This window comes from Amblyomma americanum, chromosome 11 (assembly GCF_052857255.1).
Source record: "Amblyomma americanum isolate KBUSLIRL-KWMA chromosome 11, ASM5285725v1, whole genome shotgun sequence".
Lineage (NCBI taxonomy): Eukaryota > Metazoa > Arthropoda > Arachnida > Ixodida > Ixodidae > Amblyomma > Amblyomma americanum.
Window position 1 is genome coordinate 12,046,487 of NC_135507.1, and position 144,179 is coordinate 12,190,665.

The 144,179-nt window shown below is 45.8% G+C and overlaps 3 protein-coding genes and 3 long non-coding RNA genes across 11 annotated transcripts in view; 1 reads left to right on the plus strand and 5 right to left on the minus strand.

The window, feature by feature from the left end:
• Window positions 1–462: 462 nt before the first annotated feature.
• Window positions 463–14,961, minus strand: MAGE (necdin, MAGE family member). The gene is made up of 9 exons (XM_077643790.1): window positions 14,712–14,961; window positions 14,572–14,631; window positions 14,115–14,178; window positions 13,686–13,765; window positions 11,493–11,590; window positions 9,765–9,847; window positions 9,070–9,112; window positions 5,902–6,082; window positions 463–681 (listed from the first exon to the last, which is right to left on the minus strand). Exons 1-9 carry the CDS (start codon window positions 14,793–14,795, stop codon window positions 619–621), a joined length of 756 nt encoding a protein of 251 aa, XP_077499916.1. The 5' UTR covers window positions 14,796–14,961; the 3' UTR covers window positions 463–618.
• Window positions 14,962–22,301: 7,340 nt separating this feature from the next.
• Window positions 22,302–56,413, plus strand: LOC144110559 (uncharacterized). Of its 4 annotated transcripts, XR_013309867.1 has the most exons (5): window positions 34,094–34,444; window positions 36,089–36,272; window positions 49,575–49,686; window positions 53,414–53,448; window positions 55,897–56,413. It is a non-coding gene; the product is annotated as an uncharacterized LOC144110559 (long non-coding RNA). The 4 variants fall into 4 exon arrangements; XR_013309866.1 differs by lacking the exons at window positions 34,094–34,444; window positions 36,089–36,272 and adding an exon at window positions 22,302–22,547; XR_013309868.1 differs by lacking the exon at window positions 36,089–36,272 and having other exon boundaries at window positions 34,104–34,444.
• A 1,418-nt stretch (window positions 56,414–57,831) lies between these two features.
• LOC144110911 (E3 ubiquitin-protein ligase rfwd3.S-like) lies at window positions 57,832–102,434 on the minus strand. Its single transcript, XM_077643976.1, has 15 exons — window positions 102,412–102,434; window positions 101,268–101,381; window positions 95,287–95,533; window positions 93,114–93,255; window positions 88,460–88,617; window positions 80,872–80,957; window positions 79,728–79,830; window positions 78,945–79,111; window positions 75,397–75,604; window positions 74,540–74,697; window positions 72,920–73,126; window positions 68,808–68,905; window positions 68,591–68,682; window positions 62,710–62,883; window positions 57,832–60,431 (listed from the first exon to the last, which is right to left on the minus strand). Exons 1-15 carry the CDS (start codon window positions 102,432–102,434, stop codon window positions 60,270–60,272), a joined length of 2,139 nt encoding a protein of 712 aa, XP_077500102.1. The 3' UTR covers window positions 57,832–60,269.
• Window positions 102,435–112,373: 9,939 nt separating this feature from the next.
• On the minus strand, window positions 112,374–113,941 carry LOC144109404 (uncharacterized). Of its 2 annotated transcripts, XR_013309581.1 has the most exons (4): window positions 113,169–113,941; window positions 112,928–113,106; window positions 112,696–112,855; window positions 112,374–112,634 (listed from the first exon to the last, which is right to left on the minus strand). It is a non-coding gene; the product is annotated as an uncharacterized LOC144109404 (long non-coding RNA). The 2 variants fall into 2 exon arrangements; XR_013309580.1 differs by having other exon boundaries at window positions 112,928–113,941.
• An 8,462-nt stretch (window positions 113,942–122,403) lies between these two features.
• LOC144110731 (uncharacterized) lies at window positions 122,404–125,294 on the minus strand. The gene is made up of 3 exons (XR_013309913.1): window positions 125,182–125,294; window positions 123,642–123,754; window positions 122,404–122,683 (listed from the first exon to the last, which is right to left on the minus strand). It is a non-coding gene; the product is annotated as an uncharacterized LOC144110731 (long non-coding RNA).
• Window positions 125,295–130,218: 4,924 nt separating this feature from the next.
• Window positions 130,219–144,179, minus strand: part of LOC144110367 (uncharacterized) — a 22,879-nt gene continuing 8,918 nt past the window's right edge. Inside the window, exons 3-10 of one of the 2 annotated variants that reach the window (XM_077643220.1) lie at window positions 142,974–143,039; window positions 141,752–141,941; window positions 141,315–141,422; window positions 139,512–139,590; window positions 138,024–138,168; window positions 135,878–136,032; window positions 132,473–132,610; window positions 130,219–130,423 (exon numbers count right to left, since the gene is read on the minus strand). In XM_077643220.1, the coding sequence (XP_077499346.1) occupies window positions 141,858–141,941; window positions 142,974–143,039 (150 nt within the window). In that variant the 3' untranslated portion in view covers window positions 130,219–130,423; window positions 132,473–132,610; window positions 135,878–136,032; ... (2 more) ...; window positions 141,315–141,422; window positions 141,752–141,857. Of the gene's footprint in view, window positions 130,424–132,472; window positions 132,611–135,877; window positions 136,033–138,023; window positions 138,169–139,511; window positions 139,591–141,314; window positions 141,485–141,751; window positions 141,942–142,973; window positions 143,040–144,179 lie in introns of both variants that reach the window. The other variant, XM_077643221.1, reaches the window with a different exon arrangement.

Here is a 144,179-nt window from a genome sequence, read left to right on the forward strand (position 1 = left end):
TTCCGTCCACCTCGTCAATTCAAGACTCAATGACTTATAGCTTTGCATCTACTCATAAAGCTACGACAGCACTGCATGAGCCACGCTTTCTCTGTCTAGCCTCAGGGAACCTCAATGGCTTTCAAAAGGCGATAAGGAGCCCTGTATGTCTTGACATCTATACATTCCTGTCTAGCATACATACATACAAAAAAGAAGCACAGGACCTTAAGAAATGCTCGAATTCAATCATTAACTGGCTATGGAATAAAACAATCTGTTGTATGAAATTACAGTATGACTAGTCCCAAAACAAAGTAGTTAAAGGAAAAGTGGGGGTTGAGAGGCATGCATAGATTTAGGCGCTTGGGGAACACAAAAAGCGCTGCAATGAACCCAAAGGTTCTGCAAAACCCAGCTTGAGAACCTCTAATATAAGCAAATATCTACATTTACATCCAAGCACAGAGAATATGGCATGCATTTTCTTGAAAACAACAGTTTAATAATTACACCTGCCAAGTACGCAACTTGGCTAACACTTCATATTAGGAGCATCCATCACAAAGCGCTCCTGCGGGGTAAAAATGGATCCATGTGCCATATGGAATGATCATGACCGGTGTTGCTTTCTCACACCTACTCCGAGCGAGCAATTTCTTCATAAACTGTCCGCCAGTCCTCCGGCTGCTGACCCATGATCTGGAAAAAAAAAAAAAAAAAGCACAACTTGTCATTCTCATGTCCCCACACTTCTGTCAGTGAACAGCTTTGGCGACAACATCATACCTACTTGCGTAATTAGAGTGGCAAGGGGACGCCACCATGTAACTCTAAGCAAGATGTCACTGCTAATACGAAGACAAAGCAAAGTTCTACCTGATGAGTGCGAGAGACAACCATGACCGGCTTTTTAGGGCAAGAGTGCGAGAACAGAGCGCCAGAACCAGTGTGTCTCAAACGACTTGATAATAGCCTCCCTTTCCCGAAACACACCACCACACAAGTGGAATGGTCAGCACTAGCTAAATAGCCATCACGGAGATAACAATAATGGAAAGAGATAACGGCAGCAATGGCCACACCACAGCATATCCTTCCCTTCGGAATTGAACGGTCATAACACACCATGCACCACATATTACTGCATATAAGTCGACCTTTTTCTTTTTACAAAAATGATTTGAAATTGGGGAGGGTGGGCAACATACAAGTAGCGCCGACCTATATGCAGAGTCTAACATGTTTTGCCCGATCTGTGGGCAGTACGCGCCTCGTGCCAGTGACCATTCTTGGCAGGATACATCGAGCTGCATGTAAAAAAAAAAATAGTTTGTAAATTGGTTCCACTAAAAAACTTCGATTGTGCACCATTTTTCCGGCTCGCTCGTGCTGAAAGTCACTTCCCCGGACGAACGGTTACGAGAGCAAACTTTAGATAGCCACCAGTGTATGCCGCAATCTGAAACTACTACCAAACTCTTTCAACTCCGGTTTGCCGCTGGTCAGCCAGGTCACACGCAAGGGTGTCGTTTTATCACCTTTTATCTTAAATTGGCTCTGACTATTGGCTTTGCAAACATATTATTGCACATTTATTGCTTTGAGCTCTGCATGTGCTATCCCACGGGGAACTTAAAGGGACAGTGAGAACTATCAATTTTTTTTTGTTAGCAAAATCTGATAGTTCGGCATTTCATGGCTTTGTTGCCATCTTTCTTGGAGCGAAAGATGCATTTATTTTAAAGAAATTTGGATTCGAAGTTGAAAAAGTTTTTCCCGCCGCTTCGATTCAAACTCTGCGCTTTCTTATGACGTCACGGCGCACTCTTATAACGTCATAGGACGCAGTGACGTGAAACGTGACATAAACGCAGACTCCGTGATTTCTGGCGGCTAGCGGTGCGGTCTAGCAGCAGCCGAAATGAAAGCTACCGCTGCTGCACGTTGAAGGCATCTATTGGGGGTCGCTACCATCGCTTCGTTTACGTTGGCCCCGGCGTCTTGCCAGCGTTACGATGGATCCTGTTCCCGAACCCGACAACGAAGTTTTCGCAAAAAACTCCGGCCTGCATTACAGCGACCTCAGCCCTACAGAGCGTGCGATGCTTTTGAGGGAGCACGGTTAGGTTAGGCGCCAGCGGGTCGTTTCCCCCTTCCTCAGTGAGCAGCTGCTGCTAATTCTAAACCCACTGTGGGGAGTCGTGAGGGGCGAGGACAAGGTCGGTGCGTAGCGTGCATCGGAGGCTGTCCGAGGCTTTGGGGCCAATGGATTGCGATTCCTTGAACAGCGTTGTTGCACACGGTGCAGCAGGCGGCTTTGAGGAGGTTTCCCACGGTTGCAAGAGCCAGTTTCTTTTTCACTCAAAAAACGGATGGGTGCTCAAGGGCGCTCGCGTTTAAAGTTGGCGGCTTGAAAGTAAAGCCGACGCACGATGCTTCAACAGATTCCTCACGTTTCCGGAGGTCCGAGGTCTACTGGATCGGGCTCTCTTGTCCACTTGCATGTACCTTCAGATGTGTAATGTGAATGGATTAAATTAGCCGAGAGCTCGAAGAGAACAGCTCCACCCAACTGCCGAAGCTATTGAATGGAGCCGCAAACAAACGAGTTGGAGGAGAGCGGAGTCACGGTCTCTGCAGGTTCCAAATTTCTTTTTCTTAACTGCCTCGTATCTTGTTTCCCATCCCTAATGCAGTCAAACCCCACTAGCACAATCGCCACTTGAACGAAATATTTCAGATTCCCCGTTAGCTAGCCATAGAAAACAATGCATGCTAGTTCTCGCAACAACGAATGATCTTTTCAGGTGCGTTTCTGCTTCAACGAAATTTTCATTCAGTGGAGATGGGCTTAACATTTATTTTACGACAAAACAAGCATAACGTTAGCCGTCCGTACGTTCATGGCATTTAATTTCACCGAGAACGCTAGCTGGAATCAATGTGTGCCCCATAGTGCGTTGAGTACGAATGGGTGGCGCCATTCAATATTGTCTGTCATATCAACAGAGAAGCGCGGCGGAGCCGGCCTGATGCAGTGCGATTGTCCGGTGTTTCATTTATGTTGGTGTGCTAGACTCGACGCCAGCATGGCAACACCGTGCAGAAAGCGCAAGTTCCTCTCTTTGGAGGATAAAGCACGCATAATCCGAGAGGCCTCAAGAGGGAGGAAGAAAGGTGACATCGTTGCGGATTTCGACATCTCCAGTAGCACCCTTTCAACCATTTGAAAGGCGAAAGACTCCATCACCGCAGCTCATTCTTCGGGGACATCCGAAGAACGTCCGTCTTTCATCAGTGCGCATGACAATGGCATCGCGATGCAGTTGTTGGTCGAGCATGACACTCGCACCACGACGCTCATGTCCACTAAAAGCACGCAAGCCAAGATGACCGAATTTTTTGGAAATAAATGATATTTTTGAACAGTGCAGTCAGATCTTAGTTTTTTGGGCTGATTTCGCCACAACGAAATTCCCACTTCAACAAAATTTTTCGCGCACCCCGAGAATTTCGTTTTAGCAGTGTTCGACTGTAACCGATTTCCGTTAAGTAGTTTGAAGTTGACTGGCACAGCCGGGAGTGTTTTGCCGGGCGAGCGTGCAAAGACACAAGAGCTCTTTATACTGCGAACTGCCTAGTACGATCACCGACCATTGTGCCATGATAGTTTTTCATCAACCGTGGCGATCATCTGACCAGCCTTAACAGGCTCCTTCAAAGGTTAACTAGCACTTGAAGTACCTCTGCTGTTCGGCGCTTGTAAACCGAAGCGCGTCAAAAACAAAACCACGAGGCACGCAAAGCTCATAGACGCGAAGCGCCGTCACAAACCGAAACTCTCCTGGCCGCCTGTGGTGCCACCAAGCATCGGTTTTCTTTGCTTCCAACATTCAGGTTGTCTTCCTTGTGTGATAAATGTGCACTATTGGTATTAAAACAAAACTTACTTCAATACTGAACCGCTCAACCTTCCTTTGTCAGCCTCGGAGATTCGCGGCATGCATGTAGGAAGGAAAATTCCTCCAAGGTGGCGTCTCTTGTCCTATGACGTCATTACGCTTGTACTTGCGAGATTCGCCTGTGGCGGCGATACCTGTATTTTGGCTCTTGCTATTTTCTACCTTACAAGAGCTTTGTTTTCAGTAAGAGTTGCGTTTTTGCGATCAGGAGCTGGTATTCTATCGATACAAGCCAACTTCAATTTCTCCTCAGTGTCCCTTTAATAACATGGAGTGGGAGGGTATGCATCGACTTATAGTTGGGTCAACATATAGGCTGCAATATATGGCATATATTGTGCGTTATGACCTTAGTAACTTTTAGAAAGTGCCTATAAAACCTCCACGTAATTAGCTTACCCCCTTTTTGAAGCTTTAAAGAAAAAAAATGCGCAAATTACGCGGGTAAATACAGTAGGTTGATTTTTTAACCATTGGCTTCGAAAGTAGTTGTATCGATGTCGATGACAGGTGAAAGCATTATTAGAAATACCAAATAAAACAATGGCCTATGGCTTTTAACAGTTTTTATAGCCGTCCTGGGTCCTACCCTAGTAAGGTACAATTACCTTGTTGCGCAGCCATACATTTTGCAGGAAGGACGGGGGACATCAGGCTAAAGATATCCTTTACATAACAAACTATACTAACGCTCTGTACCGTCCATAACCACCCTAGCCCAGCAAACTTCCTGACTTCATCTACTAGCTCAGCTGATCTGTCTACCCGACTCCTGGTCACCACCGGCTAAGTTATCGTTCCTTTGGGCCGCATTCCATTACCCTAACAGACTGCCCGTTAGGTCTTCCTTACTAAAATATCATCAAGTTGAGTTTGTTCTTCATTCCACATTGCTCTTTGTCTGTAAAAGTTACACCTATCTTTTTCCTTCCCATAGCAGACCCACAGCATTCAACATGTGCTTCACTGAAAGATTTGCACTTGTCGCGGCGAGGGGCATGCGTGATAGCAGGCGTATCTACTATCGCGCTCATTAGGAGTTGCAAACCCACCAGAGTGAACCATTTGGAGTTTCCGCATGACAGCGAATCAGTGCACTTTCCTGCAAAGTTCCGAACATGTTCAAACACTAGGGGCACTTTGTTCTTTTCATCATCAGCCCAACTATGCCCACCGCAGAACGAAGTCCTCTCCCATATCTCCAACAGATAAGGTTCTAGCATTAAATGTTGCCAGGTTCAGTTTCCAATGGCAGCCTGGCCAGAGACAGAGATTGTTAGTATATTCCGCTGCATCACTGGTCTGACTGCCATACTGGCCACTCGCTCCACAGCCGCTAGGGGATTGAGGGCTGGGGGTTGATTGGTGCATTCATGTAGGGGGTGGTGGTAAGTTGCTAGACAAGGGTGGCCAAATTCTGTCCTGGTCAGAGTGCGTTATCAGATCTGGTCACTGCTATCAGGCCGCACCCCAGGCCTGGTTATTCAATTCCATTGAAACACATATTTTAAAAAATTATTATTCCAGTGGAGGATTGTGCAGCATCAGGATTCGAACTTGCATGGGAGGCAGATGCGCTACCTCTATGTCATCACTGCTCCGTTTCTGTACTTCTGATCAGCTATTAAGTGCATAATTTTCCAGCACCACTGTGCTCATACTGCTTCGTAAACTAAGTTCCTACTACATCTTGTCTGTTGCAGTTCATACTCAGCACGATAGTACCATGCACAGGCATGATACAGGCACCGAGGGTGTACAAAAATTCCAGACATCTATTATGAAAGTGCCAATGGTTGGCCCTATACTAAATGCTCAATATTTAAAAAAAGTGGTGAACTCTGGGATAGACAGTCAGATTTGTACTCTGGCATCTGCCCAAGTTGTGTCTGAAGGTTACCCACACGAAGCCGATCGGATGTTGCTTTCGAGCATCTAAACGCTTAAAAAGAAATACCTTGCAGAACAGTTTCAGTAGAGCTTTTTTGGATGCTTCCTTGTGAGCCCGTGCCCCCCACTGGTACTCAAACTCGACTGGATCGCACGTCCCAGGAATGGGCGATAACTTGAGGTATGCTTCGCTGACGAGCTCTGTTTTGATCATTGTGCCAACGTTGCCAAATGTGGGATCACTGGTGCTGCAAGAAAAAAAATAAACAATAGGTATGCATGGCTGAACTGAAAGGGAACGACGCACTAAAGCCAATGATGTCATCCAACCCTGAAGCTTCAAACTAAAATGCTAAATTGCTGCACTGAGTTGAATTTTAATGCTGCAGTGAACTGTTTAAAATGTTTAACTAAATGGTGTATGGCATGAAACTAATATACACCATTGTGTGTGTTTTATATGCCATGTCACCTTGGGTAGTTTGATCGGAAGCCGAGTTAAAGGCTTCAAAGATTCCCAAACACAAGTGAACTGAAAGGAGGTGTGCTACCGCTAAACAGCAAACTCAACAGCTGTTCGAGGTTCCAATATCTTACATGAATCTTCTGTGGCATCCCCACTGCTACCAATGGTTTCTCATGTACGCAAGCAATCAGCCCAGAAGTTTAACAAAAAGAGAAATTACAAATTGTTCGCCTTTTGAATGGGTAATTTTAGTCACTTATAATACAAAAGCCACTATTTTTTGAGAAACTGTAGTAGCACTCATGCACTATCAAGCAAGCATTTGACATTCAATTTGGCATGACTGGAGACATTAGCATTATTAAGCCTACTGCAGTGTTTCAGTGGCTGAGCTAGCTCATTTCAGCAAAACAAGCTATGTTCCTACATTAATTTTTTAGAGATAATACTGCTCTAGTTTATTCCTCAATGTATGGCTATAAGTATTCCATGTGTGAGATTGCACACTACCACTGCTCACCAAACTAGATTTCCATACTACTACTAATCTGATACATGATCGGCTTGATGGCCACTGCAGCCACCTATGTAGCAGCTCACAAGTGACAACTGAGTCAACAGAGTTATTGGTTTGAGGATTCTATTAGAAAAGTGTCAGTGTCACCTCGGAGAATTCAGATGGAACCTTTGGCACTGCACTTATTAATGAGTAGCGTTGTTGCCAATCTCTAAATGGAAAATGTGCTTGCGATGTACACAACAGCTGAAACACTTTTGTACACAGCTGCCCAACCTGCACATATGAACTGGGTGAACATGTCACTCAGAATTGCATCTGTAAAATGTTTTTTAGTCTGATAATGTCAACCACTATCATTACACTCATCAACTGCATCAATAAGACATGCAAAATACCCTAACTCCATTGAAATGGCTTTCTTGCAATCAGAAGCTCCTATCAAACCCACAATTCTAGGGATGCGCAAAGCCAGACAGGTTGGCTAGTACTAGTTAGAATCCAAAACTTAGCGTGATTAATGACTAATGGCTCCACACCGATTCTTTTCTTGCAGTCAGTGTTACTGAATTTTATCCTGCCCCAAGCTAATTCTATTAAAGTGCAACAGAAGGATTCTACCATCCAGACCACCCCCACTTCCCATCACAATCGGTCAGTGTTGCTTGTGAATAAACAGTTTGTGTTGGTTCGTTCACTTTTGTAAGTGTTTTCTTGCTTTCAGCAATCAGTTTTTTATTCAGTGCCCATCTCTCACTCTAGCCCCAAGACAAGAACATAGAAAACTGAAGTCACAAGATGAACGTTTGCCCCCATTTGCGCACTCGACTGGGTGGGCTCCACATAGAATCACGTGACACCTCGTCCGGCTTTCAGAGGTGCTCCAGCAGCAGCACGGCGACGGCGTTTTTTGTTTTTTGTGCGAAAGCATTTCTAGCCTACCCTCAGTGATTTCGGCGATGTCCCACACGAGGAAAAAGCCTCAGCTAGACCTGGTGTGATAGCAATGGACCAAGGAAAGCTTAATTTTGGGGATGGCCCTGCAGGATAAGGATGGCAACACATGATATGGCACATGAAGCGTATGGTCAGGAGACACGAAATTTACCCTTGATGTGACCTTGGCAGAGTTTGACTGCCCCTGAATCTAGGTGTGTTCAGGTGGAAGACGAGAGGCTTGACCTAGTCTCAAAATGGAATTGGCCCGCCTCCAAAAATAGGGCCGATCCACCCCCAAAATGGGTTTGGCCCACTGTGTTTTCGAAAAATATTTTGTGGTGCTCAGCAATGCTAAACTGCCAGCCACTTTTTTTTGTCCAAATTTCGTCAGATACTGCCCTTCCGGCACAAATAGGCTCGTCAGTGGCAAAACTTCTCCCCTTCCACACCACCTTGCCGGCGTTTAAACATACGTGCATTGGCACAGTTAGACGCAGTAGTGTCTTGGCACCAATAGCAAGAAACAGAGGAGCAAGCTAAGAGCTAATGCTCTAAAATAAGTTTTAACAAGGCAGGCACTGTGTCTGCTTTGCACATGCATGCCAGAAGTGTACCAGAAAGGGGGCACAGGCCAGTTAGAGTGCTCGTGGAACCCAGTTTGAGAATCCCTGGTCTAGACACCAGCGATGCTAAGCAAGTTCTCCATCCACTAAGCAGTACTGATCACTCCCTGTCACAGTCCAAAGAAAAAAAAAAAGAAAGAGACCACAGTCACAACAAAAAAATCTCTGTGACTGACTAAGCCATCATAAAAGAGCAAAAAATACAGAAAAACAACATAACTGAGAACTTTCACAACTTTATACATCTTGCCTTTAATCATTTCCTGGTCTGAGATCACTATTCAAAAAGTGTAATCAAGACCATAACTTTTCCACATATAGTTCAAAGCGAATACCTGACACGCTAATTAACCCTGCCTGATACTTGCACAGCATTCCTTCCAGCACTAGCTTTTCAGATGGGGTGTTGCAGTGGGCAACCAAGACAAACTGCTTGAATGGACACATACATGTCTAGTCAGAGTTACAATGCTAATAACTCACTGCCAGTGCTAGCAGGTTTGGAAAACAAACCAACCAACAATACAAACACAGGCCCCCAACTCAGTACCCATACAAAGTACATTAACATACCAAGTCCTCCACTGTATAATGAAAACACAACAAATACGAGTGAGTAGTGCGAGCACTTAGAATCAATGACTTGTTCAAAAACACATTCCACATAAAAAAGAAATAAAGGGAACTCACTCCGGAGCAAGGCCGAGCGGCTTCAGCATTTTCCACAGTTTATCTACATCCAGACGAAGATAAACCAGGGAAGAATCTCAGATATGAAAGCGGTATCATACACTTTCTTTCAGAGCAAATGGCAGTTTGGAAGCACACAGCTGCAAGGTGTTCCAGCCGAAATAATTGCATACAAATGGCCTACATCTACGAAAATCAAATAGACAAAGTTCCATGTCAACAGATGGAACAGACTTTTAGGGTCTATGACTGCGGATGCCTCATTATTACAGCTCCCCACGTGCAGCAGTCTTAACAATATGATAGACACAGATGTAAAAAAAATTCAATACTGGCATGAAGCTTTGCAATGTTTGCTTGATTATGCTTGTAGCTGCTGGCATATGGCTATCACTCTGTTTCTGATGCAGGTTAACATCTGTTTAGCTTGTCTCAGAACCTGCTGATCAGTCTTTGAGATAGGCAGAAAGAAGTACCACTAGTCGCATTGTGGCTTCACTACACGATTTATAACTTGCACTACTTTCAAAATAAAAAAATGAGGGTTATAGCAAGCATGAAAGGGGTGGTTAGGGGCACAAGATAGGCAGCTACCTCTGTATAAGATGCAAATCGGGATGCTGATGGGCACTAAATGCAACCTGGAATGTATGTGCTTGAAAAGAGGCACACAGCGAAGGAAAAAAGATACAAACCTTCAGAAACGGCACCATCGCTCATAAGGATCAGGGTCAGGACAGTGATCGTGAGCCCCTGTTTTGCACATTCCTTCTCATTTCTGAAAAACCAGGTAAAGAGAGCGCACCAGCAGGCCCATTAATCGAAATTCTGCATTGCAGCCACACAGGAAGGGCAAGGAGGATGAGCGTCTCAACGGAAATTCTGACTGGTTGATTCATTGGATGGCTTATTGATTGATTTGATTGACTGAACAGCTGACAAATTTTTACAAGCCAAACAAACACTGCAGGCTATGGTGCATGCTCTCGTAAAGGGTTCCGAATGAATTTTGACCCTATGGGGTCGTTAATTGTGGACCAAAATTTCAGTACAAGCACATTTTTTTTTCTTTCACCATATTTGAAATGCTGTCACTGTGGCCAGGATCAAACCTGCAACCTTGGACTCAACAACTGGATGGCACAACCACAGAGCCATCACGGTGGGTACACAAGAAATTCTTGTTCAGCTTCAGTTTTTCAAAATGAGCCCAAAGCAGCCTCACAAGAAAAAACTCTGCAGTATGGCATATTGGACAAGTTGGTTAACATACAACTTGCCGATTTAGCGCAACAATGGCAAAGGACAGGAAGGAATAGTGCCCGTTTCTAATCTTTCTTGTCCTTCACCTTTGTTGCGCCTGAGCACAGCTTCAAACCTGCGTCTATTCAATGCCAAGCACATACTCAATACTGCACCAGGGCTGCATTTTCAATGCAACAGAATATGCAGTGACTAGAAAATAAACTGAGCATAGTAAAAATGTGGGTGCCGTGGTGTTGGGTGTCCCTCATTTTGATGGTGATGGCTATTGCAATGGCTTCTGCGGCTACCGAATCCGGTGCTCTGAAGGACGCTCCAAGATAAGGGGTGTTGGCATAATTGACTAAAAAATAAATCCGACTAATCTGACTAAAAAATAAACCAAGCATAGGTTCGTTGTGGCAGCCAAATGGAGTAGGAATAAGATAACGGGGAGATATGATGATAAGCCTGATCAAATTTTTATTGCTATCTGCAGGCATCTTAAGAGTTCCGCTACACCATAGTAGAAATCCCAGTCTCAGAAATGCAGGAACTCAAAATGAAGGAAGGAATCGACTGGCTGGCTTCTCAACTTCAGTGAAAATTTTTTTTGTGGTATGGTATGTTGTGTTTAATGTCTCTGCGCTGCACATGGGCTATGAGAGATGCTGTAGTGAAGAGCTGTGGATTAATTTAGACCACCAGGGGTTCATCAACATGCGCTGACATCACACTGTGCACTGGGACTTTTTGCCTTTTGTTACTATCGAAATGCGGCTGTCGCGGCTTGGATTCAGCTCCGATGGAAAGCAGTACAGTGATAAGAAAATGACAAGCACAAGCAAAGTACCACAAACAAGTCTGTCACTTTGCTTGTCTAACCTGTTTTCACCGTGACATATTTTCTGTGCTTTTTGTCAGTGTAAGCCTGCAGTGATTAGCCCTAAGCACATCGAAGGAGGGGTGACAAAAAACAAAACTTGAAGTTCATCAGCAGGTAACATTAAAAAACACTTTTCTACGATGAAACATGCAATGATGGTGCACTGTTAGAGACAGCTGTGTACCTCAACATTGTTTGCATGCATACCTAAGCATTCAAGCAAAAGCCACTAAAACAATGCCTTAGGGAGCGTTACCAAGTTGCAACTCCCAGTGACTACAACAAGATGGCTTACCGCTGCAGAAGATCACTACACTCTGAAAGATCCATTTTGTTGACTAGTATAACTGAGCCTTGCTTGTCATCAAGTTCCACTAATTCGTAACCAAACACCTGCAAAGCAAAAAAAAAAAAACAAAAATGTAAGGCCATCAGTTAAAACTGCCACCGGAAACAAAGTGAACACAAAGACGAGGTAAGCAGAGCCTTAGTTTAAAAAACTCCCAAGTGAAAAAATGTTTGACCAATGGCACCACGGCACATGCACAGCGTTACCACAAAGCCTTGCTTTAGATGCAGTAAAAGCTAAAAAAAAAATGCAGCAACGTCTGTGAATGCTGGATGAGACTACTGTAGAAACGCATGCACCACTCCTCTTCTCATAACACCCTCCTCTTAATGCAAAAGACAAATGAACTAAGAGCCTAATTGCTAGCAAGTCTTTCCTCTCCTCATATCCACAGCAAATGCACACGCTAAATGCAATCCCACACTGATATAGTCAAACCTCAATAATTTGGACATGGTCTATTTAAAATCCCAGATAACTCAGAATTTTTGCAGTACGATAATTTCCAATGTAAGTTTTACCAGATAATGTGAGCAAGAAACATGTCCTAGCTTGGTTAGTTCGATGAACTGAAGTGCTATGCAGGAACAGCTGAATTCAATTGATAACGTAATATTGCACCACTTATAAACTGCATGCTGAGACCATGCCACCATGCAGTTTTTATTTCATGTAGAAGGAGTTTTTCTTTGGACGTATAATAATTATAGGACACTTTCAGCTTTACCACAGAAACTACCCTGCCTTTCCTCTTCCTCCTTTCTAATATGTAAACAAACTGTTCCCATTCATATTTCAGCCAACTGTACATACCTGAGAACACCAAAATTTGACAACAATCTAAAGGACATGCAGATCTGCTGTTTGGGCATAGTCATCATGGTTGTTTATGCAGTATTGTGCATTTTTATTGTAAAGACTCAAAAATTTCCCCGCCTCAACCGCTGGCTCATTTGCTGTGAAACTGCACACAGACTAGCGTATTATGGTAACTTTAGTATAGTAGCAAGTTTGACAACAGTACTTAATTAGTTGAGCCGTGCATGATGCAAAAATGTAATCGTCTGCGTCGAGATCGGCGAACCGAAACCTGCAAACGCCGTTTTTTCGCTGAAGGGCGGCAGTGGCGTCACCTGTTTTCTGTAGTGGAAAGCGTCACGACAAGGCGCCGAGGTGAGCATTGCAAGAAGCGCAGGCCCTTTGATAACACAGTTCCATCCGTATTGTCTGCCTCAACTGAAGTGCTTCCAACATTTTCGGCTAAGTGAGCAGCAAAGAATATCAGAACTTATGTAACGAGGCTTTACCTTTCAAAGAATATTGTTTGATCTCTTTTTCTGCTGAGTGACTTTATCCAATTCAGCTCATATCGTCTGCTTTCGTGACTCCCCGAAAGCATCAAAGGTTGCCAGCAGAAAACAGATGACGCCACTACCGGTCTTCATCGAAAAAACGGCGTTTGTGGGTTTTGGTTCGCCGATCTCGACACAGGCAATGAATTATGTTTTTGCATCATGCATGGCTCAACTAAGTAGGTACCATTGTCAAACTTTCTACGATACAAAAGTTACCATAATACGCAAGCTCTGTGTGCAGTTTCACTGCAAACGAGCCAGCGGTTGAAGCGGAAAAATTTTTGAAAGTCTTCACAATAAAAATGCACAATACTGTATATGCCTGCAGAGAAGTCGCCAAATGATCTGTTGCTAGCCTTGCTATTAAATCCCACATTTTTGTAGTGAGCCGCTTGTGCCACAGTACTCTATCAACCACCACGTTGCAAACAATGATCAAAGTTCACCCTTTCGGAGTCACAAATGTCTGCTGAAAGTTGGTAATGATTCCGAAGGCCTGAAATGGAGGCTGATGTATCTGACATAAACTGCACAAGATCTTAATAGCATAACTACTGAACGTGCTTCTTACCTGGTCCGGTAACCGCAGTGATCTATTTGCGATGTGGATGATGTGTATGTACTGAAGCAGATAGGGGTAAGCTGGTTTGTAAACATGAGTAAGTTTGTGATCTTACTATACTTTCCCAAAAATAGAAATGTGCTACTGCTATTAGAGCAATGGCTACACGAGAACACAGACAAAGACTGCAAGACATTAGCAGGAATAACCCCTGGTGCTTACATGCTCAAGTTTCTCCTTGGCTTTCGCAAGAACAGTACGCATTACTTTTCCGTTGTTCTGGAGCACGTGCTGCTTGATGTCTGCAAAAGTTCGACATATTCAATGCACTGCTTGCAAACTCGTTCTCTGCACTATTCAAACAAGAAAATGACACAATGAACACAGCTAACTTCCAGACCACACCAATGTCAACCACTTCAAAATGTTTAACCAAAGCACAAATGACATGCTGCTAGTCTGCCCTTCGTGTCGACTGTTTTCAAATCACACTTTGTAATGATAGGCTTAGGAACAAATGAGAAAACACGTGTGCACTTTTGTGCCACTTGGAAATGCCACGAACATGCTTACGGGCCATCAAATGCTCATTAAAGAAGTCCATGGGACACTGTTTTGTCATCACAGCGCAAATACTTATCACATGCTTACCATTTTTCTTTATCATTTTTTTATGCTGGTCGGAGATCAAGAGGTAGAAGACAGTGTCGTTGGCCTTGAGAAGAAAAAAGAAAAATTAACTGGCGCGCAGTCGCATACTGCTCCAAAATAAGAAAAATATTTCATATACACAGACGTTACACTGACCGCCCACAGAAGACCGTGCATTATATCTAGGCTTATGCTTTGTGGTCCGCCTTCTGCCCCTTTTTCATATTCGCTGCCAGCTGAATAACCTACCCTACTGCCTACGCGGCAATGCACGAAGTTTATGTTGCGCTTTTTATTTTTAAACGGGTGGCTTGTTTTTTATTCAGATGACTTCCGCAGTGCCGACGCACAAGTTTGCGAAAATGTAACGTGATAGGTCCTAGAATTAAAAAGACGCGTAATAAAAACGCCATCATAGGTGTGCACAAATGAATGCGATTGTGCAAAATATGCTTACCATGCGGTCAAGCTCGGCGTCCACCGCATCAGTCGTACTGCTCTGAGACCTCTCGCTTTGCTGGAAGTTGGAAGCGGATGACAGTCAGACAGAACACGCCGCAAACAAGAGACACAGTATGCAAATGCCAAACTTCATACCTGTGAAGAGCCGGCTGCAGACGAAGGCCTTGCGAAGTTCAGTTTCTCTTGAACGAGCTTAGGGCGCTTCTTGCGTTCTGCCATCTTAAACGGACAAAGAACAAAACCCAAATTGGGTGGATGTGCGCTGGAAAAGATGGTGACTAGAGTCACTAAATAAAGTGACTCTAATGGTGACCACTCCAACGTAAAAGCACGCGTCAACTACTGCAACACAACGAAACACTTTCGCGCGAAGAACGAGCTGACTAAGCTTGGATTAGCTCTGGATACTTCGCCAGCTCCGAAATCGAAACTTGTGAACGTGAATGCAAAGTGCAAAAAGTGCATTTAAAAAAAAAAAGCCTCGTGACATTTTTATCTATTAACTTTTACTTATCCACTACGTAAGAAAATATATGCAATGGAGGGATGATAGAATCTACGGTAGTTTGTGCCAATGTTTACGCCGTTTCTTGCGTCCTGCAGCCGGCCATATGTCGCAGGGCAACAGAGGTCCCTAGTTTGGCTGCTGAAAGGTGTCACTTCTGTGAAGATGACGGGTCATACAGAAAAAAAAAATAATTAAGCAGCTGCAGTAGTGCGTTACTACGATAAACCAGGCAAATAGCATCCTTGGAGGAAAACAATGCATCAACAAATGGGCGAAATAGCAAGGGCAAGACGGAACACAAGCAGATGTTTGTGTCCCTCTGCACAAAAACCCCAGTCAGACAGTATATATACTCTGCCCTTACAAATTTTTTCAGTGCGTGAACCCAGCAATAGCTACCTGTTGTGCCGCTACGAAAACATCCTCCCTCCCCTTACAACGCCGACAGCGCTGCCTTGAGTCGTGCCACGGCGCCTCAGCTTCTCCCACTACATACCACAACACACGCAGCTTTGGTTGTAGCTGGCCCACACTTCGCGTAGCGCCCTGAGAGGCGCGAAACACAAGCCCTCCAGACTTCTCAGTTGTCGGCAGACGAACACGGCACATATGTTCTGTGCGTCCTTTTATAAAAGGGAGCGAGACAGAGGATCGACAGCTTACTTCCGTTTTACTTCTTTCTGTTTAGTGCGGCGTACCCTCCTTTCGTAGATTCCACAACGTTATACTTTTCATCGCGCAGAATCTGCCACCGGCACCTCAAAATGCGGTATTTGCAATCCGATACAGTGATGGCAGATGCCGGGGTGAGCAAGAATATTTTAACTTCCTTTTTATTATATTTTTTTTATTTTTTTTTGTTAAACACTACACACTACTTCTAGCAACGTTTTCTTCATCAGGGATCAACCACGCATTGTGAGACGGTCACGCCTACGTCAAGCCAAAGCAGAGTTCCGCCGATACCCCAGAGGTACCCCTGCGACAGTGACCTGAGAGCCTCGAGGAGCAGGGACTACTGATGACATATAGGAAGCGTAAGAATGTTGCAGCACGCTGCTTCCGTATACATAACGGTCGATTCTTCGTAGTCTCTTGCGATATAGCAAGACGTTCTTACGTCCGCCACGGCGGTTGAAAGTGACGCTGCAGTGAGCGCTATCAAAGTTATGTTGCACGCATTTAGCATGAACACCCAGAAAGTAGAAGGTTGGGCAGCCGCCGTCGTAGCACAGTTGGTAGTGCCCCGCAAGCGACATGCGGAGGTTATGGGTCCGGGTCCAACCATGCCGATGATTTATCTTTAAGGTAAAAAAATTCGCTTCTTCCCTTTTCCCTTCTGTTCTACAGTCTCCGTTGACCTTTGCCATCCTAACCAACAACAGCACTGTCGTCGGCACACTCAACATTAACAAGTTTGTATGGTGAATATGCATGGCGGTGAGTTGCATTCATGACGTGTGCAGGACAGAGGGGGCTGAAGAATACAAGGGCGGTTTAGAAGCCCTTTGAGGCATGCTTTGAGGTATATACTTGAGGTGATCTTTGGACGTAAACGAACGGAACTACTGCGTTTTTGTAACATTACTAAGCGGCATATTCCCAGGTGATAATTTGTTAATGGGATTCTGCTGGTTTTTAATGGTTTCATCTGGTCCCAGAAGGAAGCCTTCTGGTTTGCCGCTAGTTGAAATGGTCCCTGTAGGGCACAAGACTTTTTTTCTTGCACCTACTAGTCCCAGAAGGAACGCCTTCTGGTTTTGTGCTGAAGTCTACCGGTTCCAAAAGGAAGCCTTCTGGTCTTGTGCTGGGGTCTACTGGTCCCAGAAGGAAGCCTTCTAGTTTGCTGCTGGTTGAAATGGTCCCTGTAAGGAGCCTCTTTTGGTCCCTGCTGGGAGCTTCTGGGTCTGAAGTGGGATCTACTGGCTCCTACAGAGAGCTTTTTGTTCGAGTGACAACTTTTGTGTTGTTTATGTTGTAATGGTATTCCTCAATTAACAAAAAATTTCACCTAAATCACTTCGAGTTTTCCTGCTATAAATTGCAAAAATAGTGCTGAAATTTAATGATAAAACTATGTTCATTAACTGTTCCCCACTAACACCTGTGGGATGCCCTTAATGAGGGAGCATATAAGCATGAGCTCATAGTAACAGTTTGTATTCATGTGAGTGTATGTTTCTCATATAAGTTATAAGTGTATTGCAGTGCTTTGTTGTTGGGCTTGTTGGCGCTTGCTACGATTAAAGATATGTGTTCTCACTATAGGCAGATCTGCGTGGTTCTGCAGAGTGACACATTTTAATGTCGGTTGCTTCTATTTTCCTGAATTTTTGGACTGTGCTTACTATCATTAAGCAACTCTTTAAAACATTTTGTAACTTGTCAGAAAGGTTAGAAATCTAGGCCCATATTACACGGATGCTTTATCCAAATAAATGTTTCTGCTATCAGCATGCAGTTACTGGTTCCAGCGGCTACTGGTTCCTTGTAGTTAATGGTCCCAGCAGCTAATGGTCCCAGCAGCTACAGGGAATGGGCCAATAAACTATTTGAACTAGGAGCATGAAGAATCCCATTTGGACATTTTCATCTGGGATCTGTGTGCGCGTACCGAACTCTTCCGCCTAGTGCAGCAGTGCTTAGTTCGTGTAGTGGTGAAAGAGAACAGTCAGCTGCGCATGTTTCGTTAGTTACGAAAACACTGGATGTCGTTCCGCCCTACCTGAGAGCAACTTTGCTCAGGCTTCGCTCCAACGCGCGCACGAAAGTGGCTGAGATGCCCGAGATGCCAGAGTGGAGCTCTGTATATACTTTCCCCCTGCTTGTTGATCAACCCAGGCGGCTGAAATGGCGGCTCTTGAGAAACTCCTCAAGGGATCGAGAAAAGCGCTGGCGCCACAGCGAGAGGCAGCTAGGAGCGGCAGAACGGTAATTGAAAGAACAGAGACAATAGCGCGCGTTCAAATGACGAAAGCTGGGAGGAGCCAGAGGAGAGAGAGAGAGTAAAGTTGCTGATGGGCTAGCGGCGTCAACGAGGGATAGCGCCAGCGACGAAGGCCTCCTCGAGTAAACAAAAGGTGTGGAGAGCAGTGGTGCTTTTTTGAGACAGCACGGAAGCGGTAGACAAAGAAGAAGGCAGTGTGGCAACACTGCGACTGCAATGAGACAAAGTGTTAGCAGTCGTTAGGCAAGCAAGCAGCCGTAGCGGAACAAATGCGACGAGGAGTGAATGAAGAAACAAGATGGGGAGAAGGGTATAAAGAGCATTCACAGAACGCAAGCCAAAGTACTGATGTCAGGTTTCAGGTCTCGCCAGGATCAACGTGGTTAGTGGCCTAATGTCACCGGCCCCGGCGATTCGAAAAAAAAAAGAGAGCTAACAACGTTTGGTTGAGATGCGCTGAAAAATGACGTGGTTCTTTGTTAATGCGATTCTGCAGTGTCCTGTTTGTCTGCCTACGTTGTGCCCCAATGTTCAAGCTGACCCACCCAAGCGCTGAAGAAGCTCCATATGCTGTATATGAAGCTGTGTATATTCAGCAGTCAAGCTGCCCTTAGCTGTGACAGCTTCTGGATTCCGACGCTATTGGAGCCAGCACCACATTAAGTGACAAAAGTCTACATAACACCTCTGGCGTATTGAGTGCATGCAAGCTCCACTTGCTCGTCTACAAGTTCGTCTTATGTCGCTTACCAATTGGATTATCTTTATAAGCGTTTAAATTCATATTTAAAATTTAACGGAGTGAATTGCAAGACAAGACAAACGTAGCAGCAGGCGACGAAGAGTCACTGAGTCTAAGGAATTAATATTTTTACAGCCCGCGCAAGACAGGGCTAATTGCAGTCTAGTATGAAAGGCAGGGTGATGGTGGTGAAAAACCTTTATTGCGCTAAAAAGTGGTTTATGGAGGTATGCATGAGCCGGTCCTTAAGAGTCCGGCCGTAACAAATATTAGGTGGGGTCCCTAGGACGGGAGGGACCCGAGTGGCGCTGCCCGGGCGCGCTCGACCAAGCTTGCTTTTGGGCCTGCAGGTCATAGCAGTCGATCAGGGTCGCCTCCTAGTGCGGTTGAGGTGAGGGGGAATAGCTGGGTTGGATGGGCAGGCCCACACCATGTGGTAGATGTCCGAAGACTTCCTCGCACAGTGCGGGCAACTGCCCGTGAAGGAAGGATCAAAATGTTTGAGTGCTGCCAGGCATAGCTGAGTGTTGGTATAGAGATGGAGTAGACGCCACTCCTCCGTCTTAGATAGGCAACTGCCCGTGAAGAAAGGATCAAAATGTTTGAGTGCTGCCAGGCATAGTTGAGTGTTGGTATAGAGATGGAGTAGACGCCACTCCTCCGCCTTAGACAGGCAACTGCCCGTGAAGAAAGGATCAAAATGTTTGAGTGCTGCCGGGCACAGCAGAGTGTTGGTATAGAGACGGAGCAGGCGGCATGCACTCCTCCGTCTTAGATAGACCTTTACTCGGGCGAGGGTAAAGGCTGTGGCGAGGTTGATATTGAAGGACAATGTCTTTAAGAGAATACGCGGGATTGAATTCGAGATCCTGATCTCGGGGGTCGAGAAAGGAAGTCCGGAGAGAGAGCGCGCGGGCGGCGGCGTCGGCTGCCTCATGCCCTAGAAGTTGCTTTCTAGATATTAGGTTGCTCACAACCTGGTGGGGAGGTTGTGACAACATAACAAGGTCACGTGACCTCTCTCCGCCAATCATTGATTTAATTGCCACGGAGAACACGTTAGGATGACGTCACAAAAAGGTCACGTGACCTCTCTCGACCGATGAGCGAATTTCGGGGCACGCGAAATTGGCGGGGCTTCGGTGTGACAACTCTAATGCTTTCGCATTAAAAATTAAAAGTAGATAATGTAAGACATACAATTGGGGTTTGATGACCTAGCGGCCAGTGCCGTCGAAGGAGAGAAAGCCGAAGAAGACGAAGCTAACGAAGTTGTTTGCCAAGAAGACGAAGCTGACGAAGTTCAGTTTGCGAAGAAGACGAAGCTGACGAAGTTCAATTTTCGCGCTCACGAACGCTCGGCTACGGAGCTGCGCTCTGTTAGCAAAGATTTTGGCTGTCCACATTTCTTGTTTGATTTGCGTCTTTACAATAGAAACATGACAAGAAACAGCTGTCCACTGGGTTATTTTAATGACGACTTGTTGTGAGCTGCATGATTTCAAATATGACAATGCTCTCGATCATTGCCCAGCTTAACACATTGCGTTTATCAACTGAGAGAGTCAGTCACAAAGGAAGGCAGAAACGTGGCCTGAAGGTTTCTTGGTGTCATGATGGCGAATTTTTGTTTCAGCTTTATTGAGGATATAAATATTTCGCTTTATTTCATTTTAGCTCAGATTCGGTGGTTCCTTCTTTGCTATTATCACTGTACATGAGGAGTCATTTCTGGCGATAGACTCTGATACGTTGAAATGCCAACCATGCCACCCTTATTTTCTTCGACACCAGCGCGAACAGCCAGTCATGGGTGGCTGCATCAAGCTAACATCTCAGCTTTTGCTTTCAGTAAACTTCTCTGTTATCAGTCTGAAACAGACTGCAGATAAAGCGAAGCCAACCTAGATAGCCGTGTGCATTCTATGTCCATGCAGGCAACATTTCTATGTGTCGTCGTTGCCTTGCGCTGAAATTGACAGAAGCGCAACTTAAGTGTAAAAAGGCATGAAAGAACTCCAAGCACTGCGTTCGACGGCTGAAGAAAAAAAGACGCCGTTAAAAACGACAGAAGAATCAAATAAAGAAAAGCAAATGAGAACGCACGAAAAGAAAATGCAGGAAAAAAAATCGAGAGTAAGATGTCGTGATCAGATAAGGAATTTCTGGCGCTGGCAACCTCGAGCTTCTTGAACAGCAGTGAAAGGGGGTTGGCACAATGAAAATAGAAAGTTATGAGAGGAGGATAAGGAAGGGAGAGATTTTGCGCGAGGGACAGAAGCAGCCCGCAAGTGTGCCGGGAGCCAGACTGATGGCTGTCACGGGGAAGGAGAAAGATGGAGGGTGAGAGAAAGGCTTAAAAGGAAAACATGGCAAAACAAAAGCTCTGTTCGCGAGGAACGCAACAGAAGAGGGGAGGAAAGGAGGAGGATGAAAGGATAAGACGAAGAGAGAGAAAGCTGAAACAACAGAACTCAACGTTCAGAGCCAGGGAGAGCAATAGGAGCGGGGAAGGCGGTGGAAAGGGGGGGGGGGGGGGGGGCATTCGGAGAGAGTAGCAGATAGAAAAACAAGATAAAAGATGCAGGAAGGCCTGCAAGGATAAACAAGGAGAGTGAGATGTGATGAGAGAAGGAAATAGAAGATGTGATAACGAGGAACAGCATCCGAAAAGAAAGGAGGCCGGGTCCGATGACCTGCTCAGATCCGTAGAGACGACTAGAGAAGTATCCTTCGGCTTGCTACAAAGCATAGAAGCCAAACTTGAGAGAAAGGAGGAGTTTGATTAAAGAAGTATTGAAAAAAAAGCGCTAGGTATTTGGTGAGGTACAAAATGTACGATTAACGGAAATCCAGACGGCACTGCCGCAAACCGGCGTCGTATACGAATCTGGATTAATCTAACGGTGTAGTATTCTTTGCGAAGCGACACGTGCGACATTCTAAACACTACGTCAGCAGTGAGAGGACGGGAAAGAAACGGGGAGAGAGAGAGAGAATGAAAGAGGAAAGGGGAAGACCGTTGGAGTGGAGAGGGGGAAGCCCACCGAGATGTTGACGGAAAGAACGAAGAGGCGAAAGCAATGAGGAGAAGGAGGAGGACTCTGCACGCACTGGGGTAGCGGAGCAGAGCGCGACAAATTAAGGTCACGCAGAATGTATCCGGAATAAGCCGTGAGAGAGGGAGCTCGCAGCCTTCCAGTGAAAGAAAAGAAAAAAGAACGAGAGAGGCATAGAATGAAAGATAAATGTCCGTGCGAGCAAAAGAAGCGAAGGATGCAAGCCAGAAGATGAAAATAGAAGCAAATGGAATAAAGTTGAAAGAAACAAACTAGGAAGACGCTGCAGAAAGTAACAGCATGCGTGTGTGCGTGTGCATGTGTGTGAGAAAGGAGAGAGGGTGTTACAGCTGGTGGTAAATGGTGCTTGCGGCAGTGGTTCGGTGCCAAAAACATCCCCCGGCTTAATCTACCGGTGACGACGAAGAGGGGAGAGGGGGAAAGAGTGTGCCCGAGGTACGACAGCAGGACGACGACAACACAACAGCAAAGTGGTCTTCCGCGACAACACCGGGGGAGAAGTAGCTTGAGGTGCGACACAGGGGACGGACAACAAAGCCCTAGCTCGCAACCACTGCAAGAGCACGGGTGCAGGCGCCTTAGGAGCGAGTGCGCAGAGGACCCTTGAACCATGGACCGCGAAGCGAGCAGCCTTGTGATAAACTACGCCATCCTCATCATACTCCTGCTCATCTTATGGGTGCTCTACACGGGAGTGAGTTTTTCGACGATTTTGTCCCGATTCTCCTTCGTACTGAGAATTTTCTTCTTGTTTTCAATTGAATATTTCCTTCTGAATACCCTCAAGGGGACGGACACCTACTGACTGGCAACCACAGAAGAGAAAAAAAAAGTCTCTTAATCAAGGGCGTATACCTGTGAATTCCACAGGCATAGCAAAAAGGCGACCCGCACTTTTTATTTTATTTCGTCGGGGAGGGTAAATCCCGACGTTTTGTGTGATCGTTTAGAAGCACGAAACGCGTCCCACGACATTTAATGTAGAATTTCAGGCACCTGTGTCGATAATAATTTACCTTTCAGCTGTTAAAACTTACAGCTCTCGGCGGGCTTTACCGATCAGTGGAGTTTTGCTTTGTTCGTGCATTTTTTTTTTCACAAGAAGCGCCTGCGGATGCAAAAAAAAAAAAGGCTTCAATAAATATCTGACCAATCAATATTTTTCAGCAATATTTGCCTGGGATCCTTCCACCTCGGTAAAACGGGAACACCCCGTATAAAGTTAGGGCAGTGTTCTCTAAAGTAATATTGCAACTAAATCAGTATTGCGTTCGTTATACATTTACCATTTATTTTCAAGGAAAAGAGTGTACTGAAACAAAATAGAATTTACGACGTAACTTCAACAGTGACGTGACGTTATGATACCCAAAAATTTTGGACAAAAGCGTTTTTGAGCGGGAAACCATTTATGAACGCAATGATTTCATACAATGTGAGATTTCACTACAACAATCAATATATCTGCAGATCATCCGATAGCAGTCTTGCATTGTTTTTGCTATTAACGTTTTTGCTATCTTAAAAAGCGTTTCCCATTGGTTTTATATGGCAGTCTTAACTGTTCGATGCGATCGATGGAAACCCTTAAAAAAAAAGATCTTGCAACATGTCAAAAGAATGGACCTATATACCTTCAATATTTCCATAACAGTACCTTACAATTTTACAAGTTTCAATTTTTTTTGTGCGATAATGTTGGACAAGTAGTAGGTCCAAAAATTAATGAAGTTTTAATTTCTTTTGGTAGCACACAAACAGTGTCAATATCCACATTGCAGCAATAGCCAGGACACTACTGTGATGCTGAAAGACGGCATCCTTTGTCGAAAACTTCGGTGACACAATTCTCTATTGATCTCTTCTTTTTTTTTTCTCGTTCAGGGGGATGAATGAGGGCAAGGATCATAGTTATTTTGTACGCGTATACTTGCAGGCAGCTAAGTATCTACAGTGCCTTGTTCTTCCAGCAACTACAAGAACAAAAAGTGGCTGCAGAATACTGTTTTGCTCCGTATTAGTTCAGGCTGGCTTACGCTCAAGGTCGCGGCTAGATTCCGCCAGGTGGCGAGACTGCCAGTCATGCTGCCTGAGTGGTAGCCCGCTGAGAGCGATACATCGGTCCTACACACGCAGCGGAATCAATGAAGCGAAATACAAAACGACCCGCAAAGATGAACTCCTTTTCTGCGATTGATAACTTTAGTCGGATGCAACTCAAGAGCGAAGCGGCGGTTGCTTCTCAAAGGACGCGCTGCAGCCAATAGCATCGACCAATTCTTATGACGCCGTGGTTAATCCCCTTTGACCCGCTTGCTTGAAATCGCAAGGAGTGGCAGATGAAATGCAATTAACCACGGGTTAATCAGATTGTCTTGCACGCAGCATTCGCTCTAACGAGCTTTACCTTCGGACTCCACCCGTTGTCTTCGCTTGAATCCGTACTACAACGATGGGGAATTCTCTTACAATTAGTCAGAACACCAGTCAAAATCTGGATGTGAAGCGGTACTTGGATGCGCAGTTGGGAAGGTTTTGGGAAAGCTGAAAAAGAGCATCGTGTAGCCGTAGGCAATGAAAATGTGGGATAGAATTGCTGAGCTTCCGGCCGTGAAGCTATCTGGTGCCCAAAATTGCAGAAATGCAAAAAAAGAAAGAGCCAGTACATTTATTGACAAAAATAGTGGTAATGTGTGATTACAGACCAGAAAATTAGGCTGATCCATAAACGTCAACAAACCATAAAACTACGCACAGACACCCGAAGACGCGCATTAAACCAATAGCAAAAATGATTCATTCAATCATCAGGTGATGTGGCAGTACGTCTGCAGAAGTTTTCAGTTGGGTTCTGTCACCGGTGTAAATGCTAGATTTTGCAGTGAGTGATCTGCTACGATATGTTTTCTGCATCTCTGACATCTGACAGTTTATTGTCTTTGCTTCACGGAATACATGAAGAAATGTGGCTTGTTTATTACTGCGATAATACACTTTTATTTTGCGCGCGCGAAAGTGAGAACTATCGGCGCTAGTACGCTGCGTACGTAAGTTATATTCACGGCGTAACACGCACACAAAAAAAAAACACACAAATATGCGCAGGCGCTGACAAGTCTACGCCTGTATGTATGTCTCGCAGGTCTTTCTATGTCTGCCTCTATTTACGCGTGGTTCAAACTTTGTGCACAAATAAACCGGCCGTGCTTAGAGAGGTCATATTGAGGGCATGCTTCTTTACAGAGGAGCAACTCAAGCTAAATTGTAAGCATTCATGTTAGCAAACGGCAAAAAAAAAGATACGGAACACGAAAAAAGAAGTTTCAGGAAGTCATAAACATATGTCGTAATTTCTAAGTGCCAAGTTATAGGTCGGTGAGTGTATCGCTCCTTTCCTCATGTTGGGTATGATGTTTATCTTTTTGCCTTTATCAGAGAAGCCATTCATTCATTTGACCGCCTTCAAGAAAAACTAGAACTGAAGGATAAAATGCGCTTCCATTGCTTTCAGGAACGCAGGCAGCGGGAGAGATTAGGCTGACTACGGATGCCTCCGCATTTCCCTATATACGCGCCATCACTGTTTAGCTTATCAGTCGCTGTAATTAATTATGAAACGTATCATAGGTTATGAATTTTAAAATTACAGAGTCGGGCGAGGATCCTCGCTACGTTTTGTGTTCTGTGCTTTGGCGTTTATCTAGGGTGGTCACGGATTATTGCGAAATTCGCCCCTGCTTGGTGCTCGAAGAGCACTGTGCGGAATGTCGTACGAAGAATCGTACGGAATGCCGTACGGTGCGTCGAGAGAGATTTATCGGGATACTATACTCGGTGCATACTGGACAGCTCTAGCTCGGAGCTCTGATTGGACTAAGAGTGATAGCATCTAAGATTTCTAACAGCAACAGCTGTGACTAATCGGTCGCGAAGAATCACTAGCTTTATAGCCTCTTCGCTAAACAAGACCTCCCGCAAAACGCTAATATAGAGAAGATTACAGCAGCACCGCTCAGTGTTATAGCGTGACACAAGCGTCATTAGATGCATTAAAGAACAGCAGCGTGTCAGCAGGCTTTGTGAGGAATACGCAGACCACCGTAGCCACGACCGGAGCAGAAGCGTTATCGGTGGCTTATGTCGGTACTATATTCGGTAGTTACCCTATATTGTAGAATATAGTCCGGGCGCCATCCCGATGTTGCGTTGTAGATAGCAGCGCCACCGGCGACGGTAGCCGGAGCTCTTGCTCTGGCCGCAGCCGTCGTGGACTGCGTACTTTATACGAAGACTGTACCCGCCGGGAAGGCTGTTTGATGAAGTTTAACCGCTAGGTGGCATAGCATTCCTGCAAAAAATAGCGGGAAAGCCAGCTTGCCGTTTTCGTGAGGGCAACGTGCATATTTCTCTTACAGAAGTACACGTTTTAATTTGATAGCGTTAAAGTCGCTATGGGGCCAAAATGCATCGCCACTCAAAAAGTTTGCTCATTGGCTGGAGGGAAGGAATGTCACCAGATGGGAGCATTCCCATTGGCTGGAGAGACTGACGGCAATAGACCGGAAGTGACCTCACTTCCAGCAAATGCATCAACAGTTGCTGATACTGTCGCATTGCCAACACACAGTGGAATTAGGTGTCCTTGTGATTTTTCTGTATACATTTTTTTACAGGATTTACAATAGTGTGGATACCTTTTGACTGGGGCTCAGCTGTCAGACAGTACCAGTGTCACTCGCCAGAGGTTGAAGCAGTGCATAGCGCTTGTCAAACTCTGTTGCATGTCCGCTCTAGCTAGTTCTTTTCGGGGTAAGTTTTGCGTTACGACAAACGCTAGTAAAAGTTAAAAAAATGCATGCTGGTGATGGGAAAGTGAGTTTAGAAAACCGCTCGACGAGGTGCGTACAGACGAGTGCTTGTTGTTTTCGGCGCTTCCAACGAAGCGCCTGGCATGCGTCTATTTGCGGCCGAGGACAGGGCAGGCAAAATGCGGCCCGCGACTTAGGCAAAATGTATACGCAAGCGCTTGTTTGCTGCAGCGTTCGACAGCGATGCAGCACTCCGTAGGTATGCGAATAACGTGATGTTTTCAGTGGCTTCCATGATTACAGAACAAATATGAGTACAGCTGCACGGTCTAACTTACTTTAACTAGTAATTTGAGGACAGGGTCGTTCAAAGATGGAAGGAAAACAATTTGATTTTTTGACGTAACATGTGATAGTCCGCAAGGTTTTTTTTTATAACCGTTTTGGCTGTAGTCATGGAGAAATGATTTTTCCAAAGGGCCCTTGTTTTCATCATTATAATAAAATCAGACTTGCAACTCAATGGATGGTCATGTGAGGTTAATTGAAGCAGCCAAATATAGATAAAAATAGAAAAGCTGCCATGTCGAAAAGTACAGCATAGTTGTACCGCAGCTTGCTGAAGCTTCACTACGCGACGTCCTTCTCTGTATATACGAGGAAAAGCTCCTGCCCAATTGTATGCGAACAAATGTACGACAAAATAACAAAATAAAAACGGAAATTCAAGCGTCGTTTCGCGCTAAACTTACACGGATTTCAGTGTTGAGAAATAGAAGAATGAAGGGACTCAGCATTCGAAATTACATGACTTAAACATTATTTAGCTATATATAGTAAGGTATATATAGACGCCTCAAAATTAACCAGAAGAAGAGACTAACCCTTTGCGGACGCACGGGTTCAGTGTGAAACACCACGCAAAACTTTATCAATAGTGATGAAAGGAAAAAAAAATGTTTTAGCCCCGTCAGATGGCGCGCAGAAAAAAGTGGAGTTAAAATAATCTCCTGGAAAAAATTTTTCAGGGCCTTTAAGAGGAGTGATTGATAGAATACGTGCTTGATAGGTTCAATAATGTATTTAGTATGGTGGCTACTTGCCATCAGGTAAATAAAAAAAATGTCCCTGATATTTCTCATTGCCTTTCTCTCTGGAGACCAAATAAATGTTCCGTGCCAAACAAAGTGTTACAAATCTCCACGGCAGTGGAAAAGGTCGCCATAAACGCGCAGCGAAAACATTGATGAAAATGCAGTGGATTCAAGTCATTGGTGGGCATTGTCCTCGTCTTTACCATTCAATAAAACGCTGATGTCAAAGCCATGGAAGGAATGCGTGGTGAATGAGCTCATTTGGGCAAAACAGCCTTAAGGCACATAGCTCAAAAAAGATCTTCCCGAAGATCTTGCTAGAGTTCGAAAGGTGGAAAAATTGAAAGGATTAAAAAGATGAGAACACGTTGCTTAGCTCCTTAGTTCATGTTATACTATGGTCTTTACTTGGCGCTGTTAATTTACCATTGAGAAGATAAAAGCTCAGGAGATCGTGCCAGCTTGACTTTCTCAGGTTTTGTTTCACGGGGGCTTTATGTGTTGTTACTCGCTTCACCCTCTTGGGTGCTGGGCTTGATAAAAATTGTTCATCGGGGAGGGATGGGGGTGCTTTCATTGTAGATTCTCATGTGTACATATATATATATATATATATATATATATATATATATATATATATATATATATATATATACATATATATATATACATGTACACATGAACAGTACATGCACACACACACACACACACACACACACACACACACACACACACACACACACACACACACACACACACACACACACACACACACACATATATATATATATATATATATATATATATATATATATATATATATATATATATATATATATATATATATATATATATATAGCAATGTTTAAATGGCAAATAAGCCATGAATAATCGTGGCCGCGCTAGTATATAGCTTTAGAAACAAGGCCAGAACTTTGTTGTCTCCTCATTCTTTCTGCCATCTTCAACGTTGCGAATAAAAAAAGCCGCGCCCCTCTGCAGCGTTCGCTTTGTTTAAGCTCGCCAAGCGACACCCAGCCATACTCTCCAGCCGAGCCAACCAGATGGCGCCACCGCCACATAGGCTCCGAATCTATATTCGATACAGCACGGGGCATACTCGAGGGCACCTTGAAAGCCTCACGAAGAGCTGGCAAGACGCGCCCTTGAGACGTTCCGTCTTTCCACGAGGCGCCAGCAAAAACTTGCTGTTTACTAACACAGACTAACCACCGTCAAAACTGAGGCAGGATTCAGGCGCGTCAGATTATCTCCAGACTAAAGTCAAAGCTGACTTTTTAAGTGCGACTCCATCTGCAAAAGTTCCTCCGACAGTGGCTAATCTCCAGCACTACGACGATGTGACTACTCAAGGCATCAAACGTGGTTTATTATTAAAGTCGATTTTAGATACCGGCCACTGTAAATATAACGATAAACAGGACAGAGTATGTACGAGGCATACATCGTATATATATATATATATATATATATATATATATATATATATATATATATATATATATATATATTAATATATATATATATATATATATATATATATATATATATATATATATATATATATATATATATATATATATATATATATATATATATATATATATATATATATATATACGTATATGGACGTATACATACGAAACATATATCGAATATGCCAGATTATATACGAGAAACATCAACGCTAACAGAAATACGCTATAAAATATGCTTAGGGAGAAACATTGACTGCGCAGCCAATGGTGATGTCCGGTCACCAAACCACCCTTTGGCCGGGTCGCTTCCCACAGAAGCTTGAGAGCCGTGGGTATATCTGACTGACCAATGGCATAAGACCAAATGGACGCGAAATGGAAAATGGACAGCTTATAGAATACGGGCCCTGGCTCATCGAGCCGATTGGCGCAAGCGCTTTGGTAGCTTAGGGGTAGCGGTAGGTGTATACGCTATGCTGAATCTTTCTGTTAGAGAGCAACAGGTGTTAACACGACCTTACCCTACGCCGCTACTCTCATTTATCAGCCTACAACAGAGCATGCGCAAGCGCCCCTAGGGGCCAGATGTGCCCGCACCTGGCTCACTGGGCCATCTGCGTATGCGCTGTTGGCGGCTGGTGGTAGTAATATACGGTCCCTATGCTAAACAACTCTATTTACATTTTTTTTCGGGCGCGCAGAGGACTAAGCGTATCGGTAGCTTTTTTTTTTCCTTTTCGGTGAAGACCACTTCGCACGGCACTCCTTACCCGCCTCTGTCGCTCTTCGCTGCTCGGAAAACACAAGGCGCAACGTAAGACCAGCAACTTGTCACAGCTGTCACATTTATAAATAACAAGCGCTGCCGCAGGGGACGGGCCTGTCAAATGCACAGCGTTCCCAAAATGAGTCACTGAGCCGAGCTGATGCCAGTGTATGCCCGTCGCGTTGGCTCAACAGCTCCAGGTGTTCTGTGGCTTAGTTCGCTGTTCAGCGCTAGTCCTGTTTGTTTTCTTCGTGCGTACGCCGGCAGTTTCCCACGCTGAATACGCACTTCGTCCTGTCTCAATGTGCTGCTCTAATCTGCGAAGATGCAGGTCATGCAGGCCCGACAGAAGAGCGGCTACGTTCGAGGATATTTTTGCAAGAAGTTGATGGGGAAGGCAAAAAAACACATACAACTCTTCGAAAGAGTGCAGAGAACATCAGGTGGGCAGGAAAGGTAGTTTACAAGGATATAAAGGCCGCAGCTGCCATGGAACGGCGCTAATTAGAGATTGCTGGGAGAGGCCGTTGTCCTATAGTAGACGTAATTCGGATGATGATGATACCCGTTGGGGCCGTTTATTCAAGATACGCCTGCTACAACTGGAACATAACTATGAGCGGTTTAGCGAAACCACTCGCGTTGCGCACGGTACAGCTTCTGTTACGAAGCACAAACAAGCTATGAAGCCCACACAGTTTTGTTTCTCTTCGCATGATAACATCCTGCGCAGACCCCGTCTGAGCAAACTCAGAGGCAAGGTCTTAAATGTGATGTTGTGCAGGTGCCGACCCGCAGCATGCGGGAAAACATACGAACAGAAGAAAGAATTAGAGAAATAAAAAAAGCAAATATTAACTTGCCGGGTTTAAAACAAAGTGAATTGCGCAAGACATTCAAGCACTTGCTTGCAGGCCACGCTCAAGCACCGTCTGGCGTTCTAAATATTGCCCTCACAACCCCGACAAGAAGAGGCGGGCCTGGACTGCGCGTGAGCTTGAGGAACGGAGGGAGCTCTTTAAAGACACAGGGCCGCACGCGCAAGTATTCATACTCTAAGAGAAAAATAAAAGCAAAATTACGAAACAAAAACAGGCAAATTGGTGAAATATAGCGAAAAGGAGAAAAATATTGAAATGAGCAAGAAAGGCCTCCTGTATGTCTGGTCCGAATGTGCAACGGTTAAGAGTTTAACCGGCATAGATGTAGTCCTTAACGACCAACTGAAATTTTCTTTGAAGCTTTTTGTTGTTCCTGTTGAATAAAGTTGTTTGTGCAGAAAAATCTGAAACCGTTTATGCTGTACAGCATAGAAAGATTGTCCCCAGCATATAAATCCAGAAGTTGCCTGTCTTGCAGTTTGCCGCTGGCCAGGGGCTCACCAGCCTTTTACGGCACTAAATGGTCGACCTGCGAAGTATACACCGACAAGATTGTCTTAGCCTTTAATAAATAGTATCTGTGCGGGAATAGGAAAGAAATTTTCATGCAACTTCCTGCGCGCATTTTCTGGCACCTGTCTGAGTCTTAGCGCGAAGACAAAATGAAGAGAAACAAACTGTACTCACGGCTTTCAAATGGAAGAATAAAGAAACAGTTACAAAGTGAGCAGTTCATCCTGGCCGCGCGTAGAACGTTGAAGCGTGCATATATGCGTTGTTGTGTTAAATGCAAACAATATTCAGCTGTCATGTATTGAAGTATTCAATAGCTGCATCCTGCACTACCTGTTGGGAGAGAAAAGAGAAGGCTAACGAAAAGGCTTGGGACTAAATTGCGAACAGAGCACCAAACTGTGGAAAGGAAAATGATAGGCGCAACTTTATGGGATAGAGACAGTACAGTAGGTCAGGATAAAACTCGAGTTAATAACATCCGCAGATGAAATCAGGAAAATTAATGGACGTGGGCAGGACATGTAATGCGATGAGAAGATAACCGATGGTCTTTACGGCAACGGAGAGGATTTCGAAAGGCAAGCATAGCAGGGGCGACATAAAGTTAGGTGAGCAGGTGAGATTAAGAAGCTTGCGGAGACAGGGTTGCCGCAGCTGGCACAGGAAATTGAGGTCACAGGAAGATGCATTTATAATGCACTGGAAGTTGGGCTGATGTTGTTGATGATGATAGTAAAATACTTAAGGGTCACTAGCTGGATAGCGGGAAAATAAGTGTCAGATAATGAATTACAAGAAGGGACAGCCAATTTATGCAAGAGGAGTGCGCTGTCGCCCGTTTGGACTTATCACGTTAAGAATTCCGAGGCAGGCATGTATAATCTCAACTAATCGCGCAGTTAATATCGGTTTGAGAAGGCGAAACGAGGACACCCATCGTGAAGGACTTTTTCACGGATACTTTTGAGGTTGCCAAGTACCGCCGCCCGCAAACTTTGCACAAATGCCCGAGTTCCTGGCTACGACCGACATTAGCGCCGCGTAGCATGTCGCTGGGTCCGAGACGATGCTATGGTGGCTTCGGGGCACCGATATCGTCAACCGCCGCACACACATGGCGAAACACGGTCTCTGACCCAAGAGCCAACCCTGCATGGGGCTAATGCCAGTCCTAGCCACTCGCTTGTTAATTCGTGCAAAGATTACGGGCGGCGGCACGCTGCTGTTGCCAGTTTATTGGCCCATTTCAGTGGATGCAATGTAAGTCACAAGAGTGCAAATAATGAAGTAGGCATAAAATGATTCTTATTCAGAACAACTGAAAGATATGAGAAACACCGCGTTCCAAAGCCGAGCTTACAAAATTTTATCTTCGCATTTGATTTCTCATAAACCTCACGAATGGCGTTCAACTACCTGCGTTACACATAATGCGATTAAAGATATGTAATAGGTCAACTGAAAGGCCTTAAAAGATAAGTAAATAACGAGATCTTGCAAAAAGCATAATTTCTTTTTTCGGTCATTAAAGATGTCTATAGTAGAGAACGCGAAAATAATCTTACAAGGACAAACAGAAAACTCACTTAAATCAGCTTAGATAAACATTTTCCACAAAAAAGGAAAACAAATACGTTCGGCAACCTTGAGCACCAAAATGCAAGGGTGACGCTTTGCGTTTGAGCACTATAATTTTCCAGTTATTGCGCAGCAGAAAACGCGACATCTACGTGCCAAGAGAAACCAAAAGAAGTGGAGGAACGGCGACGAGAAAAGGAGAAAATAATTTCAACACAAAAAGACAACAGAAAGTGTTCAGCAATATATCCGACAACTTTTCTCTGAAAGGTGGTCTTTCAGAATTACCATAACCTTACATATACTAAAAACAAACAAACAAATCAAGACGCATGCAAAACGAATACGACGGCCCTGCTCTTTTAGTGAGCTCGATAGGCATTTAACATCGGGAACAGTGGCAACAGAAGGAACACCTTCGTAACACTGACGTACAATCTAAGGTTTGACATCTCGTTTGGTATAGGAAAGTAAATTTATGTGAAAAAAAGAAAAGGAACGCGAACCAAGGGTTGCTGCTAAAAAGTTTAAAACGTTCCGGCGGGAGCTTTGTTCTCTAATCGAAAAGCCCAAAGCACGATTCCTAAGTGCATCTTAGCAATCACCCCAGGCATCTTTCGTATGTAGGTGCAATATTACCGTCATTACGATCTAGGTTTTTTTTTCTGCAACATGCAATGCGCATAGAGAGTGAAAAACAATAAAGCAAGACGATACGCCAGCAAGCCAGCTGCAAGGCGTTTTGGCATGCGTTACCGCTCAGCCAACCCACGGAATAGCCCCGAGTATAATAAAGCTCTCCCACTCGGGTGCGAATGTGAAAAAAGCGCATACTTCCTCTCCATGCGGGGACAGGCCAAAGCACCCCGAGAGATAGGAAGCTGAAAAAAAAAAGCGATAAGTGGGGAAGAACAGGAAAATAAATATGGAAGGAAGAGACGAAACGGAGGGGGGGTGATGGCTGAGGAGTCACAGTGCGGCTTACGAGAGGGGGAAAATGGAACGAAAAAAAGTTGAGCTCCAGTCGAGGCGAGGGTGCGAACCCCTTTCCGGTCACAGACCAATCATAAGCGAGAGATGAACCCGCAAGCGCCACGTGGGGTGGGCGAGCGCGAAAAAAGCTTGTTTGAAGTGGGCCATGGGCCAATCGTATCCCCAGATCGCGAACGAACGGCCTGAAAGCAAGCTCCTCCGCGAGCCGCGCCCGAAGCGAGTGTGTGAGACGTGAGGTACAGGCCCCGGGCTTGAAGCCTATCACTCTTCGACTCCGCTGCCTTCGCTGCTCCTGCGACCGCACAGGATAGAAAACCCGTAGCGAAAGCTTGGAACGTTCGCCATCTTCGGCTGGCAACGATGGCCTCGTTCGACTCGCGTGAGGGCCAGAGCTTATTCATCAACTACCTGATATTGATTGTGCTGCTGCTCATCTTATGGGTGCTCTACGTCGGAGTGAGTATACATGCGATTTATAGTTGGGCGAGGATGACCCGTGCTCCTGTGTTGTGTTCACATAACACGCTTTCTTATTACCAGGTGCAACGATTAGCTCAAACGTATTAGGTACGGTTAATTTTGACAGTGAATGTTTCGTTCGATATCACCCTGTTACTACCCGGATGATTTTATAATTTTTTAGCGTTTATTTTTGACCGGTATAACAAGAATTGAACTACACGCAGTTTTATCCGTAATTACTCATTAAACTTCACAAAACCCCGCGAGTGACACATTGGTGTGCGCTATTTTGTCTTAGTCTTCGCAATCTGTTTGTCGTTACTTTGAGAAATTTTGGTCGTGAAATAGGAGGACACCAGAGTGAGCGAGATTGTTGACCGTGTTGGCATAAAGTGCAGAAATAGTTGGGCGCTTCTTAATCGTACGACCATTCATTGACGTTCTTTTGCGCCAGTTCAGTAAATTGACAGCGTTTGGCGAGAGTGAAGACATTTGTCGGAACCAAGTTGAGCCATACTGCGTTAAAAGTTGACCGTCACGGCACACGAAGGAGACGTCTGTCGTGGTGACACAGTAGGCCTCGGCATCTCTTAGCGAAGACAATGCAACAGTGCTTTCCTGCCCACTATTCCGTAAACAATATTTCCTACCCTACCCAAAGCTTCCCCCTGTATCCGTGTGACCCGTCCCAACAAAGCAATGGAATTTATGCGTTCCCTGAAGTATTGGGTTTGAATCCATGCACCGAATACTGCACTGTAAGGAACCTTTATGAAATAACTTTCATGATTACGTGGTACTCTTAAGCGGGAGGAAAGCCGAAATACTTAGGATTTTTTGCTTTGTTTTGCAGCTTGCGCTAGCAGTTTGAGATTTTCTCTTTGGCTCCAAGGATAGTATCTTGAAGAAAAAAAAAACCGGTGTAGTTCTTCAAGTGAACACCCTGAAGATATATCGATCAGGATCATAGAATAAAATCTTTTGATGACTACAACGTTTAGAGGACGTAAAAGATAGCTTAAAAAATGATGATTTCTATATAACGGGAATGTTATCAGCAGCTACCTCTCTCTGAGAGATTACAAGATATATCTACATACCAAAATAGCCCGTCTGAAAGTCTATATACTCTAAGTTCGACACGCTCGTCGCAATCAAAAATACTCTTCCTCGTTCTTGTCGTAGGCACTGCAATCAATAAACGTTGCTTAGATAGCAATAGAAGCTGTGCAAAATCGACTGCTTAACTGGCTCGGAGATTCCAGCCATCACAAGTCAATGTTAGGAACATTTTTCTTTTTTATTGTGTACCTCCGGTGTTCAGAAATTGGCCTCATCTCAAACCCTTGCAAGCTACGTTTTGAGCGGCGTTCGGACACTCAGTGCCTACTAGCCTTCGGGCATTAGACACTGTCGTGCACCATACGCCAAGCCGCTGAGTGATCCGCCGCGTTTGGTGCAATCTTAATGTGGCCTTCATTTTGGGCGCTTTTGCAACTATTCGACATTATATGATTTCGGAACACCGGAGTTTTCCAAAGTAATGAAAGTTCCCAAATCTACAAACCTATCGAAACCTGAGCCTGTGTGTTAATTAACCTGTGCCACCCTGTCTAACCGTGCCACCTCTGTCTCCAGGGCGATGCGCGAGGCCACAGCAGAACCTGGGTCCGCCCTCCTCCTCCTACCCTCTAGGCACCTCCCCACATAGCGAGAATACGTGCGGGCATGTGGACCCGCATAGCAGATCACGCATACGAGGACACCTCTCTCGGTAGCGCAGTTAGCTCGTAGCGCGGAGCGAAACGCGCTTCGCCCAAGTGTAAGTTAACTTTGTCACTTTTTTTTTGATAGTCAGCTTTGCGTGCAACGCGGAACACGGCGCACGTTTGGTTGCTAGCCGCGGATAAAATTCATTCTCAATTACAGCTGTAATGCAATTACAATTTTATAATTCTAATTGTAAGTGCGTGAGGGTAATTTCCAATCACGTGCCCGAGCAGCCCTCCTTCCAGTGCTTGTACCAAAAGACACACTTAATATGCTTCCTATCAGCAAAACATAATGGCATCAATACTCGCCGATATCAGATGATAAATCTATTGCTATTATCATTACCTAGCCCGGCATCGATCTCAGTACTCACTGAAGTCACTGAGTACATGAAAGTGGCGTATGTTTCACGGGTGATAATTATTTTTCACCCAGTCCAGCACTTGGAAGTTTGAAATATCTCCTTCAGATATTAAAAACGTCTAGTTTTTACTGTTTCAAAAGAAGCGCAACTTTTCTTTTTCTGCGCGCATTATAAAAACAAATAATATTTTTTACGACCTAAAGCAATAGCACAGGGGTTACATTTTGTAAGCTTTCATTTTCTTCAACATTCTTTTATTTATTTGCTATTGGTCAAACCCGGTTTTAGTAGCGGAGCTAGCGAGCGACTTTGCTTGCCGGCTATCGGCCGCTATCAGCAAGAAAGTGGCAAATGAAAGGAGGGGGGGGGGGGGGGGGGAGACATACAAAACATGGCCCCAGTCTTATATGAGTTGCCCTAGTAAAAGAGACTGGATTTTTATGCTCCACCAACTGGCTTTCTCTGAAGTGTTCTTAAATCCTAACACTACAACTTATTTGCATTTGTACCCTTTGTCTAACGTAGCCTGCGTGGCTAGGCGTTGTGCCCGTGACCTAACTCTTTACAAAGGAACACGATAGTCTCTCAGGCAATATTCCCAACCTGCGCACTGCGTTTCCTCAAGCAAACTTGTTGTTGGGCTAGTTGGTAGGCCATGATCTCAGAGGAACCAGCGCAAAAAGAACAACGGACAAGAAACAAGGAGGCCGACACGCTGAACTTTCAACTTTATTTCGGAAGAATTATTGCAACGTATTTATACAGTAACCTGTCAGAGGCAATGACGCGCAAGCTTAGCAAAACAGTCTTTTGATCGGACAATGATTCAGGAATTAAATGAAGGGGCAGTGGCAACAATCAAGCAAAAACCAACACAGCTCTTTACTAAAATATCAAGGAAAGAAAAAAATAAAAAGAAATTTGAAGATGAATGGCCAACAAGGAACACGCCATAAACAAGCAGAGATAAAAACATGGCCATGAAGCTAAAAACGATAAAAGGTATAAAAGGTATGCAAATATAACGAGTTGAAAGGCCAAAAATTTAACACGGCAAAAGGTAAAACTAAGCTATACATGCAGATTAACTATAAGATGCGGTCAAATGTGATGAAAGTGCTAAAAAATAAAGTAGTCATGGTGGGAGGGTTCCATGACTAATGTCTCGATCGAATAATTTCTTTTTTATTTTTTTCCCTTGATATTTTAGTAAAGAGCTGTTTTGGTTTTTGCTTGCTTGTTGCCACTGCCCCTACATTTAATTCCTGGATCATTGTCCGATCAAAAGATTGTTTTGCTCTGCTTGTGCGTCATTGCCTCTGACAGGTTACTGTATAAATACGTTGCAATAATTCTTCTGAAATAAAGTTGAAAGTTCAGCGCTTCTGTCCCTGTCGGCCTCCTTGTTTCTTGTCCGTTGTTCTTTTTGCGCTGGTTCCTCTGAGAGTTTCCTCAAGCAAACATAAAAGCGCATACAATGTTGAACAGAAATTTTCTTCGATTGTAGAAGCTCTCAAATATACCCTATGGCTTCTACGTTATTCGCGGCTAGCAACCAAATATTTCTGCGAAGGCCACTTCTTCAACTGACACCACTCTCACATATGCGCTTCGTGTACGCAGTAAGAACTAGACGCCACCAGGACTCACGACTTTCACACTGCACTTCTAGAGAGAAGGCCGCTCCATGCATTTCGTAACTCGCTTCGTAGGGGTTTGATTACTGACAACCTTACATGAAAACTTGCATGTTTGTTTTTTGTGTTGTTTTTCTCTTGCACTCTCTTGACTTTTGCTGAGTCACAATTTTGAGATACAGCGCTCACCGTCACCTACAGTTTGATGAGTAAGACTACCATGTTTAAATATAGCTTACCCGCAATTTCATAATTTTGCTGGCGAGTGAACGAATGCGCGCGAAATAGAAACTTGTTGCAACTACATCAAGGGTTGCATTTGGCAAGCAACAAAAAAAATGAATGAGTATTTCGCAACAACGGACACTTTCTAAAATAGGCTGCGTTTCAAAAGCTGTCAACTAGGCTACGTAGGACGCATGCAGCGCAATGAATTGCACCCGCCATGGTATAATTTCACTACTTCGCTTCGGCCACATGTGGTGTGGAATATTACGCATTGAAGGCAAATTAGGTAAGTACATACAGGGTCATTTATTAAAGTGAGGTAGACTAGAATGATTTATGCTGACTATTGAGCAACGTACTTTAGAGCAAGCTTGTTTTGTGATGATCAGAGACGCTGTCGTCAATGTTTTGCTAACAGTGTGGCGGTTTTTGAGCTGGTACTGAAAGCATAACGATGCTTCAGAATTTTTGGTGCAAGCAATGAAGGTGCCCTCTACTTACTGCGTTGCATCACCAGCAATTCCACCGCACTTTTTGTCTGAGCAACAGAAGTTGCAGAATCGTATACACAGCACCACTTCGTGACGCGTCTTTATACAGCCGTCTTCAAAAGTATGCTCTGCACACGAGCACAAAGTGTGTCGTTCTTTCCCTACAGATGGGATGGAATTACAGTGCTCGAGTCTATACTGCTGGATCATCCACGAGGTTGACATCGAATTTGGGTTGAAAGCACTATATTTGAACCAAGCAGCCGCAGTCTGACAGCGCTTTCTTTTTTCAAAACCGCACCCTTCGAACGCTTTGTGCATCAACGGCGCGAAGTCGAGCTTTATGCCCGTTTATTTTTTAGAGTTTGCTGACTCCAAACTGGAAGCCGTATGTGGTGTCAGCAAATTAGGAGCCGTATTCTGAACGCTGTTGTCGCTTTAAAGAAGTCAGCGCCTGACAGGCGCCCGATGGCACACTATACGCCGCGTTACCACGCTTGTGAAATTGGCAGGGGCAAGCCTGTAAATAACCTGCTCTCCGGGCGAGATGCTTTGAGCATTCAGCGCCTGATTTTCTCTTGTCGGCTGTAACTTCTGCTTCCGTGCGAGCAGTGTCTGAGTAATATGGTACATTCCAGTTCTTTGAGAATCGACAGCGTATTTACATGCGCCTGTAAAGCGTGCTTTGCCTGTTAGACATAAAAGTAGTGAGGGAAAGCTAATTTTGGTACGGGTGAGGTAGTAGCGATGATAGTTGTTACCTTTACTCCTCACCACTCTGAAGATGCGGCGATTCTGAACAAACAGAATGATGAAAAAAAATCAGATGAAAGCACAGATGACAGTATTTGTAGATATATTCCAGCAAAACGGTAACTCTGCAAAAGACTTTAAGATCACACCACTCGACAAAACCACGATGATGCACTGAGGAAAATAACCAACCAAACAAATAAAAAATCAGCTAGGACGGTTACAAATTATAGCAACATATATGAACATATATTATATGTGTAGCGAGCTGACAGTAAAGGAACAACAAAAGTCAGAAGAGGTTTCTCTAACCGAAACCTGAAAGCTGAGCAAAGGGATAATCATGTTGAGTTCATTAATTTGCAAATAGCTACTGTCGCTTTGCAGAAATTGTTTTCTTATAAGCTTTTATAGCTTAATAATCATAATATCTTCAAAATAACTGAACACTGGGCAAGTTGGCGAAGGTTAAGCCTTTTTTGAACAATATTTGAAGCGAAATTTTCTTTATTCTCCTCGTCTTTTTGCACTGTTCCAAAACGCAATATTTTCGCTAACGCAACATTTTCGGAATCAGAGCGCTGTTGTGAACAAGACAAGTATAAACAATTGTAAAAAACCATAAGTCGTTTTCAACTTCGGCTTTCTAAACTCGCGAGCTGCGCGAAACTACCTTTTTTCTCAGCATTTCAACATGCTCAAATAGCGGGGTTACGCTTATTTCCCACATTATCCACTGTTCGCATTCGTAAGCTGTCGCGTGGCTCTCTAATAGAAAATCTGTTTAAGCATCATAAGGTACGGCGCAGCTCCCGTTTTGAATGAAAATGCTTTTCCGGTAACACCATTCACGGCTTGCCATCAATCACGAGTCATCGCTTTACGTCTCGCACACCTGGTCGAACACGTCACAGCGGCAGCTATTTCCCCGTGGAAAAAAAATACTTGGCCATGGACACGCGTTGAACCCTTGCAAACCCAAACAAGCAGCGCTTGGGAAATCAGGCTATAGCTGGTCGCGTTATGGGAGCCAAGAACGTCGGGCCCGGGTCTTAAAATAAACGACTCGCCGCTCTCCCTAACTCTCTCCACTGTCTTCTTGATCTTCTTTTTGTTGCTTTTCTTTCCTCCGAGCCACGAAACCCATCTGTCAGGCTCTGAACGGGCTAGGAGCGAACAGGAACGCAGAGGTCGCGCAGGAGCAAAATAAGACCGCGCGGCGCTCACGTCTCCTCTACGGCGTCTCTACTTTCTTGCGCTGGCCATACTGGCCCAGTTATTCACTCTGTGTGTTCATCTCGCCTACTGCAACAAGCATAAAGAGCAAGCCACGGTTTTACGGGACAGGCCGGGCACCGCAATTAAAAGGAGCGAAATACATCTAATCCTTCTGATACGGTCACTTTGTACAAACTAAGCACGACCAAGACCTCTACATCTCTCAGTAAGTACTTTTTTAGGGCGTTAATAATGTGGGAATGGAATTTAGCCCCAAAATTATGTCGCGCTAATGTGTGTAAATCAGAATGCGACAGTTGACGCGTTTGTCCAGAGCGCTGTAGCAGTAAGCTGCGATGTGGGCGGAAAAGTTGCCAGGCGACCATGAAAGATAGTGCGAATTTCAGGCTTAGCTGATCACTTAATGCCACCTCAGTACGATGTTCCTTATGAATGAAGTGGTTAAGAGGCAACACTGGCAAAAGTGGGCCACGGCACAACAGAACTGGCGGTATCCCGGCGAGAGATGTCGTGGTGCCAGGTAAGAGAATCGCATGGATTGTGGGGAGGCTCAAAGGTCAACCTGTGCCCCTGATGTACCTACACAGATGCCGAAAGTCGCGTAACCCGACGGGCACCGAAACTGCATTGGACGTCCTGTGGACGTTTAGGACGTCCATGGGACGTCCACGGGACAGTCAACAGAGTTTCAACGCCCATTGGGAACCGGCTAACGTTCCTTATACAGCTCAGGTTATAAAAATAAAGTTACATCTACCGGATCTGACCTGCGTTGTTGGCGCCTTTGTATTTGGTTAGATGAGGTACAATAGGTCACTGTCAACGAAACCCACTGCGATACGATATAGCATGGCGTCCAGTTTACGTTGTTGCCATGACAGCTGTTAGGGTGTTAACAGAGAACAGACGAATCTGCTGGCCTCCGATTAGGTGGCACCCTCACTGGCAGTAGATGAGCCCGAATTTTTTTTTCGTTGCGTGAGGCAAACTACGAGAGAGGACAACGCAACGGCGGGCACTAGAGTTCCCGAAGAAAATCTCTCATGCGGTTTTCACCACGAAAGCTAAAAACAGGCCTGGCTGCTTGCCATTTATGCACTACATTTTGCGTCGCTTCTTGCGTTTTTCTCCTCACAACCAAGACAACTAGCTTTCGCCCTCCTACCCGAAGACAGCGACGGAGCAGAGAAAGGGGGAGGGGGGTGCTGGAGGTGCTAAGAGGACCTGCTTGAAGGATGATGATATGAGGAGAACATGCGGCACAACGGTTGTTCAGGAGAGAGGAATGTATGCCGCTCCACCTGCTGGGGACATCTCGGTCCTCCCGTTTTAGCCTCGCTATACGTGTGCTCGGAGTCGGTGAAAATGGAGAGGGTACAGCGAGAGGCGCGCACAGACGACCTGTGCGCCGCCAGCGTCGGACGAGCCCTCTTCTCCTCAAGTATGGTGCTCCCGGCGTATTCCTCCTCTCCTGTCCTTCCTTCCATTTCTAGGCCACTAAAAATATGGACCAAGGCTCTTCCGGCGCATTCTTTAGGAATGGCTTCGTAGAACGGCCTCTCAAAACGGAGAGGAAGGTCGGGGTTTGGTATGAAGGCTCGCAGTATCTGCCTCAGAGGAAATGCCAGCTGTGCTATGAGCTGCTTCCATGTTGAGAGGTAGTGCAAGGGACCGGCGGACAAGAAATAGAAGCGGACGAGGCAACTAAAAAAATATTACAAAGCAGTAGGCGCAACATCGCAATCTAATCGCTTTAACTGGGCTTATGCATAAGTGTTCAGCGACGGTGGTAGGTTCGTTTTGCGTCAAAGTCTAGACATCATTCAGATCACAGTTGCGTAGGACGACGGAAAATTAAGCCAAAATAAAGCAGAAGTGTGCCAGACGTATGCGTTCCACAGTCGCCCACAAAGATGACCCGCGCATGATTGGCGCCGCATTGAGGGCCTTGATATACGCACATTGTTAGAAAAACTGAAAGAGCGTTCGCATAATGTGAAACAATTTTCAATGTCAGCTGTATGTGTATGTGGAACAGAAAATGTGGCACGGTAATGTGTTCGGAGGTTCAGCTGCAAGCATTATTGCAACCAACGGGCCATATGACCAACTGCCATCGGCCATGTTACCTTGCGCAGTAATGACGTCATTTCACGTATGCGGACGATAAGATCTCGAGGGAGAATCTGGCTACGCAGCCGACATTGTAAGAAGAAATGATGGTGGACGCTAAAGGTGTATTCGTGGTGCGTGTGTATTCGACTCCGCTTAAACAGAAGCGGATAAAGGGATGAAAAGAGTGTAAAAAAAAAAGAGTTCGACAGGAAATTATACTTGGACAAAGCAGAGAGGGCCGGTGCGCCTCAAAGCGGCCATGACACTGAGATTTAGGAAAAGCAAATCTCTTATCACATTTCGTTTCCTGCTTTAATTCAAGCCACACTTCGCCGACGAAGCATTTACAGCCTAATTAGCACGAGCAAGCCGATAAAATAATCCGACAAATTTTGACAAGAACACCCTTCCAAGCCTCAACTGATCACTGAAAAGATTTCACTCGCTGGTGAAATTCGGAAATACTCGTCGTAACCGTAGAGCCGATAGCTTCCAGCCGGGAAGCAACGGCGCATGGGGCCAACGTCAACAACAGTAGCATAATCGAGCCATGACGAGCAAAGCCAGGGTAAACAAGGCGGTTTATATCCGGGCATCGCAAGCTGCCGCTAGTGCGTGAATGCGGTGGATTCGTCGTGACGTTGAACTCCAGCTGGAGTAAACAACAACGCAGTAGCAGCGGCACCAGGCGAGACGCGCAAATACTCTGTCGGCGCCGGGACCTCTCTTCGCGGAGTGAACGACGAGACGAGGAAAGAATTCTTGGCACGGACCTCGGAATGAAAACAGGGAACGCGCGGCCCGACTCCATCACGCGCTGTATACGAGGTCACGCCAGGCTTAGCATAAGCGGCTAGGGAAGGCACGCGCTTTCTGACGCACCTTCTACGCGGAAGAGACCCGCGTTTAATGTGGCACGCACATGTGTTGCGCGAAATGCCATCTACGATGTCCTAAATACAGGTTTAAATGTTTGTACTAAAACATACGCTGAAATTGGACATGGGTCAGGGTGCGATTTAGGCGTTTACAGCTTCTTGTAAAAAGTTTAGCGGAAACAGACAGCGTTCACTCCCTCCTTCATCCCTTCCCTTACGGCGCGGTTCAGGTGTCCAACGATATATGAGACAGATACTGCGCCATTTCCTTCCCCCCCAAAAAAAACAATTATTAAACAGTCAGCGTTCGTGTGGTCTATGCCTGGTTGCGCTGAAACATTTTACAATATCGGTATGTACCAACTCACCCGCCGCGGTGGCTCAGTGGTTAGGGCGCTCGACTACTGATCCGGAGTTCCCGGGTTCGAACCCGACCGCGGCGGCTGCGTTTTTATGGAGGAAAAACGCTAAGGCGCCCGTGTGCTGTGCGATGTCAGTGCACGTTAAAGATCCCCAGGTGGTCGAAATTATTCCGGAGCCCTCCACTACGGTACCTAATTCTTCCTTTCTTCTTTCACTCCCTCTCTTATCCCTTCCCTTACGGCGCGGTTCAGGTGTCCAACGATATATGAGACAGATACTGCGCCATTTCCTTTCCCCAAAAAAACCAAAACCAATGTACCAACTCGGCCAAAAAACAAAAAGTTCGAAAAATTGAAAATTGATTTTTGAGGAAAGGAGATGGTGCATTATCTGTCTCACATCTCGATGGACACCCGAACCACGCCGTAAGGGAAGGGAGGAAAGCGGGAGTGAAAGAAGAAAGAGGTGCCACAGTGGAGGGATTCGGGGCAATTTCGACCACCTGGGGATCTTTAACGAGCACTGACATCGCACAGCACACGGGCACCTTTGCGTTTCGCCTCCATCGAAACGCGGCCGGGTTCGAACCCGGATGCTCCGGCTCAGTAGCCGAGTGTCCTAACCACTGAGCTACCGCTCAGGCCTTTTGCTGCACTGAGTTGGCTCTGGCCCGTCGTGCTCGCTGTGTATCACGTAAGACGGGAGGGTCTCCTCGGAGAGAGCCTACCGTATTATGTCCGCGTCCCAGTGCAGCGTTTCTCTCCTGGGCCACCCTTATTCGCAGGTCGCGGTCGGTGGGGCAGTATTTTTAGCTGCTCACTCGCAGTGCGACGAGAGACGGGGTCCGAAAATAAAGAAGCGCCAGACAATCGGCTAGTTGTAGGCGGGAATAAGGTGCGGGGGGGGGGGGGGGGGGGGGGGTTCTGTTGGGAGCCGAACATCGATTAACACGGCGAGACAGCAGCTGGAGCGGAACAACGCGGTGACGCCTCACACGCTCCTCCGAAGGCAGTCGCGATGCATTTGAAGTGTATGCGGAGTCGCGGAGCACCGTTAGGGTGTGCGTTTACAAAGCAGCCCGCCAGGATCTATAAAAATCTTGGTGTGGACTAGTCGGTGGTTCATCTTAACTCAGAGTAGTGCAGCGCAAAAAACAGGGACAGAAGGAGAAGACACAACAGGACTGGCCAATCCTGTTGTTTGTGTCTTCTCCGACTGGCCAATCCTGTTGTTTGTGTATTCTCCTTCTGTCCTTGTTCTTACTTAAGATGACCCGCCAGGACGATCGTCGACGTGATGAAAAGGTACTGCTCAGGAGGTAGTATTAAGTTAAATTCTGAGGGTGTCTGCGATAAAATTTGTTGAACGAACAAAATATGCTACCGCGTCCACTGTCCGCGCCTGGACAGAGGCGAAAAGAATGTCGAGGGACAATTTTTATTTAAATTTTAAACGCTTCTGTTTCAAAATGCTAACAAGCATCGACAAAAAATCAATCAATCAATAAATAAAGCAATCAATGAGCGCGTAATGTGGTAGAGGTCGATTCAGTGGAAATGAAAGATTTTATAAGCGCGCAGGAACCGGTTACTGCCCGAATGTCAGTGAGGTTCATTCATCTCTTTTTTAAAGTAATTTTATTCTTCTAGTCGCCGAAGCCGCCGCCGAATGCAAATACCTTTTGGCCGTAATCTAGGTGGGTAGCCCTCTAGCTTCCATCTTTCTGCTGGATATTAGAAGTTTTCCTATCCTATCATATATCTTGTAGGTGCCTGAACCCTTTATTACCATTAAACGTTCGAAGTAGAACTAATAATAAGTTTCCTCGACTTTCACGATTCGACTTTGCTTTCACACAGCTCTTGCGTGTACATTCAGCTATGATCAAAGCTCCATTTATGCCATGAGTGACATGGATTATGGCGGAGGGAATAATTTTTTTGTTTGTACCAGTACTAATAATAATAATAATAATTGGTTTTTGGTGGAAAGGAAATGGCGCAGTATCTGTCTCATATATCGTTGGACACCTGAACCGCGCCGTAAGGCAAGGGATAAAGGAGGGAGTGAAAGAAGAAAGGAAGAAAGAGGTGCCGTAGTGGATGGCTCCGGAATAATTTCGACCATCTGGGGATCTTTAACGTGCACTGACATCGCACAGCACACGGGCGCCTTAGCGTTTTTCCTCTATAAAAACGCAGCCGCCGCGGTCGGGTTCGAGCCCGGGAACTCCGGATCAGTAGTCGAGCGCCCTAACCACTGAGCCACCGCGGCGGGGCTGTACCAGTACGCCATGTCGCACGAATTGGAGGAACAAGCAAAGGCGTGTTTACTTCATGAGGTCTAACAGAACTCAATGATGCGAGGCCATGCGTGTGCAACCGGCAGCGGCTCGTATAACAAAAGTAAAAATGCACTGAGTTAAGAAAAAAAAAAGCCGAATATGCGTATTTTTATGCACGATAATCAAAGGCGGGACAGCATGCGCTCACGTGATTGCAACGGGATTGTGAGAAACTAGGCTTTTTTTACACAATCTTGAAAAAAAAAGCTGAGCCATATGTTGTAATAACAAAACATCCCACTATATAACGCAGGGAGCGAGTTATTCTTGCGTGATTAATTACTGAACGTAACACATCGGTAGCGAGCTGGCTAGGAATTGTGCTGGCCGAGTTTCGCTCTGGTCCCTGCCGACGCACATGGGGTCGGCGTTATTTCGGACTTCCCCTCAGGGCCGAGCTAACCGCGGGAGCACGACGCCCTAGATATAAGAGACAGCGCGCGGGTTAGCGTGCTCGTCACAGCGCCCTGCAGAGCGCGCCGTCCTCAGATACCGAGGCAGCTCCCAGCCGCCAGCTATATGTACTGTCGGGCCGTACTCGCGCGCGAAAATTTGCACGTGTTATTAGAGAGTTTTAGCGCACGTTTCGCAACCTCAAGTCATCTGCGCGTGCGCTGTGCCTGGCTTGCGGTAGCGGTGCACAGTAACGATATTCTAAAATTCTCTATTCTTCAAGACGAAAGCTCGGCATATGTATGAGATCCCGCATAACTCAGTGGCTTTGGCGTTAAGATGCCGAGACAGCCCAAGGTCACGGTATGGAATCTCGTCCGCAGTTGGTTTCTCTTTGTATCCGAAAGTATAACAAGGGGGGAAAATTGTGTTATATCCATGTGTTCTGTTCGCGTTTGATTCCGTCGTAATACTACAGTTCTAAATAATGTGAAAAAATGTATGCCAGCGATTGCTTTCTAGATATAAGTATACTGATTTTTTTTCCCAGAGCAGTTTTCCCATGAACACAGGGTCCCTTTAATCACTTCTCATGTGCGAAGCAAAGTAAATACATATATTATAATTTAGTGTAAGCTAGTGTCCGACTATAATGGTGCTCGCCACCTGTGCCTTGCTCATTTACAATTGTGCAACATTAAGCAGGACACATAGACAGATGAAATCACTTAATTCAGGGATCACTTGGGTCAGTCAAGGCAGTCTAGCGAGACGTAAGCGGATTGCAAGACATAATTACTTATATTTCTTAATTTTGGCATTTCTCATGGCCAAAACATTATAGAGAGGAGCTGGTTTTGAAAACACAATAAGCCTAATGGGAAACAAGAGAGAAATGCAGCATTTGATGATGCAACACTGTTCAGTACAAAAGTAAACAATGTAAAAAATACTAGGAATCGGTATGAACCATTCTCATGTGCGCAAATCATAACTATTTTTAAGTTATGAGTGTGGTCAAGGGTGACCGGAGCTCACCAGATGCAGTTCATTCATTTCCACTATTCCTGCTTTTTAATTAGCTGTTTCAGTTTAGCTCTGATATGTCATTCGTGCTGGAATGTTTTCTTGCTGTAAATGAAATTTTCTCTTAAGATTCCACTCAGTCACTTCAGTGCTCATTGTAAAGTCCCCGAATGGATGCGCGTATAGTAGCATCTACTACAACGAAGGAGCATAAACACCATAAAGAGACACGTCTATAAACAAGGAAGGTCATCATGAGATCGCTAACACAATGTTAGGAATACGAAGTGTCAGGAAATGTGTCAGGTGCCCTCAAGTGATTATTACCAAGGTATAAGGAGAACACCGAAACACCAGATACCAGCAAAGATGCCACAAAATTATTCCTCACAAAGCGCAACAAGACTTAGAAAGTCATGACACTGTTATGCCTTCTAATTTTAAGGGCCGTTTGTTTACCCGAAGACCATGCCATAAAAGCACGTGGCATATGTTATGACGAAGTATGTGTTCACAAACACACATTCTGTAAGCATGCATTCCACGCGAGGGGTATGGAAGAGCATCATTTATAACATATATTATTTTTCTATAAAAATACTTTCCCAAAGAATGTCGCTATTACACAATCATGGAATTAAGAAACATACGCTTATATCAGCCCCATATGGCAAAGAAACTCATTTTTAAGACCTAGGTCAGGCAACTTGTCGGTACAAAAATATTTTGGAGGCACTTAGGTGCAAGGCGAAACAAATACAAATGATATATAGTTACCATATCGAAGTTCTAAACTTTTCATAATGTGTGTGCTTTTTTGTTTCACTTCCTTTTTATCTTTTGTACTTATTTCCTCTAGTGCTGTAAACTGAAAAAATGCAAAAGAAAAAAGTTGTGAAAAATGAATTAAATTTAACCAGCTTGCCACGACCAAGAATTTCACAAGTCACTGGCTCCTTTCGTTTGCATCCAAACGACAAAATGCAATCCATCACATATTTATCCCAGCCAAGTGTGTTTTTCCTAAAAGGACACTGAGAAGAAATTGAAGGTGGCCTGAATCGGTAGATTACTGTATTATAACGATAACGACGCTACTTTCACTGATAATGGAGCTTTTATAATCTAAAGAAAGTAAAAAAAGTGACATACAGGTGGCACCACCACCGTCCGATTCCGCAAGTAAATTGAACAAGTGAACAAATTTTTGGGGACAGAAATCCGAGAGGACAAGCTACACAGCCATTCACTTGAAAACAGTTATCACGGAGTCCCCTTCGAGTTTTAACCGAGAGGGAGAAAAATTTTTAAATGAAATTTTCTCAGAATAAATGCGTCTTGCTGCCGGACGAACATAGCCAGAAAGACGATAGAATCGATTTTTAACTGACAATAAAATCTGGATGGAATTTACCTCAGTGTCCATTTCACGAAATAAACTCGCCAAGCGCAGCGTTTCAAATGAGTTGAACATATAAAGAATGCACTGAAAGCTGAACCATTTCTGCACCTTTTTTCAGGGAGACCATTAATTGCTAAAGGGCTTAAGACACCACTCACGTGCCTGCAGGGCTGTCCCAATGACGATGCAGCTGTCGATGCCACATAACATGGCATTCTGACAGTACACAGGTAAAAGCTTGACATTAACTCGCACTAACCGCATTCCACTGCGTGTTGGTTGCGATATTCACAAGCACATAGAGAGTAGTAACGAAAAAAAAAATGGCACAAAAGTAACAACACTTCCTGCTTTTCCTGCTCACATTTACACGAGTTTAACAATTTATCCATACTTCGTAATCATCCACCTTATACCACCACGTTTCAAAGACCCACTGTTCACATATCCCCCACAGTCACCTACTACAGCACTCGCCTTTACTTGTGACCCACATGCTGTTTCCCCCTTGCGTATACAGTTACTAGAGAATTTTAGCATAGTATTAACGAATACAACTGATGCATACTGCCATCTGCGCATGCGCACTAGTCGGCTTACAACAGCGACAGGCGATAGCGGCACACTATGCAAAAATGCTGTACTCTCAAGTGGTTCAGCGGCATTACCAACTCTACAAAATTCTTTGACTGCGCTTGTAGCACTGATTACCAAGGCTCAAATGTCATTCGTTGTTTCATCAGCCACGCATGTAGACTCCCAACAGGCACCGTGTGACAGCCTCACCTACTCAACTACCTGCTGCGGTGAAGCGTGCGTCAACTACACCAAGTGAAGAAACGTGCCGCAACTAATTTTTCTGGTGTGTCGACGCAACTGAATCTGAACCAAGCTGAATGTAACGCCACTGCTAGTTTAGCACCAAATATTTCTCAAAGGGAAGCTGAAGAACTTTTCCAAGAAACCGAAAGCCAGAAACGCCAGGAGAAGAAACTGCAGCTGTCCAGCTGACGATCGAGACCTAGCTGGCAATGGCTGGCACCGTTTTATGATTGGCGTGTTGCCTGTTTCAGTCGTAGCGCAGTAATTAGATCGAAGCAGGCATCTCCGCCATTGGTGTGTGATAAAGCTCGCTGACCAATCAAAATCGAGTTTTCTGCTACACTGACGTCCCGAAGGCGAGATTGGCGGCGGCAGTTTGCGCTTCCACTCGTGAGATGCAGAAGGCGTGAGCGTTCTTTTTCGAAGCATGACATCCCACAAGTGTGTTGTTCCATCCATGTGGTGTCTTCACTTTGAACCCTCACCTCTCACCACAGAAAAAGGAAGCGATGAATTCAACAGTCAAGACATATAGCTTCAGTTTCCCTTATGACTTTTATTGCCTCTTTTCCAGCCGTTGACTCGGTTTCTATGTCAGAATCATAGCATGGGTTTCTCCGTACTGAGGTTTGCAGTTTAACGTGTGCACATTCCTAACAACCCGAGTGACATTTTTCATCTCCTCTGCCGCCCTGCCCAAAATGTTTTGGACAATGTCGGACCTTTGGCACATTGCCTAAATCATTCACTAAACATTTCACTAAAAATTGTTAAGACATAGTACTGCGCTTATGCAAAATTTATACCTGCGGTACTCACCCCAAAGTAGAGTACATGTAGGTTTAAAAAGCGAATTAATTCATATAATTTATAATTATTCCCTCGTTTTCAACTGCCTGCATATGCTCGTCACATTCTCGACGCCATAAGAAAACAATAAAAAAGGGCTCCAGACGAAGAAGTAGGAAGGCTGACTAAATATGGCGGATGCAATGAGCACCTGGAAATGAAAGTGAGGAAATGTTTCTTTTCAAATTATGCGAATCATTAATCAGCCCCTAAATTATAATGTCTTCTTGCACTGCTATGATAATTGCTTAATTGCTCCCTAGGATCCATAGAGTTTCTCAAAATTACTTCGAGGCATGGCCTAGAGGGAAAGCTGGTGCTGCGATAGTTCATTCACTGTAGAGAGGTGCAGGATTGGTGGGAAGATAAGGTTTCGCAATAGGCTCGGCTATTGTTGGCCATGAAACGTGGATACAGCCGTAACAATGACTTCTTGAGGCAAACCTCGAAGAAATGCTGTAAAAGTCTGCATACCAGCTTAACACTTGCGTTAAATTTATTGAAGTGAGAAACACACTGTAAAATAAGTTAATTTGTGCACAGAGTAGAGCATCGCACCGCAGCTACGTGTTCGGAGGCAGAATCCACGTTATCGATCCAACACTAGCCAATCCAAATACGAAACTTCGTCTTCCTGCCATTCCCACGGTGGATGAGGTGTTCTTTAAGAAACTCGCATAGACGGTGGTGCCAGCTTCCCCTCTAGGTAATATTAATAAGCTCTATGCAAAGATCCGCCACTAGCAAATCGAGCGAAATTTAAAATGCGCCTGTCCACATGGCTGGACACATGCATTATCGCTTACGGTAAGTATTGTCGAAGACCAAAATGCTAAATATATATGGCACACGAGGGATGTTGGTTAAATGTTGACTCCAGGGCTCCAGCTTTTTTTTAAATGTTACTGTACTTAATTTCATACATCAGGTGCAACGCTGTCAAAGCTAGTGTTCTTGTTCGCACTGCCTGCATCCGTGACCAAAGTAGTGCGCTGCTTGTGGCGAGCGAAACATATTAAAGGCTTTGCCTGCAGGCTTAATAGATGACACATTTGTCATCAGCTTGATTAAATGCGCACTCACAGCTGACAACAAGCTGTCGCTTTCTCGTGCCTTAGACCACTCGGTGACAGAACAAGCGCGGAGTAACACGCCTCCCTTTATTTTTCTGTACAGACTACTTCCGTACCTTTCACAGCTTTGCACCTGATGTATGAAACGGAGTATAAGAGATGGAACTGGAAGATATTACATTGAAATGAAATTTATTACCACTTGGACCTTCTAGTCACCATACTTCTGGCAGATAGGCTTTAAAGGGGCACTGAAGACAAATTGAAGTTGGTCTGTACCGATACAGTACCGCATTCTAATCACAGACACTAATTTTAGTGAAAAAAGGAGTTCTTTACGCTAGAAATGATTTAAAAATTAAATGCAGCTGTCACCACAACCTGCCATTTTAGTAAGCAAACTTGGGTGTGTCAGAATAGATTTTTGCGCGCGTATCCCTGATGCTAGGCAACCCTGCCATTCAGTTCAAAATGGTGATTAAAAAGTACTTTTCGGTGAGGACATCGAGTTTGAATCGAATACAAATATTCAATCCATTTTTCTGGTCAATAGAGGAGTTTTTTTTTCTTGCCGGGCAAACGTCAACCTAGCCAGAATGAACCGCAGAATTGGCTACAGAAATAACCACAGTATCGATAGAACTTTTCTCAGTGTCCCTTTAAAATACCTGTCAGTAAGTTGGCTTTCACTCAGGGGATGTCCTGTGGCTTGTACAGCTCCCACTGACTGATCGAATTGCTAAATTTACAAAAAAAAAATCTTTAAAAGTGTCTGAAGGCTTCAGCTTCACATACTGTCGGCATGCCCTCGTGCAACTCTGACCAATTTGGCTTCAGCACAGATAAGAGATCAGGACGATAAGTTTTTTTTAACTTATCGTTCCCTCAAAACAGAGATGTGAGCAACGTTCTGCAATGCAACTGAGGCCGCACCGCTGAACTCGGCGAATTAATTTGGTGACAGAACAAGCAGACTGGGAGTCTTCGAAAAGCGCCTTGCAGCAATGTAGTGCAAGCTATACTGTCGACCAGTATAGATGGAACCCGTATCATAATGAGGGCAAAAACACCGACCTCTTTTGGCCTTAATAAAGTTGCCGTGTCGTTTTGCAAGCCACATAATATATTTCTTGGCCAGGTGCTCTCATAGCTTCTCATTTAATCGCTGAACGCAGCAACTCATGAATCTCTTCTTTTCCAAATTCCTCCGCAGATGTAAAGAAGCGGGCCACAAGGACTCATAAGCAGGTAAGAACAGAACGCATTTGGTAACAGCACAAAACCACTCAGAAGCCTGCAGTACAAGTAGAGACGCCACTCAGCCAGCGAAGTCATTCTTGAAACCAGGAGTCAACGCTGAATGATTCAAGTCCACAGTGTTTGTATGTAGTACCAGTGCAGCCCCCATGGTGCAGCGGAATAATAGAGCCACACCATGTAATTATTTCCTGCAGTTCGTTTGTTCGCAGAGAAAAAGATTTTTATTTTTTCAATTTTGTATTTTGCGCCTCATCGATCGAACATGAAGTTAGCATGATGCTACTAAACCGGGTGTCTTCAGTGAACCACCGCATGTGTGCAGCATTAAATATTACATATTTTTTAACAGTATTCATGCTTTGCATAGACACCAGCCATTAAGTGTGTAGTTTTATAAATGTTATAGGGTGTTTTTTTTTATACAGAATTTCGCGTAAATAATGGACTTAAAATACGATTACCACGGCTAGCACAACACAGGAAAGTCAGTGGAAATTCAGCTGATTATGATGAATCAACTCGTTCTTTTCAAAACTGTTGTCACTAGTATCGACCGATACGCAGAGCGGGTGGCTAATGGACAATAAAACGAAATATTGGGCTAAGCATGTCAGATAGATTATTGCTCGGAAACACTACAGACGTTTTTTTCTAGGCATAAATATACAATCTATAAAGGTTGCTCCCACCCATGTCTCCCACCAATCAGAGGCGTGCCATTTCAAAATAACAAAGCAGCCTGAAACCAGTACTAGCACAAAGAGCCTGTGTTGAGATCATGGGCAATTATCACAAAAAAAAAATGAAAACATACACAAGAATTTTCTTTCCGAGAACTTGGATATTCAGATAACAGGCCGCAACATGACAAATTATTAGTGGATTTCTATACTACTTCATTATAGGCCTTAATAAGTAATAGATAAACATGCAAAGTTTCAAATGAAAATTTTGACTGGGTGTAACTTTGTACATGTTGATGTAACACAAAAAGGAGCAAATTTTCATTTTGAGAAAAATAAGATTGAAGATTACAAGCTCTTTATGCATAAGAATGCAAAGTCCTAGAGTCCTAAAGGAATCCACACTTGTAGGGAGGTCCTCTTTGGGTGTTTCCCTCGCCTTTTTTTTTGCACAAGTGGCAGCTTGCCTTTTATCATTGCTTTTTCTTTTCGTTGCATTTGACACAGTGCAGGTAACACTTTAACTCATAAATTTTAAATGGCACAAAATAGAACCATTACTGTTTTTTCAAAAGGTAGAAGTGTTTGGTGTTATAAAAACAAATAGAAATGCAAAATTAATTTTTTGACGAAAAAAAGGCATTGCAAGCGTTGTCATACCTCAAGCTTGCCAAGCCCACTATGTGACTAGATATCTAAAAATGTTGGGCTAGACAGCCACCTGGTTTGGTGAAATCTCCAGTTATCACCCTTGACAAGTAATTTTCGTTGATTATAAATAAATTTAATGAGGCACACATTTAAATGCGCACCCACTGTGTGCTGCTTTTATATGGGTCTGTCTTCGGTGATTGAGTTAACTGATGGAAATCTACAGCAAGTTAGCCTTTTAATTTAAGCCCGCTGCGGTGGCTCAGTAGTTAGAGCGCTCGGCTGCCGTGCCGGAGAACCCGGGTTCAATCCTAGCCGTTCTAAACGATGTCACTGCATGTGAAAGAACCCCCAGGTAGTCTGAATTAATCTGGAGCCCTCCACTGTCGCTTCGGGGCATTAAACACTACTGTTCACCTTGCAGTTTGTCGTTAAATTATAGAGCATGGTTCCTGTGACGGAAAGCAAATGCTTCTGTATCTTATGTGCTTGTGGACTGTTTACAGTTGCAGTGACAATCGTCAGCAAGCTAAACATTTTTGATACCAGCAGTTGTGTTTAACCAACATTCATTTTGCTGTTTTATGAAGAAGGGAATAACTTTGACTTCAAACATATGCAACTACACTGTTGTCAATGGCAGCTGGGGGGCCTTGCACGACAGTAGCATTACTTCAAATATTGCATGCATGAGTGCTGCGATCTCAGAGGCCATAATTTTAGCCCAACTCCATGCAAAAGATTGATAAGTGTCCTGCAGTGCCCTGCTGTCAGGCCATGAACAGTTATTCGCATTTTAAACAGTAATGCCTTGGCACCTCTTGTTTTTAGCTATGATGACACATTTCTTACGTTTTCCATAAATATATTTCACGGCAGTGCAATTGTATTTTCACACTTTCCAAGGTGTGTGCTACATTAATACGATTAGTAAACGATGCACCCAGAAGTTTAAAAAGCCACCAGGAAGAAGTGCAGCGATGTGGTATTGTATAGGCTATGTTCTTTAAACAAAGCTTTTGTAACAAGCCACCTTACAAAGAGCAAGCTACTTGTAGTGCAGAGATAAAACTGATTGTGAATGACGATTTTCCTTCAACAGTGACCATCTGCTGCAGACTTTGACGGCTGGCAACAAACTGCATCTCCAATGCACTGACTATGATGAAGCGAACTTCGTCAAGGAGGGAGCATCAAACATCACATCCTCGCAAATTCCATACGAAGATGGGCAGACACTAAAACCAACACATGCTTCAACAAAAACTTGGAAATTGTCCAGAAACATCAATTGGTACAGCAACACGTTGCCAGCTAATCAACGATCACAAAGAAAGCAGCACATCCATGTATATACAAAGTATCTGCCTTAAGCCTTCCAATAATGTTTTGCAAATAGAGCTTGAAGTGACTGCCAACCGTGTAACATGTTTTCACGGCAGACTCATTTAGGACGCAGCCTTGAGGCATTTTTGTTCTTAGAGGTCATCAACGTATATGTAATATGCTGCACTTATCATGCTTTAGGCGACAACGCATAGAGCTATCATGCCGTCCACTTGGATTTGTGTAGAACATCACGACAGCAAAAAGGTGAAATAAAATGTGTCAACAGCAAATGTGTGCTCAAGTCACCCCTGCTGAGAAAACCTTAAAGCAGCAAAGTATAACAACGTTCAGCCGCCACCATCTCAGCAGGAGTCAAGCAAATATAAGACGAAAGGTAAGTCATGTATTTAATGCGCCTAACCTTCTACAGGAGAATATTTCAAATTTCTTGAGTTAAGAACAAAGAATCCGCGAAATTCCGCAAGAGACTTCGAAGCATGCTTCAGTATGCACCTCGTGTTATATTCAGAACCAAGGTACGAGTATAATGCGCTTTTCTTTTTTGAGCTTTCCAAGGTAGCTAAAGTGACCTTCGCCACCACGCTTGAGAGCTGCTATGAGAAGCCACATTTTTCGCGACCTTGAGGCAAAGCACGCAGTGTGCAAGTACCGAGAAGGTGGCAGTGGATACATAAAGAAGGAGTTTCTGGTCGTTGAGAAACAGAAGGTACTAAAAGAGTTGAGTGGAACAGTTAAAGCAAAGAAAGGTAAACGGGCAGAGGTCTGGGCAGCACAAAACACCTAGTAGCAGTGACATGGCAGCTGCTTCTATGTGGAACATCATGGAATCGCAGCGCTGGCATACAAGGACACAGAGAGAACACACACATACAATTGCGCTGTGTGTGTTCTCTCTCTGTCTTTGTCTGCCAGCACTGCGATTCCATGATGTTCGACAACTACCAACTAGCCCAGCAACATACCCTGCATAAGTTTGTTTGTGTGAAAGGCTCACACATTAAAGTACTGAAGACGGGGCTTTGTTCGATTGTAGTGAACATAGGAAGCGGTGCTTAAGTAATGCCAACATGCTCCATAATGTAACACTCCATTCGTTTTTTTTTTTTTTTGGGGGGGGGGGTGCTCGGTAATGGTTGGGCCCGATTAGTTTGAGATTTCATTTTAATTATATTTCTTTTAAAGCCCTCATTTTCTGTCGCACTCATTCCTATTCATGTCTGCAGCAACAGTAGCATCAGAAATGAAAATGTGGCTGTTAAAACACAATTCTGCAAAAAAAAAAAATGCTTAAATTCGCACTTTTTTGTGGATTTGTAGAAACCTAAGGCCTTTATGGTTTACGGGGGTTTAACGTCCCAAAGCGACCCAGGCTATGAGGGACGCCGTAGTGAAGGGCTCCGGACATTTCGGCCACCTGGGGTTCTTTGAAGTGCATTCACACAGTACATGGGCCTCTAGCATTTCGCCTCCATCGAAATGCGACCGCCGCAGCTGGGATAGTACCCACGTCTTTGCAGCCGAGCGCCACGACTACTGAGCCATTGCGGCGGCTTCCTAAGAGCTTTAATCATTACACGACAGTTTATGTAGTTTGCTGGATACACATGCACCTAGGGTAAAGCTATCTTCCTTTGCTACTCACCACCATGGCCATAGTCTCTAAAGTAACATCCCTCAGGACAGCATCTCATAAAAAAGGCTCGCACACGAGTCGCTTTATTGATACACACCTTTGTGCATGCGATTCTTATACACACATGACATACAACAGTAACTGTTCAAACATGCACTAAATTTATGTGATTACCATAATGCTCCCCCACAGCACCTTTTCAATTACAGTTTCCCTGCTTTCCACCAAGAGGTGTGAGGAAACGCTCTGTATATATTATGTACATTGAAACTCCCACATACACATTTACAGTAATGTTCCAACATGAAATGGAAACTTGCATGCCAAAGTTGCTGCGAATGTTGAAAAAGAGCAGGTAGATTTGTCACAAAGTAAAGCCCACCTTAAAATACAAGCACAAATGGGGGGGGGGGGGGGGGGGGGAGGCGATACGGAAGACAAGAAAGCACGCTTAAAATAAAACAAAGGGAAACATTTTTGTAGCACTCTGTCTTAACATATGACATTAGACCCAGCCTCGCATAAGAGATTGCTTTGGTTGGAAAGCAAGCAGTGGTAATTTATGATGCTTTTGTGTCAACACAGGCTCGCTGAACCTGAACACACAAAAGCATCTACCAGCAACTAAGGAAATTGGAATTTTTCACAGGTGACAAGGAGTCTCTTCCCGACTCTTGCCAACCACGGGAGAGCTCATCTAGGAGTCTAAAATCGAATCAATAAATAAAAACGCACTTTGGACAGGCCATGAAGAACTCTGAGCCAAAACATAAATATGGGTAAAATGCTATTAGCACTTTGACAATAAGTGTCCATTTTTTTTTCTTGAAGTTTCCAATTTGTAACAGGGCAGTTCAATTCTAAATTAAAAAGTGATATGAACTACTGACGGCAAGCACTAGTCTCTGATTATTATTATATTAGGCTTAGGTTCGCTTGCAACAGCTAGTATGCTAAGTAAGTCATTGCACTGAGGCATAAGAGGGGCAATCCGAGTACCCAAAGTAGTCAAGTTGAAAATAATCCTTGCACACCGCTGTTTCTTTTGCTAGGTTACCTGGCTTGTCACAATGATTAGCTTCAAGTTAAATTTTTTTGGCACCAGAAATGGTCTTCAAGGACATGGTGAGAGAATGAACATTTCCTACGCGCACGTAAGCAATGAATGACTCGCACAACAGTGTCAACAACTGTGCAGTGGTACTGGGTGTCCCATAAGTCTATCCTGACTATCTATACTGTAGTATTAGATGCTTTAAATATCTCTTGTCACAGAGCACTGGCACACATCATTGCCATTCAATAGTTTCACACGTGTCAACCCTATAAATGTGTACAAGTGCCGTGCTACATTTGGTGATATTGATTCACTCCAGCTCCTAGCGCTGTACACTATCCGATACTTATACTGCACCCAAAAAAGAACAACAGAGTCCTTCGTTGAGGCTTCACTAACGATAGTTCTGCAGGGTTAAGTGACCCAGTGAAGGTTCTGCGGAGTGATTGCAACTTTCCACCAGTACCACGTGTGGTGTCACAATGTTCCGAGGTAAATGACATTGGTGACATTGTTATGCTACATATGGAAAATCCAGTTCACATCCTACATTGCAGGAAGTGAACAATACTCTTCACAACATCCAGTTCTTCACAACAGCGCTCTTAATGCTGTGGTCAACCACTTGGCTCCCATCACCAAGAGGGTAAACCAAAAAAGGCACTCCAAAAAAACCAACTATGCAACTGCACCCACTGTCTACAATTGAAAGCTGGCAGCAACTGGCTATTTCGTAGGCTGGTTCAAACAACATCGCCCTGGAAACTGTTTGTTGGAACACTCAACTGCAACTGTTCAACCACAACACCATTCCAGCGCTGCTTCATCATGCATACTGTAAGTACAAGGTACAGCACGGCTCACGAATGCACCAGATGATGGTGCCACCGTTGCACTTTCCAGCCATAAAGGTTCACGACAAAGCCACAGGACGATGTCACTGCTGGGCCTTTCAGCTGCAAGGTATGCGATTCACGATGAAGCCATGAGACGCTGACGTCACAGTACTTTCAACATGCACAGGATCAAGCAACACTCACCTTTATGTAGAAAAGTCCGAACAGTGGGTTCTGTTTGGCTTATCAAGTGTTCATCATTGCGACAAAGATTGTTCAATGAGAAATCGATGAGCTAACCAGTGAGCAAAAAAACAAAACAAAAACAAAGTCATACTGTACAAGAGATAGTTTACATACAGCAAAGACAATGACACACAATGATAGTTCCTTTGTCATAAATCCATTGGTGGGACAATAATTTCAGGTGATGACAGTTCCTTATGTACAGAACTTGACAATATCGCATGAAGCGGCCCCACTGAGCAGAAAACATGCTCAACAGCATGCCAAGAGGTCCGTTCTGTGAGTGCATGTGCTTGAGTCTCTATTAACTCCCTGTTGACCCACCGAGTGACGTGCCATTTGACGCTCGGCACTTAGCTGCTGGGCTGCTTCCAGGAATAAAGCGATAGCGTGCTCTTGGCAAGGGCAGCCAGTCCCCAACCGACCGGAGTGGTAACAGGGCACACGTCTAGCACTGGGTTCGTGACTGGTAGCTGGTGAATCCGCTTGCCCGATGAAGCGTCCCATACGAGGACCTGCACATATGCACAACAACGTAGCTTTCTTCAACGTTCGAAAAAAGCCGGCGATGCTGCAAGGTCCAACTAAAGACTTTCTGAGGAGACCGGGTTGGCTCCCTTGAACAGAAAAGAAGTTCCCTTAATAGTCTATGGCTTTAATCAGCGGTGAGAATGCCTCCAAGGTCACCTTTTAACCCTTTAACTGTCAAGTTAATTCTCGAAAAAAGGTGCCAAAATTGCCAAATTTTTAACAAATGTTTTCCGAAAACAACTTTGTCAGGCTTAAAACACATCCTAAAGTGCGAAATGCATTTTTCATGGAGAACTATACCGCCCTCTAGTCTTGAAAATCGCAACCAACGCAATTGCTGACAGTAACTCATCTTTGGCGGTGGGAGCAGCACAACATCGGGCCAGGCGAGTGCCAATTGTCATTGGTGATATTGGTACAATCTCCCATGACGAGTACAGCTCAGGGTTGATGGTTAAAGGGTTAAGATGCACAGTGCCACAACAAAAGTCATGAACAGTTAGGAAAGAGAAATTAAATATTTAGAATATTTGGAATATTATTTGCAATATTTGAATATTCGCAGACCCCTGCTACATATTTCAAAAGTTCTCAAAACCAGTGAACTGCTCTAAAAATTCCACTCGCAGATAGTTCCCGGTGGGCAGACGGCTTGGGGCATAATTAGGTCGTGGACCTTCCAGGTTTGACCGAAAAACACTGATTAACATCTGCTAACAAAAAAAAAATATGGAATCAGTTAAAACTGAAACATAACTTGTTTCTAGGCATGTTCATGCTAGCCGAGGAACGCTTTCACCAAAAACATACCCTTCTTTCAATTCTAAGCACAGAAATGCATCAAAAAGTTCCACTCTCAAAACGGGGCTTCAGCACAGAGTCTTCACACCCCAGGCCCCGTTCACCTGATGAGCGAGAGTGGTAAGTGGTCAGCCAAATGCATGCGATCATACAGCAGAGCAGCCCCAATGACTTTCAATTCAAGGTTGACTCCTTCTGGTTCCACGTGCAAAAATAGTTTACCGTTTTGTGAAAACGGAGCTATTGGAGGAATTCAGGCAGTGTTAAAAGACCTACAGGCGAGATGAGTGGGGCGAATGCAGTCTGAAGGTGCTTGAGGTGGGCTACAAAGTTACTGCCAGCACACAGTAAATGCTGTTGTCAACCCTGTATTGTTTTACAAGCTAAATTATAGGAAACTGGTCCGTACTACTTCAAATGTCTGTAGACTATTTAGGGTTTCCTGCTATCTCACATCTCGGCGGGAAGGGATAGAGGGACTGAGAGAAGAAAGGAAGAAAGAGGTGCGATAGTGGAGGGCTCCAGAATAATTTCGACCACCTGGAGATCTTTAACGTGCACTGACATCGCACAGCACACGGGCGCTTTTGTGTTTCGCCTCCATCGAAACGCGGCCACCGCAATCGGGTTCCAACCCGGGTACTCCAGATCAGTAGCCGAGCGCCCTAACCACTGAGCCACCATGGCGGGTCTCATATGTTCGCCATTCACCGTTTTGTCAATTGGGTTTCTCTGAGTGCGTCGACCGTGTGGTGCTCAGTCTTCACGAAGTTACATCCGTTCGCCGTTTTGTGATTGCGTCCGGCGGTTCCACCGCTTTGAACGAAAAGTGCCTTGTCTTTGCGTGTGTTTGACGAGCGGCGTGGTGCACACTCCGGTTGTGGACAACATGGCCCCACGGGGCCGGTCAAAAAAGCGTGGGGAGTATTCCAACTAAATGCGGTGACCTTGCTGTCTAGCGTGTACAGTGAAAGCCCAACTTTGGGGCAAATACAGGTGCAAATCGTCGCCAGTAAGAGAAATTTTCCGCAAGGTAAAATCAGTGACATTTTTAAGCCGATTTCATCTCAATAAAGTGATTTTTTTGTACGTCACGGATTTTTCGGACTATTCGATTATTCGGACCATTTTCCGGGTCCCTTCGAGTCCGAAAAATCAGTCGGCGACTGTAACTTATGCAACCAATTGCAAATAGCGTTTGCACCAAAGAGGTTAATAAAACGTATAAAACTGGTGGCCTTTGGTTCTATCACCTCTTTCCTTGGATTTGAAAATTTTTTCACTTTTAAGTGCGGCGCTTAACATTTGCACCCTGCAACCAGCCGAAAAACACCAATTAGAGAAATAAATGGCAAAATACAAAGGCTGAATTTTTTTTAGAATAAACGTAGGAAAGTCCAAGGCCTAAACGAAATGTACCCACTGTTACTGCATGTCGAGTACAATTTCCCCCAACCATACCTGCTTGTACGACTCGTCGCCGGCCACGGCCCAGAAGTTGGCGGCATCCTCAGGGTCGAGGCAGATGCAGGACCTTGAGAGCTGCACCTGTGTGGGTCCTCCGTTGAAGACGTGGACTACATTGAAAGCGCATCGGCTGCCTTCGTCAGTCATTGGGAAGAGCAGGTTGCATATCTGCACAAATGAATGAGTGTTGCCAAGGTTAAACAGGCTAACAGCACCATTCCAGGATGTTCATTAAAACATTTGACAGTGCGACTTTATCTTCTAGTTACATAAAGACTAAAGTGTGCGCAGAAATAATCACCATATTAGGCCTTCAAGACCTCATTAAAAAAAATCCAGGGCCCTGAGTATGGCTACAAAACTTGGGAACCAAACCTGAACCCTAAAGCCAGACCATGGATTCAATATATTTGTGTGATAACATACAAAGGACAGTCTAAAGTTATGGTATATATGCCCACGTACTGCTTCCTGCAATGTATGGTCAAGGGAAAAAGTTTGCGCGATGTGGATTCCGGGTAAAAAAATCTATTTCTCAGCGGCCAGGCAAAGTAGACCAATGAAAAGCATAGGTTTGGTTTGGTTTATGGGGGTTTAACGTACCAAAGCGACTCAGGCTATGAGGGACGCCGTAGTGAAGGGCTCCGGAAATTTCGTCCACCTGGGGTTCTTTTACGTGCAATGACATCGCACAGCACACGGGCCTCTAGAACTTCGCCTCCATCGAAATTCGACCGCCGCGGCCGGGATAGAACCCGCATCTTTCGGACCGGCAGCCGAGCGCCATAACCACTCAGCCACAGCGGCGGCCCCCAATCAAAAGCATAGATACATGAGGAGACATGCCTGCTATAATCCACAGATCGAATACTAGCTGACTGGCTACCAAGGCAACACAGAAATTAATTTTTTTCCTGCCAAATTTGCATCCTGCAAACTGTTGTTCATGACTGCACAGCAGCCATCAAGAATTTGCAGATTTTGGCATAACTATTATGTATATGTATAGGGAGCACGCCATCTCTGAGTGAATCAAAAGTGAATTTTTTTTTTGCATCAGTTAAGTGCATCGATATGGAATCTGCTGGCATGTATGCTGATGCGTACAGTATTTACTCACGTAGTGAATCCACTTGCATAACGAACTAACCCCGATTTGTGTAAGAAAAGCTAACGCTTTCATCGCGTTCGTCAGTTTAGCACCTTCCACACTGCAAGATGCTGTGCGCTGATAACGTCACAGCGTGATTATCTTTTAACGAGAGCTCCAGCAGGAGTGGTGCACTCTGCAAACCTGGCACAGAGGGCGGCAGTGGCTAGCTCGGCGTGCTGCTGTACGCCCGGTAAGCCTGGCTGCACCAGTGTATGCTTAGAAAGCCAGCATGTGTACTTGAGAGTTTAAACCAAAAAGCTATAGAACATACTCTACACTGAAATGCTATTAAAGAAGCAGGTCCTCAGACCCCTAAGCGATTTGATGAGCTCGAGATTGGGAGCGAAAATGACTAATCCCTCTCACACGACCACTGCCAACATGCTTAAAGGGACAGTAAGGAGAACTCTATCTGACAAATATTTTTTTGTTAGCAAAATCTCACAGTTCGGCATTTTATGGCTTATGGCTTTGTTGCTGCTTGTCCGGGAGCGAAAGGCGCATTTATTTCAAAATAACTTGGATTCGAAGTTGATAAAGTTTTTCCCGCTGCTACGATTCAAACTCGCAGAACTCTTATGACGCCACAGCGCACTCTTATGACGTCATAAGACGGAGTGACGTGAACCGTGACGTAAATGCAGACTCCATGATTTCTGGTGGCTAGCGGTGTGGTCTAGCAGCAGCCGAAATGAAAGTTACCGCCGCCACACGTTGAAGGTATCTATCGGGGGTCTCTACCGTCGCTTCGTTTACGCTTGTACCGGCGTCTTGCCAACGTTACGATGGATCCCGTTCCCGAACCCGACGACGAAGTTCTCGCAAAAACTCCGGCCTGCATTTCAGCGACCTCAGTCCCACAGATCGTGCGATGCTTTTGAGGGAGCACAGTTAGGTTAGGCGCCGGCGGGTCATTTCCCCCTTCCGCCGTGAGCAGCCGTTGCAAATTAAATATCATAACCCCAGTGCGGGGAGTCACGAGGGGCCAGGACTAGGTCGGCGCGTCGCGTCCATCGGAGGCTGGCCGGGGATTTGGGGCCAATGGATTGTGATTCCTTGAACGGCGCGGTTGCACAGTGCAGCAGGCGGTGTCGAGGTCTCCCACGATTGCAAGGGCCAGGTAATTTATTTATTTTTTTTTTTGCCACAAAAAACGGATGGGTGCTCAAGGACGCTCGCATTTAAAGTTGGCAACTTGAAAGTAAAGCCGACGCACGACGCTTCAACGGCTTCCGCATGTTTCCGGAGGTACGGGGTCCACTGGACCAGGCTCTCTCGCCCACTTGCATGTACCTTCAAATGTGTACTATGAATGGATTAAATTAGCCGAGAGCTCGAAAAGAACAGCTCCGCCCAACTGCCGAAGCTATTGAATGACGTCACAACGGGCACCTTGCCGCGAAGCCGAATCAGTCTGGCCGGGCCAGCGGCGGCTGGCCCAGCGGCTAACGCGCTCGGCGCGAAATAGAGACATGCACTAAGCCTCCACCAGTGCGGTCAGAGTGCGCCGAAGCCGCCGAACGCGTCAGCGGTCAGTCAAGCACAGTTGGAGGGTCTCGCTTTGGCCGACGTGACATCACCGTGCAGCGCGCGTGCGCGTTACACCGGATTATAAACTAGCCTTAACAGAGCCTGCACTTAACCGCTAACCAACGCCTATGGCGGCATCTATGGGAGCTACTGAAACCCCCTGTCCACTCACTGAATAAAACAAACCTGTGTTGAGGCTCGGAATCGAACCAGAGCCTTTGGCATTAGAGGCGGAGACACTACCACTCCGCCACAACGGCTCAAGGGTAACCATGAATAAAGGAGCATCTAGTGAATGCACTCTACCGATGCAGAAGTCTCCGCGCTCTCGCTACGTATATCCTGGCCTACCAGAGCTAGGCCATCAGCAATTTTTCTTAATTGCCTTGTACCTTGTCTCCCGTCCCTAATAAACGATTTCCGTTAAGTAGTTTGAAGTTGACTGGCACAGCCGGGAATGTTTCGCCGGGCGAGCGTGCGAAGACACAAGTGCTCTTTATACTGCGAACTGCCTTGTACGATCACCGACGATCATGCCATCATAGTTTTTCATCGACTGTGGCGATCATCTGACCAGCCTTACCAGGCTCCTTCAAAGGTTAACTAGCACTTGAAGCGGCACTTGGAGTTCCTCTGCTGTTCGGCGCCTGTAAATCGAGGCGTGTCAAAAACAAAACCACGGGGACGCAAAGCTCATAAGACGCGAAGCGCCATAACAAATCGAAACTCCTCTGGCCGCCTGTGGCGCAGCCAGGCATCGGTTTTCTTTCTTCCGACACTCATGTTGTCTTTTGTCTGTCTTCCTTGTGTGATAAAAGTGCACTATCGGTTTTAAAACAAAACTTACTTCAATATTGAACCGCGCAACCTTCCTTTGTCAGCCTCAGAGATTCGCGGCTTGCATGTAGAAAGGAAAATTCCTCCAAGGTGGCGTCTCTAGTCCTATGACATCATCACGTGTGTACTTGCAAGACTGGCCTGTGGCGGCGATACCTGTATTTTGGTTCTTGCTATTTTCTACCTTATAAGAGCTTTGTTTTCAGTAAGAGTGGCGTTTTTGTGATCACGAGCTGTTATTCTATCGATACAAGCCAACTTCAATTTCTCCTCAGTGTCCCTTTAAGCATTCGCATTACACACTCTTAACCGCCCTGCAAGTTTTTTTCTAACCTCATGCAAGAAACGCGCACATGAGTTACAGGGCCGATGTCCGGCATGCTCACTTTATATCGCCGCGATAGGCTGGTGCTGTAGACTATCACAAGATCGGATTGCGCCGCGATACAGAAAGAAACCTTTCGAAGTGAGCGATGCTAAACAGCAGAGTAATGAACGCAGTTGACTGCATACTTTTGTTGATGATGGATGGATGGATGGATGAATGTATATGAAATTTCGACTCACAAAAAATCCGTCAAAGCTTTTTTCCCTGCGTAGTGAACCCTCTCTCTTAATTGATGTCAATGTTTCTGGAAAAATAGTGGGTTCATTAAGCAAGTAAATACAGTATTTAACATGTTTTTGCTTGACTTTGGCACTTTTACTGACTTCGCTGAAACTTGAATACAGCCGCCGCAGCGGCTCAGTGGTTATGGTGCTCGGCTGCTGAACCAAAAGACTCAGGTTTGATCGCTATGGTAGTTGCACTTCGATGGAGGCGAAATGCTAGAGGCCTATGTACCGTGCAGTGTCAGCGCACGTTAAGAACCCCAGGTGGTCGAAATTATCTGGAGCCTTCTTTCCACTACAGTGTCCTTCACAGCCTGAGCTGCTTTGGGAACTTCAACCCCATAAACCAAACCAAATGAAACTTGAACACAGACAGGCAAGCTGTAGTAAACAATACCAAGCAGAACAGACATATACTACTTGCCGTGGGAGCTGTCAACACAAGGGCCACCATTGAGAACCATGCAACTCTAAAAAAATCAGTCCAAACAACGTTTGTTTTCTTGTCCAATCCCTACAAGCGTCAGTGACTGCAAGTTGAGTAGCGTGCGATTTCTTTGGTGGCTAGTAACAATCAAACTGACCCATACTTCTGGCAAGTGTGCCCACACAGTGATCAAAATTTGTGCGCAAAACTTAGGAGCAAACTGTCCTACATAACTACCTGCAACTTATCTATAACTGTTAAAAAGCACAATGGCTGCTTGCCCATATGCAACATAAAGCACTTACCAATACAAAAATAAAACATGATAAGTTGTAAAGGTCTCCTCACTTTTGCGATGTGACCCTTACCTCTGCCATTACCTTTCTCCTGTCATGCAGGGCTTTTTGACAGTGCTACACCGTCATCAAAGAAAAGGTGAAAAGACTACTATAAGGGGACATCTTGCGACGCCATTTTGTGGGATCTTCACTATTGCATCCTGGCTATTGCGGCACGTAAGCAGGGTTTCCTTGTTTTCAGCACCAGTCAGCACCAAGGATGCCAAGAATCGAAGGAACATCAGTCTGTACTAATGATACTTTGCTCTGCTGTGCAAGACGGTGCCATGGATCCAACTTGGAACTTGGCCAGCTAGGTGGTGCAGCGTTGCTCAGATTTCTCCCTCTTCTTCTCTCTCACTCCATTTTTTTTGAGGCAACGCCACAGAACCAGGAAATGTGTCTTTAAGTGCTGTCACAATGAAAAAAAAGTGATGGTCAATTTGTGTAGCTAGGACAAATGCGAATTAAGTGTGCTAGCTGTTTGGTTTTCACTTTGGTTCCGGTGTTCACATCCAGTGCTCACAGATGGCAGTTGTTCGGATAGCGATAATGGGTTAATGTCCATATTTGTGGAATTGGTCATTCTCTACATTCATAATCCCTGGGATTCTTCCTACCACTCCTGGCACAGTGGTGCAGCGGTCAAGTGGTGCGCCATCACTGGGACTTGGGTTGCTTGCGTTAGGCTGAGATCCAGATTGCTCTTCCCAAGCAGCCTTTCATGATTAATTGAGCTGCTGCCCGACATGGTGGGCAGGCGCTAACCTGCCCACCACTGCCCACCCAAGTATAATACATGCCCAGGTATAAATATATATATATATACCTGGGCAGGTTGCCCACCACTCGGTGGGCAGGTGAGCAGCCTGCCACAAAACTAGCTTCAGACAAACAGACATACACACAATGGCTAAATGCGTGGAATGGACACTATAAGCGGTAGTCCTTATCACGCTAGCACTAGCATCCTCTCACCGAGTGGGTCATGTAGGGTGTCCTGGCTGTTGGCCGGCAACTCATCAGCAGATGGCGCGTGTTGTGTTCATAGCTGATGGAAATGCAGTTGCCTGCAAAGAGAAAGACAGAGAAAGGGAAAATAGAAATGAGATGGAAGTGCATTTCAGGCAGCGCAGCTCGAAGCTGCAGAGCAGAAACCACACCCAAACATTAAATGCTCCCAGTGCACACTCACCTTCCAGGTGGAGGGGATGCACTCTGAACTCATTGTCTAACTGCTTCTCGAAGAAAGAGCACATTTGGAACTGCGACACAAGCAGGCCTGATGGGCACCTGTTGGCAAAAAGAAAAACCGACAGACAAGGTATTTTAACAGAAAGTGCGGAAAACAAACAGATTTGCTCAAGTTGATGCAATGAATAATCTCAGTATAAATCATCGTTATGTACTTAAGTTAAAATTTTGCCCAGATATTAAAAGTGCGCACATCTACCACTGATTTTACAGCGCTCGTTTACTTTTGCTTTGTTCTTGCTTGTTAATTTGGTGCATGTGATTCATTTCCTAATTAATCAGTACAGGTTACTAAATACTAAGTACTGAACGTCTCAAAACTACGGTTACGGCCATGATCAGGGGTTCTATGTCTTTAGGAAACCCAATGGCTTTCAAGAGGAGCTGAGAAACCCTGCGTATTTTGGCTGCCTTCCCTTCCAGCCCGACATGCATGCAAAAAAGAGCACATGGACACATGGCACCTCAAAAAGTGTCCAAATTCAATTAATATTGACTGGTTGTACAGCGAAACAGGCTGAAATGAGAAATTACAGTGTGAATAGCCCCACAATAAATTGGGTAACGGAATGGTGCTGGTTGAGGCATGCACAGATTTAGGTGCTTGGGGAACCCTGAAAAGAAACTCCAAGGAACACCAGAGTTCTGTGGAATCTAGATGCGAACCTGTGGCCAAAACTATGAACCTCCATTTGGATGGTGCCTGACACCTTCTGTTGGTGCCCTCTCTATAACATAGGTGGTGACATTGTGCAAGTTTAGTGAACTCATTTTCCACGGGCGTCGCCACCCCTGGCTGTTTTTTTTTTTTTCAAGCATACTTCAACATGTTAAAACATTTTTGAGTGCGGATCTCCGAGGCAAGGCAACGCTGTCATTGATTTCTAAATCGTGGTCATGGAGTCATTTTCGGTATGAATGTCACTAGTTTGAAGTGAGTAGCAGGAAATCTTAAGCCTGATTTTCTGGCAATAAATTTGTCATTTGCTGCCAGACAAACATCAACATACCGTATTTACACGACAGTAAGCCAACCTCCCCAAATCGCATGTCCGAAAAAAAAAGAAAAAAGTTGACACAAATGTACGTCGACCCCTCAAATCGCATGTCCGAAAAAAAAAAAAAAAACACCAGTAGATGTGCTCAAAAATGAAAATTTATTGCATAGATTGGCTCTTCATCCTCACTTGAGTCATCTTCAGTGGTACTACTCTCGTAGTCACCGCCGCCTCTGTGGTCCCACAGCACATCGTCCTCCACGGAAAGCCCGCACTTCCTAAATGACCGCACCACGACATGACGTGGTACGGCTGCCCAAGCGGAAATCACCCACCCACACACAGCAGCCAGGGAGGCTCTCTTCACGCACCCCGTTGGCGCCAGCCACTCGTTATACTCATACCGGAGCAAGTCCTTGAATGGCTTGTTAATGCCAGCGTCTAGCGGCTACAGCTGCCCCGTCACACCGCCGGGAATTGCCAGCATATCTGTATGTTCTTTTCGTAGCTCTGCCCTCACTTTCGCGGTAAGCTGGCCGCAAAATGAGTCCAGCATGAGGAGGTTTGGATTGCTATCTTTGAGGGCTGCCCCTGGTCTCAAAAGCCACACCCGACGGTACCAATCAATAACTAAGTCGTCCGTCATAAAGCCTTTTTCATTCATTCGCAGAATCACACCTTTCGGGAACATTTCCTTTGGCATAGTTTTTCTTTTATAGACGATGTATGGTCGGAGCTTTGTGCCATCTGCCATGCATGATAGCACAACAGTGAACCGAAGTTTCTCATTTCCTGTCGTGAGAAGATTGTAAGTCGACCCCCCCCCCCCCCACTTCGGAATTTTAAATTTCAAAAAAAGAGTCGACTTACAATAGTGTAAATACGGTACCTAGAGTGAGCCAAAGAATCAATTTTTACTAAGAATAGAAATTTAATAGAGACGTCCTCAAGTCCCTTGAACAAGTGTGGTTAGCTGGGCAGGCTGGTGCAAATTCACTTCAAAGTGCAACAAAGGTGTGCGCATAATAAGTTTCACCGGCTGAGCACTAAATTCAGTCGAAGCCAAAGCCTTACAGAAGCCTGATCTCAAATGGGGACGCGGCTTTGAGATCCCCAAAAATGTCTTGACCTGTAGCAGACCAATAGGAATGCAATGAATGTTAAACAAGTCTTCTGCCCCATTTTCTGAACTCTGCAGCCTTTTCACAAGATTCAAAGGAAAAATATATGTTAGAAAACAATTCTCTAGAGATACAACAGTGAAATTTGTGAAAGTGGTCACAAAATTATTTCTCTCCTTCTTCCCTGGCTCCCTTGCCTCGCTTTGGTCGTCATCTCGCCACGTCGGGCTTTCCGAAAAACTCCTGTCCCAAATGCTAAAAAAATTTCATCTATATATATATCTAGAAATAAAAAACATTGAAAAGAGCCGTGTCCATCCTTTAACGAAAAATAACAATAATAATAAAAAAAACACGGGGAGAAAAGCATCGCAACACTTAATTAATCTCAAGATGGCGGAAGAAAAACTACCGAGTAACTTGCACACAAGCTCAACACACCGAAGCAATCAGCACTTTTCACGAGGACGACAGCTTCAGCCACATCATGTTCACTTCACCACTGTGCTAGGCTATGAACAAACAAACACAATAAGATTTCTTTTGGAATACAGTGTAATCTACTTATAACGATACCAGATATAACGATATATTGCTTATAACAATCAAATTCTTTAGATTTATCGATACTGCCATTGCTCATATGTAAAAATAAACCAATACAGCGATACAATTATCGTCGAAATAACGGATACAATGACAGGATACTGGCTGCCCGGACGGTGTCTACCACCAAAAATTTGTTTGAAAGTTCGATAAAAAATAAAATATTTTGAAGCGAATGATGTAGAAACTCCTCAAATGCACCGGCGTGGCGAAATCCGTGAGTGAGGGTTGCCTACAGCCTTGGGAACCAAGCGCTATCATCGTAACAGTCACTGGAGGAAGGAGTTTGCTTGGCCGCCGCTACGCAAAGCAGTCTCACACAAACGTAGTTTCCGCTCGAGATGGTTGAGAATTTACTTTAGTTTTTTTTAGCGTTCGCTCTACTTGCACGTTCCCCCGTTTTGCACTGTATGCAGCGCAGTCCTTGGCAGCATGACAAGATGCTCTGCGCCAGTAACATCACAGCGTGTTCATCTTTCGACGAGAGCTCCAAAGGGGGTGGGGGTGGCTCGCTCGGCGAACTTGGCAGAGCGCCCAAGATGCTGTGCGCCCTTGTGACAGGAGCACCGGTGGCGGTGGCTACATGCATGGCGGAATACATGGGTGTGTTCTTTTTGCTTTTTTTTTTCTGGTCCATATAAACGATAATTGGTTATAATGATCGAATTTTCCGGTTTTCTTAGTATCGTTATAAGTGGACTGCACTGTGGTACGCACCTGCCACAGCAGTTTATGGATACTAAATGTGCACCCTTCAATACCAGGAGATTCATTTTTGTGGCTGTGTATGCCGAAAATGAATGATCCACAAGTATTGAACATTTTGACTCATTAGATGGGTGATAAATATGACTAGTGGGGTGATTTCAAACGAGAAAGAACAAAATAAGTGTTTCACCAAGAGTAGAGATGCAAGAGCGCCATGCATATTGTATTGATTGTTTTTTTTTTGGGGGATAAGAGAATGCTTTAGCATGCTCCTCATTCCATGTGCTATCAAATAGTGCCATTAGAGAGAGAGAAATCGTGGGTGTGTGAGATGCAGCGACAGACGCTGTTTACGCAGCAGCTTATCTGTGGCAAGTGGGTTCACTAAACCCACTTGATGTCGCATATGTTACACAGGAGGCACTCACACTGCCCTATCAGGCGCCCACCCACTGCAAAGGGTATGGCTGTGATATCATCAAGCAACTCCTTGCAAATTATAGCACTAAAATTGGGGGACACAAGTCCAAACTGACACAAAATTTGCTCATCTAGCAGGCCCGGAACTGGTGCTGTGACTGCATATTCTTGGAAACCTGTCAAGTGCAAAGTTGCATCACCTATCCTCTGCACAGGACGGCCCCTTTGGAATGTGCTGCATGGCGACCACAGGCTCATAGCGATTCGTGGTGGGCAGCTTGCAGACAGCCTCGGACGTCACACGCATGTCGTACTTGAACACGGAGCCATTGCGGAGGCCAACATAGAAGCAGTTGCTGTCGTCCTTGTCCCAGGCACAACTCCAGGCTTCCACGGGCTGGTGGTAACTGCGGAGGGAAACCGTAAAAGCACGTGCAATGAAAACAAAGAACTAGTCACGCGGACAGAAGAAGCACAGGAACTGTCTTACTCTCAGTGAACATGTCTAACACCTTTCGTGAAGGCTGTCATGGGAGACTTCTTTGCCCTTGATGACCAATAAAAGTGATCACCAGATTACCGTAATTGCTTGTTGCTTTGAATCTCCCTCAGGACCAGGAAAATATTTAAGCTATTCAAATACCAAATTCCCAAAGGATCAAAAAAAAAATTAAGACTTAGCTTCGTCCCTACAGTTTGGCGCAAAAGCAACTAAGGCTATGATGCGCCAAACACAGGATTAGAGCGTTTTCTGTTAAAGGTGAAGCTTTTGATACCCATAGTTTTTTTAAAACACTGGCTTTCTAGAGAAACTTAAAAATACATGACAAATGAACAAGTGCTTGAACCCGTAAAAGCAACCTGGGGTGTAATAGGACACATTCATTGTAAAATGTTGTGAGATATTTTTTACAGCGGACGCTCTACACCCCCATGCAAAACCTCAAGATCATGTCGCTCCAAAGAATGGCCTTCAAGCGGCGGACAGGGGATGTGGCTGTGATGTCATACCATGCTACTCACCGCGTCTCAGCGCGGAGCGTACTGAACAACGCGATTCAACGCTCACCGCACAGTTGCGCTGAACCACGTGGACTCACTGTTCATCTGATAAAATAATAAAAAGCGTGAAGCGTTGCTTGACATTCGCAGATAACCATGGAGGGGTCACGCGCTGAAAGCAGTGCTTTAGCTGTGTATCGTAGACGACTGATTGAACCTGGTCATTCATATGATCAAGAACGTCGACAGGGCACACTGGCAAAGGACACAGCGAGGAAACGTTAAACACAGCAAATAGTGTCTGATCATGCTTAATTGAGCTTCTCCCCTGTAAACGTAAACAAGGTTCAGCCGGGTTGAACCCCAGCCAATTTTTTCTTAGTTCAAATATTATACATGAAATTAAAACTTGGCTAACTGTGAGTTCACCGCCACACATATCATAGAGAAGTTTGTCTTGTTTTGTCAGTAAGAAGTTGTGTGTAAGGTGTGTGTGTCCAATGCGTAGCCAACATAAAATAAGTGGTACATAAAATAAGGGGGGCATAAAATAAGGCGACAACTGGTTGTTTTTTCTTATGCTTTCTTATCAATTACCTTTAAATGATTTAATGTTTACACTATTAATCTCCAATTAACACCACAAACTGGAAAAAGAAAAAACCATCCCCACTGCTCCTTGGTTTTTGGTGGCTGTTGGCTTCCGTCATGTATGTCATAACGAGCACCTCTTTTCCCTTCAATGTGTGGCCAGGAAAGTTAAATAGTCTGGATACCACTGGCTGCAAGAAAAGCTGAAAGACTGCAGCTGCTCTCACGTTTGGACGACGCTGTTGCTGATCATGGCTGTGAGCTTGACCGACTTGTCATGCGATGCGGAGAGCACCAGTGCATCCCGGTGGTGGAACGCAATGTCCTTGATTTCGCCCTTGTGCACCAGGACGTACTCCGATGATTTGAGGTCGAACAATGAAACCTGGGCCAATGAGGCAACTAAGACGTCAGTGCCAAGTTTGCCCCTCCAACCCACGGGTTTGATTTCTGCAGCCTTGGAGGAACTCTAAGGGCTTTCAAAGTGTACTGAGGAACCACGTGTGACTTGGCTTCCATTCCTTACCACCTGACATGCATGTAAAAATGAGCACGAAGATGTCATAAGCCAGAAAAGACCAAAAAATAAAACACACGTGTCACCACCATCAGCCACTTCTGTAAGTAAACTGTGGTGACGCCGAGATAACTTTTTGCACACAGATCCCTGAGATCAGGCTGCACTGCCATCTGCTGCCAGTCAGTGATTGTGAAGTTCTTTGTGGTCTTAAGCTCATGAGTTTGAATCGGGCAGCAGGAAATAAAAATTGGCAAATCCAATTTCCTCAGCAATAAATGAGTCTTTCGCTGACAAACAAACGTCAACATAGGGTAGAAAGAGCCATAATCGATACTAAGAGTAAACAAACAGAGTATGTATTAGCATTAGTGTTCCCTCTTGATGATGGCGGATGGCAAGGTCCAGTCCATCAATCACCCTGTGACACGCCGTACATATCTCCACTCGCCCCATCCAATCCAGTTGTCACGGTGTCTACTGTGTGGGGTCTACTATGCTAAAACATCTTTGTTGGGCAGGCAATCGGAGGCACACCACTCAACCCTGTAATGACAACTCCCTTACCTTACGAAGGCCATATCCGTTGAAGAGGCCCGTCCGGCTCTGTGACACTACCAGCTGATTGAGCACTCCTGAGACAGCCAGGTTCCGACACGATGAACCGCTGCCGAGGTCGATGGCACGGTCCAAGGTGAAGATGCCTGGTGACCGCTGTGAAGACGAGCTACCGCTGGCGATGCTATCGCCATGACTGGAGATCACAGTGTCAAGCCTGGCAGAGTTGTGAAAGCAAGCAATATTCTCCTTAGTCAAATTTTACTTAAAATGGCCATCAAGCCATGTTTAGTTGAAAATTTTATTGCTAGAAGACAGTTCTCATGCACCCATCAGTTTTCAAAGAGGAGAAACAAGGAATAGGAGGTTCAAAGAAAGGTAGAGGAGACAAGAAGAAAACTGCCATAGCAGTCCCAGAAAAATGCATTAGTGGGTGAATACTACCACCACGCTGATGTGAAGGAAAAGCTGCTCATGATCTACTACCTATTTTGATGAAATAACTTCCTGAAAAAAAAAATTAAAAATGAAATGATAAGGTTAAAGAAGAAACTAAGTTTTACTATGTGCCTTTTTTGCTCCGGAGCAAGCCCTTATCTCCTTTACTGTAATACAGCTGGGTCCATTCCTAAATTACATCCCAAAGTTTGAGGTAAGCAGTAAGCAGGCTAAACATATATCAGACTCATATGAGGCAGCCTCAAGTGCGCTTTTTACACCGATCTACATAAACCAAAATTAGTCTGGCGAAATTCTGGCTCTGTATGCCCCATTTTTGTGCACTGCTGCCTCAGCTACAAAGCAATAAAAAAATATGGCCAAAGTTCACCAGGCCTATCGGGATCCGTAGGTATGCATACTGTGGGATCTCATTCAGAGGCTCTTTACGATGAAGCCAGCATGCCCTTTAGGCCTAGTGTGAGCCTAGCGACTAAGGTTTGCTTTTAATTGCAACACGAATGTGATCCAGTCATGAGGTCATGCACAAAGTCAGTCTCCTTTACTTCAAACAGAATTTTGTTTTTGTTGCAATGTTGTCATTGCTGAGGAGAGACCAGCGGTAAAATTGTAGGAAGAAGGCGCCAACACTACATGCAGTGAAGATGTGAGATGTTGTACACAGCAAATGTTCTTTGCTACACAGGATTTACTGAATGTCATTTTGGGCCCAGTTATAAAAGGCAAGTCACACATAGAGGCAATGCAGCAGAAAATGCATCAAAGAGGGATAGGTTCGAACCACAGAGGGACAAGGTAGTTGTGCAGTTCATCTGCCCATTTTTCTCCTCCAAAAGATAAGTCATGTATAACTAAGCAGATTTGGCACAGCAGGCCCGCGAGCATGTTCAGCTGAGCGATGCTTCGTCCAGCTTCTCTAAGAAGGGATGCCCACATCGTTGGTGGCAGAGGTTTTACCTTCAATCAGTCCGCTTGACTGCCCATGTCTACAATCCCCCGCTGGCCACCTGGTTACGCCACGGCGGGACCAGAGAGAGCCAAATTCGTCAATGCATAATGCGCACAACTGCCCTATTCAGGAGACTCGCCTACTGCTGGTAGAAACTGCGGCGACTTCGTCACCGCTGCACTGCCGGCTGTGGTGCACACAGGAAAACGTTTAAATGCTGCCATGTTATGCGGGCAAACTGGGATGCCTTTTTTTTTTGTTAAGATGCTCATGAACTCGCGGGCACGAGGCAGCAGCAAGATACCGACTGCAGTGCTTGCTTTTCCGGCATTTCCTCTTCCTTTGCTACAGCGTACTCTCAGCTTTACAGCAGAACTCCTGCTGTGTTTCATTCTTGGATGGTGAGTTTTCCTGGATACTATGCTGTTGTGGGCCTCTATACAAACTCAGCAAACTATCGAAAAATGGATAGAGGCCCCACATAAGTGCTCGGCCTTGCTCCTGGCCAATAAAATGCACACAAGAGACAATAACAATCCTGTTATTTGAGTATGGACTATGTGAATTATGTTGCAACGCCTGTTAGTGCAATTCCATCGCCTCAGTCAGGCAAGCATGCACAACTGAAGCTGCAAGAACAAAACAATGCTGCGAAAGCCAGTGCACAAACAGCACTCTATGAGCTACTATTGAGGGGGTTGGTTCCAAGGCTTTTGTTTGTTATCTGCTTTTTCTTGACTGCTATGATTTAAAAGACAATTTGTAGAGTATAGTAGGTTGGATTAAAGTAGTTGCTATGAAAAAAGTGCAGGAGCAGATGCATGCGGCAACTTCTGAGGCTCCACGAACGCTCCATTCTTGTCACTGCCTTCTTTCTATTGACAGCTGCTCCAGCAGATGAAGAGTTGTCGCATGACATTGTGTGCATGCGGAACAATCATAAGAGCCACAAAGCCTTGCAAATTCTCAATGGTGTAGTGCTCACAGGAAATAAAGAAAGAACAGCAGCAGACAACGATTTAAGGTTTTTTCATGCACTACAACTGAAACATACTTGCTGCTTAACTGTTGCAGCGTCGCTGTTCAAGGAGTTTGGGTATTACATGTCCCACCTTTAACATTTCCTTTTTATTTTTGAATTTCCCCTGAAAAACATGACATCCAGGTTCTCCTCTACTTATCCAGAGTTTTAATGAGAACTTGCGTCTTTCTCTCCACGTAATCCTTTCTCCTCACGCAATCCAAAATGAAAACATTCCAGCGTCCCTCCCTGTGGCGTTAATGTCCACATCTCAAGAATTTCTGGAGAGAACCCTGCTTCTAACAAGTTAGTAATCAGTGTATGAGGTGCAATAGGCACTAAATGCAGGACAAGATGTGTTGCAGCCAGAAGATTTGGATCTGGTCGAGGTGTGTGATATGGACTCTTGTTACGCGTCTGAGCAAGATAAGGACAGGTAGCATAGTCTGCTTAAAGCGCCCCCATCCTTCTTTTTTCTCCGTTCCATGGGGTCACTTTTCTATGAAGGGAAGCTGTGGAAGCAGCGGTCCCAAAGCATATGTAATGCCGTGGACATGCGGCAGACTTTTTTGCCATTTCCGAGCCTTCACATAACCCGTGTCCTTTTCATGCTTTCATGTTCTTTGCATGGGAAGTGAAGGCCATAGAGGACAGCATCCCTTTGGCACGTCACCAGGACACGTATATGTGGCACCTGTGTGTTCGCTGCAACAGTCCCATGTCGGCGGATGCTTGTTCTATCCAAGACCCAATGTCACAGCCCTAGTGTGCATTTTGATGGCCACTTTAACTTCATTCATACTAAGAGACAGTTTGTTATAACCTGGCCGTTATAAAAGAGCTCGACTGAAGCACAGTGGATACTTATTTTTGTAGAAACTCCAGTTTAAGTAAAGTGTGGAAAAAAATTTAGAAACTTAAAAAAAAAAACATGACTGCTTACTTGATAATCAGTCTCATGTGCTGTGATACCGCAAGAAAAGGGTTCAATTTGAAGATATCAGTGAACACATTTCACGCTCATGCAAGTTAAGAGTCAGTTATGAAGCAAGTGCCCGCTACTTTAACAACGACTAAAGCTACATTCACAACACACAGGAACAAACCACCGACAAATGAGAAGCATACCTAATTTTCTTAAGGCTGGTATACTCCGACTTGACCTTCTCGTAGTCGTTGAGCAGCACCTTGTACTTCTGCCGCATCAGCTCCGCGTCGACTTCGGAGCGCTTGCGCTTCTCCCGTTCGATGTTCAGTTCACTCACCACCTGATCCAGCTGAACCGTGTCCAATGCCTGCGGAGAAAAAAAAAAAAAACCGACCGCTTCACACGGGCTGAGATCCAGAGCTGTTCCTATGTTACGGGAAAGATTGGTCTTCTGGAGATTGGAACTGAACATGGTCCACACAAGCCTTAAGAAAGCCAATTAGACAGGTTTGTAATGCAAAACACTAGGCAAATATAAAATTTTGTGCAAAGTGTGGTAATGATTAGAAAATTTACCACCGAACACTAGGATTTGTCAAATGAGCACTTTTGAGATCAGGATATCCCATATATTTTCTCAAAAATGCATATGACGCTAGAAAAATATAAAAAAAAGATTATGACTGACATAGCATTATGGAAGCACATGTGTGTCAAAGCACATCGCTATCTAGGTATTCTGAGAAATACTGATAACTGCATTCGCTAGCAAACATGAAAACCACCCCCATTTTATTATGAACAATGATTAATTGATCTAAAACAAAACAGACCATCGCTAGCAGTAAGCACCCTCCCCGAGAAAAACAAATGAATTTTCAATGTACACAATTGTGTACATTGTGCCTGAAAGCGCTGAAACTACCCTTCACCCAGCACCAACAAAATGCACAGCTCGGGCAAAGAAACAGGACGGCTCTCACCATCAGCTTCTGAGCAAAGATGGGGCGGATGTCCGCTCTCCTGGCAGGTGCATTGCACTGGGGGCATTTGGCACGCTGCCCTCGAACCCACCTTTCGATGCAGCTGTGAGGAAATAAAATGCGGTCAAACCTTTTTTTCCGTTTGCTTTTCATAACTCCTTCATTCCCAGTGGCTACTGCTGAAATGCCTGCTTGAAATATCCCTCACATGAGGACAGTTTTTGGCCAAAGTTAGACTTAATCCAGTAATGTCTGCCGCATCACATGCAATATGGATTGCAGAAATGTGAACATTATTTTTCATTTATGCTTGCAAAAGAATACTGATTCCTCACAGTACAGCATAAATATACCTCTCTGCATATTAATCGAAGCAAAGTCAAGAAGTGTTGCCTCCTTGACATGCAGAAGGCCTGGAGGAAAGTTATTTCTCTGTAAAGCCTAAGCCTACAGGCAGAACGAGCTAACCTTTCAACAAGTACGCCACTGTGCTGGCAAGTGGCGAAAGGATTTTGAATTGTGCTATTTACCGACTGCATGCACATGAACAGTTTCCCAAAACTCCGCTGTTCTCAGAAATGCAGAAATTTGTTATATATAAATAGTTGATCATAATTATGCACTAATAATTTTCCTAAATAAACCTAACAATTTTCAACATTTCTGCAAAGTAGGAACCAGCAATGATGAAATACTGGAAGGACGCAACTTTTCGCCACAGTTTCAATTTTCGTCAGCATCAAAGGGTTAAGCGACTTCTAAAAGCAAAAATTGCAAGCAATGTGTGCCACTACATGAGCTGCAGTAAACCTCTCCAAGATGTTCACCACATTTAACAAGTAACCATGTATAACCTGCTTAGTATGTACACTACAGTTCACTACTAAAGGAAACATGCAATCACATGGACACTGGGCTTCGCGAAGTGCTGGCACGAGAGCTGGTGAGAATTAGTGGCACAAGGCACACCTGCAGTAAGTATGGCTAACTGTCCTTTCCGCATATGCTGCCCATTCTCACTGGCTCTCAGCAGCTATGCAATAACACGTTCTCTTTAACAGTGGACCGTACTGTACACAATGTAGCGAAGCATTCATTGTACAAGCATTGTTGTAGAGAACCATGAAAACGCAGGTGAGCTAACCTGAGACCGTAGAGGTGGCCACACTTGAGAGACGCTAACCGGTGAGTGCCTGAAGCCGTCCATGTTTCGAAACAGATTGTGCAGGTCTGTGTGCCAGAAAGGAGAAGGATATTAGCATGTCACAACACTTTCCGATAAAATCAAAACAGGCAGCAAGGAACCGCTGTTGACAAAAAAAGCCAGTGAGCTGCTGTTTTTAAAAACCACCATTTAGGTAGGATTGTATTCACAGCATATTTCGCTGTCGAAACAAACCAAATGCCCCCGATCTTCACAAATGTCCTCGAACAACACCAATGTCTTTTAAAGCACCTGAAGTTTTATATTATAAGGCAGCTGTTATGAAATTAAAATGCATTATGCTTCCTCTGTTCACGTAAACTGGCAGTATGTGCACGGCTTTAAGTTCCAATGACGGAAAATTTTAAATTTTGTGAATTGCAAAAAGCACTCCACATTATTCCAAGAAAGACATCAAATATTGGCCCTTTTTACATCCCTCACATACTCTAAATGTACCCTAATTAAAACTGAAGACAGCTGTTGCAATTCAGTGCCAGGCAGTGGTTATCATCGCCTTTTTTACTAGAGAAATGCCGTCAGTTTGACATGATGCCCCCACAGAGACCGAATGATCTCTGATGATGCCCTGATGCACAATCCTGCACTTGCTGTAAAGACTGCGGCCACAACTGGCACGCAGCACTAAATAAGGTCGGCCACTGCTTGATACGCAGTTCCATTCCTGGAGAGCCGCAACAAGTGGAAGTCTCCAGAATGAATGCCATGCACTACTCAAAACTAAAAGAAAAGTTATTTTGTCACTACTATTAAATTTGCTTTTGAAAGCGATTACGTTGTTGCCAGAGCCACCATCTTTGATGTGCAAGCTTGCTCAAGCAGATTGGAAAGCAAGCAATGTCAAGGCATCAGCAGAACTTTGTCTTATACTTAATTCTTGCTTTCAAGAAAATTCAGATTATTACCGTATTCCTATATATATATGTATAACAAACTTTTCTTGCATCATCTGCTTTACAATGCACTTTGCGTAATATTGGGAACCAAGATATGAATATAGTGCGAATTTATTTTTTCCCCTGACTCTTTAAAAAAAGAAAAAGGGAAAAGAAAATATGTTCACACTATAGACAAATTAACTACGAAAAGCATAACAGACATTTTACACAAGTGCAATGCACTATATGTACCACATTTAGAAAAGAAAAAAAAAGATTTTTTCCAAGTTGGTTTACTTACTGACAACCCAGAAAGCTGCAAAGGTAGCACACAATGCAGATTTACATAGAATGGAAAGTGAGTGAGTGCCGCTTATGTTTTCAACTAACGTTCATGTCACAGCATACACTGCAGTTTCTGAATGGCACTGAGTAGTCTTGTGCGAATATTCGATATTTTCGAATAGTTGAACGAATAATGCGCTATTCGACATTCGCTTCGATTTGAATTTCGTTATTCGGAAATTTCAATGTACAGTAAAACCTCGTTAATTCGGCTGCCGTTAATTCGGAAATTCGATTAATTCGGACGCGCCATTTGGTCCCGTCAAACATGTACGTAACCCTATGGAATGAAACTCCCGTTAATTCGGACATATTTGGTCGTACTTCGGTTAATTCGGACAGTTTGTGGAGCCGCGTTCAAATCGCACCGCCAGAAATGGCGTCTCCGATTAGCGTGCGCCGATCTCAAAGGCCATGCTTGCATGTGCTGGGAATGACGAAAGGCCGGAAAGGCATTAAGGCCGCCGTGTTTTAATAGACAAACCTACACAAACAACATGGCGGCAATGACGTACTTCTGGCTTTGCAGTCACTTTTGGCGCTTGGCACTACCTTTGCACCGCTACGGTTATCGGCACGGTAGTTATTGGTCTATGCCAGCAACCCTGGTACCTCTTTTTTTTTCTTTGTACTATTGCTATCCGCCATTTCTGACGTTGTCTTTTGTCTGCGCAGTGGTGCGGTTGCGGAGTTGTGCAGTTTTTTTTCGTTGCCTTTTTTATCGGGTTTATCGGTTTGCGTCAGGTGCGTGTGCGAGGACGGCAGAACTTTTGTGTGTGTGTATGTTAAATTTCGTTTGCGGTTTTCTTTTTTTCCGTTCTACCTTTTTTTCTTGACATCGTGCGTATACCCGTCGCTTCGTTGCCGCGCCTAGCCGCGCCAACAAGTGTTCACGTGCCCCACCGAAGTGGGTGAAGTATGAGGCGAAGGATTTGGCAGCGAAAGTAGAAATATTGAAAGCCGTGAACGCAGGCATGCCTCGGCATGTCATAATGAATAAATTGAACGTGAAGAGAAGCCCGCTCAGCACGTACGTGAAAAATGAAGCGGAGATTCTTCAGGAGTACGACAGTGACAAGTTCGCTGACAACAGGAAAAGACTGCGAACGGCAGCGCACCTGAAACTTGAAGAAGCCTTGCTAAGATGGATTGCCGATTCACGCGACGCACAGCTGCCTTTGAGTGGCCCCCTTATCTGTGCGCAGGCCGAAAAGTACGCGCTGAAGCTCAGCATCAAAGACTTCAAGGCATCGGGAGGCTGGATCGACTGATTCAAGAAAAGACACGGCCTGGTCTTCCGAAGCGTGTGCGGCGAGAAAGGGGCTGTGAATGAAGGCGCTGTCGAAGATTGGAGAGCTGGATTACTACCCGCATGCCTAGCCGATTATGATGCCTGCGACATTTTTAACACAGATGAGATGACCCTATTCTACAAAGCCCTGCCGGATAAGACCATCACATTTAAGGGGGACCCTTGCATTGGCGGAAAACGAAGCAAGGACAGAGTAACAGTTTTGCTGGCTGCCAACATGTCTGGCACGGAGCGGCTACAGCTACTGATAATCGGCAAAACAGAAAAGCCGAGATGCTTCAAAAGCATAAGGAAACTTCCTGTAGACTATTGCTCGAATCGAAAGGCATGGATGACCTCAGCAATAATTCATGCCTGGCTGCGCGAACTGGACCACCGCTTTTGTACAAAATCACGCAAAATGCTAATCGTGCTAGATAACTGTAGTGCGCACAATAATGTGTCGGGGCTGACAAACATACAACTGCTTTTTTTGCCGCCTAACACAATGGCTTCCCTGCAGCCTCTGGATCAAGGAATTATTCAGTATGTGAAAGGCCGATACAGAAGACAAGTGCTTGAGTGCATGTTGCTCTGTATGGAGGCAAAGAAAAAATATGAAGTAACTGCTCAGTGCAGTGCACATATTGGCGCATGTGTGGAGCAACACACCGCCTGCAGTAATTGCAAACTGCTTCCGACACAGTGGCTTTGTCCGTTATGGTGATTCTTTGGAAGCCGGGGATGCGGAGTTGCTTCGACAGACTCCTGCCTCCAGACGTCCCGCTGGACGAATACATCCACATCGATAGTGCCGTTGTCGTTGCCGGTCGCCTCAGCGATGACGAAATACTGGACATACTAGGCGACGAAGGGCCCGACTCTAATGGCGGAAATGCGCCCGTCATGGATGCGTGTGAAGTGCCGTGCCGCACTGCTAAAGACGCCGATGACGCCCTTAAAGTTTTGGAGAACATTTGTGTCGTTTCTCCCGACAGTCTGCGCGGACTGCACCACCTACAAGAACTCCGAAAAATTGTGCTTCGGGCGCAAATTTCTCACGCGCAACAAGTAAAAATAACCAGTTATTTCATGAAGTAAAGGTATGCTGATGTTTTAGGCATTTTTTGAGTTACTATTGTTGAAATCTCGTTAATTCGACAATCAGTTAATTCGGACATTTTCTCCCGTCCAGTGAAATCCGAATTAACGGGGTTTTACTGTATTCGGCTTGAACGAATAGCCACACGCGGCAGGGAGTAGGCATCTTCAGAAGTTTTGGTTTTGGATTCAGTAATACTTTTTCCAATCCAATCCAATCCAAACCAAGCCAGGAAAACTGAACTATACTCAGAAGGCGTACAAAAATCCATCTCATCAGCATGGTGGTGTGGCCAAATGCGTTTATTGGGCGACTCTGTCTCTGCTGCGGTGGCATTTGATCAATCCCAGCCACCTTGGACCACTCCAGAGAGCATTATGGGGGACTTGCATGAGGCCAGCAACCTGAATTGAAACTTTTTATAAAAATTTTACCGGGAACCGAAGCTCGATGTCTTAAATGCAAGGCAGTCCTGAAGACCCCGACAGGTACGACAACAACCCTAGCAATGCATTTAAGGAGACACTCGGACTTGCAGAAGGACTACCAAGAGAAGTGGGATGCACGCGAAAAGCCATCCAAGCTCAAGGGGGCAAGCAAGGCAAGTGGTCAACAGCCATGCATAACCGATAGTTTCAAGCCGAAAATGAAAGCGTCAGCCCCAAAAGCCCAACAGATGACAATAATGATAGCTCGCTTCATAGCTCGTGATATGCACCCCTACAACATTGTCGAAGAACCGGGTTTCCTCGACATGATGAAGTTCGCTATGCCGGATTATGCCGTGCCGTCTCGGACAACGTTCTCGAGAGCCATTATTCCAGACCTCTACGCATCAAGCAAAGAGAAGGTGAAAAAGAAGCTCAGGGATATTTTCGCAAGCGGAGTGGAGTCGCTTTAAATCACAACTGATGGTTATACATCGTGGGTAAATGATAGCTACATTTGTGTAACTTGTCACGTCATGGACTGTGACTTTGTGCAACATGCGCATGCATTGGCTAGCACGGAGATGACAGACCCTCACACTGCAAAAAACCTGGAACTATTTATCGTAGGTGTCATCGACGAGTGGGAACTTCCAGCCCACGGCACCGATACTGCGCCGATCTTCGTTGCTACAGATAATGGAAGGAACTTTACTTCTGCGGTGGTGTGCAGTGTTTCGGGCACACACTTCAGTTGTGTGTCAGTGATGCCAAAAGAGAAGTGTCAGGGTTTTTGCAGCTCTGTGCTAAGGCCAGATCGATTGTGGCTAGATACAAACGGAGTGCCAAGGCCCGAGGACGGCTTCAGGAAATTAAGAGAAACATGCAGCTGGACCCTCTCGAGGTTATATAAGATGTCCCAACGCGATGAACAGTGAGCATGCCATGATGGCCAGGCTCGTGAAGCTCCGTATGGTCATCACTCTAGAACTTTCAGAATCTGACGCAGTTCCAAACTTGAACGCAAGTGGGTGGAAGCTTATGAATGTAGCAGTGCAAGTCTTGAAGCCACTTGACCATGCCACAACTGAACTGTCTGGGGACAGATATCCCACGCTGTCACAGGTCATTCCCCTATTGTAGGCTTGCCTCAAGCCTTTTGCGTAGCATCAAGACGAGGTTCCCTGATATCAAGATGTCATGCCTTCCTGCATTGGCAATGTTGGTCGATCCTAGGTACAAAGATGTCTGTTATGCTGAACGACCCGCAAAGCAATGGGCGTTCACTCTACACACGACAGCAGCAGAAGAGACTGTGCCAGTTGATCAACATGGTACAGCAATAAGTGATAACAGCACCTGCTCTGCAGACACATCAGGGGACTCTGTGTGGAGTGCTTTTACACACTTCAGTTCGCGTGCACATCATCAGTCAAGCCATACAGTCTCGGATGAGGTTGCTGGGTACTTGAAGGCCCCCCTTCTTTTCCGGTCCGAAGACCCCCTTGTGTGGTGGAAAAGCAAGGGCAGCCACCTTTACCCAACCCTGGTTGCAGCTGCCCGTAGGTATCTTTCAATACCAGCCACCCAGACAAGAAGTTAAAGGCTTTTTTCGACTGCAGGAGCCGTTGTAAGCTGCAGAAGGGAGCACCTCAAACCCCAGCATGTGGAACAGCTAGTGTTTTGGCACGAAAATTTGTAGATTTTCGTAAATAATCGAGTTGTTTACTTTCCTTGAATAAATCCCAGGCCTTAGCCCTCTGCCTTTTTTTTTTCTTTACTTGCTACTATTCAAAGTACCGTATTTACGCACATAATTTGCACCCTCACATAATTTGCGCACCCTAAACTTATCACCCGGGTTTACAAAAAAAACATTTTTTACTCGCATATTTTACGCACCGCGCTGCGCTAGACCACCATCATGCAAGCGGGCTCTACCCTATGGTTCTACCCAGTAGCATTCGGCTATTCCGCGTGTTTGTTCGGAAGGATTTTTGAATCTTTTGTGCACTGGGCGTTCATGGTGGTGTCAGAGGCCGCTGTTACATCGCCACTCGGAACGGCCAGCAGCGCTTCCGGGGAGGATCGGCAGCTGATAGAAGAGCCAACACCGCTGTTTGTTTGGTTGATGCATGTGACTCGACTGCCGGCTGTGCTTTTCTTGGTGGCTCCGACGGCTTGTGTTTGGTTATTCGGTCGTGTCTTGCGATGGGATATCACAACTATACGGCAAGTTTCAAACTGCTTGTCAGCGCCTTATCACGGCGTGGAGCAGCAAAGCCAGCAAGAATAACCGCATGCGCACAAGTTTGCCCATAGACGACAATCGTTGTGTCGGCAAACTAGTGCGCACGTGGCTATTCTCGCTGGCTTCGCAACTCAAACTCCGCGCCGTGATAAAGCGCCGACAAGCAGTTTGGTCGACGCTCGTGCGGTACTGTTAAAGAATTGTGTGGTGTAATAATTGATTTATTGATTCGCGCTTGCTATCCCAGACGAAGTTGTGAAAGCAAACTTACGGAATCCGGAAATACCGACCAATTGGCTGGGCCGCAAGCGATGACGCTGTTTTAGCATCTTATTCAGCTTCATGCATGCACCTTCATGCCATCCCACAAGGAGGGGGGGTGCGCGACTTTTCATTTAGAGTGAACTTTGTTTCGGGGGTTGGCCAGCGTGGGGTGCGGGTCCGGGTGCTGACGTATATGCAGCAACATACACTATACCTATAGTGCGCATTATGACCTTTGTGGAGTTTAAGTAGCGCTCACAAAATCCCCGCGTAATTTGTGCACCCCCTTGTTCGAGCCCTAATTTCTGAATAATACAAAGTGCGCAAATTATGCATGTAAATACGGTATTCGCTTCAAAATTATTCGAGAAGAATTACTATTTGCTTCGAACCAAAAAAGCACTATTCGCACAAGCTTAGCACTAAGCCTTTCGGGCATGCAGCACTAACTCTATCAACCGTCATTCGTGCCAGCTCCGAATAAGATTATTCTTTAACGAGCATGTCACAGAGTGAAGCAAACTTGGTGAACCAATCAGCACATGAAAGTCAAGTTTAATATAACACATTACAAGTTAAGGCAAGCAAGATGCGGTATTAACATGTGTCCAGGCAAAATGAAGGGTACAATGCTGATCATCAACTGCAAAAGTACTCTCAGTGAAATGACATATCTCCGTTTATTATTTAAAAAATACCACCATCTTTATCTCTAATGCAGTTTACTTTTACTTTCCGAGCATTGGCATAAAGGCTGTGCCTATGGAGTGAGTGACGAGTCGGGCAAGCTCACTCACTTCGTAGAGAATTTCGCAGTGAGCATTGCTCAGACTTTCTGCATGACCACTCACAAATGATGCTGCTGACGCCAAGCAACACCCATTCAGAGTGACTTAAAATTTGCTCTTCTTACAGTGGTGTAGGATAATTATTTTAACCGGTACTTACAGTTCCTTCTTCGTCTGATACACTCCTCTCGTGTGCAGGCACTGGCTGAGCTACTTGGGGTGGTTCGCTTGGTGCTGTAAGAGCCGGAGTATCCACTGGTGGCTCATTGTTTTCGTCAATTTCTGTGTCTGAATTGCCCTGCTCCAATGACGCTGAATCTGCGTTGAGCCACGAAGAACACGATCAATGCCAGAGTGAACACGAAGAGCAAACACATTTAGCTACTTAGTGCAAGTGTTACATGCAAACGCAGGCGTGTGTGCTGGCTTTGTACCTTCCAGCACGCTAGAAATGAAGGCCCCTGGTCATGTACTCTCGAAGTGTCACCAACTGGACATACCCACTGTAGTCAACACCGACTGTCTCGTGCCTCAAATACCGAGGTGACTATAACGATATTGATAAAACAAGGAAGCTGGGCTAGTTGGTGCAGGCGCAAATAAAACAGTGGACAGAGACAGAGAAGCAGACGGGACACACGATAGAAAAAAGGAAGCTAAGCTAAGGAAAAGCTAACAAAACACTTCCTTTTTTCTACCGTGTGTCCCATATGTTTCTCTGTCCGCTGTTTCAGCCGCGCTAGCTAACATGTTGCAGCCAAGGATAACGATATTGGTGAGGGCCCTATGACTATAATGAACCTGTCTTTCCTGTTACATCACCACAGCTGAAACTACACTTGCCACTGCATCCGTACTTGTGGCACGAAAATGAAGATTACAAACTTGCGCTACAAATACAGTTAAACCACGATTTAACGAAGTCGGTAAAATCTGCAATTTACTTAATACTGAAATTTCGCTACACTGAAATTTGTCTCTGAGCATGCCAAAGAATCCACCAAAAACGCGTTGCAGATAACTCAAGGGAAAAGCCATTATTTGTGATAAAAATGGTCCTTCTGCCCTTTCTTCACCAGCAGCAACGGCATTACGTGCGTCTTGCTTAGTATGTTGGAAGCTCGTGAGCTGCCTCAGCATGTCTATCACACACAACCATCTCGACGACACACTTTTCTTGAGTTTTGGTTCTGCTGTCATCATCATCCTCCTGTACGTGCCCCGAGCACACCACCGACATACTGACGCATTCCGCCATTGCTACCGCTGAGACCTCCTGGCCCACGGCAGCGACCTTGCAGCGGGCCACGCCATCTGCCCTCGCCTTCCCTTTCCCCTTACACTCCTTCCTCTCTCCATGTCGGCGAGAGCGAGAAGAGTGTCCTCCAATCACCAACCAATGAAATGAAATCATGACCACCTCATACCTCGTGTTTTCCTGCCATAAGCGCGAATGTGTGTCTTTTTGCACAGAAGTGCGTTGTCTGAGTGAGAAGCGTTTGTCAGGTGTCAAGCGCGCGATCGGCTTCACAGCTGACGGCTGTGCCAACGGCACTGACCTTTCCAGTCCTTTTACTAAGCTTTGCCAATCCGCAAACACGATAAACACGGCACGCTCCCTTCAAGCAGAGGCCGCACTGAAAATTGAAAATTGGTTCTCAAGAAAGGAAATGGTGCAGTAACTATCTCACATATCTCTGTGGACATGAACTGCGCCATAAGAGAAGGGATAAAGGAGGGAGTGAAAGAAGGAAGGAAGAAAAAGGTGCCATAGTGGAGGGCTCCAGAATAATTTCGAACGTGGGAGGTGCACTGACATCGCACAGCACACTACGCCTTTTTGCGTTTCCCCGCCATCCAAACGCTGCAGCCGCGGTTGGGTTTGAACTCGAGTACTTCGGCTCAGCAGCGGAGCACCACATCGGTGCCAATTTTGGGCGAGATAGTGAGCGCCGTGGGCTGGCCTGGCAGGCTGCCAAGGCTGCTCACAAGCTCATGGAAGCCTCGCCTGTACCTGGGAGTCACCTCCATGACTCCCAGGTGTGCGGTAGTACTGAAAGGGAGGGGAACAATGCTCCTGCGCGGCTGCGTGTGCTGCCGCCAGGTGACATGTCGTTTCCGCCGTTGCTGGCATTCAGTAGCTAATTTCTACACATGGCACACTTGTAGGGTTTGAAGCCTATTGCCGTGATCACTTGTAGAAGCTGCGCCTTGAGATGCAGGTCCACAACGTGCTCATAATGACAGCGGTGAAATGTATGAAAGTGATTGCGCCGACAGGCGGGTGATTGGCGCTGCCAGCAGAAGCAAACAAACTGGGTGGCAGCTCGCGAAGTTTTTACACGTGGGGTGCAGTAACCACCTGTTTCCATTATTTTTGGGCCGCGTCAGAGTGAGCGTGTTTTAGGGGCAGAGGGGGAACGTCATTTTTAACCACCAATATCTTTAGTGCTACTGACGATAACTCGAAAATTCTTGCAAAAAGGTGTCCAGTGATGGAATATCTATTGCTCGCCTGCTTTACTTAAAACTTGGTTTTGCTGAACATGACGTGCTCACCTAAGAACTTTACTTCTGTATGCATCACCAATTTCCTGCCAGGTTATATTAACATGTCGAATAAGGCACTCATTATGCCTTCACTACCATTTTCTAAAGCATCTTGGTAAGTTATCAATGTCTGATGATTCCACCTGTCATTGCACATAGACAAATGTACTGTACCACACGGCAACTACACCACAATTACTGTAGTTTCACGCATGTAACTCGCACCAAAATTAAAAAAAAATGGATCGAAACGTGGGTTTGTGGGATGCATAGGATTGAAGGCAATGCATCTCATCCCATAGAACCACAGAACCACCATATTCCGCTTACTGTATTTACTCGCATATAGTGTGGGGACCTGCCCTGCAGCATAGATATAATTGTTTTCAATATTACACTTCCCAAACTGAGGGGCCTTGAACAATGTGTGAATCACAACCAGGGAAAGGCACAAAACTAGCTACAAAGTCAGGAAATCAGGAAAGAATCACGATGATGACAGTGCACAAAATCTCGCCATCTGGCCGCCTTTGAGCACTCACAGACTACGGCAGTTGCTGCCACAGTTACAGCACAAAGGTTTTCCATGCCCCCTTTTCCCGAAAGCTGTGCAAAAGATTTGTAGGTAAGCTTGATACAGATGAGAATGAAGCTCCACTGCACCATTGCTGGGTCAACCGACCACTTGACTATGGCAGTGACTTTTAGAGTCACTGTTGTAGAAAAGAGACTTCTCCAAGTCCCTCAGCTGCGTGGAGAGTCATAACTCCCAAATGTGGGCAACCATTCTAAGCAGTATTCTAAAGAGCTGTCAGATTACACATGGACGCTTCAGAAAATTGAGTGACAACGCATTCGATTTTGAGTAGTGCTGAAGTATGCGCCAGATGCTGGAAAAAAGTGTCAGTTTTAAGTTGGTTAAACAGATTATAGTGTGAAAGCACAAGATTTTCGTTTTGTTAAAAAATGCTTCAACATGGTGTTACAGCTTGTTTTTGCGTGATACTTAGCTGATTGTTCAGCACAAGCCCAATTTTGCTGGTGCATAAAATTAATTGTCGCCACTTATGCGCGTCTTCAACTTCCTCATTCTGTGTCAAATTATGTAAGGTCAATATTACTTTCATATCAGTATTTATGGGCGAAGCAGATGATGTGCAATGCACAGCGCAAGAGTGTGCTACAGTTTAGCATGAGATGTGTTCGGCTGCAGTAATAGCCTGGTGCTCTTGCACAGCGGACTTTGAAGCTGGTCTGTTCGCACTGCCGCGGGTTCGACTCCCAGCCATTAATTATGACGCGATTTCTTATTTAACCTAGTGGCGTTGCTGTTGCTAGGCATCTGCACAAGATCCAAAGGTCTAAGGTCACAAGATCCAAAGACGGTTTTTGGTCAGTGTTGGTGAGAGTATAAGTGCTTTTGCACTAAAAAGAAGTTAGAGTGCTTCTCCTATGACGAGCTTTTCATGGGGGCATCACAACTCTGGTATGTGATGTGCTGTGCCGGCTGCCTTTAGTGTACGTTGATGGCTTGGAGCTTCAGTTGATCGGCCAATACAACGTTCCAGATTGTATTTGTTTGTTTTCTGGCTCCCAAAATAAAGGGGTCGACCTGTATGACATCGACTAATATGCGAGCAAATACTGTCATGCAGCAGTCTAGGCTGGAAATTCAAGGCCTAGACAGCAGAGGAACACTAACACTGAGAAGAACCGAAACACGGCAACAGCATGGCAGGCAGCCGGAGTGAACTTCAATTTCTTCACCAAAGCAACCAGTGCAGTGTGCGAGCTTTGGTCCAAGCAGCCACCGAACGGTTATTGTTGCAGGTGCAGCGGCACGATGCACTGTTGCGCTGATTAATCAAAAAGACACAGAGGTCTACGAGTGTGGAGGCAATGATCAACAACCTTCAAGAACTGTTCCATTATCGACAAGCTTGATGGATCATAAGTTGACAAAATTTTCTAAGCGGAAAACAGTGCTTAAAAAACAGCAGTGACAGCAGTGACTGAGTCCGCTCGCTGTTTGAGTACTGAACCGAGCAACTTATCCTGACAATAAACTGTGCACTTTTGGACAGTTATAAAAGTATATGGTCAAACTTTCCATTGATACACACGAGGGTAATCAGAGGGGAAATTTTTGTTCCCCCATCATCGGGTTCTGAACTACAAGTGCAGGTTATAAGCAGGGCAGGCTAATACATACGAAAATACGGTATACACGCATAGCCAGCTGAGAAGACAAAAAGGAAGGCTACCTGGAGACACAGTTCGTTCATCATTGTCCCCGGCCTGTTCGTCACCCCGGTCTGTCCACACTTCAACGACACTGGAAACGTCCAACTGTTCTGCTTCTGATAGCACTTGCACTGATGAAGAGTCCGAGTCCTCATAATCTGCCTGCAATATGACAAGACAACAAAATGTGACCCCTTATAACCAGTCCATTAACACAGCAGCTTTGGGAAGATTTTTTGAAAGACCTACCTGAACAATGAAACAAAGAAAAATAAAAAAAGAGTGAGGGACACTTAAGCTACGCCTTGAGGATATGACGCGATAGCATTAATGGGTCCCTTCAGTGGCCAGCTGGGGTTCCCTTTGGTTATCACTTCGCAGACACAGATACTGTGCTTTCTTTCAGCATCACATAATGCTTAGCCTACCCTTAAGAGTCCTATGCTATACCATTAAATTTATAGTTTATGGTGGTTGAACGTCCCAAAGCGACTCAGCTTATGAGGGTCGCCATAGTGAAGGGCTCCGGCAATTTCGACCACCTGGGATTCTTTAAGGTGCACTGACATCGCAAAGTACACGGGCCTCTAATTTCGTCTCCATAAAAATTCGACCGCCGCAGCCGGGATCGAGCCCGTGTCTTTCGGGTCAGCAGCCGAGCGCCATAACCACTGAGCCATTGTGGTGGCCAAAACCGTTAGAGATCCCTCCCGTGCAAGTACTCAGCCTCTGTCGCCTAGGTTCTGCCTAGATGCCATATATGCGGAATTGGTCATTCTCTACTTTACATCCATAGATCGCGGAGAGTCTTCATGCAATGATGCAGTGGTTGAGTGATGCGCCACTGCCCTAGCAGGTGGCTGTTGCAAACACACCCACCAGTGCGGCATGCGAATAATCATTAATTTAACTGCCACCTGCCACGATGCATATTTTGGTGGTGGTGGTGTAAATATATAGGCGGGATCAGCCTTACAGAGGCACGCTGGCAATTGCTCTGCCTGAGTCACTGATTTAAGAGATTTCGCCCCTACCACTGACCCATAAGGACAGTCCTCTAAAACTTCAGTAGTGGTCGTGACACTAATAATCACTCAGTTCGGGGGCCCTCAGGGTACACAATGCGCGAGACATCATCCATGGGACGTGCAGTTTGCTCACAATCCGGTAGGCAGATTGTGGTGATGTCACAAGGTTACATGACCTATGCAGCAGGTGGGGCGCCTGCTTTTCCACTCACGATGCCGACGAAGCTGATGCCGGATTTTCTGGAGAACGGGAGCCTTAACACTATTGCATCAATAAAAATATGGAAGCGTTTGCAGGCAAGTTTGTGTTCCACAAAATATTGCAATTAAGATACAATCTTATGCATTTTAGTTGTCTGTAAGCTGTGTGTCTAAAACATGGCTCATTAATGAAAGGAGTCCTGGAATACTTTTTGAACATAAACCCAAGTAACAGTGTACTAATGAACATTTAAACCAAGGACAACTTTTCTAGTGACTACAAATGTCCTACAGTCGTGTTTTAAAGACTAAAGACTGGTAGTCACTTCCTGCCCGTTTCAAAACCCTGCCCTCTTCCTTAGTGCGTTGTGTGTGCCAATCCTACTTATTACACAAGATGGGAGCACATGGCAGCTTTCAGAAGCATTGCTTCAGCATCTCAAAAGGCAGGCCATGCCAGCTACAAAAAAAAAAAAAAACAGGCCAATGGAATCCCAGCTGAATGCAGCTTGGGAGGAGCATTATGAGCAACTTTCCAGCAGATATGCACAGATGTGCACAGATATAAACAGATATGCGTCAGACATGTAGAAGAGTAACCTTCTCTCCCCTGCAACCCGGCTGATACAAATTGCTTTCACAAACTTTTATGGTGGGAGATTCCACAGTCAGCACCCCCTTGAACTGGACAGGTTTGAAACTGATAAATAGTGTTTTGGAGTGCCTTTCGTGGCAATAACAAAAAAGCTACATATCAAGCAAATTGCCCCATTGCCATACGCCCTAATGAGACATAGCAACCAAGCTTCAGCTATCAACAATTAAAATGAAAAAAGAATAAAGGTAACACAGTGATTTTAAGATTACAGCTCGTTTCGATCAACCAGATCGCTGCAACAAAAACCTCACTTGGGGACAATGCATGTATTTATAATCATTTTCAAGTGACAGAACTGGCACTAACGTCACTCATGTTGGCGATGTCAACATGTAGATCAGTGCTGCCAGGGCTGCTGGACTCGTCTCCGTCGAAGTCGAGAAAGATTTCTTCGTCCTCGTCTTCCTCGTCCTCGCCGAAGAGATTGCTACTCTCAGCTGACGACCGGCTCAGTGTTGTATCAGTGTCTGTGATTGACGCTTCCGTAACCGAATCGCCTTCTCCATCCGAGTCAGCAGAAAGATCCACATCAGACATCTCACTGTCAGATGCCCTACGCAGAAAAAAAATCCATCATAAAAACCTGGAATAAGTACAAGTATATATGCCGCTCAGAATACTGCTGCAGAAACACATGAACATGGTTGACAAGCCAGTCAAAAATGTTCATGCTGCCTCACCACACATTTCTTATTAGTTGTCCTCTTTACCGCAATTGTTCAATACTGTCTCCTGTGCAGGAGTGTCATGCTCAAGAACAACCAAGAACTTCAGCAGCAGCTTTGTACAGTTTGAAACGTTGACACCACCCAACATAAATACTTCACTGAGATCAATGCAAGTGCACAGAAGCAAACATCAAGTATATTGAACAGTTTATGTGACACTGCGCGATATTTAACGAGGCAATTTGTAGAAAAACAGCGCGGGAAGACGGGACACACGGAAACAGAGACGCTGTTTTTCATAATGAGTCATTACCAAATCGACCAAATCGCAGCCTCAATTAAGCAATTTGTAGATACTTAACTGGAACATTGCAATTAAACAATGTTAAAACTCAGCTTTGAAGTCTCAACAAATATTCAGATGCAAACCATAACCATATCCACCTACATATTCCATATTTTCGTAATACATGACTAAACAAGTTAATGCAAATATTAGCAGCATAATTTGTCCCATCACGTGTGCCGCTAAGAACGTTGATAATTTTCTATCCACTACTTCTTACACGGCATTTACTAATCAAAAGAATAAATTGTGCTTACGATATTAAGATTCAACGAGCAAATATTATATTGGTGGTTTTTCACATATATTGCTCCTGCCGTGTCGTTCACAGCTAATGAACTTGCACGAACCCACGGACTGTTATGATGCATTTACCTCGTAAGCACTAAACATACCACGCGACTTTTTTTTTTTACAGAGTTCTCTTTAAGCGCTGCCCCTCAATACTGCCGATTATTACGAGCTAACGGCTGCAAAACATCACGCGGCAAAGTTAGGCGCACGGGCATTCAACACAGCGCGTAAGCGACAACGCCATGGCCGCAAAAACCAAAGAAAAATGACCGCGTCCAGCTGCTGACGGGCGCATTCAGCTAAAGGTCACGCTATAAGGCTGGTACAACCAGTGATGAAAGCTGCACTGACTTGTTATAACCCCAAATACTCATAATGAGCAACTCACGAAGCCGAATACATGACAAGTCGAAGACGACCGTATTTCTTTTTTTTTTTTTTGCACCAACCATGAGCGCATGCACACAACAGGCGATTACAAGCTCAAAAGCAGTCAGAAAGTTCGCGACATGCAGTCTTACAAAGTTAACAGATATTTTTGCGGCAATGCGCACCTGCAACATGAGTAGAATTAGTCGTACAACATAACACGGCTCGGGTACCCACAATATTTAACCCAAATAAGACAGAATATGAGCGCCTACAACCAAAACGCAGTTAACACGACTTGCTACCTTGGATTCATTGAGGGGAGTAACGGCTTGTTACATTTTTTGGTTAAATCACACATCATTAGGGAAGAATGATCGTATTTAGTTACCTGTTCCGCAAGTGAAGCAGACAGAGCACTAGTCAGCTGTACATGACGGTATGACCTTTTTCAGTGCGCGGACGAGAGACGAAAAAATATAACTATCACAGCCTGCATAAGAATTGTTAGGTAGTGAATGCTAAGCTCGATTAAGCTTTCTTTCCCCGATTTAAAAGGCATACATAAGGTGCAATGAGCGGAAAATCAGCGCTGCGGCCGCCAAGTCCACGAACAGCAAAGCCCGATCACTGTCACGGACGCTTCGCAAGGTTAAACACTTGACGCAACGATCAGATTTTGCATCAGCTAAGCTAAAAATTATATTACTTAAACGACACCACTTTTTCTACGCTTGGTCAACGACGGGCCGCGAAATTAGCAGCGCAAAACAACGCTGTTTCAACTCGGCGCGTACTAAAGCGAGAACCGAACTCAACTGCCATGGAGCAGCGTTGCCCGACGCAACGTGCCATTATGAGCTGCCTCTATCTAAATGCGGCTTGTTTTTTTTTTTGCCTTCATAGATATCATGAAGTTACACAGGCCGTTGGGGCTAAATTGTTCCTCATTATAACAGCATACGAATGAATGCATGTTGTAGCGCTGCACAGAAGAAATGATGCTTCTGGCTAATGACTTGGAAAAGGAAAAAGCAAGATATTTGCCTTACGCCTGACTACGTGCCAGGAGATTACAAACTATAACACAGAACCGATTAATATACCCGGCCCCGCATAAATCACTAAATAAACAGAAACATGTTGTTTGGAGCAAACTTCAAACAGGCACATTCCCTAGCCCACACAGAAGAGCCCGAATGTACCCCGGTAACTTTAAACTACAGTGCCCCGTGTGTAAGGATCCAGAAGGGAACCTTGCACATATGATGTACGGATGCCCCAGGCTTAGGCCTATGCCAGAATGGCATATTAGCAACAAAAAACAGTGGGAGACTGCGGTAACCAGCTCGGAGCCTGAAATTCAGAGGCTGATGGTGAATTGGGCACTGGAGGTCACCTGCAGGCACGGAGCCGCGGCCATCGCCTGAAGCCTGGACCTCACACCGCATCCACGGCGGTGACAACGCAACCTTTTTGGTTCAATAAAGTTTTCAATGAATGAATGAATGCCTTACGTACATCTGCGCATGTTCCCTGGTGGCGATCTTTAACACACGTATGCTACATCACCGGCATGCTTCTGTAGAAGCTGTAACTATGGTCTGCAGTAAAAGTTCGCTGCAAACTCGCATGGCGCAGCACAAAGCCGCAGAAGCAACAGAAGTGGCCGCAAACGCATGATTGGCGCGCAAGACATGCTGTCACTTCAGCTTTCACGTAACAGCCTAACAGGCGACTGGGCCGCCGCTGTGTGAAAAATGTTGATAGCGCCTGTACTTTATGCAGTTTCTGGAGCGCACAAACGGTGGGGCGATAATATGAAACAACGTGAACGTTGCGTACGCAATGCGACTTTACGGTTACAACTTGGTGGGGCAAGGAGCAGTTATCCCTCGGCAACTGTGCCACAGAAGAATGTACGACGCTCACATTTAATGCGTGAAAGTAAACAAAAGTAACGTGTATCGAGTTGCAATTAAACATGCCCCACTGCGCGCCGCTGTTCCTCGGTAAGCGTTGCAGTTGCCCTAAAAAAATGGCACAACCTTTTTTGTGTGAAACGATTCACAAATGTCCCAGAGGCCAAACTGGGGTCAGACAATCAACGAATTTTACTGGCACTTGGTCAGTTTACCTTACTCTCACCAAATGCTTTACGACTGACTACGAAGCCTACCAGCTCAGCCACACTGGGCTTTACATTAAAGGGACACTGAGGAGAAATTGAAGTTGGCTTCTATCGATAGAATACCAGCTCCTGATCACATGAAACGCCACTCTTACTGAAAATAAAGCTCTTGTAAGGTAGAAAATAGCAAGAACCAAAATACAGGTATCGCCGCCACAGGCCAATCTCGCAAGTACAAGCGTGATGACGTCATAGGACAAGAGACGCCACCTTGGAGAAATTTTCCTTCATACATGGAAGCCACGAATCTCTGAGGCTGACAAAGGAAGGTTGCGCGGTACAATATTCAAGAAAGTTCTGTTTTAAAATTTTTTTTTGGGGGGGGGGGGGGGAACGGCACAGTATCGTTGGACACCTGAACCGCGCCGTAAGGGAAGGGCTAAAGGAGGGAATGAAATAAGAAAGGAAGAAAGAGGTGCCGTAGTGGAGGGCTCCGGGATGATTTTGACCACCTGGGGATCTTTAACGTGCACTGACATCGCACAGCAGACGGGCGCCTTTTCGTTTTGCCTCCATAAAAACGCAGCCGCCGCGGTCAGGATCGAACCCGGAAACTCCGGACCAGTAACCAAGCGCCCTAACCACTGAGCCACCGCGGCGGATTGTTTTAAAAAAGATAATGCACTTTTATCACTCAAGGAAGACAGACAAAAGACAACCAGAATGTTGGAAGCAAAGAAAACCGATGCTTGGCGCCGCCACAGGCGGTCAGGAGAGTTTCGATTTGTTATGGCGCTTCGCGTCTATGAGCTTTGCATGCCCCGTGGTTTTGTTTTTGACGCGCCTCTATTTACAAGCGCCGAACAGCAGAGGAACTCCAAGTGCCGCTTCAAGTGCTAGTTAAGGCTGGTCAGATGATAACCACGGTCGATGAAAAACTATGATGGCACGATGGTCGGTGATCGTACAAGGCAGTTCGCAGTGTAAAGAGCATTTGTGTCTTCGTACGCTCGTCCGGCGAAACATTCCCGGATGTACCACTCAAATTCAAACTACTTAACGGAAATCGTTTATTAGGGACGGGAGACAAGGTAAAAGGCAGTTAAGAAAAATTGCTGATGGTCTAGCTCTGTCATGCCAGGATATACGTAGCGAAAGCGCGGAGACTTCTGCGTCGGAAGAGTGCATTCACTAGATGCGCCTTTATTAACGATTAACGTATGAGCCGTCGTTGCGGAGTGGTAGCGTCTCCGCCATCCCTTGGCACAGGTTTTTTTTTATTATTCAGTGAGTGTGCGTGGGGCTTCAGTGGCTCCCATAGATGCGGCACATTTGCTGGGATTATGCCAGGCGAAGATGGCGGATATCATAATAATAATAATAATAATAATAATAATAATAATAATAATAATAATAATAATAATAATAATAATAATAATAATAATAATAATTGGTTTTGGGGGAAAGGAAATGGCGCAGTATCTGTCTCATATATCGTTGGACACGTGAACCGCACCGTAAGGGAAGGGATAAGGGAGGGAGTGAAAGAATATCAAGACGCTTAATTGGCGCATTCGCAGGACGCTACTGGGAAAAGGCCCATTACTCACGCACTCTACTGCAGCCGCAGCCAGTGCACACATGCTTCGGTTAAGATGCGCTCGTGCCTTCAGTAATGTGTCAACAAAGTTCTCAAGCCACGGAGCGGTACCAAACATCGCCGTACTGGCGCATAGGGGCAATTCTTGGAGGAAGCGGTGGTTTTCTTTCGTAGATTAAGAGGCGGTTAGTATGGTTATTTACAGTGGCGAATTGAGTGGTGGGAGGGCACGACCACTTTCTATGGGCCAAAAATTTTACATGGCTAAACTACTCCCATTTTGCCTTTCGAGAAGAAATTTCAACAGATGTATTGTGCAAATAATAGCCCCCACCCCACCCCCCCAATCTTTCCACAAACCATACTCGATCAAGAGGTGACCATAAATCCGCCCTTGGCTCTTCAACAGTATTTTTTTTTATCCATCGTGGAAGTGGGTGGTCACCTCCTTGCTTGTGTCGGTGGGCCTTGCTGTTCGGTAGCTGTTGCGTTCCGGAGTCTAAGCAACAAAGCTCCTCGCTCCGAGCTCAGACTGTTGAAGCACCCCATGATCCAGCGTGGCAGGAGGGTGTCTGACGACGCGCAGTTTTTGTATGCTTTAGTCAAAGGAACACGGTGTAACTGAGCACACCCAGGACTTATGTCAATCCACTCGAAGGGCACTCAAAGTATTTATGCACAAGCGCTTCTCTTTTTAGAGATATCAAATCCCACGTTCCCGGGCAGTCTTCGTTGAATTCGTTCTGTGACATAGTAGCTGAGAGTATTCGCTCTTCGCTACCATTCTTTCATCCTAACATCAAACTGATACAGCAGAGCATTTAAATCACATTGTTTTTTAACCTGTACGCGCACTTGCGAACATAATCAGTTGATTACCTCGCGGACTGAAGATTCAATCTGCTTCTCACTCCTCCTGTTCTACAGTGGCAGCTGCATTCTGGTGGCTGGCATTTCTCTGAAGATCGAGGCTCGTGTTGGTCACCGACGCTGCTGCGCACAAGAGAACAAAGACACGGCGCGTAGGCTATAACGATAATAATAATAATAATAATAATAATAATAATAATAATAATTGGTTTTTTGGGGAAAGGAAATGGCGCAGTATCTGTCTCATATGTCGCTGGACACCTCAACCGCGCCGCAAGGGAAGGGATAAAGGAGGGAGTGTAAGAAAAAAGGAAGAAAGGTGCCGTAGTGGAGGGCTCCAGAATAATTTCGACCACCTGGGGATCTTTAACGTGCACAAGTCCGCCTTAGCGTTTTGCCTCCATGAAAACGCAGCCGCAGCGATCGGGTTCGAACCCGGATACTCAGGATCAGTAGCCAAGCGACTCGATGGAGGCGAAATGCAAAAAGTGGACAGCCACGTGCTATCACCTACTATCGGACGTGGCAGGTGCAATGCAGTTCACTGCGCTCGAAGGCATTGATCGGAGAGATTTTTTTGAAGGGCATTTGCCGCTTCGTTCTTCAGGTGCATCCGACTACAAAACATATTCGGGCCGCAGCTGGTGCAGGGCACGCAAACTGGCAGTCAATAGGAGGTGGTCAGGGGACGTCACGGGTGTCATTTTGTTGTACATTAAGACCTTATTGTCTCAAAGCGGCTGAGTGACATACGTTCGGCTGATGAGGACGCGTTCCCAGGTTTGATCCCGGCTACGGCGGCGCCGAAGTAAGGCGAGGTGGAAATGCGAACAGAGCTCGTGTGCCGAGACTGCGATGCATGCTGAAGGGCCCTGTAGGTGGTAAGAATTATTTGGAGCCTTCCACCGATGTTTACACTTTAATGACTTATTTCCGCGATGATTCAATATTGGCGTTTTTCGTTGCGAAACATTTCAACAAAATGGGGATTTATAATTCGCCCCCTCCCCCCCCCCCCCCCCCTCGCCTCCCGAGGAAAAAGAAAAACGTGTCTGTAAAAAGAGCACGTTGTTCCTATCTCCAGTATGTATTTAAAACAAATTGACGCTGCCAGGTGGAAAGCACCCTTATAATTCATATACATTTTTTTCACATTTCCTGGCGCAGGGTGTCCATTCTGCAAAGTGACTTTGCGCCTTTCGAATTCACTACACATTTCAGTGAGTCAAGCGTGAATGGGCTTCATCATGTTTGCTTTTAAATCCAACGTTACATCAACTGCATTTTGTAATTTCTCCAGTGCCTCTTGTATAAGCGCAGCTTATCAGTCGCATAGAATAGGGCTGCATTGAGGGGCCTATAATTCTGCTTCGCGAAATTAATAATAATAATAATAATAATAATAATAATAATTGGTTTTGGGGGAAAAGAAATGGCGCAGTATCTGTCTCACATATCGTTGGACACCTGAACCGCGCCGTAAGGGAAAGGATGAGGGAGGGAGTGAAAGTAGAATGGAAGAAGGAGGTGCCGTAGTGTAGGGCTCCGGAATAATTTCGACCACCTGGGGATCTTTAACGTGCACTGACATCGCACAGCACACGGGCGCCTTAGCGTTTTTCCTCCATAAAAACGCAGCCGCCGCGGTCGGGTTCGAACCCGGGAACTCCGGATCAGTGGTCGAGCGCCCTAACGACTGAGCCGCCACAGCGGGGTAGAAATTTATTGCCTGAGAAATATTCCTAAAATGTGACTTTAGCCGCAATTGCGAAACATCGTCGTTTACAGTAATTCACAGCCCCCGTTGTCGCTTTGAAAGTAAAATTTCATCATTCAGCTCTACAACTGTTCCTTTCGCGCCAGTGTTTGATACGGGTTGCGTTTAATCTGTAAATAATTGTGCGCTTATATATGACATGCTGGCCGGGTTTGCGAAATTCTTCGTGGTTATAGTCGTGTATTTCGGCTGCTCGAAATATGAGAAAGGACATTATATCCAAGGCATCTGCAAATCGTGAGTCGAGCGCCTGGTTTTGCAAGCCCCACACCCGATCCTTTCATTTATGCTTCTAGGTTCAAACTAGAATTCCCTTTCCAGGTGTTTTTGTTCGCTCATCAGCGATACTGCTTTTTCATATCCGGGTGCGGCGCCAATCATATTTACTTCCATGGCTCCTTAAATGCGCTAGTGTCTTGCAGTGGGCTTGCTATAGCTGTCAACAACGATCAATATTTAGGACTGAAAGCTGCACATGGTACGTGATATTGGTTTCAAAATTATCCGTCCTTGGTGGTATTACATTGAAGTCAAAATTCCCGCGCCAATATCGAAAATCAAGAGACTGCCTTGTATTGCATCCCAAGTCCAGCGACTCAAGCACTGTGTCCACAGACAAATCAAATGACCGATAGAATATCGAAGTCAAGAACACGTCTTCACCTTCGTGGATGGTACAGGGCAGAACTGGTACAACTGGTCGTGACGTGATGAAGTCTGCACGAACCGCCGCAACATGTAGTCGTTGATGACCACTCTGGGTGAGCCGCTGGGTCCTGCTACGCAGTTGCCTGGACGTTAGCCGGGCATCTCTTTCACGCTCGGCTGAACGAGTTACAATGGTCGCCTCGCGAGCGAATGGTAACGTACGCGATACCTCAGCAAACTGGCTTAATTGGTTTTGTGGAGTGCGGCTGGGGAAGCTTCTGCCTGCCACGAACAAGGTTCGCGATACAGCCGCAAGGGGCAGCACGCGTCACGCGTGCCACGCGCCTAGCTGGCACATGCGCGAGGAAGTTTGGACTTCAGTCGACGTCAGAATGACTGCAAGGTGTTTTTTCTTGGCTTTCGATCTGGTGTGCGGGGATAAAGTTCCCATATAATTTATTTATTTAATGAGATATTTATTTGAACGAATGAATTTTACTTAATGATTCAATGAACCTGCGATCATAATTTACAAAGCACCACACAGACTAGGGCAAAAATACGACAAAAGAAACACAAGGATATAATACTCGTTTTTTTCCTGGTCTACAAGTCGCTTCGTAAATCGCGGAAACAGGTCAGCTATCCCTACATCAAGTTCTTTAGCCTTTAGTTCTTCTAATATCATTGGTTATTAGCGAAAGGACAAGAAAGAAGGTCGGTCATCTGCAAAGCCCACATGGCATGCATTCGGAGAAGCAATCTGATCTCCATTAATCTTATCCAGTCTACTATTACGCTGAAATTTCACTTCGAATCCCTCTTCCGATACTCAAGTAGAACGACGGCGGTCGCAATCCGCGTCAATAAGCGGGTTACATCCTCAACTACCTTTACACATCTTTATGAGCTTTTGGTTAGGATTGGATTTTAGGCTTGCTCTTCTAAGTGAATGATGATGGCAGCCCCGTAATTGAACTGTTTGAAACGCAGAGAACAAGGTGCTGGATTTAGACTAGTTTGCTCATTGACATTGGCATAGAAAAAAAAAAAACACGGAGGCGCAATTGCCAACAGCCACGAATGTGTCATTCCTTGACAATCTATCTACCCAGTTCATTTTCCCATTTTCAATGCACACATTCGTCCATGTCACAAAAGGCTTGCTGTCTTTGATCGTTCGTAGTTCTAGAAAAAAAAATGTTTCGTATATTTACGCTTCATGTCAAAGAAATGACTATTTAAATGGACGATTTGGAGTGTAGTGAAATAATATTTTTAACAAGTAGCAAACCAAGCACATATTGTAATGCATGAAATTGTAGCTTATTAGTTACACTTCAGACGAAACAAAAAGCAGAGCCGTGTCTACAAAGTACCTGAACATTTATTTTTTTTTTCAAGTTCGAAGGAAGGTTTATTTGCTTATGCAAGAAAGACTTGTACAAAATATTTCGGCCGATAGCCTACATGGCTAGTATCCGGTCCAATAAAAAAGAAGACACTTTGGCAAACGCAATATGAAATATATAACTAAAACGTAAACAAAATACAAACGAAATCAGACATCACCGGTGGCTGGTCGAATACAGAACAAAGCAGTTGGACAATCGCGTGAGGAAAGCGCGAAACAACATCGAAACGAACAGACATATTGAATTCAAACAAAATGCAGATAGAGAAATCACGTCCTTAGTTGGTTGTGCTAGAAAAACAACTTCTAAGAGAGCTTAAAATTTCGCCATCTTTATTTCCATTGACAATGCATTCCAGACCTTCGTTCCAATGAATTAAATTAATCTCTCACCGTATCTATTCTTATGGATTGAAAGGTTAAAATTACTGTTGCGGATATGCCAAGAACATGAAAAAAGAATACAGCAAAAACAAAAATTATTGGCTGCACTAAGCCATAACTCGATGAGAGGAAAACTGGAATATGAAAACCGTTGCACATGTTAATATATCTGTCATTCCTCCCAGCTGCACATAACGTTTGATCTTTGTTCTTGTTTGGTTCTGTGATAGCAGAGCTTGCAGCTTTTTTTTCCTTTTTTTTCGGTTGGTGACGAATGAATTCTATGGGAGCATTGCGCGTGTGGGCTTATTTTACCTCATCATACTCGAATATTCGTTGAATGAGCTGCTCTCTGAAAGCTGATAAAATTTGGCATTTTGGGCAGGCTCTGAAACATCAGGATGGATGAAGTTCTATTGGTATGTGGTTCGAAAGCCAGTACACTTTCCAAGTCTTGCCAATAGATGCAGCCGCCACCGAATCCTCCGGGTCCGCTACGTGCAGAGAAGCAAGCAAAGCGATAAACCAATTTCGGATGATGATTTTTGATGGCAAAAAGCCAGAATAGATGATTCCTGTATTCTAATGAAATATAGTCGCGGCAGGTCAACAATTCCCATGTATATAATGATTCCAATGAACTGCAGCACCTCCAACCGGCCGAATTGCTCGGTGTGAGATTTCGCTTTCGAGGAGTGCACGGCTGACGCTGCTGCGGCCGTTCAAAGGCACGGCATAGCACGGTTATACTCTATGCTTCTATGCCAGCGCGCGGGAGGCACACATCAAGGCACCCTAACGTTTCATTTTTCACGGCGTCCCCTATGTCGAAACACTAAAACAAAAACTGGAATCAAAATAATAGTTGTTGAGCGCACAAACTAGATGGCGCAGCACTTCCACAAAAGTCACGGTGCGCCTGCAGTGTGTTGAGACTTCTGGCTGTGTTTTGTTTTGTTTTTCTCGTTTCCTTTTTTTCCTTCACTCTGGCTAGGACACAAATGATGCGTCCGCCCACTACAAAGGGTTATGCCGCACTATCACCATAATTGTCAACTCCGGATGAGATTCTTGCGCGGGAGCTTTGAATCGGACGGATATGTCTGATGCCCTATGGCGCGGTAGCGAAAGAGTTAAACGAGTTAGCTGCTTATGTGATATTTTACTTAATTATCAGTGATATGGTGGAGGTCGAGCTTAATATTGAATCAGGAAATGAGGTTATGGTGCACGCGAGTCATGCGCCGAATCAGCACCAGACGCTCCTGGTGCTTAGAGGGTCCCTGAAAAGGGTGTTTGAGGTTAGCTATAAAATGCTGGTTTATGTAGAGTACAGGCCAACAAGCGTTCATGCGGCATACAAGACCTCAAAAGCGAGCCAGTAATTTACAATACAATTTCTAAACCCCCGCTTCCGCACCTAGTGGCGACCTGCGGTGCTGCGCTTTCGCCCGGATCCACGGTCGTTAGGTCAGCATCCGCGCTCGTTACGTCAGCACCGGACTACTAGCATTGGTTCGCGCGCGGCGGCAGCCGGCGGATGGGGCGAGTGCGAGGGGCCGGCGGAGGAGCGCTAACATTTCAGCGTGCAATAAGTGACGAGAGGAGAGGGAAAGGCGCGAAGATTCGGAAATTCAAATTTTGACAACAGATAACTCAGCTTCCACAATGAGCATCTAAAAAAAAATTCTTGCTGGAGGATATTTGTGAAGCGGCGTCCTTTAGCATCCTAGGCACATTGCATCTTTGTTGAGACCCCATTTCACAGCCCCTTTAATTGTTACACCTCTGGAACCTTCCGCTAGCATATGAGGCGCATGCTCAAACCACTAATAGGCCACTGCTGCGGAGAGGGGTGTCCTCGAAGTCATGTGCAGCAGCTGGTGAAAGAATAGACTCATGGCTTGCACAGAATCGTTACGAGCTATACGTGGAGATTACATATTTATTGTGCGTCCCTAACCAACCGTAGAGAACTTCGTATTCCGATGCTCAAATGTGTCCACCAATTTAAACAAGCGGCGCGAGATAGTGCGTTGTCCCGATGCAATCAGAGTAGCTTGCACTGGTTTTGCTCGCTGGAATGCTTCGTCGAATTCCTTGAGGTGCTGCTGAGATACGTATCAGCTGCTGGGCATTGCATAGCGGTGTAGGGCACAGTCCTGGGAAAGAGAGAAGGCCCCTTTACGAATTGCATGAAGTACATACTGAAGGGCAGCGTTCAACTGTTGCATGTTTCGGGAACCCGTTACAATTAGAACAAGTGACGATAAGACAGGCGTGAGAAAAAAAAATTACAGGTGATTGCGATTCATGCGGCTCAGTGTCCGTTGGCATTAGCTATGGAAGCAAAAATGACAGGTGTAGCGTTGAGAGCCAAGGAGAGTGCATTGCGGGTGATACAAAATAACCTAGCTGACATCTTGACTAAGAAGTGGGCATGGACAGATCATGTAATTCGAAGACAATATAACCGATGGCTTTTAGGGGGCTCTATAGGGGGCTCCTCTTCCATCGTACATCATCATCATCATTCATTGTCTCTTGAAGCGACTCTGTACTGATTTAGATGGGCATATGCTAGTGCGACAGATCAGTAGAGGTGGTCTTTGTGGTTATTCGAGAGAAATTTGAAAGCATTGCGTGGACCGTATAATTTAGCAGTATTTAAGAAAAATCTCGGCTCACAGTGGTTCGCAACCGCTTACAGTCACACCTCACCGCTGCACGTCCCCCTACGCCGGTGACATCAGTAGGCAGTCTACCAATGCACTTCTTTATTTTTAGCTGATGACCGCATATTCTCACTGAAGAGTGTTTCTAAGCTTTTTAAAAGAGATCTCTTTTAAAAGAGTTCTCTTATTCCAAGTAACCTCGACCCTTCCTCACTGCTGAGGAGAGTGCTGATCTTTGCTGTAGCTGCCAGATGCCTCGATCGCCCTTCTGACTCAAGCAAGGACTGTGGTTGAGGCTACCTAGCTTCATCTTTTATATGCAACAAATCTTACCACAATTTTTAGGCGCTATACACCACTTTAGGCCATCCCACCAGACAGGTATACCCTCTTGACACACCATAATAATGCATATACTACTCTTAGGCCCTATACACCTGGTTTTTATTTTAACATGTGCACATATTTTAGTCTGAGCAGACCAAAAACCTTGTGTTTAGCGCTCTTTAAACGTAGATGCCCTTGCGCAAAAAAACTGCATCATCATCATCATCGTCATCATCATCATCATCAATTTGTGGCGTCGCAAACGCTGTATTGACCTCAGAAATCGTCTGAACTGAGGCCACGGAAACGGCAACATTTAACATCGATTTGCGCAGGAATTAATCTCTGCACAGCTCCCAAAGTTGTTGGAAAGGATCAGGATGAAGAGAAAAGCATACGGAAGTTTCATTAGAATATGTAGATCTAGAAAAACAGCCGGAACCGTTAAGTCTAGCCTGTGTAATGACAATCTGCGCTAGAATTACAAATAAAAAAATCAGTGGTACCTTAGGAACATTACGCTACAGCGTTCATGATTTAATACTCATATTTCATATACATTCATGGTTTCTTGGTAGTTCGGACCCTACAGCGGCGGCCGCGTTTCGATGGAGGCGAAACGAAAAAACGTGCCCGTGTGCTGAGCGAAGCCAATGCGCGTTGAAGATCCCTAGATGAACGAAATTATTCCGGAGCCCTCCACTACGGCACCTCTTTCTTCCTACCCGCTGCGGTGGCTCAGTGGTTATGGCGCTCGGCTGCTGACTCGCAGGACACGGGTTCGATCTCAGCCGCGGCGGTCGATTTCGATGGAGGCGAAATTCTAGAGGCCCGTGTACTGTGCTATGTGAGTGGACGTTAAAGAACCCCAGGAGGTGAGTGTGAGTGAGTGAGTGAAAAACTTTACTGAGCTCTAGATTCGTTGGTCTTCTTCGGTCTTCAGATGGCTTCGTCCATCTTCTTGCAGAACGGTCGGTTGCCCTTAGTCCAGGGCTCCGCTGGATACTGCTGCCAGTTGTTCTCGCCGAATCAGGCCTTCTTGGTCGACCCGGCGATCGCTGGAGAGCACTCCCTCCTATTTCTCCGCACTCGGGGGAAATTTTTTCGGATCCCTTCACTACGGCGTCCTTCATAGCCTGAGTCGCTTTGGGACCCCCATAAACCATAAACCTCTTTTTTTCCTTTCTTATTTCAGTCCATGCTTTATCCCTTCCTTATGACGTGGTTCGGGTGTCCACCGAAATACGTGAGACAGTTGCTGCGTCATTTCCTTTCCTCAAAACCGATTTTCAATTTTCATTTTCAATGGTGCAGCGGCTAAGTGATGCGCCCCTGCCCTGCGATGGCAGGTGGGGCCGTTGGTAGGTCTTGTGCGACCCAAGTTGCTCTTCCTGAGTAACCTCTCGCGATCAGCCATTAATTTAACTGCCACCTGCCAGAGGGGTTAGTTCTCTAACAATCCGGTGGGTAGGTTGTGATGACCCCACAAGGTCACGTGACCAAGGTGGCCCGCCTAGGTTGCTTCTCCAGGGGTGGCTACCTGGGTCACTCTGCGCCAACCTATTTAGCGCTCACAACACCGACAACCCCGACGCCGGATTTCCTGCGTAACGGGTACTTTAACGCTATCGCGTTAAAACAGAAGCAACGTGATTTGCAGTACAGTTTTTATTGCGCTCCGCGAGATTCGCACATTTTCTTGTGCTGATTCAAAGCGTTCCTCGGCTTCTTCAGCACTCGTCCCTGGGGACTCACTTATCGTCAGATGGTCTTAGGATGAGGCCTTCTTTGTAATGGCATCTGTCCAGGAGAAGCAGAGGGCAGAGACGAGGTCCTTCGTTTCCGCACTGGGCTTCGCATTCCTCCGTCCCGTCTTTCGCTTCGTCCCGTCTTTCTGCCTAACTCCCTGCCACGTGGTCTCAGCTTCTATCCTCGATAAAAGTCCAAAATTTGGGCCTACCGGTATGAATTTGGTGTCCTCGTGGTCCTGGTGACTTCCCGATTCTCCCAAAAATTTGGGTGGCCCGATGATTAGTCGAATTGAAGTTGCGTAAATTCGCGGAGCCCATGCGACACACGTCCGCACGCCTCGCTTGCGCCACAGCCAGCACACGCGTGATGAATTTGACTGATGTGGCTGGTGACGCAAATGAAAAGAGCCTTTTTTCTCCAGTTGTCGTTTGTTTAAAAGCGATACGAAAAAGAGGAATAATATACCACTACTGGGGAAAAACGCCGCCTTTCATTCGCGTAACGCAGCCACGGCATGTTTGCTTATACTGACGCACTGAAGATAGGTTTGGCGCAAGGATATTCGTAGTGAGCTGGCGCTAAGAAGTAGAAAGAGGGGAGTGGTTATAATGCCTTCGTGGCATTAAGATAAAACAAAGAATAAACTGAACAAAACGTGCGACGAGAGCTTCACGTACTCGCTTACCCGCACGAGTCCTAAATAACACGGCTGCCTTATTGGGAAACGTCTCTGTGATCAGGTTGTGAAGAAGCCGCCCGGAAAATTTTGATGTGGCCCGGCAAGTTTTAACACTAGCTTTTCAGCTTTCATGGACTGCCTCATCAGCGCAAGTGCTTCTGGTCTGGCGGACAAAAAATGCGACTTCTGACGGCGTGGTGACCGCGCGCGCCCCAAAAATTGGCAATCGCAAGTCAAACGAGACGGCTGGACCAACGCGTGCGAAACGCTTGCTTTCCAGAAAAATTTCTTCTAGGGAGTTGTACCAACCCCGGTGTTAATGACTCATCTATACCCAAACTTATATGAAAGTGATGTGTGTCGCGTGTGCCAGCGGGAGAGGGCAACTCTGACGCACATCCTATGGGACTGCACAAAATTCCCCGACGAGGCTTCTAAAAGCATAACGATTCCGCCGTGACTCGCGGCTGCGGCGGAATGCTCTGACCGTGACGTGCAAACCTGGGCCGTCCAGCAGGTCTAGGCGGCTCTTGAGCGACAAATGCCTCAGATCCTCCGCTGAGTTGCCGCCTGGGCCCCCGTCACGGCGCCATTAGGTCATGATGCCATTAGGCCATGACGTAAATAAAGTTTTTCCTCCTACTCCTCTTCTAGGAACGGAGGTATAATGCACAACTTCACTTTGCATCGTCATATTTATTGAAATAAACAACGCAAAAGGCACCTTCTGACATTCATTTCATGGCGAACCAGAAGCTATCAATAGCTGCCTAGCGAATATGCAACTGCGACTCGAAATAAATTATCTTGATTGTTGGAAAAGTGATTGAAAATGTAGGGTATCCGTGTCCAGAGATCGCACTGGAGTATGCTACGCACGTTGTAAGACTGCTGTTATGACGCACGTTGTAACTCTGCTGTTGTGAAAGAACATTGCGTGAAAGGAAAGAGATAGAAGAGAACCAAACAAACATGAGCACACCAACATGAAAGCGCAGACTTTCTCGGCAGATTCGGTGCGAAAGATGGCATACTTACAAGCAACTAACTCAGATTCGCGTTTAAACAATCTATGGTACCACTCTGATTTGGTAGGATACCAGATTTCGTGACTTTCACGCGGCAGCCGCAGTTTTCTCTTCGAAACTGCGCGCCGCCGCATTGCGTTATACGGGAGAGTGGGACCCAACATGTGCGCAGCGAGAGCGCTGTCCTCCCCCTGAAAGCGGCGCTGGTCATTCAATCACCGAAGTTGGATGGATGGATGGATGGATGGATGGATGGATACGGCTGAACCCTTCAAATCGGGCGGTGGCTCAAGCCACCTAGCCAGCAGTTATGAATTTTTACCCTTAATTTAACTACAAAGGCGGCAGTTGCGTCAGCCAAAAAGTGCTCAAACCAGTTGACGCCAGCGGGCACAGAAGTGGTGAAAGGAAACACACGGCAAGGGTGCAAATGTGTATGCTTTTATTTTTGCAATTTAGGTCATCTTGCTGATGCCAGCAGGTGAGTGCATAGAGGAAGTCGCCGGCGCCTTTGGGACAGTACAAGGAATTTGGCTTGAGAGCATATGGAACAGGTTGGCATCTGGCACGACGCCTTCACGCCTGGGTCGGAGCTGAGCTGGGAAGACGTCCACTGAACCGAGTGCCTTGTGCGGTGACCAAGAGCATGTTCGAGTGATGTGCCGAGTACGGCACAGCCGAAGTTCCCGCATCTGCGAATACAAAAGCGGAGCTGTAGCAAAAACACTCGGGGTCTGGAATTCTGGTCCTTACTCGGAAGGCGTCCGGCAAACACAGCAGTCCGCAGGCTGGGGAGTCTCGTGCACCACTCGTGGCTGAGACGCCTCGTACACTAATGTCAATATGGAACACAGCTTGCAGAGTCTTCCGTGCTGACTGCGTGAAGCACTTGAAAGCCCAAGTCAGCGCGTACCTGTGGAGATGAAAGGGGAACCTGCACTTATGTATAGTGCACACACTCTGGAAGCTTCCGATGTATACGAACCCGGCAGCTGCAGGGCTAGTGACGGGAGGAATAGCCTCGCGCAGAGCACCAAGAGGCAGGGAACGTGGACAAACTGGCACCGTGAGCAGCTGTCACAACGGGCCAGGTGCTAGCTCGAAACGCCACACCGAGGGGCCTCCTTCGAGTATGCACACGCGCGAGAAGTGGACCGCGCGCATCTGAAAAGAGAAGAAAAAAGATGACTTGCAGAGAAAAGCCAACGGGGAAGTGGGGTACTCACCGGGTAGGCATGTCCTCACAGAATTTGAAGCGCAGAGACGGATGATGCCCAAGCCGGAGCTGTGAAATACAACAATGAAAGCTTTCCACTGACCTTGGCTGCAGCGGAAACACGACGTGCCGCAGACCGCAGGCCGCGTCCGTTCTTCGGAGTTGCTGGATGAGGGTGGCGAGAATTTCCGAGCACCGTATGCAGCCACAAACCACATGTCGCTCAAGAGCACTTGCGCGCACGGGCATTCCTTGACACGACATAGTGGCCGAGACGCAACGGCGTTCGGAACGGGTGACTCTTCCATGACGCAAACGGCAGCGGGCTCTACCGCATCCCTGCCTAGTGTCAGCTAAGCCTAAATCTACTGCACGCCGCAAATCCTACAGCCCACCGCGCTTCCGTCACCGAAGAAAACCCGACGGCGACGGTCCATGAAACCTGTACGCGATGCGTGTTAGTGACACGCTCTTTTCCAATGCTTACGGGAGACAATTTTGAACGTTGGCGCGTAGCCAAGAGCCGGTTTCATGGACACGGGTCGCCCTCGCCGCGAGGCTACAGCCGCGCTCCTACCTTGGATGCCGAAGGCCTGGCTCGGAGATAATTCTCTCGGCGCTTGTCGGTTGGTAATGGGCACGACTTCCAGGCGCCTCCGGGAATGGCGAAGACTCAAGCACCACCACCACCAACAACGAGAAAAACAGCGTAGAAGACAAAACGTCAGCCGCCGACGAGAGCTGACGCGTTTCTAACCGCGAAACTGCCCGCCGTTGCGCGCCCTCTAGCGACGCTGGTAGAAGCTTCTCTAAGGGAATCTCTGTCGCTGGGGTTACAGCGGCGATAAGTGACCAAGCTTTTCCTACGCAGCCCCCAAGGGCCTTCTAATTATAGCTTCCAGATAACTCAACTGTGCTTCGTTCCGATGGTCTTCAAGCGCTACCACACGTGTGGACCCGAAGCCATGACGACGCATTTCGCTGCCGCATCTTTCATGCGCGGACAGTGCTCGCCGCTTTTCCCATGACGATACGCTTTTTCTTCATCCTTGGACGTCGCAGGGGGGATGGCTTGCGATGAAGTGATATCAAGATCTTGTTTCAGACACGCGCGCGTCTCGTCTGGCATGCCGTCTGGCACGCCTGCAGGCAGTTGCTTAGACCGCGTTTTCGTCGCTCTTGTCTGCGATCCTAAAAATGGCCGGCGAGTTAAAGCTTCGGGGTATTTTTTTATCGCATCATTTCGTGTTAAAAGGACACTAAAGGGAAATGCAGAACCTAAAATGACGGATAGATTATTTTTCGGGAACTCCATATATGGCTGCTTCTGACGCAGTAACGGCCCACTTCTCGTTATACACCTCAACCGCGCCGAGATGGAAGGGAGGTAGGAGGGAGTGAAAGAAGGGAGAGAGAAACAGGTGCCGTAGTGGAGGTGTCTGGAATAACGCACTAACATCGCCAGCACACAGGTGCCGTTTGCGCTTCGCCTCCATCTAAGCGCGGCCTCCGCGGCTGGGATTTGAACCCGTGCTTGTGGATTCGGCAGAAGACAGCCATAACCATCGAGCCATCGCTACGGAAAAGAACGAAAACAGATGTGAAGGGTGAGCAACGTAAGAAAAATGAAAGGGGGGAGGGACAGGGAGGCGGACCTTGAGACTTCGGCTGGGAATGCCTTATATAAATCAGCAGCCTCGCACAAAAATCTGGCTGAACCTTGTCGAATTTTGAGCAAAATTTCAATCTATTTCCTAATCGACAGCAGCAGCTGGATTATGAAATTGGCTAAACTTGGTTTTGGTTTATGGGGTTTAACATCCCAAAGCCACTCACGCTGTGAGGAACGCCGTAGTGAAGGGCTCAGGAAATTTCGACCCCCTGGGAATCTTTAACGTGCACTGACATCGCGCAGTACACGGGCCTCTAGAATTTCGCCTCCACCGAAATTCGACCGCCGCGGCCGGTATCGAATCCGCGTCTTTCGGGTCAGCAGCCGAGCGCCATAGCCACTGAGTCACACGGTGGCCAAATTGACTCAACTATTGAGTTTTGCAACATTTCTCTGTCCTTTCCGCAAAATATACTAAAAAAAATATCCATCAAACGATTGCTAGGGTTTAAATTTTCTTGGCGCGAGAAATATTATTTTACCACTTCGGCGTTATTCAATAGAGAAATTCATCCATGTTCGTATATTTGAGCAGTAAGAGAAGACCTGGGCTTGAACAGAGGTTCTTTCCTAGACTGAAGGCAATCTCATTTGTCGTTCTGCTGGCTAGGCTATTTGTGTCATTCAAACGGGATTTTGCAAACGCCACTGGATAGTCCACGTTTCGTCCAGCATAAGAGGAATCCGACGGGGTATACAACATTTCCAGTGGTTAACACGATTTCACCGTTTCGTAGGAAGTATCATTGTATTTGACCCACCTACAAGGGCTCTTTGCAGTACAGTCAGTGCAACGATGGCGCTGAGAAGAACCTTCATTGTCTTTCTTGACGCTAGAGAAGTGGATGCTGGACCGTTATGGCTTCGACTAAGTCGAGGGACCTTCTGCGAAGCTTTAAATACAATTTTAACCGCAGACTGCGGCACTGGTGCTTGTGGCCCTTTGCTTTTTTTTATTCATTTCAGGCGCTTTCATTCGCATGTAATTAGATATGAATTATAAAAAAAAAATGACCACCTGGTTCCCGCTCTTTAACGCGAATATCGGTGAGAACTGTCAATAACGCATATTGTTGCTAATATTCGCATTATGATTTGGGGGTCAGTTTTTTTATTTTAACGCGTAACGTCATCGCATGGAACGGTACACGGCCACAGCTGCTTGTTTTGCCTGCCTGATATCACATTACTTCGGTGACTCACGGCACATCTAGACGTTTGTTCTGTTTGACCTGCTTGAAAGTTTGTTCTGCACTTGCACCGAGTAGTTAAGACTGCCATAGAAAATCAATGGGGTGCGTTTTTGACAATAAATGGCAGGCAACTGAGACCATCCTGAGGAGGGATCTGCGGATAACTTGATTTTTATAGTGCAATCTTACGATAGACGAAAATATTGCGTTCATAAACAACTTCCCGTTGAAGAAAAGCTCTTGTCCAGAACTTGTGGGTATGAATTCGGTTGCTGACAGAGTGAAGCACTAGGCACGACAGAGGCGGCACTAATCGCGAAAATACAGACGCCGGGGAAACGCACGGCACTTGTGAGACAGGTGCGAAGGCCAAAATGAGCAATTCTGCCCGCCATGTTACGCACTTTGATGTCGCGTTTTTTTCTTTTTTGAGACAGGCAGAGGTCCACGTGCATGTATGTGCAAGGTTGCTGTAATGTTTCGCAGATTAGCAACCTGTAGAGAGCACGGTTCTGAAATCTGGCCGGCAAAACCCTTCTATAAATGGTCTATTGACGGTTTATAGACGTCTTATAGACGTTATTTTCTTCCTAAATATATTTACTTTTGTGTATTCACAGTCAGCAGGCTTTCTATAGAGAAAATTCTAATAGAAGTGTATGACTCTAAATCTATAGACTACCTATAGGATTTTTTTGCATTGCCTAAAGGCTAGTCTACAGATTTTGTCCTAGAAAGTCCACAGATTTTGTAGACTGAAATATATTAACAGTCTATAGACTGTCTACAAAAATATTTTTTTGCATTGCCTAAAGGCTAGTCTACAGATTTTGTCCTAGAAAGTCCACAGATTTTGTAGACTGAAATATATTAACAGTCTATAGACTGTCTACAAAAATATTTGTAAAGGCGGGCACAAGATAGTAGAGAAACAAACAGTGACAGAAAGAGGATTTTGTTTCGAGGTCCGTGTTAAAACTTCTACACACGGTGCCCTTTATTTTACATAGGAATTACGGAGAGCATAAAGGGAAGCCCAAAAATTTTCATCGCTTCTGCCCGTGCAGGTCGCGCTCACAGCAACCGGCTCCGTATTCCACCGTACTTCACAACATACGTCGTCACAGCTGCCTGTCTATAGATAAGTAGAACACAAGGAATCGTGGTAAGCGGACAACAAAACAGCGCAGATACATTGTACCGATGACAGGCTACAGGGCGCATTTCAGTTCAATGATTTTTTCGGATAACCACCTATGGACAACGACTTCGACTGACGTAATTAACTTGTGAACAATCCAAGACATTTCTCAGCAGAAATCAGTTGGCGAGCAAAATACCTGCATGACTTGAAAGTGGAGCCCTAACTATAACTTCCTTGATTCCTTTATTGCTTAAGTAGCTATCGGTATCGGCTATGGAGCTAGGGAGCTATCGGATATCCATGCCTCTGGGATATTCTGCGAACACTCCAAGCTTACTGCGAATCCAGAAACACCTGGTTTGCAAGCGTGGTATGCATTGAGTAGCGCAGGAAACAGAAAAGGTACCTGTGTGGTCAGCTAAATTTTTCCGTCAAGGCCTGGTCACAATTTAGGTTAGTCTATGTAACTGCTCACTGCATGATGGGGCTCCTGAAGAAATCACTGCGGCTGAAATGCGCGCCGAGGAGCTTCACAGCTATGGCCACTGGCTTTCCAATTCATCTGTTCCTTTTTCAGTTTAGTATTTAGAAGGAGTGCATTTCAGGTCTATCTCGCCTTTAAACTCACAGTTAGAGCAGTGTGGTAGACAGAAAATGCCGTTAATTCAATGGTTTCTGTCCACGTTGTTCGCTTTACACGCGCACATTGATATGCTAGACTGTTAGCCGTGGCTATCTGCATGAAGGAAAAAAAAATGCAGATGTCGGGTGCAAGACGCCGAACCAAGCCGGACGCCGTTCGCCGATTTCATCTTAAGGGCGGTACCGAAAGCGGCCGCGTGGCGGCGACACCGTGAGTGGAACTTGCGAAAGAGTTTACAGACCCGTTGTTTGAGTTGTCTGCATTAATTTGATTCACATCTATATTTTGCTTCGCGCGTCTTTCACTAAATATCTCATAAAAAGTGAAGTGGTTGCCTGTTTCTGAAGGTATAGAGACACGTAGTACAGAATATGGATCAAGGTCACAAAGAAATTAGACAAATTAGAGAGAAAAATAAACACGTCCCGCCACGGTGGCTCAGTAGTTAGGGCGCTCGGCTAGTGGTCCGGAGTTCCCGGATTCAAACCCGATGGCCGCGAAACGCTAAGGCGCTCGTGTGCTGTGCGATGCCAGTGCACGTTAAAGATCCCCAGGTGGCCGAAGTTATTCCGGAGCCCGCCGGTACAGTACCTCTTTCTTCCTTTCTTCTTTCCCTCACTCCTTTATCATTTCCCTTACGGCGCGGTTCAGGTGTCCGCCGATATATGACACATGTAATGCGCCATTTCCTTTCACTAAAAAACCAGTTCCCCGTGGGCTGAGTTGTCTGAATTAATTTGATTCACATGTATATTTTGCTGCGCGCACATTTCACTAAATATCTCATAAGATGTGGTTGCATGTTTCTGAAGGTTTAGAGACACGTAGTACAGAGTATGGATCAATGTCACAGAGAAATTAGTAGATAACACACGTGTGCGTATTCCACTGCAGCTTGAAGAGTTATTTCCGTATTGAAAATGGCTCATTGCGACCTTCGCTGACATAGGCCACTTCTCCTCCTTGAAACAATTTGCAGGCTCTGGACGTTGCGACCGTTCAGTTTACATTAAATTTGGTTTTATTCCTCCTGAAATAATGTGCGCAGTACACGCGTGTCGAGGGATTCGAGGGCGATAGACACTGGTGAATCGAAACATGCAACGCTCGTGGCGCAAGACCTGAGAGCTGCGGAACTCCTATGAAACCAACGAGGGGCTAGTCCTCATGAATCTCGCTGCTCTCAAAGCCCGTGTTCTCCGGCGCTCACCGCTTCATGCCGCCAAGTCCTCTCCTCTCTTCAACGCACTTAGTTTTTCGAAACGCAAAGTTCCAAGGTTCAAATCGAAAAGGAAAATGAGGAAAGGAAACAGCGTAGTAACTGTCTCACTATCTCGGTGGACACCCGAACCGCTGCGTAAGGGAAGGAATAAAGGAGAGTTTGAAAGAAGAAAATGTCCCAGATTCACGGTTTCCCTATCTCGGTTTATATGATTCGGTGTGGCCCTTAAAAATGTATTTAGACAGTCTGTACACTGTCCATAGACTTTTGCCTATAAAATCTATAGAGTTTCTGTAGACAGATATAATAGACCAGTCAATAGGCAACATAAATCCTATAGCGATCTATGAACAGTCTAAAGATGTATGGCCGTACACTTTACTAAGTAGACTTCTGTTTGTAGACATTCTATAGACAATGAATTGACAAAAAAATCTCCAGGAGGGAAATAGAGTCCATAAGAAGTCTATAGACAGACTAGAAACCATTTTTATAATGGGGGCCGCGCACTAGACGGAAGCGAACATTGTGTTAAAGTCGATCTAAAGAGTGTAGCACGACAGAGGACAGTAGCGCGCAGTGCCCACCTAGACTCATCTAAGTATCTGTGAGATTTTCGTGTGTAATTTTATTGATGTAACAATTTTGCGATCTGTTACACATTTTTCATTCATAAACCACTTGGCTGTTTCACGGCGGGGCACAAGCTATATATATATATATATATATATATATATATATATATATATATATATATATATATATATATATATATTTGAAACGCTTACCATAACAAGTTGCTTACTTCCACAGTCAATTATTAGCTGCTAACACAGCCAGATTCGGTAATCCGTAACTCGAAAATAACGCAGATACCGCAGCAAGTGTTCGAAGCACATGCTATATAATGTTGTGGAGCTGCATTTCTTAAAATCAGAGACAGCTCAAAGTCGGTATTTTGGTATAATTTTGACAGCTAGATAATATACTTTTAATCAAGTGCACTGTTCAATGTTGAACTTACTTGCTAGGTAATCGAAAATTTGCAGCAGCATTGCCAACGCATAGGCAAATTGTGCATTAAAATTTTAGGCTTCTTTGTATTTTAGGTGCAAAGGAATAAGGCTCAGTAATTTGAACATTTTGGAAAATCTGTGATGCTCTCGAATTATTCATTACCGAATTATCATTCTCCACAATGATTATAAACACAATGCCGCATTCAATAGTATATAAAGCGGCTTGTGAAGAAATATCTGAATATCTAGCCACAATGAATTTCATTTTATAGTGGCAGAAATATCTCTCGCAAGTTTCCTAAGTCCTTAAAAACGGACCCGTGCGCATAGCCGACTTTGGCATTCTTTAGAGCTGTAGTTTTTAAGGCATTGTTTCCTGGCCTCCGCGTAGTAGTAACTCCAAACTTCGAGCGTCCGTGACCAAATGACCATCCCATGCACACAGCCCGCTCCTCGCGGCTCGCGCTCATTTAATCGTCCTCAGGTGGGGTGGAGCAAGACATAGCGAAACGTCTTGAAACGCCGCTCCTGCGCGCCTGCGCAGTAGGATCCGTAGCAGTTATGATAACGCCTCCAGCGTCGACGTGGCACTATATGGCACAGCACTCACGCTGCGGGAAGGTCGTGGATGTGGACGGGGAGGAGCGTCCCGCTCTGCCCGCTGCATGCAAGAGCCACAAACCTGCGGCGGGTCGAACATCGGGCGGGTGCCCTCGGGTGCCTGACCACAGACACGTGTGAAAATGTTTTGAAGTCCGGGACGATACATTTCTTGGACCACAAAGTGTGGCTGTGACCCTGCCAAAGCCACACCCCAATAGTCATCCTGTGAAGCACATCAGATTTCAAGGTGAGGTTTAAGGAGGAGGACCGGTGAGGGAAGGATGCGATTGTGAAATAAATCGAAATGACATTATCTTCATCTTTCAGGTAGAAAATGATTACGCTGCTAGTTTCCTATTTATCAAAACCACAAACAAAAAAAATTTCCTACGCTTTGCTTGATTTAGATGACTGCTGGCTTCCTTCCTAGTACCGCAGAGTGATAGAAAATTCACGTTGAAATGGACCGGTTGAAGAAGGCTTCAAGAGGAACAACAGAGAAGTTATCTACGGCACCAGTCAAAGGACCGGGCCGATGGTGAGGGTCTCCATGGCGACCAGGACTTAAGGCAACCTATTTGCGCGAATTCTTGCTGAGGCAGAATTCGAAGAGTGGCTATCAATATCTTGGCCGCATTCAGTCAACGTGAAGTTTCATTTTTAAGTCGTTCCTCACAGACGAATTCGTGCTTGGCGAGCAAGATGCACTCATTGGAGGCCGGTTACAGTACAATTACGGCAGCCACGAGTTCACGGCGGGGCTCTGAAACAGAGAATGATGATTCTTCTTTTTCAGGCGGCCACTCTTCTTTTTCTCCGCTTTGCTTCACCTTCCTCAGTAACTTTGGAGTTTTGCATGTGTAACCCAAGAATGTAGGAGAGCATTCGTATGTCACAGCCAGGACAAATCTCACTCCCACTCCCTGCATTGAGCGGAATCGCGGAACCCCGCATCTTTGGATTCTTTCCAATGTCAGTTGGTTGTGTACCTCAGTTTCGCCTTTGGAAGGTGTTTGTGCTTCACTTGTGTCGGCGGACGGGACTTGTAACCTTCAGTGTGGGCTGAATTCTTGCTGAATTCTTTCTATAAGCATCGCATTATAAAAAGTTCGCTTTGGCGGAACCAACAACGCAGAGCAGCGAAAGATGTGTAGGGTGTGTGGGGAGCTGCAGGGCACACACAGGGGAGAACATTGTGCCGATGATTATTTTTCAGTGCCGCCTGGTGTCAAATACATTCCTTAGAATGTCAGAAATGATAAGGGTGGTTAAAGCCATGCTCCGGTTCTAGGGGCTAAGAAAACAGAGCTCCTGGCGCAGCTGTGTTATCTATAGACGGCGCAGGGAAATGATAACACGGCATATAACTTGCGCAGACGGAACCTGTAGTCTGTGCCGAACATACAAACTATGGTTGTTCCCTCATAAATCTATACACAGCGCCATGACCACAATACGACATGGGAAAACTATCTCACCTGCTTCTAAACAAAAATTAAGCGGGTATTCAGGTACAGAAGCGTAAAGGGTGCCCACTAAGTTCACTTATGGACCAAAACAGTTTCGACGTCCGCAACTCGGTGGTATAAATGTGCCATTATACCCAGACAGACCCAGACGCCTAAGACACTGCTTTCAAAGTCATCGCCACCATTCAAAAAATGCCTCACGGCTTATGTACCTGCGCATCAGGCTCGTCGGTCCACGAAGCCAACGCAAAGCCGAACTCCCAAGCATCTCAACTAAGGTCATATTTATTTTGCTTCAGGAACATCAGTTGTGGACGGGTGGCGATGCGGACAACAGCCCGAAGATGCACCGAAGACTAACACTTCGAGAGCATCCGTCCACACAAGTAACTTCACAAATGGTGCTTGAATTGGTCGGACCGCAGACGATTAACCAGGTTGACAAAGGCAGGGCTGTCAAGGGTGCATCTTCGGCGAGACGCCAGGATTCCGCAGCGAGGCTGGGTGGCGTGGCCTCTCTTGTACCCCACTTTGTGGAGACGGAAGTCTGTTCTCGAAGACTGCGGCGCAACATGCGAACGAAAAGACGCACAAAAGAGCATAAAGATTGCGTTGATAGAACTTTTTTAACGAGAAAACACACACTAGGGGGTGTTTTTTGTTAATCTGCACCCTGAACAACCACCACAATATAGTAACCATAAGCCAACCGCTTACGCGGGGAAAAGAAGGATTACTCGCTGCATTTCAACTAAATTTAATGGTAAGAGTAAAATAAAGGCTGATGGGACCATATGGAAACACGTTTTCATGCGTTTTCACGCCATTGGTCGTGTGACGCACGCATTGCGGACTCATGAAACAAGAAGTACAGTCTTTGCCAAATGTAACCAGGCTGCATGGTTAGCTTCTCCCTTATAAAATGGAGCCGCCACCTCTTTCCTAAAAACCAAAGTGTATTGGCAGGTGAGAAAAAGGTTCCTCCTTACCTCACAAAGATTTACAATTGCATGGGTGCGATGACTGTTCCGCTATAAAAATGTGAAGCAAACCGGGCAGACCGGTTACTTTTGGCGAAGGGTTTACCATGGTTTATGCTAGCTGCTTCATAGCTAAGGTATATTCTGAAGACAGCGCAAAAGGCCCGTTGTTTCCTTGCGCCTTCCTTTTCTCTTTCGCGCCGTCTTCAGAGTCAGCCGTATACCATGAAACGAATGAGCTGCAGAAATGTCCACATTCAAGGGAGATCTTGTGGCCAAGGACTGCTCTATTTGTTCAACTGGCTGCCAGCATAACTGTGAACAGTACAAATTCGAGGCTTTCTTAGAGAATGTCATGCCCAAGAGCCAGTTTTTTTTTTGTTTCCGGGGTGCTAAGTATCGCCGCCGCCTCAGTTGCGTCGCTAGCCGCGTGACAGTGACGCAATCCCTGCCAAACAACGCACTCTTCGACAAACTGAAGGGCCCTGGCGCTACCGTGAAGGCGAAGCTTAGGGACGAGCAAAGAAGCGGTCATTACCCAATGCAGGGATGGCAACGTCACGGTCGCTGCCGCTACCTGCTTCCATGTTGCGGTCCCGTTGAAGTGCCTCTTCTTTAAGTTCCGGAGGATGGCACCAGGCGACTCCGAACCTGCAACGATAATGCGTGTACAGAGAGGTTCATAGAAGGATGGCACGGCATGCTTTAACCACGCACGTTCAAAAGTGAGTTACCGTACAAGCATTTTCTAACGTAGTCCGAGTTATTGACAGAGAGTACGAATCAAGCGGCGGGCAATAAATGAGTCTCATGCTACCTAAAAGAAAACAACCTGAATATAGCCATGGTTAGCAATACAGTCATTTTTACCATGAACGAACACTGAACGCAACCCTCCCATGCAAACATTATTTTAGACAGTTTGTGTTCTTTCCATATTCTTTTGTCAATATAGGCTATAGACTTTCTACCGACAAATCCTTTAGACTTGTCTACTAACAATATCAATGCTACAGACGGCCTACAGAGAATCTAGATTTATGGCGTAATTTATTACTAGACTCTTGTGTGTAGACAATCTACTGGCTACGAATGGACAAAAGAAAAAAGCTGTAAAAAGGCAATAGAGCCCACAAAAAGTCTATTGAAAGTCTATATGCCATTTATGTAAGAGTCCTGACCTTAAATTTAATGAAATTTCGGGCAGACGGAAGACAGCCAATATTCCTCATAGAAAAATCGGCCAGAAACGAAGCCAGCGGCAGAAAAGACAATAATTTAAAAATAATAATTTTGTGCCCTAACAGCGCACCTACTCCTGTAGGAACCAGATTGCAGCGCCCATTCTTCCGCCTTGTGGCCCTAATTAACTCTGTGGTTCTCAGTGGTGTGGTCCTGTCGATGGTCAGCAGGTGCACGCTGTAACTTAGTTTTCGATTACACGACGTGACATCAGCGTAGTTTACGTGGGAATTGCACAGTTCTGACCGAGCGGGGGGGGGGGGGGGGTGCGGGGGTTCGCTATTTCTCAAGTGACGTTTCAAGGAATATGAGACTTTAGGAGGCTGGGCAGGGCAGTTGTTATTCTGTATTTCTGATGCCATGAATAAAGGCGTTATTATAATCATCATCATTGCAGAGTACAAAGTTTTCATTGTAGTACAGCCGACTTTACTGACCAGCGGGAAACCGAAGATTGACTGGAATTATGCGCGGCCTATATTCAGTACACTAGAAGTTTACGAGGTTAATTAGCATCAGTTCGAATAAACCGGAAGTTACAATTAAGCTGGTTAGTATTTTGGAGCCTGGAATATCGAGCTTCAATTCGAACTTCTGGTTTCTTAGAGTTGACGCTTTTGTCTAGTCAATTAAGATTGCGAATTGTGGAGGATCGACGTTATAGCTGTTTGTTTCGAGTTTGTTGCGTTCCAAGAGTATGACGCTGTGTGTTCGTCTGTCGTGGGGTCTACTGTGTACTTCCAAAGGATCATAGCTGTGGCGGTGGTGGGGGCTAGTGCCTCAGCGGAAAGTGCCGCCATGCTTCCAACAGTGAACCGAGACCCATTAGGACTTACCGGTGCGCCCCACGGGAAAGTGTCGAAGCACCGTTGTTCGCACCACCTGCTTCCATATTGTGGCCACACAGTCCGAAACTGGTGTTGCGTCCCTCTAGGCGTGCCTCTTCTTTCCTGAGATCAGACCAGCTGTAATTAATCAAAAGTTTCATCTTGGATCTATAAATTACACAGAAAGGATCTGAAAACAAATAACGGGGAACAAATTCTAAAACACAAAACACCTGAGCATTTGAACAATAGTAAGAATCTCATTACAATAACTCTACGGCACCCATCAGTAGTTGCATTTAAGGGTGCTCTGACCGAAACAATGCTTCTTTGTGTTTACTGAGTGTACTGTTTTCTTGACCGAGTGAATGTTGAGTTTATAATATCCCCTTTTCTAACGCACATCTTGGTGGTCTCATTTTTTTCGTTTTGTGCATTATGTGATGTGAAGTTGTGTCTTTTTGTCGGGAGGTAATACACGGATACCGTCAGTGTTATGAATTGTTTTCTGTTTTGTTTGCTGCTTTATGTGCTTGCTTCGTTCATGTTTTTTTGTGCGAATAGAAATTGAATTACTTTCTTTGAGTTTGCTGTAGCGCTGTTTCTTCGCTGACAGTTTGTGTGGTGTCCCGGACTCAGTCGCGCGCGAGGAAGTATTAGTTTTTTGTTTTAGGAAAATAACAACAAATTAATAGACAAGACTTCTCCCCAAGAAAGGACGTCCGACTGGAATGAGAGGACGCCTAGTAAAGGGTAAATAAAAAAGAATGACAATAAGTGTAACGTCCGCTCCACCCATGCCGCGGGCAAGCTGAAAATGTTTCCCAAGAATGCTCTCTCGGCGATTGCCGGTCATCGCGAAGGTCATGGTGAGCACAACAGTGAGAAAAGTCAAGGATAGAGATGATAACGAAACAAGTCGATTCTATTCTATGTTTCTATTGCGTCTCTGGCTCAATCAGCGCCGAGACCACGTTAGAGATTTCCTGTTCCCGTTGCTCTAGCTTCGCAATCTGCCATCATCCTGCCGTCATAATGAGGGCCATGAGAAGATAGATGATGATAATGATCAGAGTCACCATTCGGCGAATTCGGGCGCGTAGGAACATATCTGTGCTGCGCGCGTCATCTCGACTGGCTTAGGTAGCTGCGTTATCCACAGTGCGGCAAACTGGTCGTGAGAGGAACTATAGACGAACGAGGCCTCCCCTGACCCTCTCTTCCATGCCCCATGCTTATGAGGAGAGCAGCGGGGACACGAAAGGGTCGAGACTCGCGAGTTGTGTCAAACCAGGCGGAAAAGAATCGTCCTCATTGCGTTCCACGGAGATTACAGAAGACGAGCAGAAACTCATTAAAACGCCGCGCCGCAAAAATTCGTCAGCGGAATTCAGCAAGACTCCTCGGAAGAGCCACCGATTCATTGTTACGGTTCGGTATTGCGCGGTAGGAGGCATATGAATGGAGTATATACCAACTACCCGAAACCTTCGCTTCATTTTACCAGTACAGGCACGCTCATGCTTACCATAGCAGCTGGATATGGTGACTGCTCCAAGCATGGTCGTGTGGTGGGCGCGCGCACGCATTGGAGCGACCTGCTTCCATGCTATGGCCGGCCGGCCGCAGCCACATTTGATGTTCCTGGAGAACAAGGACAAGGATAAGCCACAAACCCACGTACTCGTTCAGCAATAGCACATATCTCGCCGAAAGTGAGCAGTGAGTACATGCTTTGGCGAATTTGTAACCTGAAGAACTTTGCAGCGGAACCACTGGGCGGCCATAGTGCAACCGTTCTGTTTTTATTGATCATCAGAAGGGATGAGATGATGGTAAGAATCGCGGCACTGCTATTAACTGTTTCTTGCAGCGTAAGCTCTGCTTGGAGATCGAGTCGATCGCTTGAAAATGAGTCCGTGATACCCTCAGCTCGAATTTTATCTGCATGGGGCCACGCGACGCACCGCGCCCTATACACGGGCCTTTGACGCCATTACATAACATGGCCCCTTTAATAGCTATCGCCGGAACTCCTGTCTTCGCGTCAATGTTGCTACACCTGGCAAAACACAGGAAAGATTGATTACTTGTCACCCAGTCTCCAGCCCAGAATCACTGCCTCTTGCCGTTTCAGACATCAGGCTGCATATTCACGCCAAAATCCGCCGTTGCTGCGGGCGGGACTGCATCGTGCTATGTCCTCGAAGACTATGCATTCAGACACCAAGCCAGACTTAGCCCTCCTGACAAGGCAAGGGACAGGATAAAAAATTAAGGAGGGCGCTTGAGATTACTCACGTGCTCTGAATGAGAAGCATTCTATTTTATTTTCATTTCTCCCCATTTATTTTTTCCTTCTTTCAAACGACACACCTACTCATTATCAAACAGGCCTTAAGGCAACACGTATAATATGTTCACCTTTCTTCGCCTAGAGGCAAATGGGATCTATGGCCCATCAGCTGCGTTCTCGCCTACCGCCAGAATTTCAATTTGCTGCCACTAAAATTTTAACAATCCGCAAGGCATTGCTGAGTACTTAATGGGTCTGCTAGGACATCGTCCTCCGGCATGTCGTTTCGCGGCAAATGAATAGGGGTGGCGTGTCGATGTGGCTATGTCTGCAAGAAGGATAGCGAAAGGGGAAAGTGTGAACACAACCGCGAAGGCGAGCGAAGCGCAGCGAGAGGGACAGTACAGCGCACCGTTGAGTGGTCCGACCTGCCCCACGTAGACTAGGCGTTTGTGTAGCAAAATCGCACCTGCCGATTGCATAGGGGTGCGTCAGAGTCGGTGCTCCCGTCTTATCTTACTTCCGTGGTCCCCACTATAAGTTGCTGTCTACCTACTCACTTCCACCAGATGAACATAGATGACGCGCTTTCTCTCCTGTTTACGTGCTCTGATAGGAAATGGTTACCGCGAATGAAATTCTCTCTGTCTTGGTGTGAGAATTGGCGAGCGCCTGACTCATGGAAGCACTGGCCACACGTAATGCGCTATTCACCACAGCTTGGCCTAAAAAAGGACCGCGTGAAAGGTCGAAGAACACCCATGCTTACCTAAGAGTTCCGGCGTAAAGCCCCTTGCTCAAGTTATTAAGGGGCTTTAGTCGGGCGTCGTCGGGGGCGCCACCTGCTTCGAAGTTGCACCTTCAGGGTTTCTGAAGAGACGACGAAGCCTGCTCGTGCGACCCCTCGATGTGCGAGGCACAGCGGAAACGGAAATTTCTTCTCGACGAAACCTGCAATGAAAAGATTGATATGAGAGCCAGAATGTTTTCTGATTCTTTATTATGCCTTGATTATCGGCTTAGCCGATTATTGCGTCGACAACTATACCGTTTTAAGACAGACACAAATAAAACGCCGCCTATATTGTTTCTAAATGCTGCACTTTCGGCTGCCTGGTCAGGCATAGAAGTGTTCTCGCCAGAAATTTAGAAGCTTCCTATCCATACGTGAAGCCTATGATGTCGTCGTGAAAAAAAAAAATTGGAGGACGCTTAAGCTTAGTTTTTAAGGGTGGGACGCGACAGCGTATTGCAGCGTTGCCAAGGAGTGCACGGAACGCCATCGCCCGTTCGGCGCGACGCATGGCCCGTCCGACAATATAAGGAACGGACGCCTGTCTCACATATCTCGGTGGAAACCCGATTCGGACCGTAAGGAAAGGAAAATGAAATGAAAAATTAATGTGGATTAGCTCAGCTAATCCAGGACATACAAAGCGAAAGATATCGGCGTTCATTGTGTTCATTGGCATTGGCGTTGACAATGTTCTAGACGGCGATGGCTTTGAGCAAAGGAAGGGCGCATAACTGGCTCCCTGGATATGTAGACGCCTCATTCGTGCTTTGATTAGTGATGAGAGAGAGATGTGGAATGAATGAATTAGCGTTGACAGCGTTGTGGCTGACATGCGGTACTACAGCAATACCTAGGCCGCAGCGTTCGTTTGGAGGAGGAGGAGGAGGAAAAAAATTTATTCAGAGCATAAAAACTGGGCGGGTTCATTACGAGAACCCATTGGTCGTCATCATAATCCGGCCCCTATCAACCAGCGAGTTCTGGTAATGCAAGATCGAAGGGGCAGATGCCCTTCAAATATGGCCCTCCAGCCGATGGCGTTGGCCAATTTTCATGAAGTCGCGGTTAATCCGATTAAGCCGTAATTATCCGCCATTCATCTGCCGCCCCCTGGGATTCCCCGCTAACGGATTCAAGGGCACATGTCAAGAGGAAGAGGTGGAGAATCATTCAAGGGGAGGATCAACCGACGTCATTGGCTAGAGGGGCTCCTTTAAGGGGCATTGGCCGCTTCATTCTTGAGTTGCATCCGGGTATAGCTACCAACCGTTTTTACAGCGTCAGCTCTGCGCGGAGATCAAGACGTTCGCAAGAAAATAAGACTCTGATGACTCGCCTTCTTATATATATGTGAACAAGCGACGCACTAAGTTTTAACGCGACAAGGTTAAGGAGCTCATGTCGCAGAAAAGCCGGGGTCATCGGCGTCGGCAGTGAGCGAAAAATCCCCCTCCTCCCCGTGTGCGGAACACCGCCACCTCGACTCCCACGGCCTCAGAGGGCACGGCACGCGCCTGAAGGACAGCATGGCTGAAAAGCTTCTGCTCGTTTTGCAGGTCGTATCATGGTTTTCGGATGCAGTGATCGTGTTGTATCCGTAGGCCACTGTATTGTATGTACATATTTCTTTTTGTATCTGGCTGCTTATTTGTGTATGAACGTGTTATGTCTAACATCCCTCCCTGTAATGACCCTCAACTGAGGGTTGACAGTATTCCTAAATAAATTAATAAAAACTCCCTCCTCCTCACAATGCACGCCACTTCCCCCAAAAAAACTGAAAAAGGAAATGGCGCAGTAACTGTCTCACATATATAGTGGACACCAGAACCAGTTTTGAAAAAAGGAAATGGCGTCGTAACTCTCTCGCATATATCGGTGGACACCTATGCGAGGGCTAATTATACCGTAAGGCGGCACTTGTGTGATGGCCACTAGCTGAGGTACCTTTCTTTGTCGGTTGCCTTGGCTGTTCGTAGCGTGCGAGTCTAGTGGACATCGCTGGTCGTCCAGCGCGAAAGCCCCGAAGTCTCGAACAGACCGGGCTGAGTTACCCTGGAGCAGCTTTCCCTTATAACGAGGAGCTCCTCCGTCTCGGATGCGCTGAGTTGCTTCACGTCGTTGAAGAGGTTGGGCCGGACTCTACCAGCGCCGCTCACCTGCGAGACGACGAAATGAACATCCTACAAGTGGAATGATCTTTCGCCGCGCAAAGAGAAAAGGAGGGGACACAAGAGTTTGGCAAATCCTTATATTCAGCTTGCAACTATCACGAATCCCACGCGGGATTGTTGTATACACTTTCCTCATGTACCAAGCAGTCGGAGATAGCGACCCCTTTATACAGTGAATTTTTTATCATTCCGTAATCAAAGAATTCTGACTCAATAAATCTACTACTGGCGTATCATACATGATGTAGCGGAGTGGTATGCTTAAGCGTTAACGAGATGGTTGTATACAATTGGCGCATCAAGTTTAAGAGGCGGGCATGTATGCGCTGCGTTGTTTCCTTTTATTTCTCATAAATGTGCATTCACGCTACGCACTATGAGACCAGTTGTCTCGTGATGTCCCATTTATCCTCTGGCAATGGTCCGTCGTGTAAATCTACCTTAAGCGGTGCTGTCATGTGTGAAAAAATCGTATAATTATAATTTGTTGTTCTAGTGATTGCCGATTGATTGGTGTGCGAAATGCAATGATGAGTTAATAAAATGTTTGTAATTAACGAAATGAAGAAAAGAAAAGATCTAGAAAAATGGGGTTCAAAAGTGTGAAGATTCTTAGAAATAAAAAGCCAATGCTTGATTATGCTACTTACGAAAATTGAGAGTGTGTAATTGATCAACTGATTAATTGAAACAACTTAAAAAGGCTGAAGCGTTGCATAAGCAAGAGGACGCAGGAAACCGCGTCATCTATCCACTAAATTCATAAGCGCAGCATAGGAGTCCTGAAGAGGGCAAATACGGGCTGGTTGGTACATGTTTTACGAATTGGAAAAACAGCGCAATCAAAGACGAGACACAAGAGAAGCACAAAACACCAGCGCTGTGTTTTTTGCTTCTCTTGTGTCTCGTCTTTGATTGCGCTGTTTTTTCAATTCGTAAAACATAGGAGTCCTCCGCCGCCTTTTCTTACACTGTGAAGGGGATGAATTTTTCTGCATCAAAGAAAGCCTGGCCGAGGACGTGGTAGATGGCGCTCGGATTTGGCATTGGCGCTGGAAAAATGCTGGCACTGGTGCAACTTGAGCTCGGAGGCAACCACCCTGCCGCCGCAGCGAAAGCTGCGCATGATGATAAAACCCTGCTGCTATGCCAATGCGCTTTTCCCGCAGTCATGGCGCAAGACTTGTGGGTGCTGAATCCTAACGGGTGCAGTACTCTCTGTGATGTGATTCGGAGCCTCAATACAGACCCAGTACGTCTGAGTGACCCCACTTGCGACTTTCGCATGCCACAAAGTTTACATAGGTGTGACCGTAATCGCCTGCACAAAATACACTTGGACTTTTCTTTCGCACAAAGAATTTTTTTTCATAAACTACGCGGACCCAGCGAACATCTTGAACACTTGGTTTGCCACCGCCTGAATTTTAATACGCACCGCAACCCTCCGCTACGTACTTAAGGAGTCTTCCAGGACCGCGTTCCGTAGCATTTCAAAGCCGCATTGGAGAGGGAGGAGCAGCGGTGGGAGGCAGTACGGCGCAACGCTTAGTGCAGGACGGACCGACGCGCGCTGGGCGTTTGTGTGGCAAATTCGCACCTGTAGATTACATAGGGCTGCGTAAGGGCCGGTGATCCTGTGTATCTTACTTCTGTGTTCCCCACTATGAGCTGCTGTCTACCGACCCACTTCCTTCACATCAACATAGATGGTGTGCTTTATTCTCTACTTGCGGGCCCTCATAGGTCATGGCAGCCGTGACTAAAATTCTCGCTGGCTTACGCGACGCAAAACAAGGGATTGGCGGGTGCACGAAACTTGAATACTGGCCGCACGCATCGCGGTATTCATCAAAGCTTCGCCTGAAATATTAGCACGTGAAAGGTCGAAGAATTTGCCATCGCCGTCACAGAACAATCAGACCTACCGGGTCTCCTAGGTGCACACTATCTTAGAAGAGGCCATACGTAAATCCCGTTGCTCAAATTACCTAGAGGCCTAATCGAACGTCGTCAGGAGCGAAACCTGCTTACCAGTTGCAGCCTGCGGGCTCCTGCTCAGGCAGCGAAGCCTACAGGGCAGCTCCACCTGCTTTCACGCTGCGGGTTGAAGGGGTTCGTTCCCATGCTGTCCGGGCCACAGCGGAAACGCAAGTTTCTTATCGATGAAATCTGCAATGAAAACAGTCATATGAGTTTCGAGACATTTTAAGATTTGTTTATTATGCCTCGATGATGTGCTTAGGCGATTATGGCATTGACAACTGTATCATTTTCAGACAGGCCTAAATAAAACGCCGCCTATAAAAGCAGCAGTTCCGGTTTTATGGCCTGGCATCGAAGCTTTGTTTTCGGCCGAAACTTAGAAGCTTCATGCTCTGACCGGAAGCCTACGATGTCTTCATGAAACGAAATGCCGTCTCCAGGCGGAAAAAAGACAACCCTAAACGGAAGCGCCCGCACGGGGACACACCTGCCGCAACTCTGACTAGAGCGTCGCTTTTAAATGCATTGACACTAAGCGTGTGGCTTGCTGCCCGTTTGTTCGGCGCGGAAGCTGTGCTGGCGTTCGCGGCATCGGGTTTGTCGAGAACGATGTGCCGACGAACTACGACTGCAACTTGAGTCCCGCGCGTTTCGGCAAGGCGCCTGGCAGCGCTTCTACGCGGTTTGCTGCTCCGCGCGTCCGTTTCACCGTACGTAGCAGAGCGATTTGTCTAATGGTCAAGGCGCCGCGCCGAACAGGTGATTGCGTTCCGTAGACTCTGGCAGTGCTGCAACAGGCTGTCGCGTTCCACTCATAAAGGAGAAGCTTAAGCGTCCTGCATTTTTTTACAAGTGACTTTGATGCCGCTACATAACATAGCTTTTGCCGAAGTCCTGTCCTCACACCAATGGTGCGTCGCCTTGCCAAGCACGGGAAACACATTCTCCGGAATACTTGCGCACAGTAGTTTCAGGCACCAGGCGGCATTTTAACGCCATCGTCAAATGTTTTAGACGGCGTTGATGTGTACACTGTCCTCATGCACCAAGAAGCCGGAGGCTGAGTCTGACATAGCGACCCGTTTTTTTAGGCAGTGAATTTTTTAGCATTCCTTACACAATGAATTTTGACTCATCGAGTCTACTGCCGTACCATACCTGATGTAGCGGAGTGGTAGGATTAAGTTTAAACGAGGCGGTTTTATACAATTTGTGCATCAAGTTTAAGATGCGGGCATATATGTGATGCGTTGTTCTATTTCACATAAATGTGCATTTACACTACGCACTATGAGACTATGGTCCAGGTGTGACGTAATGTCCAATTTCTCCTCTGCTAATGGTCCACCTTGTGAATCTAACTTAAGCGGCGCTTGCATGCGCCAAAGAGAGGGTTAGAATTTTCTTCGTTCCTCATGGGCTTCGTTTTTGGAAGAACTACATCTTCCTTCACATATGCCTGCCAAGAGTAGAAGCTGGGGCGAGTAGGTAACGGCGATCAACGGTATGTGAGTGTAACGCAAATCGGGACAAGGGACAAAGAAAAACAAACACAACACAGTCCATAACTTCCGACTGAAAGAAACCTAAGGTAAGACGAACGTGATCCGTGAGGTGATGCGCCTGGGAACAATAATGAAAATCAAGTGAACTAGGAACTACGGACATGCACGAGGCAGTGATTGTTTAAGAAGGTCAGCTCTTTTTTGGACAGGGAGATAGACTGCTTGCTTACACATGTATCTTCCAAGACAGCGATACGAGCTGCTTGAATAATCTCACGAGTTAAATGATCCCGGTGTCTGGCAACGATCGAGCACTTATCCGAAAATGGCACACAAACATGCTCCTTATAGAGCAAAACAAGATTACTGCCAGTAAAAGTTCTCAATTAGTTTTTTGTTCACGAAGTCTCTCATTCAAGCATACACCAGACTGACCAACATACCGCTTACCACGAGAGAGTGGGTTGTCAGACAATGCATTCAGTAGATTTAAACGAATTTTTTCTGTGATTAATGGTGCACTGCAGCTTAAGAGGTCGTTTATCAGCGGAAGGGGTTTTTTTGGACCGCGCATTTGGTTTTCTGGGAGCTGAAAAAAATCCACGCGAACATTAGCTTTTGTTCCAATTGTGTTGATATTGTGGCAGAGGCATTTAATGTAGGGAATGACGGCAATTTCGCCGTTCTTTCTTTCTGAAGGCACGGACGGTAGTTGTTCTTCCTGGCCCTTCTTCTTCAGTATGCCTTCAGCGACAGAAACACAAATATCAGATGGGTAGCCTGCTTCGTGCAACCTTGCGAGTTGTTAGTGAATGCTCTGCCTGATGAGGTGGGGGCATGACTTTTCCAGAGCATTCTTCAAGCACAAGTCAATTATGCTTCTTTTTGCTAGTTTAGAATTGGAATGTGTCGGGGACTAGAGGTTTGCTAGCGCGAGTTGAATAGCTCCAACACATGTGCTTGTCCAGGAATTTAAACCGGATATCAGGGAAGCGGATCTCGCAGCCAGTTGGTATTTATTTAGTCAATAGCAGCGGTTACGTAAGTAACCTCATTAGCTAAAATACCGGATGCAACCTGCTCTAAGCGCGATGGCGTACACGCAATCCAAAAAAGGAAATCGTCAACGGAACGAAAGATCCTGACGACATGTGGGCTGGCAAGTCTCTCGTGGAGGCTCCTGTCAAGATGTGTCAGAAACAGCTCACTAAGTACAGGGGCCAGACAAGACCAAATGCATATTCCTTGTTTTTGAATGTGTGCAGCGCTTTTCCTGATTATGAAAGTAGAGCGGAGATAAAAGTTTAACAATTATAAAACAACTTCCGACGTACAAAATTGATTCATTCTGAAATGAAACAGTGCCGAAATGATGGATGTAATCTTCGACTATGGTAAGCAGGCTATGGTGGCGCAAGGAGGCGCCTATGTTTCTGTTAGTGGGAAGTTATCGCCTGTGTTGTGTGTGTGTTTCTTTGTCCCTCGTCCCGTTTTTCGCTACACTCACATGCCGTGGTTATGCATAGAATTACATTTGCTCATAACAGCTGCGTGCAACAACGGGATCGAACCAACGATATCAGATTGGAAATGCTGTGTTACAGCGATCGCTATTAAAGGCCCGTTCACTTGACATAGCGGCGTACAGTTGTAGTAGTCGCGTAAGCAGACTGTGGCTGAATCTCACGTTACATAGTGGTAACGTTTCTGTATTTTTTATCTTTCGGAGCATACTAAAATATACATCATTCGAAGTCTAAGGTAAAGGACTTGGAATAACGAAGAGCTCCAAAATAGGGGATACTGACAAAACCAAACCTGCAGCTCGAATCAACTGGAACTCGGATTAATCGAATTAACGGGATTGCACCCTAGTGCTAGCGGCTCTGTTTTAGTGGGATAGAGAGGTTACGCAGGGCCACGTGCAGGTCGTTGAAGCCATGCCTACCAGTAATACCCGATGCAGCGGCCGCCTGGAAGATGTGTGGCGTCGTCCAAAGCGCCACCTGCTTTCTCGCTGTGGTCGCTGGAGGTTTCAGCCTCTTCCAGCCTCTGCGTGTTCTTCAGGCGTAAGGTACTGGAGACGCCAGATGTCCTTGCAGACTGCGAACCATGCAGGAATGAAAGGAAGTCTCATATAGCAGATAGACGAATGATGCTGCGAAATGTAAAGTTCGCTAGTCAGGAGCGCGCACAGACCAAAATATGTCCCCTGAGATTGCTTTCTCGGCAAGAGGCGCTCATCTCAGAGACACGTTGTGCGCAAGGCGGTGTTGCCTCAAGAGGCACAGGCCAAGATAGAAATTACGGAGAGCACATCAGACCATTTACGTTGTTGAAAGCGAAACATTCGTTGTTAACTTTATTTCTCTTTTTACAAAATGTTTTCCTTCTTTCTAATGACACACCTACTCATTAGCAAAACACTCGTAAGGTAACACATATACTAGATTAATCTTCGTTCGCCAATTAGCAATGCGAATTTTTTTGCTATTGGTGGCGTTCCCTCTTGGGAACCTTAAATTTCTGGGTTCAATTCCACTCCCTTTGAAAAAAGTTTAATTTTTTCTTTGCCAAGTAGCATGGGTTTGCCGAGACTAGGTCCGTGTCGAAAATAATCGGGGACTGTGTAAAAACTCGTGTCATGATAATTTGTTGTTCGATTGATTGCAATGAGGAGTTAATGAAATCCTTTTAATGAATTAGGGAAATGAACAAAGGAAAAAAAAGTGTAAAAAGAGGGTGCAAAAGTGTAAAAATGCTCAGAATGAAACGCCAATGCTTGATGATGACAATTAAGAAAAGTGAGAGCGTGTAACTGAGCCATTCTATAATTGAAAGTGAAAAACCTAAAGCGTCGCATCAGCATCAGATGATGCACCAAGAGGCGTACGATAGCACGTCAACTCATATGCGCAGCAGAAGAGCTCTCCACAGACACTGCAAAGGGGATGAATTTTTCTGCAGCGGAGAAAGCTTGGCCGAGCACGTGATATGTGGCGCTAGGATTTGGGATTAGTACTGGCAATATGCTCATGGTGGTGTAACGTGGCTTCGCAGGGCACGACCACTCTGACGCCGCTGTGAAAGCGGCGCATGGTGATAAAACCGTGATGCTACCCATTCCTTTCCCTCGTAGTGATGGCGCTAGACTCATGGCTGCTGAATTCTAACGGGAGCAACGATTTCTGTGGTTTGACCCGCAGCGTCAACACAGAGCCAGTACTTCGTACTGATCGCGCTTGGAAGTTTCGCATGCTATAAAGTTTACAAAGGCGTGACCGTAATCGCCTGCACCTGATTCATTTCGACGTTTCTTATACAAAAAACTTTCTTTACTAAATTCGTGGATCCAGCAGCCCTCTGTGCCCCAGATCTCGAAGACTTGGTCTGGCGCCGCCAGAATTTTAGTTCCCACCGCAAGCCATTGCTAAGTGCTTAAGGAGTCTGCCAGGACCGCAGCCCCTAGCATTTCATTTCACTGCAATGGCGAGCTGTGGCGTGTCGATGTCTGCAAGGAGGACAGCGAGAGTGGGAAAGTGTGCAGTGTGCACAAAGACGAAGTGGCGAATGAGGAGCAGTGGTGGGAGGCAGTACGACACAAAGCTTAGTGCCTGAATGGACCGACGCCACCTGGCCGTTTGTGTAGCAAATTCGCACCTGCAGATTGCATAGGGGTGCGTAAGGGCCGCTGCTCCTGTGTATCTTACTTCTGTGTTCCCCACTATGAGCTGCTGTCTACCGACCCACTTCTTTCACATCAGCATAGATGGCGCGCTTTCTTCTCGACTTACGGGCCTTGATACCTCATGGCCGCTGTGACTAAAATTCTCACTGCTTTGCACGACGCAAAACAAGGGATTGGCGGGCGCACGAAACTTGAATACTGGCCACACGCATCGCGGTATTCATCAAAGCTTCGCCTGAAATATTACCACGTCAAAGGTCGACGAATTTGCCATCGCCGTCACAGAACAATCAGACCTACCGGGTCTCCTCGGTGCACACTATCATAGAAGAGGCCATACGTAAATCCCGTTGCTCAAATTACCTAGAGGCCTAATCGAATGTCGTCAGGAGCGAAACCTGCTTACCAGTTGCAGCCTGCGGGTCCCTGCTCACGCAGCGAAGCCTGCTAGTCGGCTGCACCTGCTTTCACGCTGCGGCTTCAATGAATCTCTGGCTATTCCCGTGCTGTGCATGACCACACCGGAAGCGCAACTTTCTTCTCAATGACATCTGCAATGAAAACATTCATATGAGACCTTGGACAATTTAAGATTCGTTGATTATGCCTCGATGATCTGCTTAGCCGATTATGGCGTTAACAACTGTACCATTTTCAGACAGACCCAAATGAAACGCCGCCGATGTTACTTCTAAATGCTGCAGTTTCGGTTTTCTGGCTTGGCATAGAAGCTTTGTTTTTGGCCGAATTATAGAAGCTTCCAGTCCATACTGTACGCTTACGATGTCCTCGTGAAACAAAATGTCGTCTTGTGGCGGAAAAAGGTCAACCCTAAACGAAAGTGCCCGCAAGGGGACACACCTGCCGCAACTCTCAACGAGAGCGTCGCTTTTAAAGGCATTGCCATTGTTGGGGGCAATCTTCGCATGTGCAGATCTACAACAGGGCTCATCAGAGTTGGTTTCTGGTTTTGTCGTTGGAGAACTAGCAATAACGTTGACTGCCTGGGCCACCGACGGTGCTCACGTACGTATCGCTCATAAAAGTTGACTTTACCGCCGCGTCGGGGAAGTCATATGAGCCCCTGCCTATAGACAAAGATATAATACGGGTTCGGAGCAAGCTGTAAGTAGCCCTGTATTCTTGTTTTTTTACTTCAGATGGATATAACGTGTCCCTGTGCCATGGATATTACGTACCATGGCGAGAGAAACCCGTCAGGATCACGTGAAGGAATCAGATGGATTTCAGTATAGCTGGCGAGTCATTACAGCCGGTGCTTGGTTCTAACCGGTCATAAAACAGGTGACGGGCGGAGCAGCACACGGCGAATTCGGCTTTACCTTGCGTAGTGAGGATTTCGCTGAATAAAGGAAACTTAAAAGGAAACAGGGGCCACTTACTGCGAAGACAGAGCAGCTGACTAGTTTACTCATTCCCTCCCAGAGATGGAGCCACTATCCAGAGAATTCAGGCGCGGATGAACATATGGAGCGCGCACCATCCCCATTGGCTCAGCCATTGCCGCATTATCAACAGTGCTGCAAACTGCTTATGAGATGAAGTATAGACGAACAAGGCCGACTCTCACCATCCTTTTCTTGTTCCTCGCATCTGAAGAGAAAAGTGGCGATCCGTCGCGACTCACGAGCTCGGTCAAGCCAGGGAGCATATGAAGCGTCCTCAGTGCGTTGCACGGAGATTACAGGACGAGTAGAAACTCTTTAACATGCCATGTTGCAGAAATGTCTGCCCGCAAACGAGCAAGACAGCATTGAAGCGCCACCAGTTCGTTCTTATGGTTTCGTCTCACATGACAGGAGGCAGATTAATCATGTACGAACTACCCCAAACCTTTGCTTTGTTAAGCCTAGAAAGGCACACACAGGCTTACCAGACAGGAGGCGGCGATGACTCCAAGGATGCTGGGAAGGGTGGTCCGCGCACCGACTGCTCCCGCCGGCCGCAACCGCCTTCCATGCGTGAAAGAACAAGGACAAGTGACAGCTACCAGCTACAAAGGCGCCTACGACCCGCATAGCAAAAACATATATGTATCTCGCCGAAAGTAAGCGCTGAACACATGCGTTGCGAATTTCTGCTCTGGAAGAATTTTTTAAGCGGCACGATTGGGCAGCCATAATGATTGCGGTTGTGTTGAAGTTGGGCATAAGAAGAAAGCAAGGGTATGGGGGGGGGGGGTATCCTGTAATGCTTTTATTGCTGTAGTGGTGTAAGACTTCAGATCGGTAAGGCAGATACCCCTAAAGAGAGCTGGAGAGACTGTCCAGAGAACGGCGTCGGCCAATTTTCACAAAGGCGCGGTTAATCCGAATAAGCTGCAATTATCCGCCATTCTTCTGCCACCCTATGGGATTTCACGTTGACGGGTCCAAGGGCACATGTCAAGAGGGAGAGGTGGAGAATAATTAAAGGGTGAGGATTGGTTGACGCCATTGGCTGGAGGAGCTCCTTTGAAGGGCATTGGCCGCTTCATTCTTGAGTTGCATCCGGGTATAGCTACCAACCGTTTTTACAGCGTCACCTCTGAGTAGAGATCAAGTCGTTCGCAAGAAAATAAATCGCCGATAACTCGCGTTCGTATTTATATGTGGACAAGCGACAACCTGTACATTAAAAATGACCTTGACGCCGCTACATAACATAGCTATTGCCGAAGTCCTGTCCTCGCAGGAAAGGTGCGACGCCTGGCCAAGCACGGGAAAGCTTTAAAGGGTATAACCCATTCGCCAGAATACTTGCGCACCGTAGTTTCAGGCTCCAGGCTGCATTTTAGCGCCATCATCAGCCGTTTTAGGCACGATTGATGTATGCACTGTCTTCATGTACCAAGCAGCCGGAGGCTGAGTCAGACATATCGACCCCTTTATGCAGTGAATTCTTTAGCATTCCTTACACAATGAATTTTGACTCATCGAATCTACTATTGCCGTATCATACATGATGTAGCGGAAGTGGTAGGATTAAGTTTAAACCAGGTGGTTTTCTACAATGTGTGCAGGAAGTTTATGAGGCGTGCATATATGTGCTGTGTTCTGTTTTATTGCCCATAAATGTGCGTTCACACTACGCACTATTGGACTGTGTTCCAGGCGTAAGGTAATGCCTCTCTTCCACTCTGCCAATGGTCCACAGTGTGAGTCCACCTTGAGCGCCGCTCTCATGCACCAAACACAGGGTTAGAAGTTTCTTCGGTTCTCACGGGCTGCACATTCCAAGAATTGCATTTCTACATAGAAATACATTTGCTCGTAAGAGCTGCGTTCAGCAACGGGATCGAACCCAAGACATCAGACTGGAAATGGGGTTTTACAGTGATCGCTATTAAAGGTCCGTTCATTCGGCTTAGCAGCGTATAGTAGTAGTAGTTTAGTAGTTGAGTATCAGGCTGCCGCTGAATCTCGCGTTACGTAGTGGTAACCTTTCTGTATGTTTTTTTCTTTAGAAGCATACTAGAATGTCGATCATTCGAAGTGCAAGCTAAAAGTTTAGCTTAGATTTTGAATTATGAACAGCTCAAAAACAGGGAATACAGACAAAACCAATCCTGCAGTTCGGATAAATTCGAATTCGAATTAAGCGAATTGACGACATTCCGCCCTAGTGGTAGCGGCTCTGTTTTAGTGGGGTAGAGAGGCTACACAGGCTACGGGAAGACTATTGAACCCATGCCTACCGATGGTTCCCAGCTCAGCGGCCGACCGATGTCGTCCGTGTGACGTCGTCCAAAGCGCCACCCGCTTCCTCGCTGCGGTCGCTGGAGGTGGAGCCTCACGTCCTGGCACTGCGTGTTATTCCCATGATCAGGTATTGGAAGCGCAGGACTCCTTTGGGAAGCAGACCATGCTGGAATGAATGCAAGTCTCATATATATATATAGAGCATATAGACGAATGATGCTGTGAAATGTCATGTGCGTTCGGTAGGGGCCACGCATATACCGAAACATGTACTCAGATATTACTCGCACTGCAAGGGCCATCACCAAAAAATATTGCCACGTGAAAGGTCGGAGAATTTGCCATCCTGTGACAGAACACTGAGACCTGCCGGGTCACCTCGGTGCACCCAAGCTTAGAAGAGGTCGTGCGTACAACCCGTCGCGCAATTTACCTTGAGGCCTGCTCGGACGTTCTCAGGAGCGGCCGGCACCTGCTTCCCATTTGCAGCCGGGTGGTTCTTGTTGAGGCGACAAGCTGCTCGTCGGCCCCACCTGCATTCATGCTGCGGCTTGAACGAATGTCCGGCTGTTGGCTCGCTGTGCATAGCCACAGAGGAAACCCAAATTTCTTTTCGACGACTCCTGCAATGAAAACATTCATATTACAGCCGATTATAACATTGACAACTCTACCATTTTAGAGCCAAATAAAACACGGCCAATATTATTTCTAAATGCCGTAGTTACGGCTGCCTGACAGCTGGCATAGAAGCCTTGGTTTGGCCAGAAATTAGGATCTTCCTGCCCGGACATGAAGCCACGAAGGAAAATGGTGCCATGATGTCATGAAAAAAATAGCGCCTTTCGGCGGAACATGGACAGCGCTAAGCGTGGGCGCCGTAGCGGAGACACCCGCAATCCTCTCAAGAGGCCCGCTTACAAAGACGTTATCATGCATGGGACGATCTCCGTTTAGTTCAGATGCACAGAAGTTCGGAAGCCCTACCTCGATCAGGCTTGGCAAGGGCAGTGTTCCCCTGCACTGTCTGGAAACGACATGCGTTGAGCAACATCGTCATTAGCAACAAGTTTTTTAAATATAATTGTCAGCTTTGTCCGAATACGCTCCGCGTGCGTTTGGTCGCCTTTTGACGCAACATCGGCAAGTACCCATCCTGACACCCCTCCACACCTGTCACCATACCCTGACAACGGGCATCGTGGGCAGCAGCCCGCTCACATGGCCGCGGAGAGTGCTCTCACAGTCCTCCTAGGGATTCGCAACACCCTACAGGGTAGGCTCCGCGGGAAACCCCGACTATCGACGTAGCTACTGGACACGAAACAGCAGCCATAACCGCCTCACAGTCTCCAGCACAAATAGGGGACAACCAGCACGTGTCAGTCGGATTCACCCTCAGCCGACACACCGTTGTGGAATGGGACACGTGTGGGACAAAATGTTTCGTAAAAACAATTAATTCGTTTCAAGCCTAAACATGCAGCCACAAACCGAAGGGGGTGGCCTTCACTGCCTCCCCCATCAACATCACAGTGCATCCCTAAATGCTTGGCCCCGTCTCAAGGCAGCCAGAAAAATTATCGTTTTTCTTTAGTGTCTCGAAAACATCTGTGGAAAACAGCACGTTGGACTAAGAAGAAAACCAGGCTTACCTGACTAAGTGCCTCCTTGGTGCTCATAAGCCGAGTGCTCCAGGCATGTCCCTGCCCGAATCCACCCTGACAAAGGAAAAAGAGCATGTGAATGATCTTCAAGATGTCACTGCCATCTGAGTAACCATAAACGTGGTTAAGTGGTAAGTCATAGCGACATCACCCATAAAGGAGGACGAAGTAGTATACTATAGTAGTAGTAGTAATGCGAGACTTTATTGAGGTAAAACCCTTGGACGCCTAAGGCCCGTTTCATTTGTATACTGCCAAATTTGTCTAAGCGACGCGGCGAATTCGGTGCCGCCACTGACGCTGCAATGCGATCTCCGCTGAGTCATTTCATATGCAACGCAGAACCTGCGACTTCGTTCGGTTGTGACAACCGGGTTGCTAATGTCTGCTTGCCCAACCTGTGAATATACGCGGCAGTAATGCTACACGGAATGTGTTTTATCAAAGTAAACAGTTCTGAATAATTCGAGAAGTACATGACGGCCAAAGCCAAGCCTAGCCAAAGCTGGCAAAAGCCAAGCCTGACGGGGAGCCAAGCAGTGGATGCACCGTATTGGTCAGTCGCAGAGCGAACATACCGACGCTGCGAATGAATTCCAACCGGACGGAAATCGTTCGCAGGCCGTCTGCGGCAAGGCCGGTGGCCCTCTCCAGCCGCCGCAGATGGAATGAATTCGAAATGTCGGAAAGTGAAATTCGCAGCATCTGAAACGGGCCTAAGGCAGCGATGGCCTACTGCACGAGAAGGCGGTGTTCGTGATCATCTACAGCTTCAAGCTAGTCCAGCCAGGTCCCGATAGTACACGGGAGGGGGTACGAAAGAATTCCTATTGCAGAGAAACCGGGCAGGAGAATAAACAGTAAGAGAGGTTGGCATAAGGGGCAGGGCAGTTGGGAGATAAAACATCGTGACGGAATTTGTACAGGTAAAGTCGTGCAGGCGTGACAAGTGTGTTGAGCTGTATCTGTCGAAGGACGTGAGCCTCGCGCTCAGAAAGGGTAGGGTGAGGGTCGGGTAGAGTTTACGGTCGAGGCGGAGAGCGTTGTAATACTCTTCGATGGTGGCACGAAGAAACAGTCTCGACCAGCCCTCCGAAGGCCTTATTTGTAAAATTTGGATAAATGAAGTATGAAGATGCGTTTTAAGAAATGGGTAGTGTAAACTGATATGAATCATTCCTCGCATTTCGGCGT

What these genes read in the sequence shown, in the direction of transcription:
- MAGE (XM_077643790.1), bottom strand. Translation starts at nt 14,795, where the DNA reads ATGGCAGAACGCAAGAAGCGCCCTAAGCTCGTTCAAGAGAAACTGAAC. An exon ending in TGTAGTGATCTTCTGCAGCG is followed by an intron (nt 9,848 to 11,492) that starts GTAAGCCATCTT and finishes CTGGTTTTTCAG; the next exon opens with AAATGAGAAGGAATGTGCAA. An exon ending in TACTGAAACTGTTCTGCAAG is followed by an intron (nt 682 to 5,901) that starts GTATTTCTTTTT and finishes TTTTTTTTCCAG; the next exon opens with ATCATGGGTCAGCAGCCGGA.
- LOC144110911 (XM_077643976.1), bottom strand. Translation starts at nt 102,434, where the DNA reads ATGGACACCCTGCGCCAGGAAAT. An exon ending in TTGAATCTTCAGTCCGCGAG is followed by an intron (nt 95,534 to 101,267) that starts GTAATCAACTGA and finishes TTTTCTGCGTAG; the next exon opens with GGCATCTGACAGTGAGATGT. An exon ending in GCATCCCCTCCACCTGGAAG is followed by an intron (nt 68,683 to 68,807) that starts GTGAGTGTGCAC and finishes TTCTCTTTGCAG; the next exon opens with GCAACTGCATTTCCATCAGC.